The sequence below is a fragment of the Glandiceps talaboti genome, chromosome 4, assembly GCF_964340395.1.
Source record: "Glandiceps talaboti chromosome 4, keGlaTala1.1, whole genome shotgun sequence".
In the NCBI taxonomy this organism is placed as follows: domain Eukaryota; kingdom Metazoa; phylum Hemichordata; class Enteropneusta; family Spengelidae; genus Glandiceps; species Glandiceps talaboti.
In genome coordinates this window covers 14,764,676-14,908,854 of record NC_135552.1, presented here as the reverse complement: position 1 = coordinate 14,908,854, position 144,179 = coordinate 14,764,676, and the positions used below count along the sequence as shown (strand labels likewise).

At 36.4% G+C, this 144,179-nt stretch overlaps 7 protein-coding genes across 10 annotated transcripts in view; 2 read left to right on the top strand and 5 right to left on the bottom strand.

The window, feature by feature from the left end:
- Positions 1-11,924: 11,924 nt before the first annotated feature.
- On the bottom strand, positions 11,925-13,415 carry LOC144434029 (uncharacterized). The gene has a single exon (XM_078122472.1). It carries the CDS (start codon positions 13,146-13,148, stop codon positions 12,351-12,353), a length of 798 nt encoding a protein of 265 aa, XP_077978598.1. The 5' UTR covers positions 13,149-13,415; the 3' UTR covers positions 11,925-12,350.
- Positions 13,416-24,070: 10,655 nt separating this feature from the next.
- Positions 24,071-25,308, bottom strand: LOC144433992 (uncharacterized). Its single transcript, XM_078122428.1, has one exon. The coding sequence runs from the start codon at positions 25,306-25,308 to the stop codon at positions 24,745-24,747; it is 564 nt and encodes a 187-aa protein (XP_077978554.1). The 3' UTR covers positions 24,071-24,744.
- Positions 25,309-50,002: 24,694 nt separating this feature from the next.
- LOC144434513 (COMM domain-containing protein 3-like) lies at positions 50,003-57,159 on the bottom strand. The gene is made up of 5 exons (XM_078122973.1): positions 57,013-57,159; positions 55,064-55,175; positions 53,062-53,221; positions 52,429-52,545; positions 50,003-50,847 (listed from the first exon to the last, which is right to left on the bottom strand). Exons 1-5 carry the CDS (start codon positions 57,149-57,151, stop codon positions 50,788-50,790), a joined length of 588 nt encoding a protein of 195 aa, XP_077979099.1. The 5' UTR covers positions 57,152-57,159; the 3' UTR covers positions 50,003-50,787.
- Positions 57,160-60,609: 3,450 nt separating this feature from the next.
- LOC144434213 (uncharacterized) lies at positions 60,610-76,543 on the top strand. The gene is made up of 7 exons (XM_078122666.1): positions 60,610-60,767; positions 61,248-61,416; positions 66,674-66,906; positions 68,165-68,884; positions 70,097-70,297; positions 71,019-71,167; positions 75,475-76,543. The coding sequence occupies exons 1-7, from the start codon at positions 60,740-60,742 to the stop codon at positions 75,595-75,597; spliced, it is 1,623 nt and encodes a 540-aa protein (XP_077978792.1). The 5' UTR covers positions 60,610-60,739; the 3' UTR covers positions 75,598-76,543.
- A 5,245-nt stretch (positions 76,544-81,788) lies between these two features.
- LOC144433583 (kinesin-like protein KIF28) lies at positions 81,789-111,493 on the bottom strand. 3 transcript variants are annotated; one of them, XM_078121901.1, is made up of 25 exons: positions 111,236-111,493; positions 106,753-106,950; positions 105,188-105,320; positions 104,096-104,175; positions 103,616-103,730; positions 102,788-102,899; positions 101,892-101,999; positions 101,294-101,427; positions 100,323-100,393; positions 99,632-99,692; positions 98,567-98,752; positions 97,335-97,450; positions 96,976-97,090; positions 95,907-95,970; positions 94,723-94,851; positions 94,339-94,505; positions 93,592-93,740; positions 92,781-92,918; positions 92,129-92,356; positions 91,134-91,202; positions 90,312-90,434; positions 89,328-89,492; positions 86,881-86,958; positions 85,622-85,815; positions 81,789-83,091 (listed from the first exon to the last, which is right to left on the bottom strand). In XM_078121901.1, exons 1-24 carry the CDS (start codon positions 111,281-111,283, stop codon positions 85,651-85,653), a joined length of 2,952 nt encoding a protein of 983 aa, XP_077978027.1. In that variant the 5' UTR covers positions 111,284-111,493; the 3' UTR covers positions 81,789-83,091; positions 85,622-85,650. The 3 variants fall into 3 exon arrangements, with proteins under 3 accessions (XP_077978027.1, XP_077978028.1, XP_077978026.1); XM_078121902.1 differs by having other exon boundaries at positions 81,789-84,876; positions 85,689-85,815; XM_078121900.1 differs by having other exon boundaries at positions 81,789-84,876; positions 85,693-85,815.
- Positions 111,494-113,076: 1,583 nt separating this feature from the next.
- LOC144433942 (uncharacterized) lies at positions 113,077-129,532 on the top strand. 2 transcript variants are annotated; one of them, XM_078122354.1, is made up of 16 exons: positions 113,077-113,174; positions 114,252-114,372; positions 114,950-115,168; positions 116,497-116,661; positions 117,389-117,521; positions 118,620-118,678; positions 118,931-118,996; positions 119,162-119,227; positions 119,793-119,900; positions 120,299-120,390; positions 121,085-121,150; positions 122,183-122,270; positions 123,026-123,136; positions 123,691-123,793; positions 124,359-124,431; positions 127,970-129,532. In XM_078122354.1, the coding sequence occupies exons 1-16, from the start codon at positions 113,077-113,079 to the stop codon at positions 128,043-128,045; spliced, it is 1,644 nt and encodes a 547-aa protein (XP_077978480.1). In that variant the 3' UTR covers positions 128,046-129,532. The 2 variants fall into 2 exon arrangements, with proteins under 2 accessions (XP_077978480.1, XP_077978479.1); XM_078122353.1 differs by having other exon boundaries at positions 113,084-113,174; positions 117,383-117,521.
- A 6,023-nt stretch (positions 129,533-135,555) lies between these two features.
- Positions 135,556-144,179, bottom strand: part of LOC144434589 (dnaJ homolog subfamily C member 1-like) — a 10,702-nt gene continuing 2,078 nt past the window's right edge. The window contains exons 2-9 of the mRNA XM_078123060.1: positions 142,567-142,668; positions 141,399-141,445; positions 140,458-140,629; positions 139,394-139,828; positions 138,638-138,757; positions 138,375-138,441; positions 136,050-136,468; positions 135,556-135,624 (exon numbers count right to left, since the gene is read on the bottom strand). Coding sequence (XP_077979186.1) covers positions 135,556-135,624; positions 136,050-136,468; positions 138,375-138,441; positions 138,638-138,757; positions 139,394-139,828; positions 140,458-140,629; positions 141,399-141,445; positions 142,567-142,668 — 1,431 coding nt within the window. The remainder of the gene's footprint in view (positions 135,625-136,049; positions 136,469-138,374; positions 138,442-138,637; positions 138,758-139,393; positions 139,829-140,457; positions 140,630-141,398; positions 141,446-142,566; positions 142,669-144,179) is intronic.

The following is a 144,179-nucleotide window of genomic DNA, read 5'->3' as shown; positions in this document are numbered from 1 at the left end:
TAGTAGCACCATGGTTATAGGATTATTTCAGAAGATACTGTAGACCACGACGTCACAGACATGCGTACTACTGACGTCGTCGACCGTATCATACTGTGAAGAATAATGTGAAGAATAATATATGTGTCGTCATCCGTTTGTGCGACCACAATACTATGACATCACTATTTGTGTAGACACATTACTATGCATCATCCATCCATGAGACTAGTGTTTCTTCAATACGACACGCTTGTTTGCGTGGCCACAGTGTGATGACATCGTCTGTTTATGCATACGCAATGCGATAACAGTTTCTGCTGTATGTGGCCTTGATGCATATTGCATCACAGGTTAGTAAAATGATGATGTCATGGGTCAAAAAATGGAATATATTGACAGATAAAGCTGGATTTATATTCAATAGAATATAAATTTATTCATGAACTGAAAGTAGCCATACGGACAACAAACATTAGGCATTTTTAATTCTTTTAATTGTAAGTACAATAACATATTACAAGAGTGTAGCTTATTTGACACATTCTTTTGCAATATATTGTGTCACAAACAAGGACTTTGTATATGTACATTGTTTTTCAAAGTACATAACCAGAGAAAATTAAAAAATCCAAAATAAATACCCATTTGTCATCCATATTTCGTATCAAAGAGGGCTATCAACAACATCGTCATCGAAGAATACCCTATACTAACATGAAGTTCTGAAAGTGAACAATTGACAAATTGATACGTTCAAAAATACTAGTGTAGCCTCATCGCCGTGGGGCGAGAGGGGGGGGGGCTGCTCCCCTTATCTGAGTATGTGCCGCCCTTTGGGATGCGTTTTCTAGCCCTTTGGTCTAAAATGGTGTCTCTTTGAAGAGTCTAAAATGTGGTCCCCTTTGCATTATTTTAGATCTTGCTCGGTCTAAAATGTGGGCCGTTGTCTTTTACCAAATCATAACTGCCATTGTTTGCCCAAAAATGCTGCCTCGTAAGGAAAATGTATTTAGGTCTAAAAACTGTAATGGTCTAAAATGTGGTATTGGTGTTTGGTCAAAATGGGTCTAAAGTCTAAAATGGGGTCTGGGGTTTCCATCACTGGCCACACACCTCTACCAGAGCTGGCCACTGGTACCGCCCCGGGCTCCATCGCCTTTATTTATTATACATATACCAAAATGTGAATTCGTATATTATGTGAGTGTATAACACGAGTACACCAAGGCCAAAGTCTTAATCTTGGATTTTTAGTGGTACTATATACTTTTATCTTTGTGTTGGATATCTCGTTGTCGTTCAAATACTGAAATGTGTTGAATGGTGTCTAGAAAACTGTACCGGTAGAACTCTACCCAAGTATTTAGTACAAACAACACAATTACTTATTTGGTTTCAATGAGTACCAAACATATGACCAAAAAAAATAATCCAAAACATTTGGTATTCAAACCAAGCACACTCACTCATTTTTTTTTTATTACTCGATGCTGCTATGTCCAAGACAAGCTGCAGTAGATGGCTATGCAGTAGATATATGTATAGGTCTTACAAACCAGACTGTCTCTTGTACCCTAATAATAAGCCACCTATTAAGTAAACCCCTAGAGGCAACACTTGAAATTCGCTTGCAAGTTGCAAGCTAATTTCAAATGCAGCGCTACTCATACTAATATATGCAAATATCGGTCCTTACAGCCAACTTATTTCAAAGTTATTTGACAAGTATATACATATCTCGATGGCGAGGCGATTACACCGTCAAGTTTTAGGATATAAAAAAAAAACAACGAAACGGAGTATCTATATAGAATGAATAACTATTATACAAATAGTTTAATATTTTATTGAAATATTAACAAAGTTCGTAGACATAACCAAATTGTAGAATGTCAAATTTCGATGGCGACTGTTGGCAGACATATTTCCTTAGATGTATTTACATTGCGATGAATAAGACATGGCGAGAAACTTTCTATTTGTGTCTGGAATTAACTTAATAAAGATGCGCCCAACTTGCTGTAATACAAAGGGAAAATTCCACAGAAGGTGGGGAAAAAACATATAATTGCTCTTTTGATTACGACTTGATTAGAAAGTAAGTTTGTCGAGTGGAAATTTTGTTTGTTTTCACGGTTGGTCTGTTTTGTTTAATTCAACTAATTAGCGTCACGTTGTGCAATAGCCACACACCAGCATGGGGAGGACAAAACGATTTGTAATGAAGCAGACGTCTAATGGAATGTCAGTAATTTTCTTCTTTTTTTATTTCAAAAGAAAGGTGATTGGTTTTAAAATTCATGGGATAGATGGTGGCTGTCCGGTTTATTCAGAAGGGAGTTGTTTATCACCTGTCCTGCCATCACCGTGTTATGTTATTCTGAGTAGGTCCCCTGGCTTGTCATTGTGCAAAGTTACTGAGTGATGAGTTACAAAAGCTAATTGATTTAATGACATCTTAATGGCATCTTGATGACTCTGTTTTTTATCTTTAGTGGACATTCCTTTGTTTAACTATATAATCATTAGAAAAAATTGAGCGGCAACTTTAAAACCCGAATAACAGTTCTTAGAATTCAAATCCAAATTGTTTTGCAAATTTCTAGACTCATTTCACCAACATCTCAATTTTAATAGTAAGAAGTTCATTTCCTACCAATTTAGAGAAATATTTTTGTCTCAATGCCATTTTTGTCTCAATGCCAGGAACAATCTTATAAACTTGAACATGAAATATTGGAAAGTGTAATAAATCAGAAACATCTTACTATCATGGTAATTGCTTCGTATGTACTCGGTCAAGGTAGGTTTCTGATTCTTCGATGATGGCGGCTAATTCCTCTGCTTCGGCTAGTGTATAAATCTCTTTGTCAAGGTTGATGAGTTCCGTGTACTTGGATAGGATTCGCTCACGGTTGGCTCGGAGAGTCTGTAGTACCGTTGCATCGAATGCTCCGGTGTGTGCCATGTCTTCCTCTCCTTTCTCGAGGAGCCTTGTCATATGTCCGTGGTGGGCTGAGCGTGCAACCTTCAACTTTTCGAGAGATTGTTGAGGGGTTGGCTGTGTATCGGGCATCCTGGTCTCATCACCAAAAACAATGTAGGATAAGTCGATTGGTTAGAAACAGGTTCTGGAAAGGAATGATGTCCACACACAACCAAGTACTATAAGAACAGCTACTCGTACTTTATTGACATCTAACAAAACTCCTACATATCACACAGAAATAAGGGTTTATATAGGCCTTACTACATTCCATACATATTGACGCGAATTTGGTATTGACCTTCATATGATTGATCAATTATGAAGAGATAGGATTGGTAGTAAAGATTGTTTGAACTTGAGATTATCTAATTTGACTTAACTTGCTTGCTTATATGATACATATGAAGATTGCAGTCAGGATCCTAAATTTGACTCTACAAATATCTAAATTGCTTGAAAAGGCTGTGATCACGTTATGGTGTTGTTAATAACACGAATATTATTATGTGTTAAATTTAAAAAAAAATATATTCTTGACTATATACTTGTGATTATATGAATTGACAGGCGAGATGATACAAACCACGAGAGTCTACATTTTGCCATCATGGCATTGTTGGGGTTGTGGTTTTTTCTAACGAGTTCATCACGTGGCTATTACATAAGACACGGAATGTTTATTGTACGTAGTTGTGTTGTCACTTGTAATTGATGAAGTCTTGACAATCTCTTCTGGACATCGGACTAGCTATTCATGGACATGCATACATACATACATACATACATACATACATACATACATACATACATACATACATACATACATACATACATACATACATACATACATACATACATACAAACATACATACATACATACATACATACATACATACATACATACATACATACATACATACATACATACATACATACATACATACATACATACATACATACATACATACACACATTCACACACACATACATACATACATACATACATACATACATACATACATACATACATACATACATACATACATACATACATACATACACACATTCACACACACATACATACATACATACATACATACATACATACATACATACATACATACATACATACATACATACATACATACATACATACATACACACATTCACACATACATACATACATACATACATACATACATACATACATACATACATACATACATACATACATACATACATACATACATACATACATACATACATACATTTAAACTAACCACCTCATACTGTTCTCGTCAATTCATTCCGACTGAACGAATTCGAAGCAAGACAACCTTTTACTAAGACATAATGGGCTGACTAACTGTAGGCATTTCAAAGTCATGTATATATACATAGCTGTAGACAAGCATAGCGGTATTTGAAAAGGGTTTTGATCCATGATGACAAATTAACATACCCACCTAACACAGTATTCAAATGTAATAGACACAAACAAAATAAGGATGCAACGGTAAACAGGTGCAGGGGGACACCCAGGATGTTCATCAACACGTTTGCCGCGCCCTAGTTTGTTTCCTTTATTTAAAAAAATGAAAATAACCCCCATGTTTACATTCAGCTACAGCGTCTCAGAAACAATTACAAACTAAACGACTCTACTCCTTTTATCAAAAACAGCTTTCTAACAGTACCCTTGGCGCAATTTTAGACGTACACACGGCTCAATATTCAACAGTCTGCTATAATATTGTCCGCTATTTAGCTTTCTCGGTTTGCATACATCCCCACTTTAAATATGCCCTGCAGCATTGCTTCGAAACGATACATTTTCAACTTACTGAAAGGTTTCACCCATTAATTTGCGTTAGAGTACTGTTTAATGATTTTGTATAACTCCGATGTACATTAAACAAGTTCGTAAACAAGTTAGGTGATTCCGGATGAGATTTGCTTGTTTTCATGAACCAGGCACATAATTTAGTTACTTGTATGAAATTCCCTCTTTATAATCAATTAATTGGTATGAATTGCGCCAATTGAAACTCTCAAGTTTTCTACGAGGCAGACAATTAATGGGATGTGAAATTAAAGCCAAACTCGTGCCTCGAGGACTTTGTTTTATAAAGATTTGACTGGCATTGTTCCTCAACCCCCGAGTCCGCCATTACGTTTCGTGTGCCTCATTGTCTTGCTAGACACCCATCAATTATCCGTTCGTCTGGCCGTGTCATTATCAAATGCAACACACATGATTGCCAACAACTAATTACGGAATTTTAATTAAACCGGCAATAACGGACGCTGACTTTCCTACAAATTCTTCTATTTGACGAAATATGCATACAGAGGCAACAAATCAAAGTTTTAAATGGTTTACATACATTGCGGGGAAAAAATGAAACTTATGTAGCAGTGCACTATTTTCGAAAGGAAAAATCCACTGATTTTGAGGTGTTTGTCTGTGTTCTTTACAATTGCTGCGTACGAACTAGGCCAACATTCCGTCAACGTGTTACCACCCCAGGCACGTGCCCTTTACAAGCTGTGAAATGCAGTCGCTTGCAGCACTCTTCCGATATACACTAGGCTGTGAAGAGGACCTTTGTAAATCTCTATTGTGGATTGTTCGTTTATAAAGCCAACTTCTAATCATTAACTGATTTTTAAGTGTTGCTTTTTCCCATGTTATTAGAAGTATTAAAAAGATTTATGTAAAACAGGACTGGGGTAAAAAAAAATAATACAACGTCTTGCGAATTTTTTCCCTTAAAATATCATTATAAACGCTCTTCCGGTTTTTACTCTTTCCCAGAATTGCCATGTATTTTCTTTTTTTTTAGTTCATCATCAATTTTGATATTTTCTGATCATTAATCACTAACGTCACTAGTTGTGTTATGTACGTGATTCTTGGTGCAAACTTCTGAGTCACCGCCGTTCCCACTTTTACTAGGCCTCACAGCTGTTACTTGTTTTTTTTTTTCTTCTTTTTTTAATCATAACCATGCTTTCAAAGACGACCGGGCGCTTGTATATTCGGACAGTTTCACAAATTTTAAAATTGAAATTTTTTTTGTAACTTTAATAATATTAAAGGTATTGTCTTTGTTTGCTTGTTTTTTTCTTAGTTACTCCCTGTCCCATTCGATCAAACCCATGACGTGCACTTAATGAAGTTCTACTCCGAACGAACGTTGAAAAGGGCAAGTGTCATCAGATTAGAGACTAAGCACTTTATAATGTCAATATTTGTTGTAACTTATGCGTTCATTGTCGAAGCGATAAACTTGATATCATTGCCACACACAAAAAAGTATAGTTAAAACCACGAATTACCTAGTAAAATTGATTTTTGTACATGTATCCTACTTGAACGGAAACCCCTTATTAATGTGTGTAGCCCCCTTTTGGATTTCAATCTGTGAAATGGGAGAAAATGGACGTGAGAATTTTCTACCATTTTTCTCTTCATTGTCTTGCTTGATGTGATGAAATCAATGAAACAGTGACTTTCTCGACAAGTGGATGTAACTTATGTCGAGTTTGAAGTTGACAGAACGTTAATTTGATGTCATCTGTTGTTTGGGAGCTGCTATACTTAATCATTCAGCACACAAATTGAAATAGATTTTGAAAGTAACGACAAATGCATGCTCATATAATATCTTTAACGAGAATATAACGCCTGATTCTTTTCATTTTTCCACTGATGTGGATCAATAAACGCATTTAAAGCGATGTAATCAAAACTATTGGAAAGCCGAAAAATGTAATTGTGGTAAACCACGATCAATAGTCAACACGTTACCACTCGAAAACAAATATGATTAGAGAGTAACAGACACCGCAAAATGTGTTCGTTTCAATTTCACAGCACCCCTAAAATACACAAGTAGGGAGCTCTGTTTTGGGAAAACATACCATCTGTGGGTACAAAACCATGATCTTTTTTTTTTGTTTACTTCTACTCCCCTTTCCCATGCGAAAATTATTCAAAAGCTTCACATCCTTATATCAAATTTGATATATGACCGAACGATTACGAACTATGTCATCGCGTGACATTAATGTACATACATATATATTGGTCGAGTTCAGCTTGACTGATCCCGGATTTCATCTAACTAACATTTGTTTTCAAGTCCAACAGGTACTGGCTTTCGGTGATAAAAAACAAAATTCATGTACATTGGAAGTTGTGTATTTAGACGTAATAATTTTTTTTATGGTCGAGACATCTTTAATTTCTACCTCACAATTTTTTTTATGTTCCGATTATCTTAGTTTATATCAAATATATGTTATCGATTAGATATTAAAGTCGGCCATTAGTGATCAATAGCTATTAATTATGGTCAATTGTATTCAGTTCTTAGCAGAGAACATGGCAATCACATAAAATTAACACAGATTATAAAATTTAACAGAGTTAAAACTAAAATAGAAATATTACAAAAAAAAGTTTACAGACTTTGGGTAAATAATTTTAGAATTCAAAGTTTCACTTTCGCTACAAATCTAAAAAAACAAACCAGTTGACCTAGTTAACAAGCTAGAGTGACGATCGCTAGGGCTACATATAAAAAACTTCTTCAGTTTGCACTCCTAAACAAATTTTCTTTACTTTCTTTCTACAATTATTCCACCTTGTTAACCCACCTCTCTCATTTTTATCCAGCCCCCCCCCCCTCTCTCTCCCTCCCTATGGACACAATCTCATGAAATAAAACACAACTTACAAACGAATTGTAGAACGTGTTATACAGTGTGTCTGTATATTACTGAAAGACAATATTTCGATCTAAAAATTCCCACGTTGTCCATATATCATCAACAAATCAATAGATGTGTACAATGCTTCGTCATCACTACGCCATATAACCACTCAACAGTCATTTCTCGATAAATAATTGGTAAGATTTTTGTTGAGCCAGATGATAAAATGCAGCACTGTTGGTAAGATTTTCCTTAAGCCAGACGAGGTTTTGTTTCCGGTTTCTTTCTTTCAATTGTACCAGTAACGTTTGTATGGATACGAAAGCCATCGTAAGCGATGTGTTTTGTGACATCTCCAGACAGCATATTGTTCCTTTTCAAGTACAGTGATTACATAGATGACAGCTACATAAAAACCAAACTGTTGACTATGTGCACTAAGCCAAGGAATAGCTACGACCCATTTCTTTCAATATTTTTGATAGGTATGAGACAGATAAAATGTTTTGAATAAAAAATACACACTAAATATTATTTAGGTATATTTTAGATGGAAATAAAGATGATGGGACACTGAGTGACTGCCTCGTAGCTGTTTGTTTGTTTGTTTGTTTGTTTGTTTGTTTGTTCCTTAAGTATTGGTTCCAGTTCTAGACCCCAGGTAGATCATTTGTCGATAGAAGTTACCCATATATGATCAATATAATTCAATACAAAACGGGGTTGAAACAATATGTTCTGTGCAGAAGCACAGCATTGGAATTGATTTATGACATCGATAGGTCTCACACAAATGTAAATATATATTTCTGCACTACCGACCCGTATCTCAGTTCTTTTGATAAATTACTTTCCCCTTTAACACTTTTACATATTAGCTGTCTGGTACCTCGTTGTCCTGGACCACAAGATATATAACTGGTGGCTACTGGACAATCTATGGATCACAATTCACTTGTCTCAGTTTGACGTTAATATATATATATATATATATATATATATATATATATATATATATATATATATATATATATATATATATATATATATATATATATATATATATATATATATAATATAGTATATGTAAAATATCTATGCTGGAGTAAACAGTGCTCAATACATATGTATGTAGAGTGGTGTAAATAACACAGTATCAAGCAAGATACACAGGAGCCGTTACACAGAGTTTCACGCTGTTGCGATCATCAGACGACTGTGTTATATATATATATTGCGATACTGAGTAGGAAAGTAAGACATGGATGAGTCGATGAGCTGTATTTCACGCTTAACAACGATCATCAAACTACATTAATAGATCTTAATATATTAACATTAATATATGTATATATATATATATATATATATATATATATATATATATATATATATATATATTCATTTATTTATTTATTCATTCATTTATTTATTTATATTTATTTATTTATTTATTTATTTATTTATTTATTCATTTATTTATTTATGTATCTATATTCATGAATAATTGACATTCATATTCATATTCATATTTTGTACAATTGTTACATCACACAACGATATACAATTTCCAGGTATTTGTGGACGATGGAACATGTGCTCCATCAACTGCAATTCCCCCATCTGAAATTTAAAAAGTATTACTATGTAGGTGAAAATTTAAGGGAGTCAAGAGTGAAGTTGATGATTTGTCCGCAAGCTAAATAATCAATACAAAGCTGTTTAACGTTACTGCTTAACGAAACCCAATAAATGATGAAGAGAGCCTACATCGGAACGGCGAGACATAACTGGAGTTAACAATTAACGTTTACCAATCACGGCACACGCCGTTTGTAATATACTGACAGGGGTATTGATTAATTAACTCGGAGCCGTTCAAATCAGCCCCCTGAAAGGCCGGCCTAGTCGGCGGTCCGATGATTGATATGCTCTCGATGGCAAGGCACCAATTCACTGGAAAGCCTTTAAACCCCAGTTCGATTTAACTATCAACATCACATATTGTGAGTTATTCCAATCACGTCCACGCAGTGCTAACACTGAACTATGCCGACAACTCCCTTCATTATGATGTGTTAAGTGATATGTGTAAAAAGTGAAGTTGCATCACTCGCGCCTTATGTTACATGTTTACTTGTTCAAATCTTACCAGGATTATTTTGGGGGGCCAATTACGCTTTTCCCAGCGCATTTGTCAAAATGTAACACTGCTGAGAAAGCGTTATATTTGCTAAAGGTGGCATTGCTCCTTTGTTCCTTACCCCGAACGTCGTACTAGAGTACCGTTCTACGTGTCGGGTTTCCGTCCCGACAAATCCCCACCAATGTTGCCGTTCAAACTAGGCTACTTGTCGATCGGTGATCACACTCGTCTTATGATGAGAAGGAGGACAATCAACTGACCGTAATCAGCAAACAGAGCATCTATCTAGTATATGTCTGTCTGGCTGGCTGCATAACAAATGGATTTTTATTTAATTGTTGTACCTTTTTTTTGCGCAAATGCACATTACATTTATATTCAAACAGTGCTACTGAGTACTACGGTAAATGACAATTATCACGAAATGACACTTTCGGGGGGACAAGGGATACTTCTGTGATTTCATCGAAATTTCGCGACATTTTAAACGGATTTTGAAATCACTCTCAGTGTTTTCAAGAACGCGTGCGGTACTATACACGACCTCTTGAATATCGCCAACAGTCTCCCCCTGGCGCTCATAAATGAAATCGAAGTGTCAATGTTTTTCTTATCACTTTATATTCTGACTACCATTTTTTTTTAAAATCATTTTTATGGTGGTTTCTGTGATTACTATAATCAAATCACATCAATAGTGGGAATTGATGGTTTTTGTGGTAATCTAGGCTAGCAATAATTGTTTTACTTACTGCTAATAAGTGGAAAAAAAACAGAATTGTTGCCAGAATAATACAAACACACACTGCCAATATAATTATCAAACACTCACTGCAATAATTATTTAAGGTGAATCAGAAGAAATATATTCGTTTGTTGGGCATCATCACCCCAAGTATCAGTAAATTGTTTAACTAATAACCCTAATATTCTCGAACTGTCACCCGTTAACCCCACCCCCTCTCCGAACTGGCAAATGGGTCATGTACAGATAGATAACAGACAGACAGACAGACAGACAGACAGACAGACAGACAGACAGACAGACAGATAGATAGATAGATAGATAGATAGATAGATAGATAGATCTATTATATAGATAGATAGTTAGATAGATAGATAGATAGATAGGTAGATGAATACATACATACATACATACATACATACATACATACATACATACATACATACATACATACATACATACATACACACACACAGACATACACACATACATACATACATACATACATACATACACACATACATACATACATACATACATACATACATACATACATACATACATACATACATACATACATACATACATACATACATACATACATACATACATACATACATACATACATACATACCCTTTTACGACAATACTGGCACACTTTGACTTGCAGGATGTTCTGAAATTTCATCCTCCTCCTGGATATCACCCTTCAAAACACCCTCCTCCAGGATGCCATCCTTCAAAACCCCTTCCTCCAGAATGCCAACCTCCCTTACACACTCCTAAACATTCTCCTCCATATTTATAAACCACCTGCTCTGATCTGGGGTGAAATCTTTTCGAAATGTTACAGTTGTAACCATCGCCATTCGAGATTTGCCAAAATCCGCAACTATCAAAACACACCAACTCAGAATATAACCTCTCTCTCTCTCTCTCTCTCTCTCTCTCTCTCTCTCTCTCTCTCTCTCTCTCTCTCTCTCTCTCTCTCTCTCTCTCTCTCTCTCTCTCTCTCTCTCTCTCTCTCTCTCTCTCTCTCTCTCTCTCTCTCTCTCTCTCTCTCTCTCTCTTTCTCTCTCTCCACCCCACACACATCCATCCCACATTCACGACTCTATGGTACAGACTGAAACCAGTGTAAAATTCACAAACACTCGAAGATAAAAACGTACAGATACACGCATTCCCGTAGGTATACGTGTAAACCATCGATCGAATGTAACACGTATTTTGTTCTGTAAAAAATGGCAGTTTTATTTCAATAGTATATTTGTTATCATTTTTGCTATGCAAATAAATAAATAAAAGAATGTAATTGAAATAATAAATAATAACTTATTAATAATACAAGATATCTCATCATTCATACTCTTATAGATATATTACATCAAACTCGGTCTGTAGGTATGATTTTAAGCAAACAACAATTTCTATATCTCATAACTATTTGCAGTTCGAACATTGTATTGTATTGTATTTCGTAAACTAAAAATATGATGCCAGGTGTGTTCTCTTCGCAGTGCACAGTAGAATGAATCTGTTTCTGTGGTGTTTCACCAATTACTCGTTTTGTGAATATCTTTAGTTCTCTTGATATTTTCTATAACAAAATAAGAATATAGCATTGAGATGTGGTTTAAGTTCGACGGTCCATGGTGAAAAAACAGGAAATTGTTTCCGGAACTTCACCGTGTGAGTGTTGTTCTGGACGTGTGTCTTCGAGGAAGGCAGGTGATATCATAGCGGGTATAGGTTGGTGATGAGTGTTAACATGCCATGAGGGTAGATATATCAGGGCTTGGGAGAGAAGAGTCAGTGTCAATGCATTCGTTTTCTTTCATTTCAGGATGATCCTTAAAAAATAGTTTTTGGCGTAGTTGTACGTCTTTCGCGTCCTTTCCGTTAACAATGTCTGTCATGAAACCTATGTAGACAATAGCGAGCCTCAAAGTCTCAATTCTCGACAATCTCCTCTCGTAAGCGAACGTTGGCACTTTTTTTCTAAGCTCGTCGAAACCTTCGTTGATGTTGAACATCCTTCTTCGTTCGCGAATGTTCGCAGCTTTTCTCTGTTGAGTTGTAATGACCCGTCTCCTCTTCGGCTTCGTTGGTTGTACGGGGTAGTGATGATAGTGTGGGTGATGTGGATGATGCTGTGGTACAATGTCCATAAATGTCGGTCGTTGATTCATAAAAGTTGTTGTGGCCGGTATCATCCCCATGTCGACAGACATTGCCTGCATTGGCATAGTGTTCAGGGTTGGATTGACACTGGACCAAGATGATGGCATAAGACCAGCAGCCTCCGCCGTCGTGTCTCTGTACGATGGATAGCAATCTGACGGTGCTACAACTGTTCCATAATTATATTGGGATTCTATCATACCTTGTTCTGTGGCATAGTCTAAGTTGCTACTGTACTCTTGGGCCGGTGAATCGAAATTGGTGAGAGTTGTCAGTGAAGATGCTGATGATGCCGGTGAGTCACCCCCACCATTGGCTGTACGTGACGGACTGTTGTGAATTTGGTGATCATTCTTCATCTCTGCAGGCGACGACTCCATCTCCGGAAAGCACTGAAACAGGTAGAGTGCCGATGTTCAGTACACAAATCAACTCGTATACTTTGGTAAATCTGTGTGTGTTGCCTTTTATAATAGTAAGAAGTCTCTGCTTGGGTAGATTCGTGGGCGAAGTGCTGAGTCGTGTTATACGCGTCTTTATATAGACATCGGAAAGACACGAGTTTGCTGTCTGAGTCTATTCAGTGGCGTACCCAGTTTGATTAAGTTAATGAGTGATTGAATGGTATCAAGTGATAACATAATAGATGCGAACACCACGTCACTGCATTGTTAACACAATGCGTCGCTATTTTGTGAGCATTGCTTGGGAACGACAAATCGCGCAACGTCCAAATGTCGACATCTTCCACGAGAGTGGGTGGAGCATCTACTCTGATTGGTCGAATTCTCCACCGGCCACGCGACACTTGTCACCGCGATACATGCGATGCAAATCAGTTAGTCGTGATCATTAATATCACGTGACACCACTCCAACATGGTAACAGCGCTAAACTTTGTAAAGTCTCTATCAACAGATAAATTGCCCCTTTTGCGTTGCTTCTTTTTTTCCTTATAATAAAGTTCTATTTTTACTCAAAGTGAAACTCCCCTCGACAAGGTAATTAAAAGTTACATGGTGTTTTTATTGCTTTTATGAAAAACACGTTTGCAAATATCTATCGAGGATTTATGGTGACGTTGTGGAGCTCTTCGAACCAGGAGGGCTGTAGACGCAGTTGTAACCGTCCCCCGACCAATTCGTACAAGTTTTTTTTCCGGAGACAAAGTGACGGAAAAGGGAGTATAGGAGTAGTGGAGCAGGTGATGGCAACAGCTGCATTTAAATTCGTTTAAGAGTGCTGATAGGATTTTGCTAAAGGTGGGAACGTGACTGAAACGGGTAGCTGCTCCGTCAATCAAAACACCTTGCCTATGAACAGACCGCTACAACTCAACATGTGTGGTTACATATCTTTTATATTCGCATCTATAACGATGGATCTCGATTAACTTTGGTACACACATAACTCTTGTACTCAGACACACCTCTTGTTCTTTAACTACCAAAAATGTTTCTGTGTCGAAGCTTAATCCGCCTTGTTTGCTCCAGTGGTTTTTTTGATGCAGGGTCATTTGTTATCAGACGTCCTTATTACCCATTTTCCCCATATCTTTGTCGTTTGCAGCCGTAGCAATATCCTACAATGAAAAGTGCAGGTCTCTGATCAATTTCAGTAATCATGAACAATAAAATTGGATTTAACTTTGAAAACTTTTTTTTCCCATCCTTTTTATTTTGTTGAAAATCTCACCTCTGTAGAAATACACCAATCCTATGACATGGTACCCATTGCTTTGAATTTTCATCTGATGGCGTTTAGTTGTAGCACACAAGTTGTTTGTTTTCAATAACCAGTCACTGATATATGTTGCCTGATACGATTTTGTTACAATATATTTTGATAATGAGATCTGGACTATAGTCACAGTGATTGGTTAATTTTTTTTTTAGTTTGACCGTGTCTTGTTTCGGCTCAAAATTGTGGGGCGCAAGTCAGATTTGTGTATACTATGTGTTTCCTCTTAGTAGATAACTTTTAAAAGTTATATGGGTGTACTTTCAGCAACAGTTCTACAAAGTTGACGGTTTTTTATTATAAATCTAATTTCAACGAAATTAGTTAAAGTAATGTAAGGGTGTGTAATTAAACAATAAATGAGAAACAGTCATTAAAGTCAGACAATTTCTAAGATAGAAGCATAAATATTTCACTCTCACAGAAACAAATCTTTGTTTCTGACGGTGAGTGAGTGAGTGAGTGAGTGATGGAATAATAGCGACGGAAATATCCCAATACACAGAGGTTGCAACAGCAACTAATTGGGCTATATGACATGTTGCAAAGCTCGCTCTCTCTAAGGACCTGAAGTGTGGTAGATAGTTTGATCGACTGTCACCGGACTATCTACGACGCTAAACGCATACGTACCTCAATTAAAGTCGCACTCGTGGTATCTGGAAGATTTATTGAAACTGTTTAGTTAGATATAACAACTTACTAGTAATATTGTACACCCTGTATATTATTGAATTTTGTAGCCGTACACATAATATGGTACAACAATTCTAATTAGTACTGAAATATTGGGTCCGCACCCTATATTCAGTGCCTCAACACGAACACAGTTTCAACCAAACTGTATTACTATAGGATAAAATCGACCTCAAATTAACATGCGTAATGTCCAATTGTTGGTATTTTAACAATTTTCAGTGAATATATTGTTAGCTTTCTGATTGGAAAAGTTATACCAATAGACACAAGCACATAGTTTGGGCAGTGGTCAAGATAAAGGTTCACTTAAAAAAGACGATCAAGCTGCTATGTAACATCATTTATACAGTCTGAGGGTCTAAAACACGTATAGTGTCGTATTGGAGAGAGAGAGAGAGAGAGAGAGAGAGAGAGAGAGAGAGAGAGAGAGAGAGAGAGAGAGAGAGAGAGAGAGAGAGAGAGAGAGAGAGAGAGAGAGAGAGAGAGAGAGAGAGATGAATCAGATTGACTGCACGTAATGATAACAGGTCGTTGATATTCAGAAATGGGATGCGGTGAATGAGATACGGAAAGCTTCATTTAAGTTATTTTTCTGAGTACAAACTTGGACTATCACATGATGATAATGAACTCATAACAACTATCTAAATCTGGTCATTTCTTTCAATGCATGAGACAACTATTTCAGATCTGATTCTTACTACTAGTATTTCATTTGAGATTCACGATGTACGAAAATATATATATCTCTCTCTGTCTATCTATCTATATGTTTCTATTTGTCTGTCTCTCTGTCTCAAACTATGTCTGTCTGTCTGTCTGTCTGTCTGTCTGTCTGTCTGGCTAGGCATCTGTCTTTGTTTCTGTCTCTTTCTCTGTCCCTGTCTTTCTCCGGCTCTCTCAGGTCTTTGTTTGTCTATATCTCTGTCTCTGTCTATCTGTCTCTGTCTGTGCATCTCTCTCTGCCTCTCTCTGTCTCTCTATCTCGCTCTGTCTCTGCCACTCTTTCTCTCTCTCCTCTCTCTCTCTCTCTCTCTCTCTCTCTCTCTCTCTCTCTCTCTCTCTCTCTCTCTCTCTCTCTCTCTCTCCTCAGTTTCCCACTCCGTCTTTCCCGTTTTCTCCCTTATTTCCAACCCGTCCGTCTGTCTGTCTGTTTTTGTTTGTCTAAAGTTCCTTTGAGGGGAATTCCCTGCGAATTCACGCAACATGGAAGATTAATGAAACTATAACTTAGTAGGTTTTTTTCAGCAGTTTGTTGCAACAAGTAGCCAACACTATTATTCAACAAATGCATAGTGATGAAAATGGGTCATGTAATATTTGATATAAAGTAATAATAATGAACATTTAGCATGACACCTGGTACACAGTAACAGGCCGGGATGGATGAATGAACAATTAACTATAGTCTTCGTCCACTGTCTACGACTAGGCTGGCGTGTGTGCGAGTGTGTGCAAAATGTACAATATGACGCTACCAATGCAAACATTCCAAAAAGCAATAAAAATATGACGACTCTAATGTGAGACCATCAAATGTAAATCACGCGCGTTTTAAAATGCGAAACTTGAAGACTCTCGGTCCCATCGCGTCAATTTATCCCGCATATACCATCTTTTCCTGAGTTCTACAGGTTTTTTTCCGATAGCATGTATTCATTCATATTATTGACATATTTGCAATGAAAGCGGAACTTTCATCGAAACTCAATCTTTCCAGTGTATGTTTTTTTTATTACAAAAAATAACTCTCTTTTAAATGTATAGAAGCTAAAAGCATCTTTTGTCAAATTGTGTGTCACATGTTGTGATTTTATAAACATGTATTTTTTTGTAATACTAGGTCTAATACAGATATAATCCAATTGATCGCTATTTGTCATGTCCTCATGTACCTCTACTGCCTGTCCAGTACACATTGAACTTGATATTCACACATTGCGAAAATAAAGCAGTGCAATACATACAATACAATTTCATTTTACAGTGTTAGAAGAAATACTATTACATGATTAATTGTTTTGTTTTATTTTGTTGTTGGGTGGGGTGAAACTCAGGCGTTCTAATGCATGACCACATGGGTGGTGGTTATTCTATGGTCCAACAACCTTTAGTTAAGATTATTTCTTTTGTACTATGGGTTTCGAGGAAACAATCTCGTTATAGTTTGAAATATTTGGTAGCCACATTGTGGTAACAAACAGACCGACTTCATTATAGAAACACCTTTAAACTAACTCCAGACACAGGTAGCCATTGTGATGCTGGGAATGCTCATGTAGTACCTAAGACATTTATCAATTTTATCGAAATCCAATAATTTATCAGAAGTCGATTCAAATTCGAGACCGACAACATTTCTCTCGAAGCAATCCACACATGTTCAGTGAGCGCAGGGTGCACACAGAACTTATTGCAAAGATCTGACAAGCGCCATCAACGCCTGAGCCTTGAGAGTGTATTCACATGGCCTTGTCATTATTCGTTTGTTGGTTGGTTGGTTGGTTAACAAAGTCATTGAAATTTTTTATGCCAATGAATAAAACAGTCAGGACAGGGTTCATATTTCATTTACAGTTTGTTTTCAGTGTGACAGCTCAAATCTAAGCTGCAATGGATTTTTATTTAGCGTTTTTTAAAAAGGAGTATATCGATCATTACACTTTGGTATTAACACAGCCAGATTCCATGGTAACCCAGCGTCGATAACAAACGGAAAGCATTTCAGTAACATTACACACTGACCATATAAAAAGCTGATAAAGTGCAAACCTAGACAGTATACATACATGTATACATACATACATACATACATACATACATACATACATACATACATACATACATACATACATACATACATACATACAACCAAAAGATACATTTGAAGATTTGTACGACCATTCATACAACACAAAAATTAAAACTGTGCAAAAGCTATCGCTTTTTAAAAAAAATTAAAACATTGGCATATACTCATAATTAAGTATAGGTTGTATAACTTGAAACTGAAATTGGGTTGACGAGCCAAAAAAACGAAAAAAAAAATTATTTGTGATAATTCAATTTTTGCGGGGAAAACATTTTGTTTAAGCAATTTTGGCAGGAAAGGACAGAAGTTGAAAATAGACACGAGGCGAAATTGCCACACCGCACATTCCCAGGTTAGAATTACTTGAATTCATTCCCCATGACCATGTGAAACTTATGCTGTAACAATATCTCCAATATGTTCAGGATAACTCTTTTGTGTAATTCGAGAGACATAAGTGCTCCCCATTACGGTGTTTATAGTTATCATGCATCGCCTGTCTTCACGTAAGGAGCCCTTTGTAAGGAACAATGTGAAATCGAACTAGTAAACAAATTCAATCGACACAGCTTTTAATCACCCTCAATAAATAACGTTAATCTAGTTACCGATTTAGTGGCAAACTTTTATCTCCGTATTCCATCAAATGCGTTCTTTCAATTTAAAACCAAGATAATGGATGTTTAGTAACCTTCGTTAATAAACGTTTATACTTATATTCGATTCACGTAATAATATGACTCATTTGAAAAATGTCGAAAACCATGAAATGCGTATTATTATTTTTTTTAGAAATAAACTCCAGATCATGGACAAGAGTCGATCTCAATCATTGTTTCTCGCACATATCATTGCCAATAACAGACGTATACGACGACAGTATTGATCTTACTAACATTACCGTCACGATACTGTCAATTTTACAACAGACGTGCAACGGGTCTGATGAAAAGTTAAACTCCGTGGTGTGCGCCAGTTTGCAGGACAGTCATATCACAGCTCGGTGGGAAAAGCCGTTGGTGGCGATTCCCTCTCTTGCACCATTTGACAGTTAGCATGACTATGAGAAAGAGGGTTGACAGATTTGCCCTACAAATCGATTAGATAGACACCCTAAAACAAAGACCACGACAATCGTATTATGCACGTCACATATTGCTGAAACCTGCAACAAAAGCTTTTTCTCAGCGAATACACTACCCCAAGCTTGTGCCAGCTTGTACCTTGATTACGTTAAACAATACCGTATTACGTTGACAATTTCGGAGTTCGTAGTCGACCTTGCGTATGTAAAACTGTATTTTATATCTCTTCATTGACTTCATTTTGTTTTAGTCAATCCTTCCTCGGTTTTCTTCCCATCCTTTCCATAAATTTCTCCAAAATATACATCTCAGTCTAACCCAAATAATGCCAGTCAAGTCTTACTAGTATTACACATTACTTAAAAGAACTTAAAAGAGAAAATAAATAATAAACATATTATTATCATTATTTCGACTGAAAGATTACATGATCATATCATATTTTAGAAGTCAATATTGATTGCACCGAAGACAAAATAATATAAATAAAACACAAGTTGATAGAGAAGAAGAGAAATCCTGATTATTAACGTTAACTTTTATGGTTTTAAAACATCTCCAGTTTTGTATGTTGTGTTTTAGTTAATGTTAATCTTTTGTATTTCAAAGGGACGGAGTCACTGTTAACAACCTTCGAAAAAAAACCATATTACTTTACAATTTGAATTTATTTAATTACGTAGAATGCAATTCACCTCAGAGTTCTGTTCAACTACTGGGTTACGGTGTGTCTGGTGTTGAATTAATACATGTTTCAATTTACTCGTTTTTATAAACATGGCAATTAATTAATTGTGGCTAGCTCGTTTTAATTTGGTTTGTACGATCAGAGACATTTATATAAAATATCGATGGTAAAACGCATCTTACTTTGACTCTGCCTTGCCTCGCATTACCTTACTTGACCTAACATCACCTGACCTGACCTGTCTTGAACTGTCCTGACCTCAACTTAAACCGCCCCCTCATCACACATCGACTGAATTTACATCACCTGACTACACCAAATCCCACTTCACCTCACCTAATCTCACCTCCCTATATCCCACTTCGCTTCACCTAATATTACTTCACCCCAACCAGGCCTTATCCCACCCGCCCTTTCTCAATTTCACCTCAGCTGACTTCTCTTTACCTTGCATCTATTCACCTCATCCTCACCTCACCTCATAGTATCTCACTTCACCCTCGCCCTCATCTCTCCTCACCTTACCTCATCTCACTCCAAACCTTCACGCCTTACCTCACCTCACCTCACCTTACCTCATTTCGCCTCCCTTCAGCACACAACACACCTTAGGAAGCCTCCAGTAGTTACAAGAGGGGAAGGCTGGGGCAATTAGGAGTTGGGGCACTTTTTACAAGTCGGTCCTCGGAGAGGCCATATTTTAGAAAATGAAAATTGGAGGAGGGTCACATTTTACTTTGAATCATTTTTTAAATCTAACTTTGCATTATTTTGTGATATGGCATAGTCCTACCGCTGCCACCAGTTCCAAATCCTACTGCCACAACATCCCACCACTGTAATGTAATATAACAGAGCGATGAAATGCAGTGAACTAACTGTTAGTTGTGGTGTGACGAGAGAAGCGGGTCTCACAATAGTAAAAGAAGAACAGCGTGGCAAGGTATTGAGGATAACGTGGTGGAGCGGAGATATTGACCTCGGTTCTGATGAGCTTGTCAGGTGTGCGCTCATCTAGTCTTTGGAAGTTCTGACCTTCAGCTCAGCCAATGAGATCCAAATGCAGGCTTTGATTTAATACAAACACAAACTACCTGTGGTGTGATAGTGGGAAACAACAAATGCCTTTAAAAACTAAATGTGGTGGAATCTTACTACAGAAAAATTCCCTGTCAGTAGTAGAATTTGAACTCAGGATCTCCTGACTACTAAGATTGAACTTTAACAACTACGCCACAGGGAGGCGATGTTCAAAATCTTTTTCGAAACACTAAGGGAGAGCGTCATATTTTAAAGAACGGAAATTGAGGGAGGGTCACTTTTTTAGCACAACGATTTAGGGGGGGGGGGGTTACATTTTATGCCAATGACTAAGCTTGATTTCAACCCCCTGTAATTACTGAAGGCTGACTCGCCACACCACACCACACCACATCGCACCACACCACACCGCACCCGGCCCCACCTCACCTCACATCAGTTCACTTTACCTCACTTTTATTCACCCCATCCTCGCCTCACCTCATATTATCTCACCTCACCTCACCTTACCTCATCTCATCTCACCACACATACTCACCTCACTCCCTCACACCTCATAACAGAACACCACATCGTACCTCACCTCATCTCAAAACATCACATCTTACATCACTTCACCTCACATCAGCACACAACACACATACACCTTACAACACCTCATCAGACCACGCTGCATTACACCAATCAACAGCACACCTCAACCCACCTCACCTCACCTCACCTCACCTCAACTCACACCACCCACCCCACCTCAACTCACATCACCTCATCTCACATCACTTCATACCACCTCACTTCACTTTAACTCACATCACCTCATCTCACATCACTTCACACCACCTCACTTCACCTTAACTCACATCACCTCATCTCACATCACTTCACACTACTCACCTCACCTCAACTCACATCACCTCATCTCACATCACTTCACACCACTCACTTCACCTTAACTCACATCACCTCATCTCACATCACTTCACACCACCCACCCCACCTCAACTCACATCACCTCATCTCACATCACTTCACACCACCTCACTTCACCTTAACTCACATCACCTCATCTCACATCATTTCACACCACTCACCTCAACTCAACTCACATCACCTCATCTCACATCACTTCACACCACTCACCTCACCTCAACTCACATCACCTCATCTCACTTCACACCACCCCACCTCACCTTAACTCACATCACCTCGTCTCACATCACTTCACACCACCCACCTTACCCTGAATCACCCAGCCTCATCTCACATAACCTTTCTTCAGTCGCTCATTAATTATTTATTTCATAACTTATTTTTCAATTTACTCGTTTTTATAAACATGGCAATTAATTAATTGTGGCTAGCTCGTTTTAATTTGGTTTGTACAATCACACACATTTATATATATATATATATATATATATATATATATATATATATATATATATATATATATATATATATATATATATATATATATATATTAACGTCAAACTGAGACAAGTGAATTGTGATCCATAGATTGTCCAGTAGCCACCAGTTATATATCTTGTGGTCCAGGACAACGAGGTACCAGACAGCTAATATGTAAAAGTGTTAAAGGGTAAAGTAATTTATCAAAAGAACTGAGATACGGGTCGGTAGTGCAGAAATATATATTTACATTTGTGTGAGACCTATCGATGTCATAAATCAATTCCAATGCTGTGCTTCTGCACAGAACATATTGTTTCAACCCCGTTTTGTATTGAATTAAATAAGCAATCAGGCATCAGTAGTGCGTGCCAGTCTGAAAGATTCAGCCTTTGGCCCGCTTATGTAATCACACTCGCTACCCCACAGTGAGTGAGGCATTTTATAAGCGGAAGGCACGTCTGGATCTTTCGGGCTAGGTGCGTGCATAATCACCCAGTTGTTAGGAAGTATGTGCATTAAAATGGATTTTGAGAGAGGAAAATGACAACAGGGCAACCAGTTTTAACCCATCGTAACAAAGGATTTAATATTAGATCACATGATTACAACAACTCGCTGTGAAAAGATGGCATTTTTTTGTGGGAGACGCATCTGCTCCAACGCAGGGGGTAGGGTAGGGGTTCTCAATTAGATTTGTGATCCAATTCAACACACCCGCTCAGAGTTTCCTTTTAGTCACGCTGGTACTTTAACCGTTCATTAATTCAACAAAAAAAAGTTGAAGTCTCTAAGTGTGTCTTTTCAACTCATCGCCCTTCCTAGAAATCTTTGTCGTGGTCTTTTTATTACAAGTTCGTGTAATATTTCATCATTTATTTCATGAGTTCGTGTACTTGTGTCAAACATCAAAATTCCACGGTGTTTTACAAAAAAAACCCACCACTATTATACTAATCGTTATTGTCTCAACAAGTTGTAGTTTGATTGAATACAGCTATTTGCCTGTAAAGGTCACCCCTGACACCCATTTGTCATGTCTCAACAAATAAATACGATGTTTACAATTTTTACTTTACAAAGTGACACATTTCTACTTCTCGTCTTTCAACCCACAGTCTGCGTGCTTATTTCAACACACTACAGCTGGAGTTGCAGCCAGCCTGGCCAGTATTCAAATCCGATGCATTCGATTATACCCCTGTTTCGTATATAACAGTAATGTGTACAACAACGTTTTGACGGATGCTTACTCTGTTAAGTACATCCTGTCACTGTCTAATTTGATAACGTTTGATATATAAAGGTAGCTTGTGAATGATATGATATAATAAGTAAAGATATATCCAAAATAACAATTTTTTTTAAATAATTATTTATTTACATAAATTAGACATACATAAATTAGACATGCGTACGTATGTATGTACGTATGTATGTATGTATGTATGTATGTATGTATGTATGTATGTGTGTATGTGTGTACGTATGTATGTATGTATGTATGTATGTATGTATGTATGTATGTATGCATGTATGCATGTATGTATGTATGTATGTATGTATGTATGTATGTATGTATGTATGTATGTATGTATGTATGTATGTATGTATGCATGCATGTATACATACATACATGCATGCATGGATGGATGGATGGATGCAGGTGCAGCCTGTATGTATGTGTGTGTGTGTGCGTGTGTGTGTTACATTTTGGCTCGATGAACAGTATATGTTATTTTGAAGAAAAGTTATTTTTTCTGAAAGAATCAATTACTCATTACATTTCTAAGAATGCTTGCACTGCTAGTTATAAATAAGTACAGTTTTGGTTATCATTCTTTAAGTTATGATGTACATGTCTTCTTCATATACTTCCACATTGATATTAAATGATCGCGTTAGATACATTCTTGTTCTCGAGATTGCATGTGTAGCTTCGCATCGATTTGAAAATGACCATCAAATTGAGGAGAAGAAGAAGAAGAAAAACCTTCAATTTGCTGATGGTACTCAAATCAGAAATATTACAGCCATACGTCTACTACACACGTTTGTCGACCGTCCATATTTACGATGAAGCTACTTTCTCAATGTTCAAGCCCTATCATCCCTCTAGCCATATACTAGGGTGTATACTTCCATGGGAAAATGAAGTGTAACAAGCTGTGTGATAAGTCTGTTGGGGTAGTAATTATACTTGGAGCACATTGTAGGAAAATGCCAGCTTGTAAGAAGGAACAAAATCTTCAGGCTCATTGTTGTGGGATAATGGTTATTACACATTGTACACTTTTAATTATAAGCCCATCGCAAAGTGTAGACTCATCCCCAGTGTTCTTCTCTGTGTCTGGAATCAAAGGGGTTCTGAGCAATATCATCGTCACGTGGTCGTCATGTGACTGCGACATAACGTTACTAGTATTCAGATTCCAAAGACGAACGGTAAAGAGTGTGTCGTTTTCAATCGGAAAATTCACCATCCATCAGTGGAAAATTAGCTATGGGTTCACTTGATCTCCGCCGTTGAGGATATCGGTCATGAAGATAATGTACTCTGTGGCCAACTTCAATGTTTCAATGCGTGTGAGCCTTCTTTCGTATGGTAATGTCGGTACGATATCCCGAAGTTTCCCGAATGCTGTTTTTAAGTTCGACATTCTTCGTCGTTCGCGGATATTTGCCAATTGTCGCTGAGCTCTTGTGAACGTACGTGTTTTCCTTGGTTTAGGTCCAAACGTTGTGTTGGGAGTGAAATTACCTGGACATGGTCCGTTACAACTGATAACGTGGTCAGTCTGTGTCCTCAGTTCGGTTTCCTTGACTTCACTGAAATCATTCGGCCTGCTATTGCATAGGTTAAGTGACAAAGTGTCGATATGCCCTACATCGTGATTTGCTGTCTGTGTTGCCGGTCTCCAGTCGTCCGTTGTCACGTACTGCACGTCTCCACAGAGGTCGCAATACTGGTCGCCATCTGGAAGTACGGTAAGGGCACCCGCAGACACCGTGACATTTTCATCGACACATTCCGGCAAGTAACAAACTTCCGACAGTGACTTCATTCTCGTTCTTGATAGCGAGTTCGTCGTGATACCGATTTTGTCGTATAAACACCCTCCCTCGTACACTGTAGCAAAGCAAACTAACTGAATTACAAGTACAGTGTACTTTATATATGCTTCACTATCAATGAGTCTACATGTGGTGACAATCCTGGGGGGCAGATCAGTTAAAAATGTAGTTTTACGTATTGTTTCATTGATGTTGTAATCTTTATTTCGGTAGTGTACATCTGAACGTATGGTTAGCCCCACGCAACGCCACGCTAAGGTCTCCCCTATAGGGTTGCAGTCCGGGAGTGAACCCCCAGCATCGTTCTTGTTTTCTCCGTTCCAGACAGAAGCGATCCCCTATTGATGAAAAGATTCGTATGAATCGATATCGTGAAATCTTTAACTGCTGTTAATCTATATCTTACCTCCGGCAAAGACATATGTGTTATGGTAAAATAGATCAGATACAAGTCAAAAAGTTGAGGGGAAAAAAACTCTGATTAGCATGGGAGGTTTCCAAACTAGTTCATCGTTGAATATTTCCTTTCCATCGACTAGTAAAATACAGTAACGTCTTTATTCAAAACTCATATCATTATTCTATTTTATTATGCACGTACGATAATTTATACTGTTGTCTGATGCGTCGTAAATTCCCGAAAAAAAACCTTATTGTTATTTTTTAAAATCATTTTGATCGAGTCTTGCGCGAGTAGTGAAAATTATCTGAAATGTTCATCAAGCAGTACTGAGACCACCTCTGATCATAATAGTTTATACACACAAAGGAGACATTTGAGTATGCGCAGTACGAACTACTACTTTTTGTTGACATCGATCTTGGGGGGTCTCCTCACATAAAAGGCATTGAAATGGGTGGAAAAAAAGTATTTAATTATATTCGCAGAAATGTTTCTCTATCGTCATTTGTTGACTCTTGTGATTGCAATATGGCTGCATTACACAGTTTCTGTGTTTTTGAGATCGTCACCTGCTTTCATTTGTTCAAAATCAAGACATTCTTTTTGCCGAGTAACTGAGTTTTCTATACGAGGCGGAGTAACTGAGCAGCTCGTCCGCGGCAAAGCATTCTTGTTTGTATATTTTCCTTACAAGAATATAACACTTTGTTGAATCCATAACTTTAAAAAATGACGCTATTGGAGATTTTGTTTAAAACGTATTCTTTATTGACAAAAATATCAAAATATTATTAATTTTATTTATTTTTATTTATTTTTTCACTATAAATGTCCATGTACAAATGCAATTTCCATGTTATGTTGGTCTCACAGTGATGCAATACATAATTTACTGAAATAGAATCAAATGAAACTATGCTAGTCTAACAGAACTGTATTTTTGTTAGTAAAAAAGGGGTGTGAATAAAACTACCAAATCATGGAAATGGAATTATGTCCTGGGTAAGTTTTTCGAACCCCCCCCCCCCTACCACCACCGCCACCATCGCCACAACCACCACAACTACCGCCACCATCGTCACAACCACCACAACTACTACAACCATTGTAACCACACCACCACCACTACTACTACTACTACTACTACCACAATCGTCACAACCACTACCACTACTACCAGCATCACCAACCACCACCATCACCAATGTCGTTGGCACCACCAACTTTAAAGATTGCCTTACCAAAAGCTACAAGGTCCGTGTCAATCAACATGTATTAATTTAGGTGAGAAAGCTGTGAAATGAGGAAGTCAGGGAGAACAAGCCAACCATTTCTTTGAAGTAGAAAGTCTCACGCTGAAAGACACAACGTAGTATAGGTTTAAACATAGACGTGGAAGGTATATGGTTTAAACTATTACTCCAGTAATCGAGGCTTTGCTTTGCTAAGATAGACACAAACTAACAGTATTGTCGCAACATGTTAAACAGTCACAAGCTATTAAATGACCGTTAGTTTAATTATAGTCTCAGTAGGGCGACTCTCTGAAAGCTAGTTCCATAGTGACTTGCAGCGACTGTTTTGGGACTTCCAATGTTTACACTATCTTGATCACAGGGTGATTCTCTTCACTCAACAGAGGGACAGCCATCACCCACTTGTGTAATCTACCACATACTATTCAACATATCAATAGTTTTAGCTTTCTGGCTATCTTAGTTATGTTTTCCGTTGCTTTCAAAATGGTCTCTGTGTTATTGGTTTCTTCTCATCAGATGTATAGCCATTACAGATTGGATTAACATAGTTACAGTTTCCGCATTTCTGGCGAGACTTCATGATGTTCGCGATTTTATTATTTTTTTCTCGAAAAAAAGTTTAGGGTCGGAAGTGAAAAACTAGATGGGGGTCGGGTAACTAGAACCACACAATTTTTTTTATTAGGGGTTACTAGTAGTAAACCGAAGTCTCAATTACCAGAGTCGTATATGCCGTCATCAGTTTACCCATAGTCAGGCCAGTCTACTAGATCGCATTGTGTGCGGTGTACCCAACAGACAAGTTTATCTATAACTATATTGTATTATTTTCTACACAAAGCACTTATGGACTGCTGTAGTAAACAACCTAATAAGGCAGACGATATGGCTGCCATGGTTTTACAGGCATAGGCACAGCAGGTAAGTCATGGTCATCGCGGGAGTTTAAAATCATAACCACACAACAGATAGTCATCAAGCTCGAAATAGACCAAGTCGGGGGGAGGAGGAGGAGGAACTATTAAGTTTGACCCGTTGCCATGGTTACAGGGTTTCCAAAAAAGTATGCGTATCAAGACTACTTGACCAGGTCCGCATACCTTTCTCGTCTAGTACGTCCAATGTAAAAGCGTTTGGTTTTTTTTTGGGGGACACTTTTATTATAAATCTGATTTGTGACCTTGTTGAGTCGGATACCAATAACTGCTACACTGGCATAAATATAACTCAACGTGTACGGGATTATGCTTGGGTTTATGTGACGGCGAGAAAAACACCAAACAATAACGCCGGCTGTTGGCAAGCCTTGAATTGACAAAGGTTAGAATTTTTGTTTGCTATCTCATTGTGAGTTCGTTGACTGACTTGGGCTGGCCGCCAGCCGACTTTACACCAACGAGTCAATATATACATAGAAGTTGAACATCCACAAACACAGACATATATTTTTCATTTGGGGACGTGAATCTATGAATTGTATAAGACAATTGGTCGACTCCGCACAACAAGAAATTCAATATATCTACACATTATTGCATTTTCGATGTGTTAATTGCTCATTGTATATATAGAAACAGCTTTCAATAATGGATTTACAGATTTCAAATTGACGATAACGAACAGTCATGACAAGCGGAATGATAAGTGTCGATTCAGCTATTGGTCGAACGTCAATTTCGATACCCACCGTTCACATTTCATATGTAAATTGGTAACGTATGCTGAAAATCAAACTTAGCATTGTTTACTTTTCTATTCTAGAAAAGATGAAAGATGAACTTGAACTCCAGTAATAACTTACTATAATATTGCTCCACACGTGTTCAGTAGAACGTGATTTAGAAGTAGGAGTTTTGGCATCGCTTGCTTGTTTTGGGGAACCCCCACCCCACCCACAACTTTATATACTCCCTGGTACACATCAAACGGCTTGGCTGGTAGTAGGTAATCATCTGATGGACAGAAAACACAGTGTTATTATGATATTATCCATTGACGCCAATACCATCAGGGGCAACGATAGAAAAGTACGATGCCCGCAACCATGTTTTTTTTTCTTCAAATTGATCAATTTCAAATAAACACTACAGCGTACACTGCACCAAACTCAAACAAAAGTGGGCCCACGTTTTCAAATGCTTCAAAATGACACACCTACTGATAACGAGTGATTTGTTACTATTTTATACAATGATTGAGCTGTGTTCTTGACTCAACCCTTGATGTTGATATAATCGCTAGAGAATTCTGTCAAATTATTATTATTATAAGTACATTGTTAGATTTATGAGATTGCCAAAACATCTCATGATGAAGAAGTATGGATATTACCCTCTACGTGCGGCCATGTATTAACAAGTGTGTCGAGTACTGTTTGATTGGACAGTCGAAATCCAGAAATTAAAGAAAAGTGAATACAAATCTTAGGTTATGGAATATAACTAAAATAAGAAAGGAAATATTGTAGTAATTTAGATATTGTGTGGAATGTGGTGCCATGGCAACAAGGCTCTATTTAAGGCGAATAACCACACCTGTATCCAGCTACAGATCGTGCAGGTGTAGGCTATGTTTTGAATTGGAGGTCAGGTGACAGTTCAACAAGCCTACTTAAGTTTATGGTAATCGCTTGACTCCACACAGTCGACATCACAAACCGGACAACGAGCTGATTGAGTGATTGTTTATTGGTGTCGAGCGAATCGTAGCACAGAAAGCCGGATCTGCCGAGGACCACGGTCGGTACTGGTTACATGGAGTGGTTGATACCTTTTGTCAACGTTGTAAATACGCTTTCGTATTGGGATTAGTGTTAATGTGGTTATTTGACGGCGGCACAGCACATGTGATACATATGTATGTACTTCTCGGTAACTTAGATGCTCTGATTCATAGCTGTAACTAATATGAAAACGTAACTTTAAAAAAAAAACATCGGAAACGTCACCCATCGTTTCCCAGAAAAGTCGACAATTACAGTCGTTTGTTTCACAACACGGCGACAAATAAATAACAAAAATCAGATCCCGTGCTAGCTGCATTCGGTACCAAGGGTGTTTTACAATTCCGATTCAGGTATGAATCCACTGCTTACTGTTTTCAAAACAAAATATTCGTATTCGTGGTAAACGTACATACAACTACAAAACTTGGTTATTGGTTCCTTGTGACTGGCACGTCAACACAAATCCCCTAACTGTACACGTGTGCCAAACGTTACGAGTCTCATCTTTGCTCGAACTCGAACTCGAACCCCACAGAGCCTCTTTGCAAGCTACTCAGTTCAATAAAACGGGCAGGTTTTATCACCTTCTCAAGAAACATGGTACAACTTTAATAAACTCATAAATTAGGTATATAGTGTATCCCCGACATTATTAAATTTTCGTTAAAATTATTTCTTTATTGCTCATTAAGGTCGTTAAGTGCTTAGATATCAATATAACATACAATACAGAAAGAGCGTAGAAATAACCACATCAGCCAATGTTATCGCCAACTATCACATACTACATAATATAAAAATAACCACAGTAGCCAATCTTATCATTGACTATTACCTATTAGACAATATAAAAATAACCACACTAGCCAATGTTATCATTGACTATCGCATATTAAAAATAACCACAGTAGCCAATCTTATCATCCGCTATCACATATTAGACAACATAAAAGTAACCACACTAGCCAATCTTATCATTGACTATCACGTATTAGACAATCTAAAAAATAACCACAGTAGCCAATCTTATCATTGACTATCACATATTAGACAATATAAAAATAACCACAGTAGCCAATTTTATCATTGACTATCACATATTAGACAATACAAAAATAACCACACTAGCCAATCTTATCATTGACTATCACATATTAGACGATATAAAAATAACCACACTAGCCAATCGTATCATCGGCTATCACATATTAGACAATATAAAAATAACCACAGTAGCCAATCTTATGATTGACTATCACATATTAGACAATATAAAAATAACCACACTCGCCAATCTTGTCATTGACTATCACATATTAGACAATGTAAAAATAACCACAGTAGCCAATCGTATCATCGTCTATCACATATTAGACAATATAAAAATAACCACAGTAGCCAATCGTATCATCCGCTATCACATATTAGACAATATAAAAATAACCACACTAGCCAATTTTATCATTGACTATCACATATTAGACAATGTAAAAATAACCACAGTAGCCAATCTTATCATCGTCTATCACCTATTAGACAATATAAAAATAACCACAGTAGCCGATCTTATCATCGTCTATCACATATTAGACAATATAAAAATAACCACACTAGCCAATCTTATCATCGGCTATCACATATTAGACAATATAAAATAACCACAGTAGCCAATCGTATCATCGGCTATCACATATTAGACAATATTAAAATAACCACAGTAGCCGATCTTATCATCGTCTATCACATATTAGGCAATATAAAAGTAACCACAGTAGCCAATTTTATCATTGACTATCACATATTAGACAATATAAAAATAACCACAGTAGCCAATCGTATCATCGTCTATCACATATTAGGCAATATAAAAGTAACCACACTAGCCAATTTTATAATTGACTATCACATATTAGACAATATAAAAATAACCACACTAGCCAATCTTATCATTGACTATCACATATTAGACAATATAAAAATAACCACACTAGCCAATCTTATCATTGACTATCACATATTAGACAATGTAAAAATAACCACAGTAGCCAATCTTATCATTGACTATCACATATTAGACAATATAAAAATAACCACACTAGCCAATCTTATCATTGACTATCACATATTAGACAATATAAAAATAACCACACTAGCCAATCTTATCATCGTCTATCACATATTACACAATATTAAAATAACCACACTAGCCAATCTTATCATCGTCTATCACATATTAGACAATATAAAAATAACCGCAGTAGCCAATGTTATCATTGACTATCACATATTAGACACTATAAAAATAACCACAGTAGCCAATCTTATCATTGACTATCACATATTAGACAATATAAAAATAACCACACTAGCCAATCCTATCATTGACTATCACATATTAGACAATATAAAAATAACCACACTAGCCAATCTTATCATCCGCTATCACATATTAGACAATGTTATCGTGTCGTTGGAAACTGTGTTAGTATAAACCATGTTTGATTGAACTGCAAAGATAATATGTGTGCCATGTTTACAGCCATCTTTTATTTACTTACCCTCAATTAATAGGCTATAGTCCCAATTTCCCCCAAGAGTAGGACTGTTCCTATTGTTCAGGGAGTGTGCTTTGTCGTCATGGTAATTACTAGCATTGTCATGGTCTTCATTGTTGATTTTGTTTTCGAGTCCTAGAGTGATAATAGTCTGCATATGTCGATACCTACCAAGGCGGTATACTGTTATGTAGCATCGTATGTTAAAGCCGCAAAAAGCTGTGATGTTTCACTGTATGTTCCAATACTAGTATTTTGAGTGTAATGGAAAATACACCAAATGTCCTTCCTAATATAAGGTGAATAACCTCTCTTCTAGTCGTTGATGGTACTGTGTAACTTGCCTTGACGTTAACAAAACAACTTTGAAAGAGGTACAACCCGTTATTTGTCGTCAATAGATTGTAAATCTGTGTATTGCTCACTGGGTTTGGTCACTATAATATGCAATCATACATGTTTCAACAAATACACCGACATATTATAAAGACCTGCTTTACGGACCCGACCTACCCATATACAATCTACTTCAGTTTTTTTTTTCATTTTTCTGTGTGATGTGCATCGCATACACCCCCATACGGCCGCAAACGTCAGTAAAATGGCTATTGGACTACAGTGTACACTTTGTTTCAAAATAATTTAGAGTGTTTCTTGATATTCAATAAATGTGACATTATGCATTTGAGTTTATTTCAAATCATATAATATTTATATACAGTACTTTACTAGGCTCTGATGATGCATGGCTCAAAACCCGAAGTGATGGGCAAGGTTGCCCGTTTAAAGATTTTTTTCTGGTCTATGTCGAAAACATAACAATATGACAATCTGGTTCCAGTTTCAGCGATTGTTAACAACAACTTGAAGATTGTCTACTTTAATAGGTACCGACTGTGTGAATGTTGTTTTTACCTGTACGATGGTATACTCTCGTCGCGTTCTATTCTCGTCTCGTCAGTCTACTCTCATCTCGTTGGTCTACTCTCGTCTCGTCATTAGTCTACTCTCGTCTTTTAAGTCTATATATTATCGCCATGTTATCAAACTCTTTAATATACAGCTCACTTCCAGCATAGCCTATTTCTAGTTTGTTGTGACCTGGAAAAAGTTTCCTGGCCGTTCCGTAATATTAATGAGCGTGACACATGAATATATATGACATAAAGATAAAGAAGGAGCCATTTTAGTTGTCATGTATATTCAGCAATGAAGACACACGGATAACGTATTCACGGTCCGATATTCCGATATTTATCATTTTGGCAATTTCGCCACTTTTCTCGAATATCTTAAATTCTTATTCTTTAATTCGAGCCACGAGACAAATAGTTTCAATTGTAGCTTTACTCGATTGCGTGAGGCGTTGATGGCATGCTGTGATAGTTGAGTGTAAATTGAGCTATCTGCCTTGTCATCAGTCAATTAAAATACAGTGAAATCGATGGGTAATCATGCATATGTACATTTCAATTGTTTTTTGAATAAAGGTTTAGAATTCTGCTGACACAACTTTTAGCTAATAGTGAGGGTTGACAAGGCAGGGGCATATTTTCGTACTTCGTAATCACACCATTTTATTTTTTTCGTAAATTGTTTAACAATGAAATAAAGTTCGTAAAAATAGATATGGTCGGCGTACGAAACATTTCTACTGCTACAGATCGGTACAAGGGGAGTATTATAACAACAACAACAACAGCAGCAGCAGCAACAACAACAACAACAACAACAGCAACAACAGCAGCAACAACAGCAGCAGCAGCAGGAACAACAACAACAACAACAACAACAAACGTGACGTCAAATGGTTTGAGTGTCCTAATTATATATAAACATATTTTATACTTGCAGTTTTTGTACTCGCATACTGCTGACGATTGAAACATATATGATATAATTAAACAATGTCTTTTAATACGGAATAGATGCTTCAAAAATCTTACTAGCAGTTGTCATCTTGAGGTAGACAAAATAAAGATAACACACAAACATTACTTACAGTGTCTGATTAGGTTGGTTTTTTTTTAAATTAAATTTGCATTTTATTTAAATTTTGTTATCACTAACAAACACAGAGAAGACACTGTGCAAAGGATATTTTGTGTGTTATCTATATTGCGTCCATCTCAACATGAAACCGTGTGATCAGTCTCACTGATCTTGATGCAACGTTTAATAGCATTTGCAAGCTAAGACGAAACTATCTTCTGTAATGTCAGTCTGTTTAACATGATCGTGTCCAAGGGGGACTTACCAGTACATTTCCATAGATAAGTGTTCGATTACAAATTACGCAGATAATATTTCATTTTTTTACATTTACGTTGAAAAAAAATACAATTTACGAATTACTGAAAAAGTAGACCAGAGTTTACATTTAACAATGATAATTGGACAGTTGGTGGAAGGGTATTTTAAATGTCATCGGGGTAGGCGTACATGTACCACTCCTTACTTATGACAAACATAAAGTTTAGCTATACGGGTAGGTTAACAAAAGAATTGGGTTACGGTTTCAGGGATGTATGTGGCACATTTTAAGAGTAGCAGGTAAAAATACATGCAATTCAATACAAAGCAGGTGGAAACTACTACAACGTCGGAGTGAAGTGTTGCCGAGACTGGGGAGTCCCTCCCTCCGTGTATGAACTTTGTTAGAACTAAAAGTATGCAATTTGGTTAGGTAGGTGTGTTGACATGTTAAGCTGAAAAAGTATAGTACAATTTTGCATGCGTTACAATTCTGTATTGAAACTCGGACATTTATTCGAAACTGGGTATTCGTGGGCCGGGTCAGCTTTGGTCTAGTCCCATCCGTGTTCCGATATTAGAGCACGACTACGTGTATAGTAACCACGTGCACAAAGGAAGTTTTGAAATGCTGCAGCGATGATGTGAAACTGTTACACGACTTATTGTTCGAACCAGGGTTGACGGTGACCGAGCGGTTAACCCAATTGCCTCTTACCACTGCCGCCAGGGTTCGACCCATTCTGGGTTTGACATAATTGTACCACGCTGCAGTGTTTGTTAAAAGAGTGTCGTTCAGTTTGACTCTACCGAACAACGCAGATTTTACCCCCGAGTACTCTGTTTCCCCCTGTACTAACACTGAACCCTCCTCGTGTTATTGGGCAATGCCTGCCTGATGGTATATAAATAAATAATTTTAAAAATGCCGAATTGTACCACACTAATACATATACAATATCTGAAATTTGAACAGCAAAATACAACAGCCTACCATCTTTGAAATAACTAGTGAACTACTGTATTGTCATACGTAATATCCGTGCTCCCGAGTCCAAGAGGGATCCGGACATTCAAACTTTCCTTTCCACCGACAAACTTAGCTTTGCGCGGATCCACAGTGTAACAAACTACTTCCTCTCACGTCCACTGACTCAGGGCTTCTTCTTTTTTTGCAAAGTCCTGTCGTCACGGTGGGTGACGCATGTGTCATTAACAGTACTTCGGTATATTTCACAACGTCTTATAATTATGATGCGATGGTGTATTTTTGTTGTCCATATATGAAGCAAAATTGTGTTTTTTCACGCGATTACAGTGAAAATAAATAGTTGATTATAAGTGTTTAGACAACTTCAGTTTGTGTAATCGAGAATATTATGTACAGATCACAACGTAAAATATGGTAAAACATTGCAGAAATTATTCATCATCATACTGAATATGAAAGTCCATATATTTCTTACTGGATATTCCACCTAGCTATATAACTATAAAATGCCCCCCCCCCCCCCCGGTCGGTCTGAGATTTTCACGCGTTTTTTATGTTTCATAAGATGAATGTTTTTTTATATATAAATACACACATAGAGAATTGTCAGCCATATTATGGTAATCATACAGATGTAGCTTGATGATAAACGCGTGACGTCACAAAAATATTTCAATGATCGATTTTGCAAAATTTTCCGCTTCTATATTTTCATTCGCAAGTTTTTCTTTTTTAAAAAAAAACATGAAATTGGGTTGGGTTGCATTTTTTTCGGGGGGGGCTACACGTATATTGCTCAACTACATCGCTCTATTCATGTACACACGATTGAGTGGAAGTGTTGTCATGGTAAATTTGGTTCTCCGATCAGTTATGCTTATGCCACGGAGAGCTCATGTTTGTTCACCGTACATACACAGTATCACGCCTACCAAAGAGTAAATAGTATGATTTTTTTTCAGTGTTGACATTTTGATCACCTTTCTCCTATTGGAGTCGAGACGCACCGAATACTCCAGGCCGTCTCGGAGAGTGAGCTGCTTGTCAATTATATGCTTCACATGAGGGTTACATCCGGGTACTAAGATGTAAAGTGTCTCCCAATTGAAAAATATTACAATATGATACTTATAAGTATAATGAAAATGTCTACTCACGGACTCAAAACAGTTTCTTGGAAGCGAATTTTTAGGATTCGCTTCCTTCCCAGAAATTTTCTGATCATTTACTAAGTATGAACCCAGATTCTATGAACATTCATTCTCGCATAATAGCTATAACTTTAATATTTTAATGCTAAGCAGTTTTCGTACATAAATGTTACCTAATGTGACACGTGGGCTTCGATGCAGTGGAAATTACTGCAACAGCGGCAAGATCGTGATCATTAACTGAGACAAGAGGCAGCTATGATAAGGTCAGCCTTTAGTTAATTCTATTTTTCGTATGACCCTATATTTCTTCACCGTCTAACGAAATAATCAAAAAATCTACGCCCTCTACGTCAGGATTAGAAAAATCCACAACGTCGCTGCTTGTAAGATGACGACCCCACAAGCGCGTACCTGAGTGAAAATTGTGGTTTATCGCTGAAATTTGGGAACTTTCATAAAAAACAAACTTTGAATGGTTCAAAGTTTCCTTCTGTGGTGACTTTAATTGTCATTTCTAAGTCATTCAGATTATTAAAGTACGATTATGAATTGATAGTATAAGATGATACTTTTTTTTTTTACTTTTTTTTTTTAAATTAACCGATCGACCGACCGACCCATCATTTTAAAGTGGCCAGTTGGATGAGGATTATGTATTTATTTTTGATTTTTAATTTACAAAACACATTTTATCATGGCTTCCTACTTGAAAAATCAATATGAAACATCATTGACCAAGTCTATGTTTGTCACTCACTACATTGCAAAAGGCTAAAAAACATGTAAAAAGTTTGTTATCGTACGTACAATAACAAACACTTTACATATATTTTATTAATATTTTGCAATGTATTGAGTTACAAACAAGGACTTAGCATATGTTGTTTCACAGTGATTTTTTTTCAAGTAGGAAGTCACGATAAAATTATTTTGTAAATTAAAAATCCAAAATATAAATACCCAATCCTCATCCATATGGCCATATGGTTTTACAGAGAGAAACGTAGAATTGACATAGACCGCCCTGATCCTATTGACTCACCACCATCAAATTCCAACTACCGATATACTGTAAACCTATAGCTGGATTGATTCGTCTTCAGCTCGTTGCTAAATACCATGTTTTACTGATTAGACTGTTATCATATTGTGTTCATGTACATGAAGATATTTTAGTCATAACTTATTTTAACGTTTTTGTTTTCAAACGAAATAAGCGAAAATAAGTCTTCAGCGAAAATATCCAGGTGTATAGTATACGTCTAAATACGGTATTAAGCCTGTATAGAACAGTTTCCTTTACTCGTGTGTTTACTCCCAATTCCTCCGCCAACTCTTCGTTACTTCGTTACACACATTTTTCATCTGCAGCAACAAGTTAAATTACCCTCATGTGGGAATGAACAAACAATAAAAAACGCCTCCATAAAGAGTGCGTTGACATTTTCGTTTTGATTATGTCTCTCAGGCTGCGACGAGCGAGAGAGGTGAATGCACGCATCGAACTTTGACATTTGGATGCGTGCTACGGGTATGTTTGCACTTACTGTATTTGTGGCTTTCACCATAGACCCTCCACCGTCTATATGTTCTCGGTGATATTGACAGCTAGCACTCGAACCTCGTCACGGTTGTTTCCAGAGAAAATCCCCCCTAAGGCTAATGCTAGATATCAGCTGGCGTACAAGGTAACGAACAAATACAGAAATCGACAATTAATAAACAGTCAAGTAGTTGCAATAGACAATGGAACCGGTGTCGGTTATATACTGTTATCATTATAGATAACATCGGATGGAGAAGTATCTACTTGACTAAATCCGTTACAACCTTGAAATTTCACATATCCTGGTTTACACACTATCAATGCGTTCGTTAATCTTTTTAACGGCTTAGCGGCCCATTTCGGATTAGGATTAACATCTAGGTGTGAAATACGCTTGTTTTCGTTGGTACTCAGACATGCATGGCTTAACCTCAGAGACAAACGTATGACTACTGGCAGGATCAACCAGGTAACGGTCAAAGAAACCCTAACTGATTTTAATGGTTGGTTTGGCCATAGACCCTACACTGTAGGGTCTATGGTTTGGCAGAACTGTCGACAAGTTGGCCCAGAAAAAAATATCCCGTGTGATCTTTATTAAGATAACACTAATGCGATGACCCTCAGGGATTGACACATGGCTCTTTAACTATTATTGACTAATTGAGTCACATCACACTACAGGTGTAAAATAGCTCGTTCGAGACCAATGCACCGCCAGTAAATTACAAAGCATGCGCAATAAGTCATCGTGCCCCGGTTCAACCTATACATTGAGACGGCCAAGTGATTGAATGACGACACACCCCATAGCTTCCCCGACTCTTATATAATACAGGTGACATTACACGCAGGATAAATTGACAAGGCCAGCCAGGCCGCCCCGGACATATCCAGGGGAATTTCGTCAGACTTTTTGGATCTTTATTTAACGTGGTTATGTCTACATTATAGTTGAAATAAAGACGTGATACATGTATATCTCTGTTTCAGTACGGAATTCGAATAGCTGGTCACCTACATATATATAATAACAAACACTATGTAAATACATGCATGCACTCACGCACGCACGCACGCACGCACGCACACACGCACGCACGCACGCACGCACACACGCACACACACACACATACATACATACATACATACATACATACATACATACATACATACATACATACATACATACATACATACATACATACATACATACATACATACATACGTCTCATTGGTTAGTGATTACGGCTTGATCATTCAAATAAAGTCATTGTGTAAATGAACACACCCAACTCTGATAAACCGAGCCCTCAACGTGTAAACAACACATAAAGTGTTACAATTCACAATGTAATTTACATGCAATTATATAAATTAAACGCATGATAATGAATTTTTGTGAATGTGGCTAAAATAGCGACTTGATATTGTAATTAAAACAAGTGGTTAGTTAGACAGTGAAGTAAAATCACAGACCGCGTTGTAAACAAGCTAAACCTTTTTTCACGACTTGCGGTCGTTCTTCATATTTTTGAGTTCGTTACTAGTATGTTGTTGTACTCACCGAAGCGTGTATGATTGCCTAGTGATGAAAACCCAATTTCAACATCCCACAGATTTACAATTTGTTGATAAACGAGAAGGTACGTACAGGTCTTTTACGATTGTTTACAAAATGCAATGACCAATAAGACAAAGTAATCAGGATAATTGAACTTTTTCGTGTATTAAATGGTTTGCTATATTTTTTAATCAACGGAAAGGGACCTACCAAAAACAGTTACAGTTAGTGTGGTACTGGGGGGAGGGGGGGGGGCTTTATCATCGTGTATTAAGACTTAATGTATTGTGGGAAAATGAAAGGCCGTTAATCTCCATGGAGACGAAAAAGTGAGCCCCAACTTGCATGTTCATTTTTCACAACGACTTGAAACAAACTTTTTTAAGTGTAAAGATCTCAACAAGTTTTTAAGTGTGTGGATTTTATGGGAAGAAAAATCACAGGGGCGTTCACTCTTCTGAGTTGTTGACAGACGTCTATTACCAAGCGATCACGCCACAGCGGGCTTGTGAACAGACAACCTACTGTTACGTGTTACTCGGATTTCAGCATTGGAAGTATAATCACGTTAGCTATAAAGCTCATACCACTAAAATAGCAGTAGCACGCGTACAGACTTGTTTGTACAGGCTATTACCGTCTACGAACGTCTTTTAAACAAAATCGAATCATTCACGTATAACCCGACACCGTCTCAATCCCAGTTACTCAATCTAATATGATTAACTGCCACATATAAAAGTTTTCCTAGGTTAAAATACTTCCGCAGTTATGAAAAAATTACCTCTCTCTTCATCGTTCTATTTGGATTGTCCGCATATCACAGTTGTGCATTGATATTACACATGTGATCATACTCTCGTTAAAGAACATGGTGTAATACATGTAATATAACATCATTTGGCGGCTGTCTACACCGCTAGTATATTCGTGTATTCAATGTTGGGGTGGGGGTGGTGGTGGTGGTGGTGGTGGTGGTGGTGGTGGTGGTGGTGGTGGTGGTGGGATTACACAAAGTCCTTAGAGTGATTTGAAAAATCAATATAATAAAGTAAAACCTTCATATGTAACGTGAACACCCCCTGTTTTGTCACGACACATATCAGTAAAGTACAATGTAACTGCAGTGTGCTGAGAAAATATTTGATCGACGACAAAGACAGCGATCGTGTTGTCATGATCATCATGTACGATTTTACCCACTAGTCAGGACGGATATCCTGCGCTGTACAACGTTACGTTCCCTGTTCATGCGCATTCGTCCGCACGCGTTCGATCTTTATCGCCAGCAGTTGTATTCGTTTTGCTTGGGATTAATACAAACACGGCAAACCACACCTCGCAAGCAAGTATATGATAAAAGACTATCTCACACCGCAACAAGTAAAGACCGCCTCGTTACGACTTTTTCATACCGTGTAGTGGTTTAGTAGATTAAGTGTATTCCGATAGTGGATTAAGTTTATTCGGTGTGGATTAAGACATACATCTGTAAGTTCCAAATTATAAGCCGATTCACTTTTAATACTAGCCAAAATCAGCTTTAATATAAACAGCTAGTTGTTACGTCGACAGAGGGCGTCTTTAGTTGCTCCTTTGTTTGACGAGAGCGGCGCGTTTGACATTATTGTTCCCGCTGACTCAGACAATATGTTTGAATACAGAAACGGACGACCGCACCAACCCATTTAACATGGGAAAAATTGCAATATAATAACCCAAACGAAATAATAGCATTTACAAAAATCAACACGTGTAGACTTTACACAGGCATGTAATTTGTTACACGTTTCAAACTGTTCCGTACTGAAACTGACACGGGTGGGGAAGTGTACCCCAACTTAATTTACACTCCACGCAATAATTATCTGAACAACGACCCATTACTGTTCTTATGAGAACATATTCAAAATATCTTGAGTGCACTTAAATATGAAAGACACACGGGTGAAATTTTTTTGGCCATCGTGCTACCACGAGTTGAATTCGGACAATTGTTAGCTATCAAGTGTAGATAAAGTATATGAACCATGGGTTCACTTCTAAAGTATGTTCTCACTGATATGAAGACGGTATTTCCGAATTAAAGATTTTGTTAAATTATTGCCGAGTGTAAAAATGTATTTTAAAAATACTGGAACGTTATTACTAGTAGTGACTGTTGATGAATTACGATTTATTTTCTCGGTGGTTGCGTGTGATACTTTCAACTATAACTACTCGAAGATTATTTGGACAAGTTTTACAACGATCACGAATTTCCAGATTTATACCCGCATGTGTCGAAGGATACACCTACACGAAATGAACATATTTATGTGATGCACCAGACATAACACTGTCTTTGGGGCGAGATCAATAGTTCAATGTAGGATAAACGCTATATTCTTTTACTTTGGGGGGTTGGAGAGAGGGTTGAGCCATTTTAGTCAAGTGTAGTCAACAAGACTCCTTGTAACACAGGGAGACGCGGAACAGTGTTACAAACAAACAAATCAATTATAGATACATACATACATACATACATACATACATACATACATACATACATACATACATACATACATACATACATACATACATACATACATACATACATACATACATACATACATACATACATACATACATACATACATACATACATACATACATAGTTACTATCAGCATAAATGTGTAAATGAGCCTGTATACGTTTGAAACAATGTGCTATCATGTCTTTATAAACTAGCATTACTCTGTCATACAAATCCAGAAAGAGTCATACTGGGCTGGACTGCAGGCTTAGGTATCAATTTTTCAATAAAACAACCCAAATCACGTTCTCATGGAGAAAAATAACACTGGGTGCATAATGTACATTCCCCTCACACGACTGTGACCCAGATCAGATTAGAGAGAGAGGAGAGAGAGAGAGAGAGAGAGAGAGAGAGAGAGAGAGAGAGAGAGAGAGAGAGAGAGAGAGAGAGAGAGAGAGAGAGAGAGAGAGAGAGAGAGAGAGAGAGAGAGAGAGAGTACATTTAGTCACTATGTCATCCTCATAGCTAACATCTTCCTCGCCGTTGAATATAGCTAAATGAATTTGCAATGAAAATTAATGTAATAAACGGCTGTACCTAGGGTTTCATTTTGTTCAAAGCGCCACAAATCAAGAGCACAAATTTTCAAGACTCCCTTTCAGATCATCAAAATTCCAAGTAAAGCCTTTCCATCCCGATTTTTTCTTATTTTCTAAAACATGATGACACCCCAAGTGTAGCATTTGACAATTACTTCACCATTAAGCATTTGTAACCATTCTGTATACATTAGTTTGAAATAAGAAGAGCTCGAGAGGGCGATATTCGCCCCCTCATCAGGGTTCCTATCATGGGTCTCCCCCAAGAAGCTCTGATTCTGGAGCTTTTTGACTCTTTTAAGGCAATTTTAGACTATCCAAACCCATGATTTCACAGCTTTACAAGACAGCGCCATCATGTGTTAGAAAATGTTGTTTATGCACAGGGTTGAAATGATGTTCAAGTATAAAGTTTATTAATTGGCATCATTACAGTAAAGAGCAGCACATCTGATGGGTGGTACGGTGTTATTGGAGGGATGAGCTTGAGGGTATCTTTATTTATATATCAAACCATACCTCCAACAGGCATTGCACAATAACAGGAGGAGGGTTCAGCGTTTGTTCGGTAGAGTCTTTCTGCTTATTACTTAGTAAATTTAATCAAACCCAGCATGCTGAGTTCGAACCCAACGGCAGCGGTAAGAGGCAAGTGGTTTAACCACTCGGCCACCGACAACTCTGCACCGACAATCCTTCTGGGTCTTTTCCCGGGGTCTTTTAAGGCAATTTTTATAGACTGTCCATAGCGTAGCCTTTTAGGCAACAATTTCACAGCTTCAAAAGACAGTGCCATCTATATTAGTAACTGATCTTATAGGACCTGGTTTGAAATGTATCGTGACATTGAAAGGTCGATGTATCGAAAGGGTGGCTGGCCCCCTCTCATCTGGGTTCCGAGTGGATCTCCAACATATGTTCTTGAAGTTTTTGTTTCGGTTAAAGATAAATTTAGGTTATCCACAGCTCATTGTAGAAATACATTGTCCTTCCAATATAATCCAAAACACGGTGAACCCCCCCCCCCCCTCCCATTACATGCAGGCCGATGATAAGGTCCTTTTTATCCTAACTTTTCCTGCGCCCTCAGCGGTTGGAATGCCCCCCCCCCAAAAAAAAAAAAAAAAAAAAAAAAAATTGCGCGCATACCGCATATCCCGGCCACTTGAGCATTCATTGGGAACTCGAATCAATCGAGACACAGCAAATAAAACTGATTGGCCAAGTCGTGTCAGTGTTAAAACATAAACGTCATGTAACCATCTTTTTTGACGGGAAAGAGTACCAGTAACTATACATATTGCGTCGGAAACCAAAACTAATCAAGATGCAACTGAAAGAAAATTCGACTGAAATGTAATTATAAGATCGCGGCATTGTCAAAAATGTAAATCACGGCCTAAATCAATGCAATGCGTTGACATAGTATGCTATACAAGCTGTAAAAAACAGTCTAGCGTTATTTTTTTATTTTTGACCTTTTTAACATTTCTGGGTTTGCACTGTATTCTTGTATGTGCTTTTTATCGTCCATGGGTTAACACATCATGCTACTTTATAACCCAAACACAGTGATTACGAATTCATGACACTAATATTGGCCATGGTATCATGAATGTGTACATCCATGATGGTATGCACACAGTTTGTGGTTTGCGTTATCGTTACCTTTGTTGTTTGAGCTTTTTATCGTTAAAGGGCTTGGTTTGCATGAGGGTTATATTTGTTTTTCGGCATTTTATCGTTCCTTGGTTTGCACTAGCGTTATTTCTGGGTATTTTTTTAAGCTTTTTATTGTCACGGTGCCTATAGATTTACACTAGCGTTATTTTTTATTTCATAGCTTGTTTGTCATTCTTGGGTTTGCACTAGCCGTAATTTATTAACATTATTTTTTGAGCTTTAATTGTTCTGAAGTGTGCACTCAAAACTATTTCGTACCTAGGCCTCGCGTTTGCCCTGACGGCCACATTCACTATAATATAAATCTCTGTGATATAGCAACTTCACGGCTGCCTGCGCGGTCGACCATATGTACGTGCTAGCTGTGCAAGGATTCCATCGATGTGGTCTTTGGCGGGTAATTTGAAGGGTTGTTTATTTAAGAGCACAGCGAATTTTATAGCAATCCTGACATTTTAAAACGATCGAGTTGAACTCTTACCAAGTGAGATATGACGTCTACTAGAAAAAGACAAAGTAACATGTAATATCGCCGTAAGGGGCAGTGTATACCTCCAAAGCTACTTTCTCTGACGAGGCAAGATATAACTTCAAGTGTTGTTGGTATGCACGCCTTAGGAAACAACATTACGTATTCACGAAGGTGAGGATTTGTAAAGTTTCACCCTTACCAATGACGTCAGCTGATTTGTAAAGTTTCACCCTTACCAATGACGTCAGCTGATTTATCAAATACTGGTTTTACAACTGTCAACAAATACAACCATTTTACCCATAATACAAAAACAAATGTTCTAGGCGAAACGTATGCATAAGCTTAGAGAAATAAACACAGGGAGCCCTGGAACCGTGTTACAATCAAATAAATAGAGTAACAAACAAACAAACAAACAAACAAAAATATGCATGGGTAAATGAAATATCATTTTCAACTCGTGGATAACTATGTGTTGTTGACACGTGTTGTTTGCATAGATAATATATATATAGAAACATAGTACATATCCGACATTATTTCAACAATAGACAGGCCCGTATATACATATATACATGTATATAGATAGTTGTCCATGAGTTTAAAACGATACCATTTACCCATACATACTTTGTGTGTGTGTGTGTGTGTGTGTGTGTGTGTGTGTGTGTGTGTGTGTTTATTTATTTGTTTGTTTGTTTGTTTATTTATTTATATATTTTATCTATCTGTAACACGGTTCCTGGCTTCCTGTGAATTACATTCTAAACATTTACAAACACGCACGACAGTACGTCACGTACGTAAACAGGTATGTATGTACGGTATTAAGTCTTGTTTGACCTTTGACCTGCATAATCATTTAACAGGAGTGCATACCAACAACATTTTGTTTGATGTTGTTTCTGGAAGTATGTGCTAATTATAACGGTGTACAACATATGGTAGACTAGGTTACCACTGTCGTCTGGCTGTATGTGTAACTAGGTGACCCACATTCATTGGTGGACAAAGACAGTGAAGAGGTATGTCTGTTCAGTATATTTATCAACTGAATGTTTTCATAACATTCCTTTCTACAAAATAGCAAGTCATTACAACGCCACGTTTTGTTATATTTAACTTTTTTTCACTCCTACCTAACATACGTTCCTACGTACGTGTGTGTGTGTGTGTGTGTGTGTGTGTGTGTGTGTGTGTGTATGTATATATGTATGTATGTATGTATGTATGTATGTATGTATGTATGTATGTATGTATGTATGTATGTATGTATGTATGCATGCATGCATGCATGCATGCATGCATGCATGTATGTATGTATGTATGTATGTATGTATGTATGTATGTATGTATGTATGCATGTATGCGCGTGTGCCTCTCTTCTGTCTCGCTATCTCTGTTTCTCTATCTCTGTTTCTCTATCTCTGTTTCTCTGTCTCTCCCTCTCCTCTCCTCCCTCTCTCTCTCTCCTCTCTCCCTCCCCGTCCATCCCTCCCCATTAGAGAAAAAATATTTCTTCCATACACGTAATCACCGTAGTTATCACCGAGTCCGATTATCTACAATTTGACATTCGACAGTGACTGGTGAACACAATTTTCAAACCAGATTGGCAAGTCTCTGGGCTACTACATAAATAGCTGACATAACGCAGTATTATACACGACTGTTTAGTATCATATGTCTGTTTACGCTGTATACCTACGGCTAATTATATCTCTTTACGACACGTGGTAATCTATTTTGCCACTGTCGTCTGCTTCTATAACTAGGTGACCCAGATTGGTGAACAAAGACACTAACAGAAGTCCGTGCAGTATATTTAGAATATCTACACCCACAAAATAGCAAGTCACAATAGCTCCACGTTGTGGCATATTGTGTGAGGCTCTAAACCATACTGTTATGCGTTATTGATACAGTAGATTTAGGTTGGGTGTCTACAACAGCGAACAGTTTTCTGTTTGTTCTAGTCAAGTAAGTTATTCATTAAGTCTTTCTGTACTAATTTGTACTGCTGTCATTTATGGTCGAATTTAAAAAATAAAATATGTCTAACAAGGACAGGATGATGTGTACATGATGTGTTCATAATTTTAATACGAGAGTTCAAAGTAGTGAAAATACTCAGCCATGCACAAACATGGAAGAAGTAGATACTTCAGTATTTTGGAAACACATGCATGATCATGTTTTGAATTTCGGAATCAGTGAATGTTACTGAATGTTAGCAATCACTTATATTAAAGTACAAAAATGATTTCAAGTAGTGTCACACTACAGTAGGCTTTTTTTTCGAGAAGTTTTCCTGTTTTCAATCAATATTTTTTATTCGAAATACAAGTTGTAGATGGACTATATCAGGTGACAGACAAAATTAAGCCCATGATATACTATATAAAACTTTATAATGAAGGCCAACATTTTATATCAAGCATATCATAAGTCACGGCTCACACTAAAGAACCTGTCTTCTTCCGATGCTAGATGGGACACGACTAGCGAAATAACAAGTGTGTTTGATTGAACTATGTGACTGACTGAGAGTCCAAAGCAAGGACAAATTAGTCAGTTTAAACAATGGGGACGACTTAGGAAGTTGATAACAGTGGACTGCCAAAAAAGAGACGTTGTACAGACAAGATAATATAGCGCCATAAGACCTTTTCTTAGTTCACAGTACTTAGATATGGATGTACTATCAGTATTTTTCCCCCAGAAACCGATATTTAGTCATTACACGCCAAGGTCGATTTTAGTGTTGTATCTACACCTTTATCAAGACTTTATCATCCCCTTCCCTCTCATTGGTGTAGACAGCAGATGTTCATATTTACATGTTGCTGGGGATACCAATATTACGATGCTTTGGAGAAAATTCAGAGAGTTGGGGGTCCCAACCACTGCTGCGAACGCGGCTGTAGTCGGCGAATGTGGTCGTCTGCCAATTAATCTATTATACCATTTTAAAGCGCTGTATTAAATTCTGGTTGAATCTACTTGAGATGAGATGCCCGCACACAGAATTCCAAGGCAAGCATATTTAATGCTTTGTAATCTAGACAACATGGGCAGAAATACATGGGCCACCTCGGCTAAGAAAGTTTTATATTCGATTGGTTTTGGTTTTGCCTGGATTGCCCAGGAAGTTGGTAACAAACAACTTTTTCTTTCCACTTTTGAACTCAGAGTTAAAGACGTACTTAAACAACAATGGAAGAAAAACTTGGAATCGAATCCCAAACTTCGCACATATATTCACTTCAAGAATCTACTGGAACCTGAAAAATACCTTTATCTTAACTGTAACCGACAAGCTATCCGGGCACTTGCATGTTTACGATTATCAGTACTTCCTCTCGAAATAGAAAACGGGAGGAGACGCAACATCCCTCCAACAGAAAGGTTTTGCAAAATCTGTAACACAACTATGGTAGAGGACGAATATCACTTTCTCGTAATATGCCCACTTTATAATAATTTAAGAATCCAATACTTGCCATGTGATATGTTTTTAGAACCAAATTACTTTAAGTTTACTAAGTTTATGAGATCAACCGATTCAAATATTTTGCTTAAACTCTGCAATTTTGTACATAAAGCAATCAGGCTTAGAGATAAGGTATGTTTGACGTGATTGCTTCCAGTACCACTTGATTGTACATATCGATCATCAGTGATTTTCTCTCAGAACGATTGTATTTTCAGAGTCTTTCACATTGTATATATTTTTTTCATCTGTTTTTCTTAATACCACTTTTTTTCTGATGTATCCACCTTTGCATTTGGGCCGATGGCCGAGAAACGCAAATAAAACCTACATATATGTGTCACACAATATGATCTTTACAATTATAAAAAGGTTAGGAAGTTGATAACAGTGGACTGCCAAAAAAGAGACGTTGTACAGACAAGATGATATAGTGCCATAAGACCTTTTCTTAGTTCACAGTACGTAGACTCTATGGAGTGTACTATCAGTATTTTTCCCCCAGAAGCTGATATTTAGTCATTACACGGCATGGTCGATTTTAGTGTTGTATCTACACCTTTATCAAGGCTTTATCATCCCATCCCCTCTCATTGGTGTAGACAGCAGATGTTCATATTTACATGTTATCAATATTAAGATGACTACTCCATGGGGGGGGGGGGGGGTGTTAAACGTAGTTTGAAATGTTTTGTACTGCCCGTTTCGTAATGTTCACTGTGATTTGCCTCAAGGGGTAGACTCACCTATTCAACTGTTTAGGGGCGAGATCAATAGTTCAATATAGGATTAAAAAAAACAATTCTTTAAAGTTTTCGTTAAGCCTCAGACCCCCCCCCCCACCCCTTTTAACGAAATTGTCCAAAAATGAAAACGTTTACGACAGCACAATCAATTTCAAATCAGTATGTGGTAGTATGTAGTGCTATGAATACAAAGCCAGTATGTAGTAGTATGTAGTGCTATGAATACAAAGCCAGTGTGTGGTTAAGAAAAAAATCGTTCTTTTGTAATTTATTTTAGTGCTATGCATTTACTACAGCGAAAATTCTTCCATTTCTCAATTTGACATTTTTTAAAGAAATATTTGCATTTAGGGGTACAAACACACAGAGCCATTAAAAGTAATATCATGTTTGTAGGATGAGAACTAAAATGGCTCAAAAAGCAAACCTCTCATCCCAACGTAAAAGGCTAGCTTTTATCATAAAGTGAACTGTTGATCTCGATGCCCCTATCTCAAAATTGACCTATAAGGTTTACTGCAAGGAGTCTGTATTCTTTGCAGCTCATTATCTTTTAGATTTTAACTGTAACTCTGTGAACTTCAGTGAAAAGTGACACAATATATTGAAGAGCTACGGGTACATATTCTTGCTGTTTTGAACCACAGCCAAGCAAGCATGGAGACTCAACAATGTGTGAGCTAAAGGTTGTATTACATTTATTTCAATAAAACTCTGAAACTTAAACACAACACCTGTTGACAGTAGCAACGTTAATGTAATAATTTGGCTCGGCATAGAATACAACGCTTGGTTCGATAAACTTTTTAAGTTGATGGTAACATCTTACGTGCCTCAGAAATAAAGTCTTTTAAACTTTAGCTGTTACTTCATTCAAAAAAATGAGGGGTGACTGAATAAATTGTTTAAATAATAGAGGGTCACAATATTATAGAATTTAGCCATTTTAGAATCCAATATGGCTGCTAAATACTGTGTTAACTTATAGACCCTAGGGTCTTTGGTTAACTCTGATATGGGAAAATAACAGATTGTGGTTTTCCTTGAAAATGAGACTGTGAAACCCCAAATTTCTTTTTATCATTTCAAAAGGACCAGGAGCAAGATTTCATACGGTAAAGTTTTGTGAGATTTTAAGAACCTTGACTTTCAGTGAAATTCAAGCACATTCAAACTTATTTGCCCTCCTTGAGATGAACACAAAAGCAACATAATTTACATATGGCAAATAATATGCAAATATCTACAAACAGGCATGGTAATAACTGTCATTGAGTTTGTAGCTAAATTAATCAGTTGCCATTACTAGCATTACAAGCGGTTAGTGAGACAACGAAGCAAAATCACAGATCACAATGTAAACAGGGCCTGTTGTCTGGCACTGGAGATGGGGGGGAATACATGCTAAGGGTGTGACATCACCCTTTGACAGGTTGCTGATATTGTATGTAAAAAGAGGGAAGAATTGTGTGTAGAGTCCATTGAAAGTACATATACATAATTTCTACATTTGACTGGCCTTTTCAAGGCTTTTGTTTGCATCCTTTAGTTTTCCAACAAGATCCTGCAAACAAAATGAGAAAAACTTAATACATTCATTTGACATAAATACACTAGGAAACTAGCACACACCTGTAACATTCACATACCTAGGACAGGGTTGTGCACATAGCTGTACCAGCTCAGTGAAGCCACAGGGGGGGCTGTACCAGCTCTGTGTACAATATTCCTGTAACAGCTCTGGCCAGCACACTAGAACATACCTATATTTGACAGATGTGTAACTGGTATGCCAACATCAATGTAACATCGATGTTGAAAACAGCAATGTAGCATAGGTTTCTATAACATCCGTGTACACAAGCTTTTTCCCACCACGATGTGAGCATAGCTGTAATATAGGTATGTCCCAAAGCCATGCACAAGTGATGTCAACATTGCTTTAACAGCGGTATTTCTCACAGCCATGTACCAGCTGTGTGAGCTATGCTAGTCAGATATAAACAAAGGGGGTTGCTACATGGTATTATTCCACCATAGCTGTAACATGTATGTGCATAATTAACTGTGTGCTACATATGCAGTACACAGCTATGGTACTGGGATGTGCAAAACAGTCGTGGCACAGAGGTGGTATTCCACATCCATGCAACAGGCTTATTTTTCACAACCATGTACCAGGACTGTGAAAATTTAAAATATACCCTGTAACGGGGCTGTGAGGCACACAGCTGGTATATAGCTGTGCTTTTCTTCCCAGCACTATGATGTGGCCACATCCTAGCACTAACATGTGCACATCCCAGTGCTAGGATATACAAGGTTCCTAGTGATATATCAGTTCATTAATAATGATCAAAAAGAAGTTTTCATTTTCAATTTAATTTCAAATGACTACAACATATCCATCTAAACAACTATTTTGCCATTGAACATCTATAATCACATGGTTTATTCATGGTATCTACCACAGACAGGTAAGTGTCTGTGTATCTACATATACCTTACTGTGTTGATCTCTGAACAACTATAACGATAAGAAGTGTTTCAAATTCTAACACCATTTCTCTGAGGCCTGGTCCAAGTAACTTATCAGGGTGTATTATATTCTGACATCACCCCTTTACAGGGGATGGATATCTTGTGAATTCACTTTGTTTAATGATCTCTTGGATATTAAATAAGATGAAATGTGTTGGTTTCATTCACTTTCATGTATCAGTACGGGGGTGGGTGGGGGTGGGGGTGGGGGTTACAGAGTAGGCATCACTCTGAACTTAGGAGGAAGTGATGTACGAGACTTGCAAGACAACTTCTGTTAAACATATTGTCAAATGTTTCTATTGTTATGGTAATTATAATATCTTTATAAGGGTTAGTTCCCAGCAAGTGTCACGTGTCACTTCTGCCTAAGTTCAGATCGATGCCAACACTGCACTGACTGTACCGACAAACAGAAAGTGATTGAAGCCAACACATTTTATCTCACTTAGCACCCAAGATTTTATCGATCAAAATCGCAAGGAATCCTTCCCCTTTAAGTCCTAGTTCCAGTGACACACTGGGGATGTGACAAATGTCATTTCCACACTGGAACAATGCCCATGATCTAGTACAAGGGGTGACTACATGTTAGGGTGCATACCTGAAGTTGTTCCATAGAGCAAGCAAATTGCACATCCTTTGTTTTGTCTGATCCACCCTGTTCTGTTTTCAAAGTTATCATGTAAACTGGCTCATTAATTTTGTCAACAAAATTGTTCTGAAGAGAGAGAGAGAGAGAAAAAAAAAATACAAATGTCAGTCACTTTTATGAAAATCCTGTGTTGCAAATGTATGTATTCATTATAAAATGTGAAATTAATTAATAATTACATGTTAGTTTTACATAAAGCAGTCCCTAACAGTGAGTGAAATTATCAACGTTTTGAATCAAAATTCTGTTACAAAAGTGGAGGCACAATAATTGTGAGCACACTGCTCTACAAAAACTTAGAACGAAATACCATGAAATGTTCAAATACACGGTAACATACACACAGAAAGACCAAAAGAATTGCACACATGAAAAAGAAGTGCAAACACACACCCTAAAACTAATAGAATATACCCAGATAACAACAGAGACAAGAGTTATGTGTTTTAATCTACTTCTCTTTCTGTTTCAACTGCAGGGGAATCATGCTGGTGGTTGGGAGGGGGTTGGTGGTGAAGGGGAGGGGGAAGGGGAGGTTTGTGATACATTGCAGGTGTGGGATTCACAAATTCATAACCATACCTTGAGATAGAAATCTAGTCTCCAATCCACATCAACAATATGTGGTGGTGTATGCCCTATACTGCTTAATAATGCTTGAATTTCAGATTTTTTACTAAGAAATATGTTGTTGAAACTGTCAATTCTGTCTGGTACAAACTTGAGGTCTTCTAAAAGTGGACTGCAAGAAAAAAGAGCGAGGAAAAATATATCGCTTCATATAAAATTACAATGATGCATTTACATATGAACAGCAAGAACAATGACTCATTTACATATGAATGCCAAGAACAAAGTCAGGTGATAAATACTTACAGGCTTTGTTAAGGGCAACTTTGATATACCTACTTTTATATATGCATTGCCATAGTAACTATTTTCATGGTAATCTTCTTAATTGTGTACTATCATATCTCTTCGTACAATTAATAATGTGTTGTCTTGTGCAATGGGAATACATTGTTTTTTGAGGACTTTCCTAGAGTATTTTATACATAATAGCAATAAATAAAAATAGCTCCATTGACATTGTAGTACAACCCATCATCGTAAACCACAGAATCTTTTACAGCACCATCAATTGTCTGAGGGTTTCATTGGTATGATGTTCACTCTTGCCATTTTCCTTACTATCAATGGTTTTACAGCAATTTCACCAACAGACCTAGTTGTGGATAGTACATGTACAACCCTATATTACTGGTACATGTATATCTTTATGGGCTTCAGTTGCCCTATAAACTACTTACTAGATCTGTACAAGGAAATATCTAAGCTGTGAAAATTATTGGAAAATCTATTGTTCATGGTTTCAAGAACCAATAAAGCTACTTTGGAACGGTAAATTTGAAATGAATGCGACTTTCAAATCCATGTACTATGGACCTTGAAATATTGTATTTTATTTCATTTCATTTTTGATATCAACTATTATCAATTTATGGACATATTATTCTGCCAGTTTCAAAGATGTTAAAGACTTCATTCCAAGTAATATCCTGTATTGTGAGTTGCTAGGGACTACACTGTACATGTGTAGTCATGTACTTCTAGTTACTGAGTGATAGGTTACAACAAAATCTAACTACAAACATTATCAATACATGCAGGCAATGATTCAACTTTCATGACCCCTGTGTGACACCAGAATAGTATGCTAGGTGTCACCTTTGATAAGGTTTCATCTGAGTGGTAGAGTAACAAAGTGTAACTGAACAAATTATGTATCGTAGGTCAAAGTTCATGACCCCTATGTGACACCAGACTAGTATGTTGGGTGCTATGCATCCTTAATAAATCTAAATCAAATTATAAACATACCCCCCCCCCAACTTTTTGTCACAGTCAAATAGCCAAAATACTGCTCCCCAGAAAAATATCTACATTTACATTACCAGTAGCTTCAAAGGTGAGTTAAGAACAGGTATTGAAGACATTTAAAATTCTTGTTGAATAGCGTGGGTTTTTTTTTCTCATTTTAACCAGGTGTAAACCTCCTTGTTCAAACAACAGTCATGAAAATGATGAAGTGTTTGTCTCTTGGATTTTCAAAATGTTGGCATGAGAACCTTAGTTTATAAATGTTATTTCTTTCTTTTACTACTGCAGATACAAATGTACAGCCCATTTCATATTAATATCCACCGACTCTTGTTTGATATACAGAAACCAATAAGAAACTGCACATTCTACACTTTAGGATAGCCTGATCACAATTTCTCATTTCATTTTTGTCTATATAAACAAGACACAGACACATGGGTGGCAGGCAATGTTTCGATGTCTGCATCTATGGTGGCACTTTAGTTCATTTTATTTAGACAAAATGTAACAATAAACTGCATTTATTCACTCTTGCTATCTTGAAGTGTAGCATGCGTAGTTTCTTATCAGTTTCTGCACGGTTGTATCAAACAGAGCCAGTGAACACACTAACATGAAATGGGCAGTAAGACTTGTCAGATGTGGATATGCAGTTTGTAAATGAAAAAAAAGAAAGATAAAATGATGGGAAATGATTTACCTGATGGACGAGGCATCGACGTCATGTTTACCAGCTTCTAACATCAAAGCTAGCAGTGATGCATAGGAATGTTTGAGTACAGCTCTATCCACACTTGCTAAACTTTCATCATCTGGCGACAAAAAAAGACAAGTCAAATGAAATACAAGCTTTTGGAGAAAGACTTTAAAAAATACTGTCAATGGAAATGTGCACAACTGAAATTTAATGTCTGACATACACATGCAGTGAGAGAAACATGCTTCAAACATGAAAACATCCCTACAGGATATAATGGAACATCCCATGAACTTTAGTCAAGTGATTATGTAACATTCTATAACCATGCCTCATAGATTTCCACTGTAAAAGGAGGACTGTTTTGATAGAAAATTACTCTTTTGGATGTGACTTAAAAAAACACTTATAAGATCACTTTCATTTGAACAATTTTTCATCTAGACACCCAAAGTAATGTCTCCACCAAATCTCAAAGCAGTTTTTGACTTTTGAGTCACTTACACATACACACACATACACACAGACATTTGACCATGCCATTAGCGCTACTGAACCTCAGTTCATTTGTGCTAAAAAAAGGAGAGTGGAGAGTGCAAAGTGCAAAGTTGTGTTTTTGTTAGAATTATAATCTGTCAGAAAAATAGCAATTGTTTCATGTCAATTAACGGATAGCAACCCATACCCATTCAGTCTGGCAAATGTTACTGTGAAAAGTAGTACAAATCTGATTCAAGTACAGTGTTCTCCAAACTATACAGAAAGCACAACACTAACATTGTCCTTACCACCTTATACCTTGTTTCGTTTCCCCTTATTTTAGTTTAAATTCATTATCAGGTAACCCTTACCTAATCCTAACCCTAACCCTAACAGAAACATCCAGGGTACTGGTGCTGAAATGTCCAGAGTACCGAGAAAGTGATGCCGAAATGACTGGGGACGAATTGTGTTCATTGATGTCTTGTTGACACTTCTTAGGACCTACTAGTAGTAGTAGATGCACTAGGAAACAGGTCAATTGGACCCTCGTCAATTGGACCCCTAACCAAATGAATCCTCGCCAAGTGTAGGGACTATGCCCGAGGCAAGGAAATTTATCAATTGCAACTGGTGAATTTCATTGCTTCTTTGATAAAAGTTTGGTCTCATTTAATGCACACCATGAATCTGTAGTTCGTTTAACACACATGGATGCATGGTTCGCAAGACTCCAGCGCAAGACTGCTCCCGTTCTACACTTTACTCTTGTTAATGTTACGGTGGATACCTTACCCACACCCAAACTGCAAACAGACTACACTCGTATTTGTACTATCTATTTCTTAATAATAATGTTTCCGGATTGTGTCGAATATCCCTGAACAACTTACATTGGTTACGGCGAGGGTACATTTGGTTAGGGGTCCAATTGACTAGAAAGCGATGCACTATAGCCTGGGTGTCACACACACATGGTGGGCGGAACAACGAATGTCCTCTTCACCAGGGATCAGGGCTTTACACTTACAGACATGGGTATATTTTCATATATAGTGGAATCACATTTAACTACAAACTGAAGTATGTCTTAAATTTGCTTATGAAGATGTGCCGACGCGACATACCCAGCACATTAACAGTGTCTACTGTTTGATTTTCGACGAGAGAAACGTATGCCTGAAGTTATGGTTAGACTTTACATGTAACAGAGCAAAACAATTATGTCGTAAATCAATGCCTGGGGTAGCTTGATTTCACTAGTCTTGAAGTAGCACTACGACTGACACATTTGTCAGCTCTTCCGAAAGTGTTACCTACAGTAAACGTCATCATGTGACATGTACCAAGTTCTGTTTGCATGCAGAGTATGTAGTAGCGGAGTCATTTGATGAAAGTCGATTTCTGTATTCATTGTTATGACCGTAACACTAACAGTAACACGGTGTACATGATCGAGAAATCGCTCTTACCAAGTATTGAGCTCTCAGTCGTTTTCTTCAAAATACTGTCGCACACTCTTCCAACAATCACTGAGAATGCTTTGTCAGAAATACGAGTATTATCTGCACAAAGCTGGAGGCCTTCTTGGACGTCCGCTGACAACTCCATTTTCTGTCTCACTTCCGCACAAATAACCTTTAACCTTGCAAGTACACGAGAACTGGAACGAGACTTCGACAAGCACGAGAGTTGAAGTCCCTGGACATCAAGCTCGATTGTCCGTCCGTCTACTTGAATCAGGTGCAGCCAACGAAGCTGTTCGTGCAACAAGCCGTTCGTACACGATTTTTCAATGGGCGAGCAATTTCGAAGCTTGGCCAGAGGGAGGGGAAATATGGCCCGGTATTTCAGCGGGCAAGATATATTTCAGCTGTAGAGAAAAGGAAGGCAGCAGTAGGCAAAGCGGACAGGTTTCGATATTTTTTCAGGAAGTTAGTGAACAAATTTTACATTTTTTTTACAATATTTACGAGATGTAAATTAATTGTGTAATACAATAATTAATTTTTGACCACGTGTGTCATCGAATACGTATATATTGGAGAAACTGTTTTGTTGTGAGTATATCAAATAGCATCCTGAGTAAATTTAACATTAGGGCTTCAACGAATAGTGGACAGAGGCCATATGTCTTGTAGAGGGTAGCGGAGAGAGGGGAAACCTTGGCGAAAATTGCGGTGAGCGGGCAGTGGGCAGTGGGCAGGCAAATCTGTTGGGTGGACAGGTCGTGTAATAGCGCAGTGGGAGGGCAGATACGAACAGCTTCCACTTTCCCGTCCAATCTTGAATCAAACGTAAAATTATGTAAAAAGTGTTTATTAGCTGTGTTTTAACTTTCTGTACGTAATAATTTCAGAAAAAAATGACTCGTTGGCTGCACCTGTTGAATGTTTGATCGTCTCCAGTCCGACTGTCGTGTATATTTTCATTGTCAAAATACCACCATCTTTAATGAAATAATAAATCGCGGATCGCAAATACTGCTGTTATTTTTTAGAATAGAATAAAGTGTTTACGTTTTCCGAAAAAATACCCAAAAATTATTTGCACATGACCAATGATACAACCAGTGACATCTATGTATTACAACCAATACATACGGTTAGGCATCATCCGATCAATGACATGTACAACAATAGTACACCAAGATGTTTTTTAAAAGATGGAGTTTGATACAGCGGAAACTGTGCTCTAGCTCTGCTAACTAAGCTAGACACAAACATAAACGCTAGATATGGGAATGTTACAGGGGATCAATCGAAGAATGGCTAACACATTAACACTTTATGACTTGCGTACTTAGTGAATTAGCTCCACACCACTATATATGATTACTTTTAACATTGATAGTGCCATCTTTATCACCAGAATAATAGTTACATTGTAAAACGTGTAAACCTTCGCGTTTATTCATCTTGTACCCTATCGTTAGAGGGGGGGGGGGGGTACCAGACTGAAAGGAGTGTGTGCATCGTGACAAATAAGTAACAATTTTATGAGTTTTTGACTACCTCTTTACATAAATTGTTCCCATGGTGACAAGTATTGTGTTCCCATGTTTTCAAGGTAAACTTGTTTTGATCTTGGGGTTTTCGATAATATTGAATATGGCTTGTAGTTACATGTACCTGGTATCACCTTTCTATGGTTGTGAAAACAAGCCATGTGGTAGCCCACCAACACTCATTACTTCCAGGCGATTTATAAAATGTACCCTACCAGAAATATGCTAGGAAACTAATTTTCTCACGAAAACTTCGTAAATGTCCAGGAGCACCACTTTCTTGACGAGCTTATGGACGTGACCAACCCCTCTGCTCTCTTGCGATTTGCTTCTCCTCCCCTCGTTGCTATATAAAAGCCACGGTAAAGCTCAACGGTCGTCCAAGTCACCTGTGCAAAAAGGGACAGGAAGATGAGCAAATAGGTGAATCAAGGTACTGTATATCTTTGGAATACGCACGATACTTAAAAATCCAAACGAAACTTTCGAATTTTAGTGTCAATCTCTTGTTTGAAAGAGCCACAAAACATAATGCGTAACGGTAGATGCGCAGCGTATGGCTACCTCTAGTTATAGTACGTTGTCGTTGGGAGTAGTAAACAACACTGGCGTTTAAAAATAGGCTTTAATATCATATGATTCCCGAGTCTCTAAAGCATAGTAGAAATATACTGTTACGATTCAGAAATATTACATTTAGAATTTTGGCATATTTTACCAAAAATTAATGCAAAATTCACCTTTGTACTTTTTAATTACAAACAGGAGCTAACAACAGCGTGATTTAAGTAACATGTTGATCTATCTACTAATCCTGTAGTAATTGCATTTATCTCTAGTAGCAAACAACATCGATTAGTTCTTGTAAACAAGATAGCAAAAGCTTGTTGATTATCGAATTCAAATAAATAGTTAATTTTCCAATGGCTTGATCAACGCGTGTGGAAAGTTCACCGTGTCTTCTAGCACAATGAATCTAGATGAGAGATCATTTAATAATAGCAAATTACATGTACAATAATGACATCACCACAATTTCAAGGTGACAACTAGAACTTATATGGAGAAATAAAGACAGACTAGATTTTGATTACAACTCATCAACTGTTGGTGTGTGATGTCTCTCTCTGCCTGAGTGTAAGAGCGTATGTCTGTGTGACTATACCTGTGTGGCTAATTCCCAACTTTGACAAGCTCGTTAGATCCTGGTACCCTAGAAAGATAGCTAGAGTGGAGAATCGTTTATGTTCTGCTCAGACTACTGATCTACCTACAACTACAGAACTTAGACACTGAAACGTTATAAGCAGCCCCAGATCGAACGTAACATATTTAAGCCTTTGTGATTGACAGCATCACTGAGATCTATATTCAGGATCTAGGATAACCGCGTTTTTTAAAGGGTGTCGAACAGCAGGAACCAGACATGTTGATATAGAATTTTAGAAATTCGCTATTAAAACTTTTCAGATATTTTATAGCTGGGCGGCCTGGGAAGAACTGATTTCACGATCTAACGGAATCCAGAAGGACGGGCAACAAAAGGACCAGCCTAGTTTGACAGGATCTGTGCCAAAAAAAGTAGGCGATAAACAATATAAATGCTCATCTGCAAATAGAACATCGCTCAGGAGGTATGTCCGGGGTCCGACTGTGAAACATATTGACACGCCTTGATCTTTCATATTGCGTTTTGTTAAAGTGCCAAATTACCCACAGTGAATCAAACATGGTGTGGTGAAAACACAGACAGAGGGACATAGACATCCTTTAATATTTCAAAAATAAAATATTTAACTCAGTCACTCAGCAATCACTTTTGATATCATAAATGTTCACGACATTACAAAAAAAAAAACATATTTAAAAAAATCGTTTCCTATGGAACAATCCTTCTGCGTTCTGTATCATTTGAAGTAAACTTAGCCAGTCCAAGTATAATTTGGAGGAAGGTACGTGTGGAAGCACGTGATGAACACGTGGTCAAAGCTACAATATTTCGTCAGTATTAAAACACACTTCGGACTCAGTAAAGCTTACAAGAGGCGGGAACCGACGTTTAACACTGAGTATCCTCTCTGAAAACTGTTTACGACATTCCAAGGGACCAAGACGTAATATACTAGCCGTATTCCGGCAAAGTAATTGAAACTTCAAATTGGAATACCATACGTGTATACATCATACATGAGATGTCTCCACCACGCACCAGTCGTTTTGGTATGTTGTATTTGTTTGCCTTTTCTGAAAACTTAATTACGCACAGTTTGTTCTATTTAGAAGTTACGTACAAATACGATGTCAGCAGAGTTACTGATACGTTCACAGCTTAATAGTTTTCAGCAACTTTAGAAACACCATTATTATTGTTAACACGAAATACGGATAATTAATACGAGGTTTTGATATTGGATACCCACTGCCTCCTTGGTAGTCGTGATCATGGAGCCATTTTTTTCAAATGATTCCACGCACTTTCACCAATTGAAGATTTAGTTTATTACAAAGCTATTTATATCAACACTGTTTGAATGTCTATTCCAGCGTGGTTAATTGGCTTCATTTCCTCATGAAAGTCGATATCTTATTTTTCTCGTTTTTTTTTTAGCAAAGCAAAGCAATGACATTTTGTGTTGCGAGCCATTACACTCGCATGATATTCTTTCGTTTACCTGTGTTCGGATAACATGTTCTTTGCAGTTTATAGCGTTTTTGTGAGTGCGGTTCTTCTTCATGCTTTCAATCCCGATGCCCTGTCGTTCCAACACCGTTCGCCCGGGACAATTGTAACTGATGGGCCTACAAATTCTCAAAATGAAAGCGCGTCAGGGGCGATACTCCATGGACTACTTCGACCGAACCACGACAGGTACGTAATTTTAGTTTGAATATCTCGACACGAATCAAGATGTTGCGACAAAATTTGGAAGTGTTTGCGGGGTTGCAATGACTTTTATGGAATTACTTGTCTACCGTATCGTGAATATCAACACTAAATCCTGATAATATCTATACTTCAGAAAAGAATTGAAACAGTAAGTACATGCAGTGGCGAGCATACGCTTACCAAGTTTACTACAGGTCTAAAGTGGAAGGCTAATACTTAGTAATACTTACCTGAAATAATGCTTACACTAATGTACTGTAATTTTAAAGTCAATGGCATAAAAATTTGGTGGATTATTAAGAGTTCGCGCACATGAAATTCCTTCATAACTAAATACCCAACTAAATGCAGGGAACGCCGGAATACACTTTCGAAACTGTGTGGTGGGTGAAACACGACGCGCTTCTGGACCAGGTAGACAAAGCACTTCATCTGGTCGAATTTCTGTCCGAGTTCGGGAACTTCGGAATATCATATTTGTCCTTGTAAGCTTATCTTCAGACCACTATACTATAGGGCCAAAAAAGGAATTGTTTCTGGTCAGGACAGGTTGTCTAAAATGGTGCGACAACGCGATTTTTTTTATTCTCAACAAACTTGTCACACTAAATCTACTATTTATGGTAGTTTCTGTTCTTTTTCTTAGTACTTTAGAGCAAGTGTGTAGGTGGGGAAGTTCTCATTTGCTTGTTCATGATTGGCTCTGCCGTTGTCTTCACTGAAGTAGGGAGAGTTATTTTTGTGTTTCTCCCCCGGGTCTGCAGACTGTATGGGCTGGACAAACACACACACACAAAAAACGACTCGAGGGTATTTAAGTGATGCGCGCGCTGACCAGAAATAGGTCTTTTCTCTCTTTTTTGCCTAGGTCTGGGGGGCTTATAAATTATACCTTATAATTATACCTTATATAAGTCGACAATACAGTTGGAAAACAGATAGAGTTAGACTTTGTGCCTCTACTAACTGCTAGCAGATATACAATAAGTGCCACTTTACATAATATTAACTAATAAACCATACTGCGTTATGGTATTTGCTGAAATCAAAAGGCACTCTACTATACAATGAATCTTATTTTTCCTCAACACCAAAAGTATTTTTGTTGGTATTATTGTTCAGATAGCAAATATTCATCTGCATTTTTTTTGTTATAAATATTCTTAAAAGTTCTTTGACAGATGTTGTAGTAGTTGTTTAAAACCAGTATTCCGCGTTGCGTCAAGTGTCACATGTTGAAAGTGTTACACTGACATCTCAATCCTTCGTGCTCGGCATTTGTTGACCACTATGTCAGACGATGTGTGCCATTGTTTATAGTCCCGTAGTGTATTGAAGAATTGAATTACCGAGAGTTAAAGTTGATTTAGTTTTACAAATCAGTCCCCGCTGTGCTTCGTCTGTAGTCGCTGAAATAAACGCCCGGCATTTTAATTCCAGTTGCGTTATTGGATGTTGATCCGCGATATTGCCATTATTGGGTGAGATGGGATGGGGTGGGGTGGGCTTGGGGCGTAAACATGTACCACTTATAAGTTGGATACCTACTTCAACACAAAACTTTATCAGCAGCCAGGACAGACATTGTCATGGAGTTTTAGGTCTCTTTTAACAGATACAGTTGTTCCACTCAAGACTAAACATCGTGACAACTAGATTGTATCAGTAATAGAGCAGTATGATAACCAAATAGTAGTATAACATAGGATTTTAACCAGTTAGAAACGAATATTCGATTAAATGAATTCAATTTAAAGTTTGATTAAAACATGGCGGGATTCATAGAGTTGAAGACCACCTCATTCGAAAACAAAATCTGGCTAAATATTACGAAGTAACATGTTACATGTTGTAGAGCGCGTTGTAGGTTGCTGTTCACTGACTGTATTTGGTACACTCATGCAGAAAACAAACAAGAAACTGTACGCGATAGAGTTTATACAGATAGCAAGATGCCAATTTATTGCTACTTTTAGTCTGCGTGAAACAAACCATTATATTAAAGGCACTGGAACTAGACGCAGACACGCGGCGAGGGTGCCAATGATTCCATGTCTGCATTTGATGTCTGCATGGTAGTGGCACCGTCGTTTAATATACTAGTAGTTTATTTCATTTAGACAAAATGTAGCAAAAAAAACTATTCATACAATCATGCTATCAATATAACATGTGCGATTTCTTATTGGTTTCTGCTTGGCTGTAACAAACACCCGAGTGAACGTTAACATATATATGAAACACGCTGTAAATGAAGTAAAATGTTTAAACTTCATTTCAAATTTGAATACATTTAGGAAACTTCTAAGAAGAGATTTTTGTAAGAAATCATGTTTATGTTTACGTGACTCTCAGTAATGTTTCCCACGTCAAAATGTGACATATATCATGAGTTGAAAACTGAGCGGCAATACAAGACTAATCTTCAAGGCCGCGAGAAAAAAAAACTAATGAAGTCCCTGACCTTAACAGAATCTTCCAGTAAAATGAATCGTAAATTCAAGTTTTGTGGCAAGTGATCGTAAATTAAATACAGCTTTCAGAACAGTTAAGCATTGAATTTTTGAAAATGATATAACAGAATTTCACACAACTCTCACCAATGCAGACAATGGAGAGATACTATACATTATTGGCACTTTTTCTCGTCTGGTCCTTTGTAAGTTTTGTTTTGTGACAGCTTTTATATTATAATTTCAACTTTTTAAGTGAGGCTGGAGCCTAAGTCACAAATGAATAAAATAAAGAAAAGGAGAAATACCGCCAAGGCTATGATATTAATGTCACATGTACAGTAGTCGCCTTTGGCTTCAAATCATGTTATTGTTGTTGTTGTTGTGATCTAACGTTACATGTCACGATCGATTTTACAACTGGGCTCTCCTTGAAGCAAATTATTTTTGTAAAAGATAATAAAGTTGTTTGGTTCCGGTTACCCGACCCCACCTAGTTTTTCACTCCGACCCTAAACTTTTTTTAAGTATTCGAGAAAAATAACACTAAAATCGCAAAAATCGTGAATTCTCGCAAGAAATATAGTGGGTGCGGAAACTGACATCAACTTAAAACGACAATATAAAAATATTCTCCAATCTCCAATTCTCCTGTAATGGCTGCACATCAGTGATAGGAAGATATAAACAACACAGAGAACATTTAATTGGAACCACACAATTTTAATATGCAAAAAAAATTACATCCCTAAGAACAGTATAAACACAGCTTGTGTCCCAACAATAGGTATACCATGATGTCTAATTTTTCACATAAAACAAAAATATCGCAGGTATTTTTTTCAGGTCTGACCCATGGCTCTTGCTAGGTTCGCCGAAGGTAAACTGTAAAACATCATTCAAAATTAAATGACCCAACCAATCCGTTCTCATTTCAAGTATAAACCAGGGATAAACATTCCTACACGAATGTAAGAAATAACTTGAATTTTTAATATGTTCCGGTGTTATCGTCAACCAACACATTTTAAGTCAACAATATTAATGAAAAAGAATTGTATTCATAGCCCGAATATTCTGAATCGTATCCAAGGGTGTTTATGATGTCAATGACCACATGGTCGACTTTAAATCTTGGTCTGAGTGTAGACGTCTTGGAATTTCATCTCCACGATCTGACGAATTATAGAAGAATGTAGAACCTTCATGAAGGATTAGTTCCACATCACCTGAGTTAATCTAACAACTTTTAAATTGAAGTAGTTCATTGACCTGTATGTATGTATGTATGTATGTATGTATGTATGTATGTATGTATGTATGTATGTATGTATGTATGTATGTATGTATGTATGTATGTATGTATGTACGTACGTATGTATGTGTATGTATCTATGTGTATGTTATGTTATGTGTGTGCGCGTGTGCGTGCGTGCGTGCGTGCGTGCGTGCGTGCGTGAGTGCGTTACGTAGCATGTAATGTGAGGGGAGAGATAGCCAAGAACAAATTGTGTAATGTTCTTTTAGAAATTTGAATTGTTTTTGAAGTCCAGAGACGGGTAGATTCGATGTCAACAATCCTACAGTGTGCCAGTAGAGTTGTAGATCCGTAATTGATAGTACAAAAATGTACTTATAATTTATGACTCTCTTGTTGCGACTTTTCATCTGTCACCTTGGTGTCACCATAAAACATGAAATATGCCCATTGCTTTCAAAATATATCCTTGAACAAAAAGCAAAACACTATTTCGACATGTGATTTACAAGGCTATAACGCACAAGCAGTTCCAAGTTTTTAGCATTGCGCTTTCCATTTTGGTCTAGCCTACCTGTAGACTTGAGAACGGCTATCGGCACACTATTCCGCTATCCAAACTGACATTTTGAATTTTTGGATTCGATTCCCGTTCGAAAATTCAGAAATTCAAAATGTCAGATAGGGTAGCGGAACAGTGTTACCAAATCGCCAGTGACGTACGGTAGCCGTACAGTGACTCTGATGTGAAACATTACATCAAGTACTGGATAACTAAATGTACATCTTAATGCAAATTAATCAAGTCATTTTGTGAAAAAAAAACGTCAATATGCAATTTTCCACATCCCTAATAATTCTTACTAAATGCCGTTCTAGGTAGAACCCAACCTCCGCCTCCCCATGAAGATAGTTGCACGTTTATGTATGTTGCCTCTCGTTTCATGTTATGTTAGTCATCTCTCATAAAATTGGTTATATATTTGTTGCCAACAAATTGATACATAGGGACGTGTAGTATTTCTTAGATTGTTGTTTTCCTTGTCTAGAGTCTAGACATGACAACGTTTTGACTTGAATACATTATCCCTACCTCTACGGAAAGAACACGGATAGAGCATAAATTGATACAATTGTAGTAGCATGATTCTTGTGATGTTTTATTTATTTATTTATTTATTTATTTACTTGAGATATCTACAGGATTACCCCAATTTACACTCAGAAATTGGAAAAGATTAAAATGCATTCAATATTTACAAACTAATGAAAAAAAATTTAAAAAAGATAAAATTAACCCAACTTCCGTTAATTCACGAATCAACTATTTCTACAATTACTGAGACTGGAAAATATGTCAGGGTTTTGCAAGGTATTGATAAAACTGAAGGTCCTTGGTAAAAACGAGTCTTTCCTTTTAAGTAGAATCAAAACGAGCCACTTTAAAAGACTTAGTATAGTGGGAACGGAGATGCCGAGGTAAACAGATCAAAATAAGTGTTATTATTAATGGTTGCCCTGAAAACAGAGGCATGTTTCATTTCAGGCTTCAGCTTCAACGAATTTCGCTGATTCGAAGTAAAATCCTTAACTTGCTGGGAAAAACCGACACTCCACGCATACCGAAGGCTAAGTTCAGTGATCAGGAGAGACAACAAATGGTTGACTTGTACGAGAGAACGCTGAATGAGACAGAAAAACAAGAAGAGGAAGAGGAAACGGCAGCTACAGTGAAAAGTCTACGAGTTATAAATGGAAAATGTAAGTGTTGAAGGCCCACAGTAGGTAATTTGAATCAGCAACTGACTTACTCGTAATATTGTAAACCCTGCACAGTATGTGGGTAAATGCCTTTGTGTAGCTGTACGCATATTATTTGGTACGATAAATTCAATCAAATTATTTTTTGGGTCCACACCCTAAAGTCGGTGCCCTCAATTCAATGACAATTTCTACCTGTTGCTGTACTACTTCTGAATACAGATCGAAAAAAATAATACTCCGGTTACAGCTAGTGTAGTTTTAATGGTTTGGGGTTATGTTTTGTTTTGTGTCCACATTTATCTGTTTGGGATTATGTTTTGTTTTGTGTCCACATTTATCTGTTTGGGGTTATGTTTTGTTTTGTGTCCACATTTGTCTGTTTGGGGTTATGTTTTGTTTTGTGTCCACATTTATCTGTTTGGGGTTATGTTTTGTTTTGTGTTCATATTTATCTATTTGGGATTATGTTTTGTTTTGTGTCCACATTTATCTGTTTGGGGTTATGTTTTGTTTTGCGTCCAAATTTATTTATATTCATTTCAACGGCTAAACGTGCTGAATCATGTTTATCAACTACTACATCTCTCTCTTCGTATATAATATGAAAAAATCATGACACAATTTTCTTTTATTTAATTGGGGGGGGGGGGTACTACCAAAAATAAGAGAGTATAGAGTTTCAAGTAGGCGACACAATTTTTTTTTATATGTCTCTCAATGTTTTGTTTTTATTACGAATTACACAGCCAGGTACACATACTGATAGCCCACACGTAATAGAGAATGTTACATTTGATCTCACTGTGAACACAGTTTTTTATTTGAATCTCCTTTATCTCATCTGACAGTGATGTTGATTTGTGTTTACAGTTAAATAAATTGTATCATTTTATGTGTGTGCGCACTATGATGTCTGTATTTTGTTTGTGTAATGCATAACAAAAAAAAACATTGTCTGAGATGTAAACCCAACTGAAAGTTTATACTCTATAGTTTTGGTAGTACCTATAAATTCTTAGAGAAAGGATCTAGGAAAGCATCACGTGTTTTAAATCTCTTTGAGTGTACTTAACATCCACTATCACACCATAGACCCTCCGTTGGTGGAGGGTCTATGATCACACCTAACAGTGTCAGCTTGCATCGAGACAGGCCAGCGCTAGTGTTTGTGTTTGTATTTCCATTACGTATGTTTATTTATTATTATAATATCTTCTTCTTTTAAACATAAATATACAATTTCCTTTGTTGTCAGGTGAATCACCAGATATAAACAGCAATGTATGGACCAATACCTCTGGAATAAAGCTATACTTCGACGTCTCGGGATATACTGCTGGACAACATAAGGTGGTATCCGCGACTTTGAAAATACACAAAAGGATGGTGAATACATTTGAAGTACAAGACTCGAGTCCTGCATCTTTGCCTGACGTCAGTCACGGTACTGCAACCGGTGATGATGTAAGAAGTCACCGTCCAGATGAGGATGACGTAAGAAGTCGTCAGTTAGAGGCAGATGGCGTATTAAGAAACCATCGTTTAGACTCAAGATTAAGACGTCATCAGTTAGACGATTATGACGTCACAACTCGCGTAGTTACTGAAACAAGGTCGTCATCTGTGGCCAACGACTCACACGAGGATAGAGATGTTGCTAACGTCGATAACTCTGACGACGATAACACGGGTGAGCGCATAGAAGTTCGTATCACCGCTTACCAGTTGAAATATCACAAACGCAACGCCCCTCCGTTTCGTAGGAAACTAATAGACACCAAGGCAGTTGCCGTTGACTTTGAAGGATGGATACAATTCCAAATTACCAATACCGTCCAAAAATGGATTGACTCGCCGTCCAAAAACTACGGACTGGAAATTATTGTCGAGCCGCTTCACGAAGACGAAACGAAATACGCCGAAGATGTGAAAACCAATCTCGATGTATGCTCAACGAACGAAACGATGTCTTATGGTAATTTTACTTTAGAACTATTTCTATCTGTTTTTGGCAGCCCATGTTGACAATTCTTTTAAAAGTTGTTTCACTGTGACACTGGTATTCATTTCAGTACTGTTGTTATGTTTAGTTGCGCTTAGGTTATATGATATGTACCACAAATTTCTCCTAAATATGGAGTAATTAAGCCTTGAAGTAATGAAAGACTATCATACCCGGGGGAAGTAATTCTAAACACTGGTATATATGTGTTGTGTGCAGTATATACATGTAATATTGTGGGTGGGTTTTAGTATATAGGGAATATTGACTGCCCAGTTGGGCACCATGTGATAAGCAGATAGAGAATATTGACTGCCCAGTTGGGCACCATATGATAAGTATATAGAGAATATTGAATGCCCAGTTGAGCACTATGTGATAAGTATATAGAGAATATTGACTGCCCAGTTAGACACTGTGTGATAAGTATATAGAGAATATTGACTGCCCAGTTGGGCACTATGTGATAAGTATATAGGGAATATTGACTGCCCAGTTGGACACTATGTGATAAGTATATAGAGCATATTGACTGCCCAGTTGGACACTATGTGATAAGTATATAGGGAATATTGACTGCCCAGTTGGACACTGTGTGATAAGTATACAGAGAATATTGACTGCCCAGTTGGACACTATGTGATAAGTATATAGGGAATATTGACTGCCCAGTTGGACACTATGTGATAAGTACATAGGGAATATTGACTGCCCAGTTGGACACTATGTGATAAGTATATAGAGAATATTGACTGCCCAGTTGGGCACTATGTGATAAGTATATAGAGAATATTGACTGCCCAGTTGGACACTATGTGATAAGTATATAGAGGATATTGACTGCCCAGTTGGACACTATGTGATAAGTATATAGAGAATATTGACTGCCCAGTTGGACACTATGTGATAAGTACATAGGGAATATTGACTGCCCAGTTGGACACTATGTGATAAGTATATAGAGAATATTGACTGCCCAGTTGGGCACCATATGATAAGTATATAGAGAATATTGACTGCCCAGTTGGACACTATGTGATAAGTATATAGAGAATATTGACTGCCCAGTTGGACACTATGTGATAAGTATATAGAGAATATTGACTGCCCAGTTGGGCACTATGTGATAAGAAACATGGATTAAACAAATCCTTTACTTTACTTTATGTGTAATTTGATTTCTAGAACCACCTACCATATCTGAGATGTATGACGGCTTTTATCCAATACTCGATGTTGTAGCAGCACAGAGTAAGTCTGAATTCTCGATGGGGTTTCCTGGGAAACGCTCTGTAAGATCATCTAAACGAAGGAAAGGGTCAAACAGTGGACAATGCAGTAAAGAGACTACCTGCTGTAAGTCACAACTGTACGTGTCGTTTGAAGGTAAGATGTCAAAACTACTTACGTGACAAATTTATTACTAGTAACTATTCACGATGTTGACATTTAGTGTAATGTGTAAGATAAAAATTACCTGAGTGCGTTTTCCTTTTAAGGTCTTGTCTCCTTTTTTCTTCAAAAACACTCTTAGTATTCTACTCTATGTCAATCAAGTGATTAGGTTTCCGGGGGAGGGGCAATGTTCTACGTTGTCATTTGACCATTTGACCTGGAGCGGTTGTCTCGAACCATATATGTACCGCCCTTTGGGGTACCTTTTCGTGCCCTTTGGTCTAAAATGGGGTCTGGGTTTTTTAGAGCTTAAAGAGTCTAAAATGGGGTCCACTCTACAATATTTCAATCTAAAATGTGCTCCATTTTCCTTTTATCAAACCATAACTGTGCTATTAATTGCCCCCCAAATGTTGCCTCCTGAAGGAAAAGATACAAGCGTAATAACTACGTTTTGACATCCACCATTTCCTTAATATGGAACAAATAGTTTGGTCTAAAATTTGATCTTCTAAAATCCTGTAATGGTCTAAAATGGGGTATTGGTTTTTTGGTCAATTTTAGTTTATTTCGTTTAAAGACAAAATGCCACACCGTATTCATCCAACCTTGTTATCTTAAAGTGTAGCGTATACAGTTCACAGCCAGTGAACACACTATCATGAAATGGGCAGTTAATACAGTTCATATTCTGTCACATTGATATTTACAGAGCTACACTGGGAGTCGTGGATATTACTACCTAAAGGCTTCAATACGTCCTTCTGTACAGGCAGCTGTGTACCGGTGCATATCCCCGGTAGTGATGACGTGGAGAAGTCTTACTTTTGGCATCAAACCAACTTAAAACACAGTGAAAAGGTGTGTACACTATTAATCACTGCTGTATTTCTATATCTTCTATCTCGTATACATGTATTTCAATTTTGGAGGTGTGGTTGTAAAATAATTGGTTAAATTATTTCTGTTGTTGGTTGGTTCATTTGTTTGTTTGTTTGTTTGTTTGTTTGTTTGTTTGTTGTGGCTGCTGCTGCTGTTGTTCTTCTTGTTTTGTCTCTACAATATACACGCCTGTGTTGTTTTGAATGTATCAGGCGTATTTACATATATATGGTGTGCGCGTGTCACCTAACATCGTCACCCATCCATTCACAGGTTTGTCTCAGTGTCTGCCCTAAACTTTCGCTCTCGGACTTAGTATTGTTTTAGGATTTTATTGGTACCAGGACAGACAGACAGACAGACAGACGAACAGACAGACAGACTGGTAGAAAGATGTAAGTCACACCAAATCTATGGTTTTAAGCGACAACTCCAAATTTCTCTATAATACATCTAATACCCTGGAAAGTCTAAATGACGTCATAATATGCAAATATAACCTTTCTTCGATGTTGTTCATGGATGGCGTGATAAATCACGTGAAGCCAAAGACTAAAGGATAAACAAATAAATAACTCAAATCAATAGGTAACTATTATGTATGTTATTGTTATTGTTTGGTTCCGGTTACCCAACCACACCTAGTTTAATTTTCACTAAATTTTTTTTTTATTCAAGAAAAAAAAATCGCAAAAAAATTGTGAGTTTCGAAATAGTGGATGCGGAAACTGACAATAACTTAAATAAAACTTTTCTTCCAATCTGTAATGGCTGTACATCTGATGAGAAGAAAACAATGGAAAACGTGAACTAGACACTTACACATGAAAAAAATATATCAAAATAAAAAAAATCTACGTACCTACCCCACCTAATCTAAACTTGAGCGTAATCGGAACCACACGTGCGAACGTGCGAACACAAACAGACCCAGAAGTCAAACATGTAGTCCTGGAGACGAAACCTGTATTATTACACGACCTTCTTGTATTACACTTTAGGAGTTTAATACAATTTGTTTTGCTTTCATTACATCCACTTTGATCACAAGAATATAAAGAGGTCTTCTACTGTTTGTTTTAATCCAATACACAGTTCTATACACTATAATAGTATATGAAAAGCACTGGTGGACCTAGCTCAAGCGAATGGAGTTCCTTTGCCCGTGACGCTCGCTGTTTGAAATCACCAAGAATATTAGTTAACAGGTGGTTGTGACATCTATTCCCCCCACCCCACACCTCACACCCCTAACACCCCAACCTGTATTGAGCATCTTAACCTACGTCACTGAGAAGGTACAGTGACACAGTCATCAACACTATCAAACGGGAGCAGTCGCGTGACATGTTCCAGTTACGGCACAAGGTCAGACTCTCCTTTCAGCACAGTTTTGGAAAAACACCATAATTAATCCCACTTGATGTTATGACAGCTCTTGTTCAATCTATCGCTTATTACAAGTTCTCACACAGGCTAAACACGTCATCTGTCAATAACAAATGTATATTTTGATAAAAACCAAACATGATTTTAAAGGGTTACAAGCTGAGTTTATACGTTTTGGGATGTAATTTTAGCTGCATATTCATAAGGTACTCACAATACTAGATTCCTGAAGAATCACTTGCAATTGACGTCTGAACTCAAATCTGGTACTAAGGTTTAATGATGAGATTTTATGGAACTATTTTCATATGAATTAAAAGCTTACAAACTCAGCTTGTGCCATTTTAATATTTCAAAAGTCGGTTTAGTATTTATATTATCGGAAAATAATGTGGGGGAGGAGGGGGGGGGGGCTATGTCGAAGATTGAACCCACTAAACTTTTTATGTGACATTTTATGCATTTTACGTGTGACTTTGAGTAATGCCACAGATGGGCAGATACCTACGTTTGGGATAATTATCTCATATAGTCAGGATAAAAAAATAAATAAATGTACTTTCCAGATTTAACCCGATCAAAGATAAGATACTCTTTAGACGCATGTACACATCATAACATTGACCCATGGAATAGAATTTGTAAAATTTGTGACAGTGGTGACGCAGAAGAGGAATGTCATTTTCTTCTAGTATGTTCTTTCTACGACGATAAGAGGAAAAAAATGCATCCCAATAGAATTTACAGCCGAGCCAAATTTTAATAAATTCATAAGACTGATGAGAACAAACAAACCTGAACTTCTAACATCATTATGTAAATTTGTATACAAAGAGAAACGTTTACAAGTGACATAATGTAATACTAGTATTTATTCCAACCAATGATATGTGACTTTGACTTTGATTTTTTTGTGTGCATTTCTTACCTTGTATATGGACCGGAGGCCTTGTAAAGCAATAAATATAGTATTATTATTGGCTGTACATCTGATAGGAAGAAATAAACAACACAGAGAAAATTTGGAAAAGAAAAGGGAAACCTGAACTAGACACTCACACAGAAAAGAAATATAGTAAAATAAAATAACAAATCTACCTACCCCACCTATTCTAAAATTGAGTGTAATCGGAATCACACATTTTTTTATAGGCCTAAGTCCCACCAAAACTATGGTTTTCAGAGACAACTCCAAATTTCTCTAATACATCTAATACCCTGGAAAGTCTAAATGACGTCATAATATGCAAATATAACCTTTCTTCGATGTTGTTCATGGATGGCGTGATAAATCACGTGAAGTCAAAGACTAAAGGATAAACAAATAAGTAACCCAAATCAATAGGTAACTATTATGTATGTTATTGTTATTGTTTGGTTCCGGTTACCCGACCCCACCTATTTTTTTTACTGCCGACCCGAATTTTTTTTTTTTACGTATTCCAGAAATAAAAATCACATAAATTGTGAAGTTTTCAAGAGAAATAGTGGATGCGGAAACAGATAATAACTCAATATAAAACTGTTCTTCCAATCTGTACATCTGATGAGAAGAAATAAAAAACACAGAGACCATTTGGAAAACAATGGAAAACCTGGACTAGACACTTACACATAATCTACCTACCCCCACCTATTCTAAAATTGAGCGTAATCGGAAACACACAATTTTTTTATTAGGCCTAATGTAAACGTTTTGCATTGTACGTGTATTTCATTTTATTGCAATCTCACCGTTTTGCTTGCTTTTGAAACCTATAGCTACTGTAATAGTACTTTAATAGGAAGCATCAAACTGTGTAAAATATACTGAATATTTGTAACATTTTGAGGAACAGGTGGTTGTGACATCTATTTCCCCCACCTCACACCTCACACCCCTAACACCTCAACCTGTATTGAGCATCTTAACGTACGTCACTAAGAAGGTACAGTGACACAGTCATCAACACTATCAAAACTGGAGCAGTCGCGTGACATGTTCCAGGTACGGTACAAGGTCACAAGACTCTCCTTTCAGCACAGTTTTGGAAAAACACCATAATTAATCCCACTTGATGTTATGACAGCTCTTGTTCAATCTATCGCTCGTTAAAAGTTCACGCACAGGCTAAACACGTCGAGTCATCTGTCAATAACAAATGTATATTTTGATAAAACCAAACATGATTTTAAAGGGCATACCGTTTCCTGAAGCATCACTTGCAATTGACTGAAGTGAGATTTTATGTAAGTATTTTCACGTGAGTTAAAAAGCTTACAAGCTCGGCTTGTGCCACTTTAATGTTATTGTTAATTATCCCATACAATCGGGACAAAAACATACAATTTACTTTCCACATTTAACTCGATCGAATACACATTTTTAGATAAAATACTCTTCAAACGCGTGTACTGACAAATCGCCATGTACAACCTACGTCCGGCCCCTGGCTTTTTTGTAGGTCTTTGAGAGTAGAAAGCATACACATATGCGCCATATCGTAGTTACATGTGCCAGAGAGTTCAAAGGTAATTTATCCCGATAGCTAGGGTAACTATCCCATTCAGAGGACAATCATGACTGACAGAGAGACTGTTTACTGTACTCTGCAGTGAAAGTTCAAGGAATTAGAAGTAATAACATAACGTTAGGTGATATATGACATAGTATATACCTAGGCTCTGTCTGTCTTTCTGTCTGTTTTTAATTTCTGTCTGTCTGTCTGTCTGTCTGTCTGTCTGTCTGTCTGTCTGTCGGTCGATCTGTCTTTTCTTTCTTTCTCTCTCTCTCTCTCTCTCTCTCTCTCTCTCTCTCTCTCTCTCTCTCTCTCTCTCTCTCTCTCTCTCTCTCTCTCTCTCTCTCTCTCTCTCTCTATTCATCCATATATTTATGTCTGTTCTTTCTTTCTTTACAGAACACGTGTTGTGGACCTACCAAGCTGAAACCATTGACCATTCTGTACATCGACAACGAGGGAACATTCAATCTTGTCACCTTCAAAGATTTCATCGTAGATGAATGTGGTTGCAGGCCTTAATTGACCAAACCATTCATCTAACACATTCACCACCATCGTATATATATAGTTTATCGTTGGATGGGGTGGAACTTTCGTTTGATTTCAATCTTCACTAATTTGTTTAATATATTCCCTTTTAAAGGGACATTGTCTGTAACTACATAGGGGCAGATTTTGTTTTGTTCAGATTAGTTTACAAAATATAAATTATACACATCAAGTGATTAATTGTGCCCAAAGAAGCAAAATTACTGGTACTCACAAACCAATATATACCATAGACCCATGTATACGAAGTGTGGCATGCTGTTGTCCGACTAAACAGTTGTAAATGCAGAACAGGAAGAAGTCTGAAGGAACCCCAAGCCGCATATAGTTACAGACGTTGTCACTTTTAAAAGTTTTCACATCTGTTCTCATACTCCACGAAACTGTTTGGTTTCTTTTGAGACCTGTTGATGAATTCAAGATAATTCTTTTACAATTCTAACTGATTAAGATGTGATGTGGAATCTGTCGTGGTTGCTTTATTTACCGTCTACTATTACCAGGCGGTACATCTTCAACTCAAGAAAAAAGGGATTTGATCACTAGACGAACGCGAAGGAAAATGCTTAGGATCTTGAAGAGCAAAGTATCGGATTCCCTCTACGTTTATTCCTTTTTATATTAATCATTGACACTTGGATATACCAGTTCCTTTATATATTATGTCAAATAATCATATATTAAACACTTTTTTATAAAATGTGGAAATATTTCGTTGTCATGGTTACACGGCCATGTGTACTAAGCCAATTTAGCTGTATCACAACTCTTGGCTAAATAGAGTTGGATCGAACGACCCATCATTCTTGAGAAATTGGGGATATTAGCTATCATATATTATGTCGTTATTATTAACAAAATGAAATTATTTTTAGTTAGTTTGTTTGTTTAGTGTAGATGTTTATCTTGAAGTTTTGTCCAGGACCACCAATGTAATTTGAGGGTTATTTCGGCAAAATCTAGTGTATGATATAAGATATTACAAAGTTTAAACTTTCAACAACAACAACAAATTGGTTAAAACAATTCTAAAAGGCCATCTGATTCAGCTCAGTGGTACTTACATGAGTGGAGTTATAGGGATTAGATAGCTCTTGTTTTAGCCTGTTCGCCTGTTCACCTCGGTCTACGTATATATATATATATATATCACTGCAAACTACTGTAAACTCTTAAGTTTAGATTTTTCGATCATACATGTTGGTTTTCACATGTGTAGGTTTCTCTATAGTCTCTGACCATCCGCAGAGCCTGAGCCAATGTAGACTGGTACCAGTTCCTTGGGAGATTTTCTCTCTCTCTCCCTCTCTCTCTCTCTCTCTCTCTCTCTCTCTCTCTCTCTCTCTCTCTCTCTCTCTCTCTCTCTCTCTCTCTCTCTCTCTCTCTCTCTCTCTCTCCCTCTCTCTCTCTCTCTCTCTCTCTCTCTCTCTCTCTCTCTCTCTCTCTCTCTCTCTCTCTCTCTCTCTCTCTCTCTCTCTCTCTCTCATAATCTTGAAATGTTTTGGATTTTTTATTCATTTCACATTTTTGGGAATGAAAATTTGGTCAATTTTTGTTAATTTTCCGCAGTTACTAGTAGTCTCCCAAGGGACTGATCAATCACTAACGCTCTAGATGATTTGGGTTACCTTATGTACCTCCATCTTTGTCATGAATAAGTATGAGTTTGATCATCTCTTTACCGCCATAATTCATAGCGCAAGAAACTCACTTCACGGAAACAAGTCGAGGGCCAACGTCTTTTATAAACTTTATACGAAAATAAGTAAACGTTATTCCCCCAAAATTTTTCTTCGTTCAGCGAAGGAAAATACAGGTGACTCAAGGAGCCTTTGTCAGTACTCTTCTAGCGACTCCTAGTGACAACCCTTAGGTCACGAGTATTTTCCGGCTGAATGAAGAAAAATATTGGAGAATAACATAAATATACCACCGCCAGTAATATCAAATGAAAATCAGGGAAATTGATGGCAACTTTGAACGTAAGCATAGGTTAAACTGCCTCTCATAGTAACCATGCCAACCTTATTCAGGATATCAAAAAAGCAGGTAGATGAGTAATACCAGATTTAGCATCATTTTGTAAAGATGAGACGTTGAAAATGACCTTTGACCTCATATATCAAGTTAGAAATATGTTACGTATTTGTTAACAAAAGACTCAGATATGTAAGGATTTAATTTCTGTGAAAATAAAGCACTTGGTGTCTTAAGAACTCCTGTGAGTAAATGTAATAATGGTAAAATGTGGGTCATCGTGACACGCCATCCTTCAACCAAAGAGTAATCTTACAAATATCAAATGTACTAGCGTAGACATACTACCTTTTAGTTTGTCTAGCAGCTGATGACCTTTCGTTACTGAAACCATCAATTACTCTAGATCTTTGGTTGAAGGATGGCGTGTCACGATGACCCACATCCAAAGGATAATAGTTGGTTGGCCCAAAAGAAACACAACAGAATAGATATATTGCCAAAGTGCGTGTATGTCTGATATATATATATATATATATATATATATATATATATATATATATATATATATATATATATATATATATATATATATATATATATATATGTGTGTGTGTGTGTGTGTGGGGTGGGGGGGGGTGTCTGCCTGTCTGTCTGTGTGTGTGTATGTATGTATGTATGTATGTATGTATGTATGTATGTATGTATGTATGTATGTATGTATGTATGTATGTATGTATGTATGTCTGTCTGTCTGTCTGTCTGTCTGTCTGTCTGTCTGTCTGTATGTATGTATGTATGTATGTATGTATGTATGTATGTATGACAAACATGATATCTAAAAAATCACTGTATCTAATGAACTTTGCTATACATCACCTCGTGCATCATAAATTGTCTTCAATCCATAACCATCAATGGCATTCTTTCTGCGTCTCAACACCTCCAATCAAGTGTTCCACAAGGATCAGTATTTGGTCCATTGTTGTTGTTTTTTTGCATCTACATCTCTCCACTCGGTCTGCTTATTCGACAAAATGTCATACCCTGAAAGTTCACCTCTACGCGGACGATAGTCAACTTTATAAAGTCTTCTTTTCTCAGTAAGACGGCGCTATCTTCCTTCATCATTATGGAAATTGTTGTATGTGACATGAAAATGTGGATGACCTGTCCTGCGACCTGCAAGTTGCAAAACTGCCACCTGCGACATGCGAGGTGGAAAACTGCCACCTGCGACTTGTCAGCCTCGATTTCTCATTTTCTCGTAATACTAGAGATTAGGGTATTTATTGTCGACAAGGGCGATTTGGCCAATTGGAATAGACCATGCAGTTTCGTCCGGACACGAAGGAGCCTCGAAAAGCTGTCTTTATTACAACCCCGTGAGCTAGCTATTTGCCGTACTGTTCGTACTCTCGAAGTGATCTGTGACGCAGGTCGCTGTCTGTCCTCACCGGTCTTCCATATAAACGATTGTAAAACAGAACATTTTTTTACTTTATCAAAATTCAGTCGCCTCGTAAAATTCAGTCGCCTCCGAGACAAGTTGATAACATCTCTATAGCCTCAAGCACCATTCAACTGGTAGAAACAACACGTAATATAACCTGGAGTCATCTTTGGTTGTTATCACTTCAGTCTATCGCAAGCCAGCGCACATGTTTCTACAGAAGCAACGAAATAAGTGGCTTGACGGGTACGTTTTGGGCGATGCCGTAAACAGGTCTGTGGTTTACGACGTTGCATAACTTATACCTCAAACACATATCCACTTCGTGCATGCATATATGTCGTTTATTTTATTGCAGTCTTCAGAAATATATAACTGAACACTAACTCTGGTACATCACATAAAAATCTCTGAATGGTCTTTCACCGAGTTACATATCAGACGTAATTCACAAGAAGTAAACTCCTCGGACACTCCGATGATTATCTGCTATTAAAATGTTTATTGTAAGAACCCAATTACAAATGAGTGGCATATGGTAAGTGTGGTTTCTCACATGCTGCACCCCATCTTTGGAATAAACGGCTACTATTGGAATTACGACAAAAACATTCTAGACATGTGTATTCTTCAGATCTTTCTAACTACAATGCCTCTCACCTTTAATTCGTACTTGGAAACTGGCGCTTTATAAATCGACTGATTGGTTGACTGATTTTCCTGACGTTAAAAGCAAAAATTGGAAACACTTTGATAAACATGATCCTACGAATAATAATGCTTAATTTGCATAAATAATGAATTTTAATTAACTGGGCAATTTCTCAAGAAGGCAAATTTCGCTCAACTTGGAGCATTCATCGATTTTGATGAGTCATTTTGCATAAGTACTGGTTTTCGACAAGTAGGCAATACCTTAACGATGCAAGATTCATATTTCATATAACTGTTGGTACATACATTGGTGATAACAAAAACGCACATGTCCTACAGAGGTAGTTGTTCAATTCAGTTTGAAGTTGATTCATCGTTTTTTCAGCTGGCCTGTAATTAGTTAGAATCTGACCCCGTCGATCCTTTAATGACATTTAATGTCATATTGATGAATGTTATTCGCGAAATGCAAACACTGTTCTACCTATTACATTGTATTGTATTTATTCTGGACAGCTGAGAGTTCGGGTACTAGCCACTAAAACTTTACTCATTAAAGTTAAATTATGATTTAAGAGATATAATCTACCTATAATATGTATGCATTATTTGGCCTTTGTGACTCGAGATAACGACAAGTGGACTTTTAGTGAAACCTTGCGGTAATAACTACTATCCGGGGAAAAACACACTGGTTCTATGAAAAAAAAATGCTAAAAGCCATATACATTTATGAAAATATCCCAACAGGAATTTTGTGGCGGAAAGAAATTCATCTGGAGACTAGTGCCAGTTTAGTTGAACACATGTACACTTAGTTCTACGACTATCACAGGATGAGGGCGGTATTTTCGATAAATACTTGCAAACTAGGGACTCTTCCTAAGTTCTTGCATATATAATTTTGATCTTGCCCATATCGATATTGTAACATGGCGTGGACGTTTTAAGGACATACAGTAACTGTATGTGCAGTACAGTATATTTTTTTTGTTTGGGTAAGGGGAGAATACGGTAGATGTATACGTTCAAGTCGAGTCCATCATTCATTCATTCAAATGACAAAGCAATCTCTTATACATCACATTAGTTTATTTACTATCACATTACACACACTTAACATTTCGAGTGCAAGGCACACACACCTGTTGCAAATGGAATGTAGATTTCAGGATCGAGTAGATTTTTAGCCAAATATTTTTAACAGTGCGTGAATTTCTGACCAATCTGCTTAGGGAACGAACAGTATTTACGGTGGAGGATGGGTTGGGGAAACTATTGTCAAAATTCATATTTTAGACTTATTTGCAAAATAGTATACTGATTCTTCATCGATACTCCCCTAGAGACATCCCCCTAAATTTAAGATATAATCTTCAGTATTTTTGCAGTTCAAGATAATGCACCAAAATCATGCTACACTCAATTTGCATGTCAAAGGTGGGGGTCATTGTGTCATGAACAAATCTTTATCTATACATCCTTGGAAACATTCAAACCAAATTTCAGGCAAACGTGCCCACTGAGTGATTTTTGAGTATAACTTTTGCTGTTACATTGTTCCAGAAAACGCCAACCATTTTTTCAGTTAAATAAAATAGAGGTCAATATGTTGCCAAAATGAAGACATTTTTAGAAACCAATATGGCTGCCGAATAATGGGTTAACGCTTTGAGAAAATAAGTAATTGCCAATCTCCTTGAAAACAAGATGATGGACGCCACGTTTCTTCTATTATTTAAAATGGACTAGAAGCAAGTTTCCATATGGCAAAGTTGGGAGAGATTTTAAGAAGTTTGAATTTGAAAGCAATTTGTTCCCAAAGGCACATTCTACTTTTGAGGTTTCTTTCACCAATATCAAGCCTTTTTGTCCAAATCACACATCTATGGTGCGATTGTTTTGATTAGAACAATTTCTTTTAACAAGACACTCTAAGTAACACCATTCCTCCAACTCACCCCAATAAATAATGACCAAATGTCACATATTCTTCAACATCTTGCATCTTTTTAATTTCATGAAGATTATGATATACAACACTAAATTTCTTTATTGAAATATTTACACACCCGAAACTAAAAAAAGAAAATCAGAATTATAACTCAGATAGGATAACTATAATATAATACATATATGTTGCAAAAAAATATGATCATGATGAGTTGGGATATCTAAGCTGCTACTCCTAATTTGTGAAAATGGAATGATCCATTATTAGAAATATTAGGATCAAACTAAAAATATCCAAAGTCTAGGGATGGATGATAACACTGACTCTGACATGAATGTATACAAAATGCCCAAGTAGCTGCGACTTTTCCATACTATTAGTTCTGACTGTCTAATTTGCCCAGCTTACATTCCTGTGCTGTATAAACATTAAAACACCTTAGACTATACTATCAAAGTCACAACACTCAATGATAAGCAAGTTTTTTTTTCTTTATATGGACTTCATCACCTGAGACTTACTGAAGCAAATACCGTTTTCTTTCTGATATAGATAGAAAACAATCTGTTTGAAGCTTCTTTGAAAATGTTTGTCATGTTTACATGACATGAGACTGTCACACTTATTACATAGTTGCACTCTTTAATCGTCAAGTCTGAAAAATGTTGCTTTTATGGTCCAAGTTTGTGTTTATTTGTACCAAACCATGATAAAACGTTTCATTTGCCTTGCCTCCCATACACAGCAGGTACTGATAGCATACTAACTAGCAGGGCATATGATTACAATACCACCAGGAATGGTTTCACTGTCTAAACGTACACTAAACTGGTAGCACACTACTACTAGCTTAGCAGGGCATACGAGTCACATGACTGGAATCTGTCGGCTATACAAATATCAGGACCCATATGCATGGGTTTCACTACATCAGGACTGTACAGCCTTTACTATTATTATCATATTGCAATAATGAGTAAATTACAATCCAAAAGTTGTCATATACAGCAGTTTTGTTAAAAAGTGGTACAAAGGTAAGCACTACCTGAGCCACCAATGTTCTTAAATAAAATCGAGATAAAAGGTATGGAAATACAGCAAAGGAAAGTAAGCTGTGCAGAATCGATAGTCAGAATGGATACAATTGTTGCATGTGACTGTCTCTTGAGATTGCCTCTTGATTTATATACACTGTATTACGATATTGTTGGATGTTTCTTACTCTTGCAGTCAAGACCAACCACCATCAGTGCATGATTGTACTCCAAACACAGTGTACAATCATGATATATGTTTTGAGTTTGTCTGTCCAATTTCTTACAGGGGTGTGTGTGTGGTGCCCTTGTGTTGTCCTTGTTTATCAAATCTCCCTCGCCAAGAGATGAGCACATGCAGCAATTCTATTACACTGTCAATAAATCACCCTCTGCAAGAAACAGAAAGACACATGCAACAAATGTATCCATTCAGACTGTCGATTCTACACAGCTTTTGTTGTGTATGAAAGTTTTATCAAATCATAGTAGTATGAGCATACCAAGGTGTTTTGTTTAAATGCATATATAAATTGCACATTATGGTTTGAGGTATTTTACATTCAATATACAACTGTCAACATCAGACCGTGGATGAACAGAACCTATAACAAATAGGGAAAGTAAACAAATGAATTGGATTCATAACACTTGGCTCAGCATGTTGAAATATTATAGACTTGTATTACATACCATGGTTTGAAAAGAACAGTTCTATGCAGTGTGCCTGCTAAGCCAATTTGGCGCGTCACTGACACACACAATTTCTAGTGATGCACCAAAATTTGCTATTCCCCTATCTCTTACTATGTGGTGACTCATAAGAAATTCCAGTTTTTCTCATTTTGATTCACAACAACAAACTTTGCCTATCATTAGAGGGCACACTGGTTCTATGGCTTCTCTATGTGTGTACGAAATGCCAGGAGAACTTAAAATTTGATTGTATTATGTAAAGTGGCTATAAAGCAAATGATGGAATGTATTAATACAAGTCAACATGCTGTGCCAAGTGTCATTATAATCCAATTCAATCACAGTAAATTTCTTATTACATAAATACCATAATTAATATACAATCCGATGACACAGACTGTATTTGCTTCAAGCAGTAATAACTAAATACAATAAACACCTGGGGAACAAAAGGTTGCGTAAATTTAAAATAAAAAATGTACGTGCTTTAACGCTTTGAAAGGTTATGTTCTTTAACCTGAAAGTAAAATTCGTTTACTTTTATAAAGCTACAATTTAGATTTGAAAGAGGATAAATATCTGTTGATCTTAGTATTATTGGGTTTGGTAAAAGAAATGACAAGTCCTGCGGTCTACGTTTAACTTTAGTACCAATGTTTCGACCTCACGCAGGAGGTCTTCTGTCAGTTTTTACTAGCTTGACGCACTATACTCTACCCTGTAGAAGACCTCCTGTGTGAGGTTGAAATTTTACATTTTCTCAAGTCCATGTCTCCGAGTTGGTACACTATCGTAGTTGGACTGAGCGTAGCCTCTGCAACAAACTAAGTTTAGTATATAATTCTATGCGGTATAAAGAGAAATTCTTTTTTGGCTAGGACAGCGTACAAACTAAATTGATATAATATCTCTGTATTTAAAAACACCGGTCAAGCAAACAAATAAATGTGCTTGTATAGTATGTCTTAGAAGGGGTGGAAAATAATCTTCAGAAATATAAACTTTTCTACAAAATCAGCCTGTCAAACTCTGTTACTCTGCTTCTCTATGTTCACTCCATCTACACGATACAGTAGTCAAACATGTATATAAAAACTGTGTGACTAGATTTGATATTAAAATCTACATATATTTCATAAATTGTTGATAAATTATTGATATGTTAAGTCTCTTCAGGGTAAAATCTCTCTCTCTCTCTCTCTCTCTCTCTCTATATATATATATAACAAGATTAGTCTGTAAGGTATGCTATGCCGGGGGAGGGCCGGGGCGCCCTCACACATCAGTAAGGGCAGAACAACATGACGTATCTTGTCTATAGCAAGATATGCTTCAATATGTAATATTAAGATCAGATTTTATGTTGCTTTTACAGCCAATTTCCTCTAAGCTTGCAAAAACCCTGCGTGTCACAAATATATTTTTATCTTGGTTTATACAGTATTGGTAGATAAGGACAACACTTCAGATGCGCTGACTCCCTAGAAATGAAAATAAAAATACAAGTAATTGTGATACATTGTTGCTGTCCAACCCACTGCAGGAAACTACATAAAATGTAACATTGTATACATTTTCTTAGACTTCAGTGATTTCAGTGGTAACAATGTGATACAATTACTTGTATTTTGTTTTCATTTGTAAAGAGTTACCTTTCTAATAACTAGTATGGCACATTGAACAAAGGTTTCTTTAGTATTTATTATTACTTATATACCAAAAGATTACTTGTACCATTGTGCGAGCATACTAGTGGAATTTGCAATGTGGTGCAATACTGAAAAAAAAATTATTGCATACATGCATGCAAATGATATGCAAATGATATGCAAATGAGAGCGTGGTTGTTCACTGTACACAAAAGCGTGCAATTGCATAGTATCATTTTAATGGAAATTTGTTGTTTCTGATAAACATATGTCATAATAACAGAACCCCATGCCATGCCAGTGTGGGTACTCAGGGGTATTTGCACTCATGCTTGCAGTGTTTTCAGCTGCATGTTCGCAGCGAACACTGCAAGCACTCGTGCAAATACCCCAGGTGCGTCACATTTACACTCGTGCATTATGGGGTGCCGTCATATAAATAATTCCATTTTGTTAATACTCTGCCGGATGTTTAATCCTTAAAAGTCAACACTATTTCAGTTTTTGTTGTACAAATTAAAGCTAATGCTATTTTAAACTAGGCTGTAAAATTGCACTAGGGTTATGACGCTAGAACCTTTTAGTCACACTATATTGCTATTCAAGCTACTGTAGAATACAAGCTTTGCTGCCATTAACAATACCGACAGCCCTAGCAGCTCCTTTGAACTGTTCTTTGTATCCACTCTTCAACACTTCCTCTACTTCATCCACAGATAGATGGGGTTCTTCATTCTTTTTAGCTTCAACAACCATTCCATATATCTTACGCTGATAACAACAAGAAGACAAACTGATGAGTATACATAAATGTACATTTACATATACCATGCACGAGCCAGGTTCAACAAAAAAATATGGAATATACACCCTGGTCATTCTACGTCACAACAACATGAATCTATGTCACAACAATGCGTGTCTCCATCACTGGTTCTGCTGTGTTTGAAATATGAGTCAAAAAGTTCAAAATTGCCATTACTTTCCCTGATTTTTCTTTGATATCATTGGCGCTAGTATAATTATGTCATTCTCCAATTCATTCAGCTGGAAAATACTCATGACCTAAGGAGTGTCATAACTCATCTAGTGACTTCCGAGTGACAAAGGCCCCTTAGGTTACTCGTATTTTCCTTGACCAAAACAAAGAAAAATAGGGGAATAACTTCTAATAGTTCCCTAATATCTTTTCTTCGTTTCGCCAAGGAAAATACGACTGACCTAAGAGTTTGTCACTACGAGTTTGCTAGCCATTATAACTCTTAAAGCATAATTCATGCAAAATGGGGAAATATACTGGCAATCTAAAACATTTTGACTCATATTTCAAGCTTTGCAGAACCAGTGACGTAGACACTGGTTGTCATGATGTAGAACAACCAGGGTATATAATCCATATTTTCTGTTAAAAGACAATATCTTGGCGTGTACATGGTATAGTAACCCTTACAATACCATGTACTGTGTGGTTATACACAAGTTCCTGGGAACAGTAACCCTACTTTCCCAAGTGAAGATATATTTCCCTTATATACCATACTATACACTCTGTTATCCACCCGTCTCTAACTTGATATAACAACCATACTAGTTATGATTATCATAGAGACAACATTGTGTTATTTACAATGTGTTACCATGGTAACCATATGTATTATTTAAAGTGTGTTACCATGGTGACAACATTGTATCATTTACTGTATATTACCATGATGACCATATATTATTATTTAGTGTGTTACCATGGTGACCATATTGTATTATTTACAGTGTGTTACCATGGTGACCATATTGCATTTTTTCCTGTGCGTTACTACAGTGATAGAGTACACTTACCAGCTTTGCCTCCAATTTGTCAGCCCGTTTCTTACTTGTGTTCAGTTCAACTAACAGTTTGTGTTTCTCATCAGCATCCTGCAATAGATCATTGTCATCAAGAAATTAACAACTGTATCTAAATTCAATTCAGAACTAAGGAACAAAAGTCTTCGATACACTGTCCCCTCAAATACTTTACTTGTGTGACAATGATGGCATGATTTAAAAGAAATTGGTGGCAACAAATAAGTACTGCAAAGTGTCTGTGATATATAGGCAAGAACTGGCTTGATTTTGGTAATTGATCCTGGACATCAAAGTACAGGTCAAAAGTCAAAGAAAGCTTGCACATGGTAGTATGGAGGTAGACACTTGAATGGAGTTTTGTATGTATTACAGTCTTTGAGTTATACTTTATATAGTAAATATTGATTTTCAACTGCAAATATGGCCACCATTTTGTCAAGTTTGCATACGTCGTAAAAACAAAGTGACATGCATATGTTTCATATGATATGTCACCTTTGTGCCAGGTTTGGAGGAAATCGGATATTCCATGTCTGAGAAATGACATACTGTAAACCTAGATATTTTTGCTACTAGAAAATTTGGTGATTTTACAATCTTCAGCTAGTTCTCAAAGACTAATTTTTCACTAATTACCAGACTGGAACATCGTGTTTATACACAAGAAGGCATTTTTAGTAAACTGCTTTTTTTTTTTGGCACGTTCGTTTTCCAGCAAAATAAGCGAAAAGAAATCTTCAGTTAAAATTTCCATGTTTACAGTATTACAGAAGGATGGACACATGGATACATGCATGGATGGAGCCTACTGTAATAGTTCTCTTCGGATCGGGAGATTAATAACCCATTTTCTCAGCTAGCATAGCTTCAATATTCATATTTTAATAAGTTGGCTTCATTCCCAAAATAACACAGCCAGCTGTGTGTGAATGAGGAGAAAGTATACTAACACTTATTGTACAATGTAAAACAGAGTCAAAATAAACCAAAGCATCAACAGTTTTAGTGTTTTACCACGCAAACATTCAAAGTAGACGTTTAGTTGTAAACTCAGACAGCATGTAAAAATAACACACAGCATCAACATTTTATGCTAAGCGACTATAAATACAACATTTATCATATCTTGGAAAAAAAACACACCACTTTTTACTGAATTGAATCTCTGTTGCCCATTAAACCTGTTATGTCTGTTAACACTTAAATTTAGAGACAATTTTGTTCACACCTTAAATATTTTCAGTACTTGGGCAGCTGTTGGACAATAGTATGAATGGAAACATTATCAAAGACTGGTTAGATCATGTTATGAAGGTGTTGGCAATCATTCAATAAAATCAAAGCATTTGTATTTGATACCATCTGACATAAAACATTACACCAACTATTTGACAGAATTAGGTCAAACCATAAGAATCGGGTCAAACCATAAGAATTGGGTCAAACTATAAAAACTATGTCAAACCATTAGAACTAGATTATATCATACTTTAAAAAAAACATGCACACAAAAACTTCATAAAAGTTTTTGTAGGATTATTTTTCACATTTATATGGTAAAATCGATCAAGATTTACCCCCTAAAACTGTTATCATCAGAGGAATAGTTATCCATAGTTTGTCAATTCATGCTCACACTTGGTGTGATTATTTTCGCAGTAGATATGCAAACTTCACCTTCTGGGTATATATATATATATATATATATATATATCCACAAATGAAATCTGGTGAATCTCATCAAAGCCTACATTGTACAGATACAGATACTAAATATGACCTTTGTGTATTTGTTTCATCCAGTGCAGGTGGCAGGTGGGGGTGGGGGTGGGGGTGGGGTTTGGGGGTAAATAAGGTGGGTGAGGGTAACAGAAGTGCTGAAGGAGAAACTACATAAAGAAACAAGAGTCACATGACCTTATCATTAAACATACTGATTTCAATACTAATCCATAGTTATCAATGGTATGGCTTTTAGATTTTGAGGCTAAATACAAAATACCTGGTACAAGCCAAATTTCTCTGCCCAGTGAAATTTAAACTATAGGTTTGACAGTTTCAAAGTCTTGACAGAACAGAGTTGATGATGAACATGCTGTTTTCATCAGGTCGGTACAACATAGTAATAATGAGTTCTTGTAAACACGACCAAGGGATTCTAATTACTTACAAGTAACAGTTCACCTCCTCAGGCCCGTCTAGCAATAAAGCCAGCAAACAGACAGTTTGACAAGGCTTGTCAACCAGAACAGGCGAAAAGTTACTCGTAATTAAGGGTTGTGATACAAAAACTATTTATTAATATGCTTCTCTTTAACTTACAACACTGAATATAAATCCTGTATTAAGTACGCCACAAGTTGGCTTGCACAATGTTCAAACAAAATTACAGTAACTTTTTTTCTTTTTTTTTAATTTCAAAAATTACAGTAACTTACAAAAGTCATGACAGATGAATAATCTCGCAATGATATCCTGGACCGTCTGACTGCATCTTCTGCTAATAAATCTTTGGTGGTAAGATTGACGGCTTTCCTTGGTTTGTCATGCTGTCTACCCCAGACTTCAACTATCAACGGCTCACTGTCCAAATAAGTCACAAACTATACATGTATAGGACCCACAGGGTAAAAAATAGAAAAAAAGATTGAATGTGTCAAGTACATTTATTGGCAATAATCTGAACTGAAGTATTATTTGTATGTCTGACTGTTCTGGGTCGTTTCAACACTTAACAGCACCAAAGAGATCCTTTTATGCCAATCTGACTGTTTTGGGAAGTTTGTTCACTTTCGTTGTCATCATCAAAGTTGAAATATTGAATACTTAGTAATGACCTAAGGAGGACATTCTCAATAAACAAATACCCAATCTGTGTCATCCTTTACCACTGAGGGCAGTATGCTGCAGTATTTCCCAGCTGACTAATATATAATGTTGGATATTTTTTGACAATCCCATGTGTACTGGTAATAACAACGATATTGAACATTTTCAGTCAATGCTTTCTATAACATGTTGAAAGTATTATACATTAATACCCCTGACACAAACCTTTTATCGCACAAACTTTCATTCATTATCAACCGTACACAAAGCACAGTCCCTTTAGCAACCGAGACACATTCAATCCATCACATAACAATCACATCCTAACAGGTACCCATTTATACAGCAGAGTAAAACCAAGTCATATGCGTATGCTTCATTTCTTGCTCAATAACTGTAGCCAGTCAAAATAAAATAGCCGTGCTTGGGGTCAGGCAAGCAATGTGCAGATAACAAGCCAGCCACTCTAACCATTCAACCATCATGACTTCACAACCAGCGATGTACAGATTACAAGCCAGTCAACCATCATGACTTCACAACCAGCGATGTACAGATTACAAGCCAGTAATTCCTACAATGATATGACTTACCTGTTGTGTAACAGGACCATAATGTACAAGATTTTCATGTTTATAATCTGGATTAGAAGTTCCCTTGATTTCCTTTGTCTGCTGTATTTTGTCTTCTAAATAAAACTTGTATCTACAAAAACTCTGAAAAATCAAAATGAAAACTTATAACTACAAGTTTTTCACTAATGACAAATTGACAAACATATCTTATGCATACTCGATGTAACCATGGGAACCAATGTATGCATAATTGCTCAAATTTGCCTACAAATATTTTATAGACTGCTTGTACTGCAATGCAATTGGTATCCGTCACAAAAATCGAAACCAAGCATTTTTTTCCTATTCTAGATACAGACTTACTTATTTGCCTCTTTTAAAAATGGCAACAAAATCATCATTCTGTGATGTCCAGAGCATCTTGCATGAATATATATAAATAATACCATGTACAGCCAATTTCAACGAAACTTGCCAAAACAAAAATTAATTTTCATCTCTGTTCATACAATTATATTGGTAGAACAAGACTCTTTACAAATCATGAACAAAATACAAGTAATTGTGATACATTGTTACTAACCAGTCCACTGCAGGAGACTACATAAAGTGTAACATTGTATACATTTTCTCAGACTTCAATGACCTCAGTGGTAACAATGTGATACAATTACTTGTATTTTGTTTTCATTTGTAAAAAGTCGGAATGTCTGGAGTGTTGTCTGAGATTGTATGAACCACAACACCAATACATTTGTGACAAACTGTTTCAGTGAGGTTATGTGATATTGGCTGTAGATACATAGGATATGGTAACACAATATTGGAACAATTATTTACCTTGTTGAATTGGGTAGGCAATCCTCTTGCATGTGGTAGTTTGATTTTGAAGTGAATAGTCTTGCCAAGCTAAAGGGAGCATAAAAACAAAAGATTTAGCAATGTGGCCTGAGAGGGCATAATACTTTGCATGTTTCATTGTCATCCACTGCACTGCTTGCACTGGTAGCAAATCAAATCTGCACAGCAGTACATCTACAAAAGCCATGACTTATTATGAAAACTAGATGGACATTATTCATGATAATAACACATCCATTTCCTTTTCTGTGATTGGTCATTAGATGATAGTGTTGTTCAACAGTTTTTATGCTCTGACAAGTTTCAATGTTGCCTGATTTCAGAACAGTCAACATTTTGACCTATAAAATAGTATATGAATGTACCGGTGTTATGCAAAAATATCAAACACACTTTATGTAGGTTTTATGACAAATGAATGGATGGAGTATCATCACCATGGCTACTTATAGAGACTTGGCCTTTGTCAGCCAACAGCAAAGTCTATGTATACCTTTATGTCTGTCTGGCACCAAAAGCACAATTTTAGGGTCACTCATAATCCTACAGAGGTAACAACTCCTGCTACTTGGGCCTAATCATTTACTACTGTAGTGTACAAAATCTTGACGTGGCTTCAAAACAGAATGGTCCATTTAGTAAGAAAAAAAATGAAGATTCCAGTTGAAATACATTGATGGAAGATAATCATTCAACCCAAATCAGAATAAAGTTTGTGAACACAACCGAATTGTCTGTCTGTCTGTCTGTCTGTCTGTCTGTCTGTCTGTCTGTCTATGTCTGTCTGTTTGTTTGTTTGTCCATTTCTGTCTACCTGTCCCTTTCAGTCTGTCTGTGTCTGTCTATCCCTCCCTCCCTTGTCTGTCTACCTGTGACTGTCCAATTCTGTCTGTTTGTGTCTGACTGACTGTCCAATTCTGTCTGTCTGTCTGTCTGTCTGTCTGTCTGTCTGTCTGTCTGTTTGTTTGTCTTACCAGTTCTTCTGGTTCTTCTACAAATGCGTCTTCATCTTCCTCAAACTCTGTCCCGTTCTCATGACATGGTAGGACTTCAATTCTTAGATGACCTCTCTCTTGACCTTTGTAGTCAGTGATTGCAAGTGTTTCTTCAGTTTCTATCATATAACTTAGACTTTGTAAATAAACATGGACGTAACCGATAGGTACTTCAGTATCAGGTGGCTCCCAAAATGGATCTCTCTCCTAAAAGTAAAAAAAAAAACAGCAAAAAAATTACTAGATGTTAAATTTAGGATGTTGTAAAATACAACCATGATGCGGAATAAACTTTCAGGTGAAAAGGTTAAACACAGGTAACAAAGATTTCATATAGAAAGATATTATATTTGAAGAAAACTTTTGACTTTTTCAAATTGAAAACTATAAAAACCTGTTTGCGTTGACATGTAGTGTGGTTGGTGACTTTAGAAGTTCCATGCATTGTTGAGGACTAGATGACTCCAGGATGCACCCTGACAGCTGACTTGTAATGCCTCGATAGTACCATTGAAAAATGATACAAAACATTCAACCATGCCCATTCATGTACTCATGAACCATCACAGGACTCTTAGACTTAGTTCTACCAGCAATAAACTAAGTACAAGTCCATGTGTCCCATTCTCACCTTTTCAACATTCCAGTCTTTGTCACCTTCCATAAAGTTCTGGTACATTTCCTGCATCATATACTTCCTATTCAAAAACTTATCTCTGTCCCACATAAACTCTGTGCCAGTCTCTAGATTCCTCAGCATCACTTTAACCTGTACATAAAAGATAAAAAATGCATTTAATTTTTTAAAACTCTGAAACTTGATATAATACAATTATACCTCCTCAACCATAATTTATGAAAAATCGGGAAAAATAATGCCGATAAAGTCATTTTGACAAACGAGCACTGACGTGCTTTACATGCTGTCATGACTTAGAACGACCAGAATATATAATCCATATTTTCTGTTCATATCAAAGAGAATATAACTTGGCTTGTGCATGGTATAACTTGGCATTATTCTTGTTTATTAAAGGGGCACAGGCTGAGTTTAGACGGTTTTTGGACGCAATTTTTGTTGCCTATGAAGTGTTACATATTGTATTCTACTTACTGAAGCATACTCATTCATTACTTGATACTGGTATAACTCAATCCTGGTATTTAGATATAATATATGAAAGATTTGATGATGTAATTGTTGGTACGTATCAACAAATCTGAGGAAATCCCTGTCATTACATGAAGAATGCACGAGTTGCATGGTTGGTAAAAAGTGACACGTCACGGCTATATGAATCGTTGTGAACACTATACTTGATTAGTTTAGACATGGTTTTATGTAAAGTATTTTTTATTACTAACGAAAGTAAAAACTGTCTAAACTCTACCTGTGCCCCTTTAATTGGTCATTACGACACATAAAGAAGATAAACTCTTACCTCAGTTTTACCATTTTTCTTGCCCAACACTTGAGGTGACACTAGTGCAAGTTCAAATTTGACTTTCTTATCGAGTTCTTCACTGATGGCGTTAGCTTCACTCACCAACGGCATCATTTCTATCAGGTCCTCCTGTAGCAACAAATCCTCTGTTGACAACCAACATAGAAATAGATGACTTATTATGAAGTCATGGTTGCTATGGTAATGCCTATAGTGCCCACATACAGCAAGGTAAGTTTCACCACAGACTGTGGAGAATTTCTTCTCCACTGTTTATGGTTTCACAGGACTGCCAATTACCTTTTTAAAGTAACACTGTCTGTAACTGAGACCCTATTTTGAGTTTAACTGTAGTCAGTGTATAAAACATGCAACCACACAATGCACACTAAAACTAATTTCCATAAAATACACTTGGGAAATAAATTATGTAAAGTTTTGCTGAAACTTTGTTCAAGAAAACTCCAACGTATTCTCAGTTATGTTCATCCTCAATTACATTATTTTTACATCATGATTATCTTCAACCAGGCATTGGACAACAAAATGTTTATCTTCTCTTAAACCAAGCATTTCACTATAAAATGTTTACATTCTCCTTTACCTGGCACTGGACTATAAAATGTTTACCGTCTCTTCAACCAGGCATTGGACTATAAAATGTTTACATTCTCTTCAACCAGGCATTGGACTATAAAATGTTTACCTTCTCTTCAAGCAGGCATTGGACTATACAATGTTTACCTTTTGATTTGTTAGGTCCCCTTTCCATGTCAAAGCCAGAGTTTTTAGCGATCTCAGCCTGGGCTTGGTCGTATGTCACTTTCTCTTCCTTCTTACCAGACTTCATATTCTTAGCCATGTCTTGTGGGTGATGGAACACATAGAGGTGATTGGAACCAAACATCACTCTGTACACGAAATCAAAACATTAGTCAAGAGTGCAAGCTGTGTATACAACATCCACGCTGTACCCTTATTTGCTTCTAATCTCAGAGGACAATACTTTATCAGGAGCAGGCCTTTGAAATATTCTTTGAAGGTGCCGACATGAGACTGTTTATGAAAAACACTATTTTGTGTTATACATTGTATAACACATGAATCTACATTACTAGACTTCTTTACCTGTCATTGTGGTGGATTTCCCTTTCTTCTGTCAACTCCTGACCATTCACCAGTACTTTAGCTTTACCACATGGTATGATTTTCACCGTACTTCTCTTGTTTTTTACTATGGCGTGTTCCTTCAGAATGCTGCAAACATACAAGAAATGATTCTGTTAAAATTTATTCTCTTGATTTTCTACTCCGTGTACTTGCAGTCCATATTTCTCATTTATTAGCGTCATCAATAATGTTTAAAAGGAGTCCATCTTGGCCATCTATGTTCCTCCCTCTTCTCTCTAAGTACATATTTTTCCATCTGTCTCTTTGTCTACTATTCTGCCTGTGCACAAAATTAAGTGACATACATATGCACTCTGTAGTGTTTGACATTTGTACCAAGTGTGGATGAAATTGAGTACTGGGTATCACAAATATGGCTGGCCACAGATGTACACGCACAAGCACATGCAAATGCACACACACACACACACACACACACACACACACACACACACACACACACACACACACACACACACACACACACACACACACACACACACACACACACACACACACACACACACACACACACACACACACACACACACATTTACATGCGCATTCACACATGCATGTACACATACACAGACAGATAGACATGTGTCATTCCTATAACTCCTCCAGGCTGTGCCCACAGGGGGCTAATAATACTGGTTATATAAATTTGAGACTATCAAGTTCCTAGTTTCTATTTTCATAAAGTATGACTTACATATACAAAGCTGCGATTTATTCAATTTATCAGTACCTGATGTAGAGGCCAGATTTGCTATTTCAGTATTTGTTTGGTCAAAGTCAACAAACCTATGAATATTGAATAACTTGTCCGACTATCATTTAAGATACTGTGGAAACAGGTATTACATTCAGTGAACCAATATATTGACTGTGAATTTACATTAGACTATTAAATCTGGACTTACCAATAATCATAGGACAGTAGAATAGTTTCTAGAAGTTGTTATATTTGATTTTAACAATTAAACTTACAGATTTCTCATTTCTAGTGTATGGTGAATTGCCTGCTGTAGGATATTGGATCTAAATGGGCTTGTAGAACTAGAAACATGTGACTCTCTAGACATAAGGCATTGCAGAGAACATTAGCCATTGCATGAGGCTGCAACATCTACACCTACCTTAAACCATTTAGTAGTATTTCTGGTGGTGGGTCGGCTTTGTTGTTTCCCACTCTAGATGATCCTGTAATAGGGCAGATAAAATACAACTATGAATATATTACAAGTGAAAATGGCAACACCATTAACTTACTACAGCATGGTGCAGGTTACTGTTCACTCTCCCTGTGCTTGATAGAATCACACAGGAACCAATAAGGAACTGCACATTCTACACTTTAAGACACCAACATTGTATGAATACAATTTCTTGCTACATTTTGTCTAAGTGAAATGAACTACACATGCCACCATGCAGACATCAAATGAACATCACAAAGGACAGAAGTCACCCTCTACTTACATCATCGGCTAATTTAAAACATCGGCACCCACATGTCTACATCTAGTTGCTGTACATTTAATTCATGGATTTCATTCAGACTAAATGTAGCAAGAAATTGTATTCATTCAATCTTGTTATCTTAAAGTGTAGTGAAAAGTGTACAAAAGAGTAACTTACCAAGTTGTGGTAAGTGTACAAAGAGTAACTTACCAAGTGGTCGTAAGTGTGCGAAGAGTAACTTACCAAGTGGTAGTAAGTGTACAAAGTGTAACTTACCCAGTAGTGGTAAGTGTACAAAGGGTGACTTATCAAGTGGTAGTAAGTGTACAAAGTGTAACTTACCCAGTAGTGGTAAGTGTACAAAGGGTGACTTATCAAGTGGTAGTAAGTGTACAAAGTGTAACTTACCCAGTAGTGGTAAGTGTACAAAGGGTGACTTATCAAGTGGCGGTAAGCATACAAAGTGTAGCTCACTCAGTGGTAGTAAGTGTAACTTACCAAGTGGTAGTAAGTGTAACTTACCCAGTGGTAGTAAGTGTACAAAGGGTGGCTTACCAAGTGGTGGTATGCATATGAAGTGTAACTTACCAAGTGGTGGTAAGTGACTCTTACATAGTAGTGGTAAATACACAAAGGGTGTCTTACCAGGTGTTGGTAAGTGTACAAAGAGTAACTTGCCAAGTGGTGGTAAGTGTACAAAGTTTAACTCACCAAGTTGTGATAAATGCACAAAGGGTAACTTACCAGTTGGTGCAAAGTGTACAATCATTCCAGTCAACGAAGGATCTTCATTCAGATTCCAGAAATGTGGAACAACTTTCATCTGTTCTTGTTTATTCTGCTCAGCCAAGAGTTTCTCCTATAAATTAAATGATGCAATGTATAATAAGTTTAGCAATAATTAACTGAGAGAGATTACAATGTAAAATCAAACTGCCTTCATACATCCTCACTATCATCACTGTCACCACCGTCATCATCACCACCGTCGTCATCGTCGTTGTCATCATCGTCATCATCATCATCATCATCATCATCATCATCCTCATCAGTACCACCCCCAACATCATCATCACCATACACATACAAGCCCACATGTTTACCATATTAGCTGATTCAGCCTCTGCTAATCTTTGTTTCCATGACTTCTCCATCTCAGTCATCTCATCTTTGTTACGTTCGATCTGTTCTTCCAGCATCTTCTTCATAGACTCTACCTCTAAACATGAAATACAATCAAAGACAACGACATCAGCAAAGCTTAATATAAAGACTACAACTACCTACAAAAGTTTTGAAAATAAGCAAGACCTATCTGGGAGAAGAATTCATTACAGTGTACTTGAAGATATGATGGATGAATAGATTTGATCTGTTTATTACGTTTATCTTCTTTATTTCTTTTTCAAAAATTAGAGACAAAACACAAAGCAAATAACCACAAAAGCAACATTGTCTTACATAACATCTTGAAATGGAAAAACAACTTTCGATAATAAGACAGATATATGGACTTGATAGATGTTGATTTTGTTTTAATTTTTATCTACCCTCTGTGAAATGTATTTTGAATGACCACTAATGCTCAGCATCAATGTAATAAATGACCATATTATTTGGAATAGTCACTGCAAGGTGACAACTGATGAAGACTGGGAGATTTGATCTAATTATTTGGACAGTGGAAATAGATTGTGCTGAGTTAAAAAATAGTCATGGAAAATCAAAAGTAATGTGACACCCCATGACATGCCAGTGCAAGTGTGGTGTAGTCGGGGTATTTGTATGAGTTCTAGCAGTTTTCTCTGCAACCATACTTTTACGAGCATAGAGAGTAAAAGTGCAGCAGAAAACACAGCAAACACGAATTTAAACATCACTGAGTATTTAGCCACAAGAAAATTCAAGGGTCATGGGGGTTCTGTTATTATACAATTTTTTTTCTTCAAAAATCAGTAAATTGTTCACACTGTATGGTCACACACTTTCATATACAAGGAACAAGCATGCAATCGACTGCATATCATTTGCATGTAGGCATGCAATAATGTTTTCAGTATTGCACTGCAGTGCAAATACCACTAGTATGCATGCAAACTGATGCAAGTAATTCCTGGAACATACTACTATGTAACAATAGTTTGTGCCGAGTCTGGAAGTAACTATTCATGGCAAATCAAGAGTAACAGAATGACATTTCTGATTGCATACCAGGTACTTTGTTATACTGACCACAAAGCAAACACATGTAACTGGCATATCTGTATCAATCATTCTTTAAACATTAAACATTCATGAAAGTTAATGGAACACTGAAAAACCCCACAAAACTTACCCTCCTCAGGAATTCCGACCACTTTAGTAATACCTCCCCCACCACCACCACCACCACCACCACCACCTTCTCCTCCATCTAGTTGAGCCAATAATCTGGCATTCTCTTCTCGGAGTTCACGAATCAACTTCTCTGTTGGACTTTCATTGATAACAGCCTTGGTTTTGATTGACTTGGCTCTATCAGCTGTGATAAGACAGAAATCAATATACATAGTATTGTTACAAATTTTGATGCCATTATCAAGAGAAGGATAATGGGAGGGTTTCTGAGGATTATAAGTTTTACTGTGAAAGGTGACAAAATGCAAATTTCAAGAATATTTAGTGATACACCTTGAACAAGAGGATTCTTCTATTCACCAGCAGAGATTAATATCACAATTGGTCAAGAAAGATTTTACAAAGTATACTAAAGATATATTGCAATTCATATGATCCTGAGAAATAATAGCTAATTGTCAGATCTTCTGTTGCTACATACCTGACATAATTCATGTAGATAGACAGACAAACAGGCTGAGACAGGCAGACAGACAGACAGACAGACAGACAGACTGACAGACAGACAGACAGACAGACAGACAGACAGACAGACAGACAAAAGGACAGACAAAAGGACAGGCATAGACAGACAGACAGACAGACAGACAGGCATAGACTGACAGATAGACAGACAGGCAGACAGACAGACAGACAGACAGACAGACAGACAAACAGACAGACAGACAGACAGACACAGACATAGATAGACAGACAGAGAGAGACAGACATAGGCAGACACAGACAGACAGACAGACAGACAGACAGACAGACAGACAGAGGCAGAGACAAACAGACACACACAGACACACACAGATAGACAGACACACAGATAGACAGACAGAGACAGACAGACACACACACACACAGATAGATAGATAGAGACACACAGATAAACAGGCACTGACAGAGAGCCCAAGACAGCCAGAAAGACAGAGAGACAAACAGACAGAGAGACAGACAAGTCATCAAGATGACAACAATATTTAAAGAAGAGGAAGGGTTGAGAGTGTCTTCAACTCACCATATCTAAGAGTTGACAGTGTTTCTTCATAGTTATCATCAGCTGGACTAATTGCTGCTATCTGTGATGAATGTCAGAGAAACAAATATATAAATGATACTTTATGACATGAAATTGAAAGAAAATCACCTGATTTGAAAAGTCACCTGATCAATACGATGTGTTGGTCCTCCCAAACATAACCAGAGAGTTAGCCTTGAATAATTCTCCTACAGACCGACTGAATGTGACTAAAATGAAACTTAAAACAGTCAAGTTGAAAGTTCACATTACTAATATGTTAAACATAACGCTTTACCCTGATTGGTCTTTTTACTTGCTAATCACAGACATAATTAGCATAATTACGAGTGGTGAACCAACACTAGTAAAAGCAGGACAGAGTCGTAAATCTGATTAAAACAATGATACGCAATCACATAAGATTTCACCGTCACACCAGATTTCAGCCGTTTTATTCAGAAATTAATGAACAAAAATATTTAAAACAAAACAAAATTATGACTTTTAATACCAGTTTATTATCACTACCTGTCGATATTTGACTTGAAATATTAAAATATTCTCAAATTAACCACCAATTGCAAACTAAATTCTGTATCACAATGGTTAAAGCATTACATTAACATTTTGGAAGATCTTGTTCTTACCTAATATCACCATGGAAACACTGACATAAGCAAACACCTACCATGATTGTCTTACTGTTGCCACCGAGGGCGTTCTTCAACAACATTGTCAGTTTAGAATCTCTGTAAGGTACTGAAAATGAATTTCAAAAAAAAAAAATCCATGAATGTTGTCTTCTACTATTTCAGTGGATTTCACAAATTTTGCATTAATTGTTGCTATACACCAAAAGGTAACAAAGACAAGGCAGATTCTACATCAAACTTCTCTGAACGTAAGAGAATAAATTATTCAAATCATCCATGACCTGACCTCTGTACACTGGGATAGGGAATTCTAGGAATGGAGCCCTATTACCTAATGTTGTAGCCAGTGTCCCTATCTATCAGTCTGTGTACTGTTCCTACCAAATTCATCTATTGTGTCTACCCTGTAAGGTAGAAACAATACACACAGACACAATACTTCTCTTGGCGACATCAGCATATGGTAATTGGGCACCATACCCAGAAATCCCTACCCCAGTGTACAATGGCTAATTTGAATAATTTTCATATTGTTTTTAGAGAAAATGTACGATGCAAAGATGTGAAATTAGCCTTTTCATGACGAAATCAGCCTTGCCTTTGTTCCCAATTAAGCATTATAGTAGAACAATGAGTAATAATAGATGCAAGCAGTCCCTGAAGAAAAAATTGAAATTTAAAAAAGTTTTGAGAAAAATCATTTATCCTAATGTACTGTAATAAATCCGCAATATCATATATACAATACTATAGAAATTTGGTGATAACAATTTTCTAACTCTAGAAATGTCCTTCTATCCTACATATCAGGAAAGCCATGAAGGAACAAAGCCTGAATTGTAGGCAATGACTTGATAACAATGTTGAGAGTGATTGGTTCATATTAACCATGTGACATATTAACATCAGCCAATGCCCAATGTTGATAGTGATTGGTTCATATTAACCATGTGACACACCAATATTAGCCAATGCCCATTGTTGATAGTAATTGGTTCATGCTCACCATGTCCTTGTTTTCTACCCACACCAATATCAGCCAATGCCTTGATAACATTGCCTAATGTTGATAGTGATTGGTTTATCATGGTACCTTCCTTTAGTCTGTCACCTGTCGCACCAGACTTTTCAACTCGTTCACTGAAAACAAAAGAATGTGTATCAAACAACTTTGAGAGGGTACTACATCTACTAAATCTACCTTCCCTGTACCTGATGCTTCCACGTTTCAACAATTTCACTGAAAACAAATGAGTTCAGGAGTTCTAGATAGAGATGCAAAATGCAATCTTTCCATATTTTCATAAAAGCACAGCAATACCTAGATTCTCTCTTATGATGTAAGCAATACAACTAGTAGATGGGCTCACAATAAATCAGTGACAGTTCTTTCAAAGATTCATTTAGGCAAATGATTTTTTTCTGATTAATCATAGTATCAAACACAACAGTATTTTTCGTCCTGCAATGGTACTGTCATCTTCAGCTTTTGTTCTGCAACCTTTCAAGCATGGATTTAAGGTCTTGTTACAAGACTAGATAATTACGTTGTAATTTGTATATAAATGACTTTTTAAAAAAATGCAATTGTTTAACACACTTACCTTCCAGCCAAGTCAACAAGATTTATAATAGACGTTTTGGTCATACTTTGCCCAGCCTGATTCTTGGCTTTTTGTACCAGAGTTACTGATACTATTGTGTGAGCCCGACTAGGAACAAAAAGATAATAAATTTTATCGTAAAAGAACATCTAGATGCAAAATAATTGTCAGTAATAACATTTCAAATATATATGATATCATATCCTTGACTAAACTATGCACAAGCCAAGTTATTGTCATTGAACAGAAAATATTGATTTTATACCCTGGTTTTTCTATGTCACAACAATTTGTGCCTACATCACTGGTTCTGTAGTGCTCAAAGTATAAAGTGATGTACATAATTGGACTGCACTATCTGACATTTGTGCCAGGTTTGTTTGAAACTGGTCCATGCATGTCAGCAGTTTACATGAACGCTTTGAATATTTTGGGTTATTTGCCTTTGATCCATGTCTGAGGCGTATGTACACAATTTGAACAAGTTTGGCTATTTGACCTTCAACACAGAGGTCAAGGTCAAAGGTCTCATTGGAAATGGATGACATGGGTGTAGACACTCAATTGAGGTCTCTATCTAGAGTTAGTGGGAAAAATGTGAATTTTTATAACAAATATTTAGGCCATTATTGCGAGGGTCAAAAACTGATGAGCATATGTCCACTATAGCATGAAATTTGTGTCAAGTTTGGTTGTAATTGACATACATTTCAGAGATACAGGTGGACACAGATGCACACACACAAATACACCTGCATGGATGGACAGACAGACAGACCCCACAACAGTAGTCCCCCTCAGGCTTCACCCATTGGGGACAAACAACCACAGTACAAACTCATATTTTTTGTTTGAACGCATTCAACTGTTTAGTGGCATTCACGTTTGTTTCTTACCTGCTAGTGGCATTCATATTTGTAGCAGCTATAGTTCTATTTCTGGTTCCTTCATTGATTCTTGCCTCTATATCAGCAAAACTATTGACATTCACCATCTTCAGCATTTCAACTGAAACAAGAATGCACGATGTGATGAAAATTAATCCATATATGTGAACAACACATCACTTGATTATAATGTTTGTAGTGTGATGCAACGATCACACATAATAAGTTCGTTAATGTGAAATGCACCTCGGAAATAAAATGTTAAAAAATGTTCTTTTACTTTGTTTCCATTCTCACTTGAAATGAGGGGTCATCGTATAAATATTTTAAATGAGATCAAAATGACATAAAAATCAAGTCACCCAGGGGAAACCTGTGTGTTCGACAGGGTCAAACTGAGTATCACCCTTCTTACATACAGGCCTGGTTAATTTTTTATCAAACCCAGCCAACACTTGGTAGATTCGAACCCAGGCTGCAGAGGTAAAAGGTGTAGGAGCTAAACGCTCGGCCACTGACAACCCTAACCTAAAGCTAAGGTTACCTACAAGCTGACACTATTCTAGCAAATCAAAGAATGAGTTATTGAGCTATACTATAATGATGATACAGACTGTCATAAGAAATTATGCAAATCAATGTACCGGTAGCTATGGAAACACCTGTGTGATGCCGGAATCCAAAGTTTATGAAAATACACCTATTTTCTGGAGTGGCATTCAAACCCTAATCCTGCCATGGCCACTGTCGCTACATGGACTTGACCTGAAGAAGGTCCACTTGAAGTTCAAACTGACTTTATAAGTCCTATCAACAAGTTTATCAAATTGAACTTACCATAGAAACCTTTGATTTGATGTTCTCTCACTTTCAGTCCACCTTTTGGAGTATTTTTGGGATTTAGTAGATCTCGGACTTGTTCATTGTAAATTTCTATCATACTAAAAGTAACCTGAATGAAAACAATTAAAACACAACAGTTTTTAGAATATTCATCTTGAATTCAGAATGAAGTAGATAGTTAGGGAGACGAGACACTGATTAAACCTATCTTGATCTATACTATGCTATAATAACATGTGTATCTGAAATAATTTACCTTTACTTCAGTCTCAGCTGGCATTCATTCATTCTTTTACACATTTCTACTTCAATGATATTTAACTGCTAATCTTCCAAATCTTAATCTTCCCTAGAATTCTGCCATTCGTTCATAGCTTCCAAATCCCACTTTTGTTTACCTGAAACTCTCCCCACTCCTGTGTTCTGTCATTCAATCTAAACAGTCCCCCCCCCCACCCCTCCACTTTTGCTTACCTGAAAATCTTGGTCTTCTCCTGATTCCTGTCGTTCACTCATCCCTCTGAACAGCTCCTCACAGGTCATTGGTACAACACCTGATGGGTCAAGATTATTGGCATTATCAGTGGAGATATTTCAAACTATCATAAATGTTTTTTTTTTAATTTGTTTTGTTTGTTTGTTTGTTTGTTTGTATGTATGTATGTATGTATGTATGTATGTATGTATGTATGTATGTATGTATGTATGTATGTATGTATGTATGTATGTATGTATGTATGTATGTATGTATGTATGTATGTATGTATGTATGTATGTATGTATGTATGTATGTATGTATGTATGTATGTATGTATGTATGTATGTATGTATGTATGTATGTATGTATGTATGTATGTATGTATGTATGTATATATATATGTGTGTGTGTGTGTGTGTATGTATGTATGTATGTATGTATGTATGTATGTATGTATGTATGTATGTATGTATGTATGTATGTACGTATGTACGTACGTACGTATGAATGTATGTATGTACGTACGTACGTACGTACGTACGTACGTACGTACGTACGTATGTATGTGTGTGTGTATGTATGTATGTATGTATGTATGTATGTATGTAAATATGTATCTATGTGCATATCTATGTGTATGTATGTGTGTGTGTGTGTGTATGTATGTATGTATGTATGTATGTATGTATGTATGTAAATATGTATCTATGTGCATATCTATGTGTCTAGGTCTTTGTATCTAAGTATCTACTTAGCTATGTATCTAATTTTTATGTGAGAGAGAGTGAAAGTTTGCAACTTGTTTTCAATGCTTTCAACAATTTTGAAATACTATTTTGATTTGCATAATTCATGACCCTATCTGAACTTGGTCGAAAAATGTACTTTGTGTCAAATAGGATTGGATATTAGAGACAATGTAAAATATTTATGTACTGATGTATGAAATGATTTTTGTCCTGTATGTACCATTTATATTACCATGAGAGTTCAAACATATCAATAATACTGCCAAGACAATCTTATAAAAATTTACCTATTTTCACATGTCTATCAATACAAATATTTTTCAGTAATAGTAGGAATACCTTTGTTTGCTCCATAGCCCATTATGGAATATGATTTCCCGCTTCCTGTTTGTCCGTATGCAAACAGGGAACAGTTGTAGCCTTTCCAGGCATTGTCCAGCATTTGCAGACCTAAATCTTCAAACACCCTTTTCTGATGGTAAAAGTAAATGAAAAGAAAGAAAGGGAAGCATAACACTTAAAGACTGTAAGATACGTCATGTTGCTCTGCCCCCACCGACCTTCTCTCTCCCAATGTTTGAGGGCGCCCTGTCATGGCGTACCTTGCAGACTACATAACACTATGAAACTGTCAGTTGTGCACAATTTATAACGATGGTAGTGCACAAGATGTAGCAGGAATAAAGTTCAGTTTAATTTCAGTACCTTTTTCAAATCATTTTTTTAAAAAGTTTTTTCTTCTTCTTAAAACTGTTTCAAAACATTAAAATATTACCTAGACTGTAAGATACGTCGTGACGTTTCGCCCTCACCGGCCTCCTCTCACACGACTGTACTACTCTGCACTAGTATGTCGGACACTTCAAAAGATTTGGGCCCCGCCCTGAACTAGCGATTAGAAGGTCGTGCAGAGGTCGTCATGTAGATTAGAAATCAAATATGTAGAGTAGCTTGTACGTCAGGCGATAAGAGCGAATGTTGCCATGGTAATATATGTCAATCACTCGGTCGGCGTTAGGGGTTGGCCGATGGTTGAGGGCGCCCCGTCACGGCGTACCTTACAGACTAAATATTACCATGAAGTATTATTTTTTTGGGACCGTAATGTATCCTTTCTACCATTATCATATCATATATCCTCCCTTTTGGGGTATGTTTTGTGAGCCCTTTGGTCTAAAATAGGTTTGCTTTATTTGAGCTGAAGAGTCTAAAATGGGATCAATATTGTACACTATTTTCAACCCTGTTTGGCATAAATTGATAAATTCTCAGCTAATTTCCCCGGATCATACTTTTATACTAATGCACAGTTATTAGATATCTGATTTAGCATTCCCCCCCCCCCCTAAAATACTTGTTCTTTAGATTTCCCCCCATTACAGTACATTTTAAGCATGTATATACAGTCCTTTTGGGGTACTCTAAAAATCTGTACGGTCTAAACTGGGGTCAGGGTTCGCAGCAAACACTATCAGAGCTGGCCACTGGTACGCCCCACCTCCCATGCCCTTCCTGGATTAAAGATATTTCATATAAAATATTTCTTATAAGGTTCATAAATCTCTTTAAAATAAACACCAGTTTTAAATCAATTTTATGTCTACACTTGATGTAATTATTGGTTACAACATACAATGCCCTCTAGTTAAAAAATACAGAGAATGTACAGGTCATAAAGGTCAAAATCTCAGAGTTGAAAGGTCATATCAAAGGTCGCAACAGTAATGTCATAATATACACATAATTCTAGTATGTGTAAATATAAATAGCACTGGTGTTTATTCAAAAGATTAAATTCTCTTTTTCACTGCCATATTTCTATTTCACAACTGCAAGACATGTCCTGTCATGTTACAGCAAACACAGACCATTAAAATGTTAATCAGAAATAAAAACTGTCATACCTGATCGATATATTTTGAATTTTTTGGTTGAAGATATTTGTCGGACTCTCTTTCCATAAATCCATCATGTGACCAATAGGAATAATCGTATGAAAATCTCTTGGGTTCTGACTGTGGCTCATCAGGATTGGTCAATTCTGTTGTCTTTCTATGCATATTAATGATGCATTTTGCATTGCGGTTGATTTCACGGTCATTGTGTCAAATGTTAAGGAATATATACAGTGAACAAATGAATAACTGCATTGTTTAGACTGGTGCCACCTCTAGTATTATTTCAATACAAAATGTACAGAAAACTCCTCAAATATTTTTATTACTAAGTACTTTTCTCCCCTTTTTTTCAAAGAAAGGCAGTTAGAATTACAATAAGGGAAGAGGGTTTTTTTTTAAATGTAATTTTCATTTTGTTTCCCTTAAAAAGTCTAACCACTCCAAACATTTATAAATTCAATGTCATCATTTAAAATAGGACTGAGGATTTTTTCTCAAAAAAGTGATTGTTGATTGCTTAACACTACTTTGTTGTTTGAATTTACACCCCCCCCCCCCCAAAAAAAAAAAAAATTCTTTCATCTTGAGGCATCTCGAGATAAAAAGGGATTTCACATGATCATCGTAGGTCACACATCTGCTAGATAAAAACATTCTATGGAATGTCTAATAATCAAACATTAGCAGATTGAATTAGAAAATGTCCTACTCTAGTCGTATATCATTGACATTGGGTTTATTTAGTTGAATACATGCAAAAGGTTTTTCCATAGAAATTAATCCCTCTAACATACTTTTACGAGTTGTCATATTTCTATATTCACCTGATGTGAAAAGTGTCAACAACATTTGAACTGAATGAAATGGGTCGACCAGACAACTTATTTACAAGTAATGTTTTCCTCTCTAAGTGCGCACACCTGACCTGTCCTAAATTACTATTCTGCCACATTTTCCATGTGCCAAATTAAGTACATTCACAGTCTAGAATATAAAAATAGTACTTTCAAATAAACAGAAATTAGCCGATTGAATCAGAAAATATACTATGGGATTGGAAAATAAATTAGGATTTTCAAATTACCACACAGCAGATTGGTACATACATGTATTACTTTCTGAATAACTGAGAGGTCAAAGTTCACAATAGATTTGGAAAATCACTAGATAGCTTTATAAAATATTCACAATAAGTGCACTTTAAATGTTGCATGTACAATAATGTTAATTTACTCGTACATGTATATATAAATTCAATTAAAATTACTTTTGTAAATATTTATTTTGGCACCTGGAAATTTGGCCGAATGGGAATCTAGGACGTACTTCAATTGGCAGACACTGCCAGGGGAAAATAGACACTTGTAAATATGGTATTAACTCATTCTGTTGGCCAGCCATATTCAGTGAAACTGTGAACTTGTTGATACCTTTCACAACATCTGAATATAGAAATATAGCAGTTCTTAAGTATGTTAGCAGAACTTCTTCCATGGAAAATTTGTTTTCATGTATATGAAGTTAAAATAAATCCAGTGTTGAAAAAAACATACGACTACAGTATACAGTCTAAGTTTTATAAAAATCAAACTGGAATTTATACAAATATCAAAGTAAACATGTTAAAATTTTATATTAGCAGTAACTCGGGTGAAATTAGTCATGAACACTCTATTTCATGGAGGTAATAAAATACGCCTGTAGTATGATTAGTCTGCTTTCACTTTACTGTTTGACCATAAATTTAACATAAACCGTCTATTTTTTCATTTCGGATGTCATTCTGAGAAAAAGAAAATGTGAAAGTGAAAGTAAAATATTGTTGATAAGGCCAAAAAATTCAAATGCTGTGCAATAAAATGAAGTAGCCTAAAATGTGGGTAAGCATTTAAAAGCTTTAATTTTTTTTCTGGCATAAATAAATAAACAGGGTTACTCTTATTGAATTCTTAGTGTTCTGTATTCAGTACTCTGTAAATACTCTACTGTATTTGATATGTATATATCCATGAAGATGCGACATCAAACATATCAGATATATATCATATATATATATATATATATAGTTTTGGTAGTACTGGAACTCTTTCTTGGGTGTAACTCGGAGTTTCACGCATATTGCGATCATCAGACACTCTGGAGTGTCTGATGATCGCAATATGCGTGAAACTCCGAGTTACACCCAAGAAAGAGTTCCAGTACTACCAAAACTATTACGCTCTGCCACTGCGGTATAGAGCACTGTCTTAGCAGATTGATACTCACGAGTTATATATATATATATATATATATATATATATATATATATATATATATATATATATATATATATATATATATATATATATATATATATATATATATATATATATATATATATATATATATATATATATATATATATATATATATATACATATATATATAACACAGTATCAAGTAAGATACACAGGAGCTAGTACACAGTGTTTCACGTTGTTACGATCATCAAAGTTTACTCCAGTATAGACATTACATATACTGAGTATATATATATATATATATATATATATATATATATATATGTATATATATATATATATATATATATATATATATATATATATATATATATATATATATATATATATATATATATATATATATATATATATATATATATATATATATATATATATATATATATATATATATATATATATATATATATATATATATATATATATATATATATATATATACTAATTCAGTGTAAGAGGTAAGTCATAAACTGAAGGAAAAGCGCTCAATACTGAGAAGTAGAGCTGTATTACACAAAATACACAAGTTATGGTACGGAGCCGTTACTCAGAGTTTCACGCTTGAATGCGATCTTCGTGCGATCTTCGTCCGAAGATCGCATTCAAGCGTGAAACTATGAGTAACGGCTCAGTACCATAACTTGTGTATTTTGTGTATATATATATATATAATATACACACACAAAATATCTTATATTTTATATCCGATGCCATTTCACTGTCTTGGAAAACTGATGAAGAGGGCACCAGCTATGTTATGGTATTGTCTAATTCCAATACTAGATGACATTTGATTTACCAAATATTTCTCCAATATTTGTCATGATAGATTTACAAAATAATATTTGATATTTTTATCAGAGATTTTATGGATTTTGCTTTAAGTCCTAAATAGACAGCAATAACTAAGCTGTATAAAATATCTAAGTTCTATATAAGGCGATAAATATCTGATATCGTAGTCTAGTTCCTGATGACCGTGTTCTGATTTTACATTCCGTTATGTTCAGCACATTTGGTTAAAATGTGCAATGTTGAGGAGTTCGGCCATACATGATCTGACACTTGTCCATTTGACAAGTACTATGTTAAAGACACTCTATGCCAGATGTTGGTTTCAAAAAACATTAGCCATTTCACTGTTATGTAAACTGAAAAAAAACTCCCTTTGTGTCAGTTTCTCATCATGCTCTACTGACACCCAAAGAATCATACACTATAGTATAAATATTTAATGTATGTATAAAATTATATTAGATGTGAAGCTTGCATTGTTAAGATATTACCTAAGGGGCGGGGCATTACTAACCGACTGGTGTGTGTGTGTGTGTGTGTGTGTGTGGGGGGGGGGGTCATTAAAAGAATATCACAAAGTGGGGGAGGGGTCATTTTGGAAAACACTACTTGAAGTGGGGTGTGGGTCACATTGGAAAACATGGTTTTTACTAGGAGGCTTTGGTCATCAGCGCTGGAGGGTCAGTTTGAGAAAACCCATGTTCAGCTCCAAAACACCAGACAGACAGACAGACAGACAGACAGACAGACAGACAGACAGACAGACAGACAGACAGACAGACAGACAAATAGTACACACCCAGTATGTCCTAAGCTCCCCCTTCGGGTTGATTGATTGATTGCTTTTATTTGGCAAAAAAATATTCGGAAAACCACAAACTAAAACGGATGCAAGACAAAACAGATATATCACGTGAATACCTTTGCCGAGGGTGATACACAAAAGTTTTGACAACTTATTTCCATTGTGGTCCTCTTGCATAAAATATCACACAAAGTATTAAAAGAACAAAGAAGAACAATACATAACAGACAAAATATACTTTAAAAAAGACAAAAGCTGACCCACTACATCTGGATGAAAATGAAAGTAGAACTAGAAATTAGAACGAGGCTAGATGTAGTACTGTAGCGGTTTCGATATGTCGCTCTCGGTCCTCCGCTAGACCCCCCCAAAAAACAACAACAAAAAAAACAAAAACAACAACAAACAAACAAACAAACATTATTGCAGCTAGAACGAGGTCAGACTGTATGGCCAGACTAATGGAAATACATGTAAACGAACTCTCTTCTAATTTTAGAGAGTTAAAATGTAAGGGAATAATAAGCAGACGTAGTAAAAACATATCTTTGTGTCAGTAATTCGGTGTCTGTGTATTTAAAAAGGATATAAAAGGTCTCACTCGAACAGCAACTTTAACGTTTTCAGCCCCTGCCATGGTTCACGCTGTGTGTACTAGTAACGCTAGCTACGACTCGACATTAACGTTAACTTGTTGACGAACTTGACTGCTTGCAGCACCGGTGACCACTCCGTATACTGGCTTCGTGGACGGATAATGTACATATAGAGGCTACGTAGAGATAACTGATGTTTACAGCATCTTCACTGTTTCCACGTCTCGCACTATTTCACAATACCCTTCACCATTAACGGTAAGATGTAGGCATAGGTGATGGGATTTATATCAATAAGTGAATGGCACGTAGTGTACATTGAGATGACCTGACCCGTCATGCGTAGGAAAATATCTCTTGGGGGCGCCCTTGTACTCGGGGATAATAAGGGTTGTTGCTAGGAAACGGGAACGCATAGTTGTATGTAGTTTGTAAATAGTGATTCACACAAGTATGACGCCGTCATGTGGCGTCAGGTATCTTGGTCATTATTGAAAAAAATGAAGTGGAGGAGATTATCAAAGAAATGTGATGACAGTTTGAAAATTTGCTGTATAGTAATACTGGCAGCAAATCATATGCGCCGCCATACCCATGTCGGTAATAAAAAAAAATAAGGCTACATCCTAAGAAGACATGCTCTGCTGGGTGTGTACAACAGTGCGTGACTTCTGGAAAGAGTTCCAATTAAAATCCTTTTGGTTAGAGAAGTCAGGTCAGATGCTCGATATGAATTGTCCAATAGTAACCATTGGCTCAGGCCTGAATGGCCTTAGACAAATTTTTAATAGGAAAGTATTTTCTTTATTCAACATGAACAACATCCAAAGTGGTCGGTTCTTTTGAAATTGGTCACTGATTTTTAATGATTTCTTTATTCAAGTTATCCTTCGCTTATTGTGTTTGTGTTGTTATGTTTTATATTGTTCACCTGTAAATCTCGTTATAATGTAATGTAATGTAATGTAATGTAATGTAATGTAATGTAATGTAATGTAATGTAATGTAATGTAATGTAATGTAATGTAATGTGTAAATGTAATGTAAAAATAATTTTTAAAAAAAGGAAACAGGATGCAGGTTTCAAAGTCCACTAACGATCATGGTGATGCTGTTTCTCTCCCAAATCAAGACTGCAAGCCCTATAGGCTCTCCAAGTATAGGTTAGAGCACAACTTGTAGTGTACCATACATTTCCACGGGATGGGTGGGGGGGGGGGCGTATAATTGTATATACATTGTATACAAAATCTCTGCAGCATTTGGGAGGAGGGCTGCGAACATTCTTGTGTTCATTTTGAGAGGGCCATGATTTTTTTTTTAGATCACGGGGGCGAATTTTTTTCCCTCAAAATATTTTCTCATCCACCCCAACCCCTCGCATAGATTATGCTCGTTCCCTTATCATTTCACTTTAGAGGACAAGTCATGTAACATAATTCTTACTTTTAAGTATGTCAAAAGAAAATACTGAAGTTTAACTTGAATGTAATAAATGATTTGATGAAAAAAATTAATGGTTAATGTCTTTTCATTAGGGAAATAAATTTGAACTTTGAAATAAGCTTATAATATATTTATGCACAATGTCTTAAAGTTTGCAGTCTTGACCTAAAATAACATTCCAACGTCTAAATTACACATGATAACATTGATCACATAGTATTGCATTAATACATCATTTAGACATCTCTAGGATTCAGTAGGAACATCGACCAACTAGCAACCTACCGTAGCAGTTTACATATTTGCCAAGAATTTTTGTCGGACTCGCCGCTGGTGGCTCACTTCTTTCGACCTACCTGCGTTGTATTGTGCCTAGCAACAAACCAAAATGGCGGCCGAGATGACATCTCAGGAGCTAGCTGCGCTAGCTCTTGAAGACGCTATGTTGGCTAGGGCAGATAGTAGCACGTCAGAAGACGATGTCAGGTAAACTGAAATTATTAAACTACATGTTGGTAGTCTAACGACAGAAAAATATCATTTAGTAGCATCTAGCCGGGTCATAAAATATAGTTGTTTACAATATTACATATTCACACGTACACGTACGTTACACTGTCATTATGGGCAGCACTGTCATCGATGTGTATGCTAGCCTATGTATAGTACTAGTAGTAATGCTGTCTTTGATTGGCAGAAACCTTACACAGCAGGGTCTGTGATTTGCGTTAACATACAATGTGGACATCAGTTTCGTGTATGTGGAGTCCGAGATCAGCAGACGTTCACGGGACGTTCACCCAATATTGCTATTCAAATTTTAATTTACATAGTTTAGAAGGGAGTGCTATAGATCCATCATCCATCATGGTCTAATATTATTCTCCAAGGAGTAGTAGTAATATCGTACGAATCTCATTTGTCCATTAATTGATACACTGATGTTGGGAAAACTAAATAAAAACGTGGATGTCTATTACAGTCTAAGTAAAATGTATTATTACAGCACACGTCAACCCACATGTTATTATTTTGATTAAACTAATCTGTACTCCAATGCGATATAGATAGACGATTGTAAATCAGTATACGCCCATCAGTGGCAGACGTACTCTGAGTCTTGGTAGTGTACTGGTACAACAGAATACATACCTCTTTGGCAAGAGAGAAACTTTGGTACTAGTATATGTACTATGGATAGTGTTACTCACAAGTAGGTGTATGACCCAAAGTACATTAGGATCTTGAAGGCAAATTAATTTGTGCTTTGATGTTGTCATATTCTTTTGTATTGTAATCTGGTCGTGTATTACTGCACCACCACTGTGGAAAAGTCTCACCCAATCGACATTAAATACTCTAGTATAGGTTACCAAATTGTGAATTTTTTTTTTGAAGAGTGGCTTGTTTTATTGTATTATACATGTATTTCGTTCTACTTATATAATAATATGGATATCACGGTTTTGGTACTGGGATACATGTTGGCATTTTTTGTTATTTTAGTAAAGTATTGAAATCAGTGAATTAATTCTAATGTTATCTTTTTTATTATAACTTTAGGCCGTCTATAGCTGACCAACAGAAAGTTGGATTTTTCAGTCAAGACAGAGCTTCACAAACAGAGCAGTCGGAAATTGTAACCCTTAAGGAGATGACACACGTTTTACAAACACTCAGACAGGTATGTACTGTATTACATTGGCAATTGAGGTTTTGGCTTATTAAGATAGACACAGACTAACACTATTATTGTTCTATGTGATTTCCAAGGATAGCAGTGCCTCTGTTATTCAGACATTCAGACAAGGGTATGGAAGTCATCAGAAATGCCATCCTATCGAATGTATAATTAAACCAACATCCATTCAATTCTCTGTATCTGAAATAAAATATTACAAACATTCAATTTCTTGGTTGACACCATAACTTCTGCTCTGCGCACTTCACATGCACTACTGTAGGTGCACATGAAAATAAGTCGGCCTTCTTGTTCTATTTTGACCCTCTATCTAGCGTGAGGTAAAATGCTATTGCAGGTACTGAGAATAAGGTCTTGCTTCTGAATAATACTGAGACACCACATGCAATAATTTTATTGTCCATTTTTTCATTCTTTACTGTAGGAATGATTTGATGTGAGGTTGAATGAACTATCTATCTCTGAGTGTTTTTCAGCAACTTCCTGTATAAGCATCTGAATATTCCAGATCTTATTTTCATTGATGTATACTAATTGATTTGATTTTTTTCTCTGACAGGATGCCAAAACTTTAAAGAGAGAATTGTCTCTAGCCAAACAAGTAATGGAAGCCGAATATGAAAACAAATTACAAGAAAAAGCATTAGATTTATACTGTAGGGTTAACGATAGAATTGATGAAGTAGAAAAGATGCACGATGAAAGAGTTGGTGTTGTCAGGAGAAGTTTTAGACAACAGCTTGCTGATGCACTGGTTAAAGTGAACAATGATTGGAAGGTGAGTTATGTACATTTTACAGCAGATTTTGAAACAACGTCAATATTCCACTGGAGTCGCATACATTTTTTTTTTCATGAGCAAAAGTAATTGGATATGAGATGCAAAAGAGAAATAGAATTATTCAAATTAGCCCTGAGCATATTTTTGTACACTTGGGTAGGGAATTCTGGGTAATTAAACAATGAAGGTTCCTATTTATTTACACTGGGTGGACTTGATATTGACTCCCTAGGTTTATCATGGTGTACACCGCTTCAGTTTTTTTCATACTTGTTTGATACGGAGGTGGTGCACGCATATGCTAACCAGGATATCCGAATAGCCTGACCAATTTTGTCAGTTATAGATGGTCAAACATGGCGACGGGGAGTGATCAACATAATCTGAAAGTTTATATTTTTGTTATATGTACTTAAATTAGAAAAATAACATACTTGTGTATGATGCTAAGACTTGAAATATAATTTTAGAGTAGCTGTGCAAGTTTTATGACATCTATCGGGAGATGTCATATTTGCATAAGTGAACACTGTCAGCTGACACTTGATTGGATTCGTCAGCCGAACTATCCCGAGCACGCGATGCCGTAAGCCGGTCGTGACCCCGGTGGAATTGACCGGGTTGCTCAATCATGTCCACCCACTTACTTCACCAGTGCATGCCCATGTCTATTAGTCTGTCTATTGTTTAACTATTAAGTATGCAGTATGGTTATAAGGATTAAGACACATTTCAACATACGATCTTCTAAACTGGAATCACTCCATGGGCCAACATTCTCGTTAAAAGTTAATACATCTTCAATGCAGTTTTCAAATTTTTGTCTTCAAGTTAAAACTTATTTCAAAGATAATATAAAGGTAGAGATGTGGGCATCGAACAGTTTGGCTAAAGTAACGTCAGTCAAGTCACTAGTCAGTAAATCAATTCACCATATGATCATCTGGCGATCGGCAGTGTCGGAATACTGTAGAAATAATAGATACAAGTGCAAAAACTGTTGGTGACTTTAATATCAGTGTATATGAATTAACACCTTGATTGTTTGCATACCCAGAATTCTCTACTCCAGTGTACAGCAGTCGGTTCATGGCTGATTTGCACAATGTTACTTCTCTTATTTTTAAGAGAAGTCACATGATGCAAAGGTGGTGAAAGTGACTATTCAAGTTTCTCACTGCACATCAACTGAAGCAGCTGGACAAAACGAGCCTTGCCTTGATGGTACAAATAGATGTTATATTGGGATATACGTGATAAACTTTAGATTACAGCTTATTTTTATATCAAAATAAAAAAATTATTTTAATTTCACTTTTTTCTAGAAACACTACGGTTTGAAAATGAACGAAGAAAAAAAGAAAGATAAAGGCAAGAAAGATCAATTTGCTGAAGAAATTAAAGATTTACAGTCACAAATCCAACAACAAGACTCAGTTATTCATATGTTAAAAATGCAGCTACAACAATACACAGGACAGAATGACGAAGTAAGTACATTTACAATAATACACCCCATTCTGGTTATGAGAAAGACAAAAGATTTCATGGTTTGGCCACTTGGAGTGCTGTTCAGTATAGTTGAATATATTGTAATTTGTAGCATGAAGTTACCACTCATTTTCCATCGCCAAAACTTGGGTTACCAGAATGTGCCATGTTGAGGGACACTAGCTGTAAGTTCTTAGATAGTAACAGTTTGTACAAATATTTACTTAATAGAATAACTTGACCCTGTATTCTAACAGTCTCCTATGTTATAATAGTTATACTTCTTGAGTTCTATATCACAGGTCCATATTATACACAAAATTGTTTATTTGGGCAAGTGTTCTTCAGGTTTTTATCATCAAAACTCTTATTGGTCAAAAAAATGGATCTCTTGCATACAATTGCAAGGGGAATGCCATTCCAGGAAATGAAGGCATTTTTGGTGAAACTTTGGTTCCGGAGAGTCATTTAATGATGTCATAGCAGCTGATCACCAAGAAGCACAGTGTGTAAACCTGTTCCTCGTCATTCATTGTTATGGTTAGGTCACTGGACACATATTGCCTCACAGGGAATCAGCAGACATGCATATGCAACAACTGAATACTAATGACTTCTATTAAAGTGCTCTATGTTGCTTTCAAAAAATAAAATAAAAAATCAACGATTTGATGTGTAATAATTAGTGGACTACCTTTCTTTCTTTGTTTTCTGAACCAGGGTGAGGCTTCACCGACAAGAACACCCAGTGTCAATCCTGAAATAGAAGACCTGAAGACAGAGATTGATAAATTACAAAATAAAGTTGACCATTTAGAAGATGCATTAGACACAAAAGATGAAACCACAGACCAGTTAAGTATGTATCATGTTGTTTATTCTTAATTAGGGCAGCCATACTTTAATAATTCTACGTTTCTCATGACCTGACTTCCCCTATTATAATTCTTCAATCTGGTGAAATTAAAAAAAAAGCATCACTGCCCTCTATGGCAGGATTAGGAAAATATTACATCATCACTGACTATAGGGTGGCAACCATACAAACAAGTAATCGAGCAAAAATTATCATTTATGGTTCAAAGTTTCCTTCTGATTTTAATTATCATTTCTAAGTCAACCAGACTGTTAAAGTATAATTATGAATTGAAAGTATCACTAAAATGTACTTATACACTTACTAGTTCTTTTTTGTATTTTTATTCAACCAACTGATCCATCGTGATGAGAAACATAGAATTAAGTCTGGATGGCCTTGGCAATAGCTAGACTTTTCAGATGAAATTACATACTAATTAAAGGGGCACAAGCTGAGTTTATGTATTTTTGGGGCATGTCTAAAAAAGTGCTCACAGTATTCTACTTACTGAGGTGGACTCAACAAGTAGCAAATGATTGAAGTCAAACTTGACATTAAGATATGTGTAGTATTTAGAAGCAGTGTAATGAGACAACGAAGCAAAATCATCAACCGCGATGTAGACAGGCTATTATAAACAACCAATGTTATATTGTGAGTTGGGCCAAATTTTCACAGTTATGAGGATAGTAAGTTTCTGTGTTAAGCCAGATTTAGAATTTTAGAAATGTCTTGTCTTGTCTTGTCTTGTCTTGTCTTGTCTTGTCTTGTATAAACAATTCCTCCTTTCAGTAGAGGCACCTCTAGATGAGTATAGATTAGTTGCCTTAGTACATCAAACAACTTTTAAAAAAAAAGAGAATGCTTAACACACAGACATAGACACACAGCAAAGAGTTGAAAGAAACAATTTAGCAAAAAGTCGATTGCCTATCCAGAATAGCAGTTATTTGCCATTGTTAGTAACAGTCAGACAACACTTGCAGTCTTTGTCTCAGGTTGAGTGTTTTGGATTGCGTAATGACCCAGCCATATTCAAGGGCCATGAACTTTGACATCTCATTATCAAACATTGACCTCTATCTATTTATATCTCAGATAAAGAAATAGATGGCTTAAACAAGGAGTTAGAAAAAGAAAGAGTCACCATACAACAGGTAAGGCTAAACTTTTCTTATTTTAGAGTAAAATGATTCAAAGATTGTTTGAATGAGGATTCTTAATATATTAGCTGTTGATGTGAGAATAATTCAATATTCAAATAATTGTATAATCAATTTCTTTTTTTATCCTTTACTTTACTTTTTCACTTTATATTTTTTTTAAAAGTCATTGTGTACCTGCTTTTATTGTTTCCCCCGTAACTGCATATTAACTTTCATTCTGCTTTGTTTATTTGCTGCATATAGATGTTATCAGAAAAAGAAGAATTGATGGCAAGGTCAGAAAATGATAAAGCAGCCATTAAGAGACAGGTATGGTATGACATATAATGACCAATAAGCCTAGAGTAACTAGTAAATTTATTTTCAACAAGTATACATTAGAAGGTGTAATTATTTGTATATTTCATCATAGTAACATCTACACAGTGAATGAAATTATTCAAACACACAGAAATCTTTTCTATATCTCTACAGCTAGAGAAACAAAAAATGGAAGTTGAAAGAGAAATGCAGGAAAAACTTCTGAAGGCAAAGGATGAGGTAAGTTTTCTTTCATATCCTATAACATGGGATTTATATAAATATGTCAACTATATACAAATTATTTCAGCCAAACTTTTATTTATCTTATGGCAGAAAGGAAAATGCAATAATTTGTAGAAAAAATGTCATTCATAAATACTTTTCTGTTAAATGCAATATACCAGTCTCTAAGTAATACTTACAATTTAGCATAATCATGGAACTAGTTGCGGACCAAAAATAAACAAAATTTGACAAATTTTCTGGTAGGTCTACAGTAGTCAGTAATATTTGTCAATGAATCACCTCTTATAAGTTTTATCACAAAAACTACCGATCAATGTCGATAAGACCTTTCTGTAGGTGTTTATAGAGTAATGGATAGATATTGGATACAGGGGAATGAAAGTGTGTGGCTGATATTATCAAAAAAGCACTGACAGAAAAAAAAAAGTTTTTTATTTCTTTTAATATACATTTACTGAAAAAGTAATTTTTGTAAATACAAATTTACCATTTACTCCATCATTATTTTCTGTATGAGGGAACACTGTTTATAGATATTGTATATCTATCTACACAGGTACTAAATCTAGCCAAGAAAAATGCAGATGAAATGCAGAGAAGAGAAGAGGAAAAACACAGACTATTAACAGAACAGAAGAAAGCCCAAGAAGCACTAATGGCCAAGGTAACAATATATTTTCATATAACTGATATTGTCAGGTGAATGACAGTGGTGTGTGATGCTAATAGATACACATTTCTATTCATGCTAGGGAGTTCACATCATGGTTAGCTAAAGGATAAGAATGGAGGTCAGACCCCCTAAGATGAAATTAAATTGTAAGATGTATTATGAGCAAACACTGGTCTACATTTGCCCAGTAATTTTTGTAAACAAACATAAATGCTATGACATAAAACTCTGTCACAACACTAGTAGAAGCAAAGTTGACTGACGCAAAGTAAATAAAGATTTTTTCAACTCAGATACAAAAACATTTCAAATAAGGATATATAAGTGTTACATGAAATTAATATAAATAATTGTATTGTGATGTTTTTATTGAATGTTTCTCTTTTCAGGAAAAAGAGGAAGCTCTGAAAGACAACAAAAGTGATGAAGATTTGGCAAGACTTAGAAAGTTAGAAAAAGTGTTAAAACAGGAAGTAGCAAAGTAAGTGATGCATCATGGTTATTATTTATATAAATATGTGAAATATGAAATCGTAGTTGTATAATGTTAATTACGAAATGTGTCCAGTGATGCACAGATAACGCTTTACTAGTCACCACTATCTGCCAGGTCTAAATACTGCCCTCTACAGACAGTGTTTGAAACCACTTATCTAGCATTTGTACTTTTCTTTGTGACTTGAAATGTAAAAGGAATATGAAATCTATATGTTATTACATTTCTACCAGAGATTACTTGCACCAGTGCACGCACATACAGGTGGTATTTGCACTTCAGTGCAACACTGAAAACATTATTGCATACCTGCATGCAAATGATATGCAAATGAGGATGTGATCGTTCATTCGACACAAAAGCATGTGATCGCATAGTGTCATCTTCACGGAAATTTGTTGTTTTGGATAAACATTATATAATAATAACAGAACCCTGTACCATGTGAGTTCCAGTGTGGGTACTTAGGAGTATTTGCACTCGTGCCTGCAGTGTTTTCTGCTGCTCTTTCACTTGCTATGTTACTGAAGTACTGCCTGAGAGAACGCTGTTAGCACTCATGCAATTACTCTGAGTACCCACACTTGAACTCACATGGCATGGGGTTCTGTGTAGTCCCTTTAAGAATTCCTTCTTCAGCTATGACAATATTTACTCTCTGTTTTTCCCTTGGTTATAGATTAAAAAGAGAACTTGACAGGACGAACAGAACATGGGAAAAGAAATTTGCAATATTACAACAAAGGTAAGAAAATACCCCAATAGGTATTTTACATATATGTTTGCAGAGGTAAGAAAATATTGATGGTGGTCTTAATGCCTGTTTGCAGATGATGTAATTACATACTTTACTATTACTATCACATTAGAAACTGACAACCAAGTCTACAGTCAGATCTTGTGACAAGCTAGCAGCTCGGGCAGACAATTGAAAAAAGAAAAAGTCCAGATCAATGTTCTGTTTTATCAGTAATAATCTTTACAGGTTTAGTGGACTGAGGTTGTACGGCGGAAGGGCCTGACTTTAGGAGGGCACATTAGCCATACTACTGAGGTCCGCAAAACCCATATCTGAGGCCGTAAAGGCTTTATCATATACCCCATGTAGTGGTATGGCAACATCATTTGAATCACATAATCACATAAATTGGCACTGATATATTATTTTATTAGCGAGAAATGTAAAAATAGTTAAGAAATTAACAAAGCCAAATCACTGACCGAATGGATATCGATGAGTACACCACGTGCCATATTTGGGCAAAGTGTGTTTGGCCATGATATGGAAAATTATTGCCCAGGTTTGATGCACAAGCTGTCCATTGAACTGCATAATTGGTATCGATATACTGGGTATATGATAACAAGGAAAAGGTCACCAATGATGACAAATGAGATGAGAAAATATGAAAACTCAATTCATCAGAAAAGTTTTAGGAATGAATTTTAACAACTGAACTTATGCATATCCATTTTGGTAGTGTGATAAGGAGAAGATTTCATTATATATTTAAATTCAGTTTTAATTATTCACCCTTGATTTAACAGCAATACTTTACAATCAGTCCTTTCAAGTTTCATGTTGATTTGATGTTCAAATGGACCTATCACTAGATACATGTCATACTAATACTAGAACCTTCATATATTTTTACATGAAAGTAAATATGACACAAAATAAAGTGAATTTTGTTTTGGAAAAAGCTGATTTGAAAGTCAGGATTTTCAGGTCCAGAGATTAAAATGTATGATGTAAGATATCTGTTGTTTATTTCAGTTTACATGCTATTAAAGATGAAAGCTATCTTAGACAGACATTACAGAAGCAAGCAGCCACTCTGGCACATGCATCAGTTACATATGCAGTAAGTATTCTCTACTCTTGAAAACGAGGCGTCAGTTTACTGAGATATACACAAACTGAAACTATTGTTGTGACATGTTGATATTAAAGTTACTGAATGAATGTTGGTTTAATTGTACTCACAGTAGGGTGGTGCCTCTGATACTCACAGTAGGGTGATGTCTCTGATACTCACAGTAGGGTGGTGCCTCTGATACTCACAGTAGGGTGGTGTCTCTGATACTCACAGTAGGGTGGTGTCTCTGATACTCACAGAAGGGTGGTGCCTCTGATACTCACAGTAGGGTGGTACCTCTGATGGCTTAATTCCGTGATCTTGTAGTGTACACTTTTTTGAGACTTCCAGTGTTTACACTATCTTGACCACAGGGTGATTAGATTTACACAACAGAGGAACTGCTATCACCCTCTTTACTATCACTGGGCTCTTAGGTTATTTAAGGGCCCATGTCACTATGAGTCAATAGACTTCAGAAGTGACAAAACCTTTAGTTCATGAGTATTTTATGGTTGAATGTAGAAAATTATTGCGAAAGAAAATAATTACCGTATATCTCAAGCTTAATTTATGAAAAATTTGGAAATATTTGGAATATTTGGCCTCATATTTTGAGTACCACAGAACCAATGATGTAGACGCAAGTTGTTGCGACGTACGTAAAATGACCAGGGTATAAAACCCATATTTTTTGTTCAAATGGTGAACCTTGTTTGTGTGTGGTGTTACCATCATCATGTTATCCTTCTCATCACTAGGCGGATGCTCCTGTAGGGATAATGCCAACCGGTAACCAAGCAATGACAGGACCACCACCACTTCCAGGTAAAACACCAAGAAGAGGAGGACCACCACCACAACAACCATTGGTAAGATTAACATCACTGAAACACACAACTCACAATGGTTTATTTCCAGGATTGTGTGCAAACCACTTTAGCTGGCACCTTGTGTCATATAATACAGTCTGTAGTGGTTAAAAATTCAAGAGTTTAATGTTTTCTTTAATATTTAAACCAATATTTTCACCTCACTGATTACTCATTACATTCACCAGTTATCCTGATGTATTGCTCAGATTTTCTACAAAAACTGTCTGATATAAATTTTCTAGGAGTAAATAAATGACAATTCAGCTCCATCATGTGTCAAATAACCACCTGTTACTAGATCATCAGTCAGTCTGTACAAGCGTACATGATAGGATGTGAAACTGTTGTCACTCAAAACAACAGCATGTCCAGTAGGATAGATTGTCATTACTCCATTATTACTAGATTATAATTATAATTCAATAACTTTTCTCAATTCAGCCATCTTTCTTGAGAAACTGTACCCAAGGGATCACTTTGTGGATATAGTATCCTGTATATCATTGCTATAATCATGTACTGAGTTGTTGATTTGTTCATGTCTATTTCAGCCTGCTATAGGTAAAGCTCAGATACAAGCTAGGGAAATAATGTCCGCATATACTATCACACCACCACCACAAGGCAGAGGTTATGCATCATTCACTGTAGAAGGTAAGTATAATGTGTGTGTGTGTGTGTGGGGGGGGGGGGGGGGTTAGTGTGTGTGTGTGTATGTATGTGTGTCTGTGTGTGTGTGTGTGCTTGTATGTATGCGTGCATGTGTGTATGTGTGTGTCTGTGTGTGTGCTTGTGCGCGTGTGTGTGTGCTTGCATGCATGCGTGCATGTATGTGTGTGTATGTGTATGTGTGTGTTTTTTGTGTGTGTGTGTTCACATGTAGGTATGTGTGCAGGTGTGTGTATGCGCACATTGTGCATGTGTCTGTGTGTGTGTACATGCATGTGTGTGTGTGTACACGTGTGTGTGTGTACACGTGTGTGTATGTGTGTGTGAAGGTTTATGCATGTGTGTGACAGTGAAGTGTAACAATTAAATAGGGCTATAAAGGCTGACATAAGTATGTCAACTTTGTAAGAATACTGAAATACTAAACGTATGAATAGAGATGAGTTTCGTCATATAAGTGTAAAGTACCGTCAGCTTTAAAACTAATTCCCTCTTGTTTAAAGTTATTCCATTTGTCTAAGAATATTGATTTATTATTTTCTTCCTTCAGAATCACAAATTGTAGATCCCAATGAAGAAATAGATTTTGATGGAATAATGCCACTTCCATCCCCACCTCCAAGGTAATTGTATTTTTTTTGTATTTGGTGTGTTAATGTTGACAGTCAAGATATGTCAGCCAGAATAGCTGCCATGAAAAACGACACAGTTATGGGTTTCCATTCCATTGTTATAATCATAGAAAAAAGATGAATTGGCAGCACGATATCATATGTCATAGCCAATGTCATAAAGATTAATGTAACAGATTTTTCACACAAATGTCATTGGCTAGCTGATATATCCTACAGCAAATGTCATTGGCTAGCTGATATATCCTACAGCAAATGTCATTGGCTAGCTGATATATCCTACAGCAAATGTCATTGGCTAGTTGATATATCCGAAAGCAAATGTCATTGGCTAAGCTGACATAAGCTACAGCAAATGTCATTGGCTAGCTGATATATCCTACAGTAAATGTAATTGGCTAGCTGATATATCCTACAGTAAATGTCATTGGCTAGCTGATATATCCTATAGCAAATGTCATTGGCTAAGCTGACATAAGCTACAGCAAATGTTATTGGCTATAGGATATATCCGAAAGCAAATGTCATTGGCTAAGCTAACATAAGCTACAGCAAATGGCATTGGCTAGCTGATATATCCTATAGCAAATGTCATTGGCTAGCTGATATATCCTATAGCAAATGTCATTGGCTAAACTGACATAAGCTACAGTAAATGTCATTGGCTAGCTGATATATCCTACAACAAATGTCATTGGCTAGCTGATATATCATATAGCAAATGTCATTGGCTAAGCTGACATAAGCTACAGCAAATATTATTGGCTATAGGATATATCCGAAAGCAAATGTCATTGGCTAAGCTGACATAAGCTACAGTAAATGTCATTGGCTAGTTGATATATTCTACAGCAAATTTCATTGGCTAGCTGATTACTTGTTTGTACTGAAGGTCTAATGACAAAGACACTGGTTGCCATGGAGATGGAATATGTTAGATATATACTACAATTTATCTTGTACATGATATATATAACATAATGTTTACATTGTTGACTGGAAAAACATGTTTTCTTAGATTTGTGATTGTTAGACTGCAGTGCAGTCATGGATGCATGCGTGTCTTGATGGTATATACTGCACAACTTACAGTGTAGACTATTGGAGTGTCTTCCACAACTGTACAGTGTGTGTACCAGAAAGTATCTCATCAGGTACCATCCCAGATTGTTCACTAGACAATAAATGTGAAATCTGTTTGTGTTGACTAAATGCGGAAAGAAATTGATAGAAATATTTTTTCTCAAGTGATATTCACCCACATCATGCTTGTTCTTGTATGTCACCTATCCAGTACAAAAAGTGATTTTCTTCATGTTATTTAACAATCTGAGATGGTTCCTAAAAATTCAAAATGTAATGCTTTCATCATGTCATTGTCATATAAATGCACTGTACAGTACATCATGTGCACCAGAACCCTTTCATTGAGTGGTATATCTCTAACTACTAGTATGATCAGTGAGTGAGCCACCTAGTGTCAGATTCATCTCATTGAATTTTACTTTTGTTTTTCCCCAACTCTCCCCATGCACTCTCTCCACAGAATAAAAAGTAGTATGAGGTAATATAGTATAGATAGATAGTATCAGAATTAATACTCCTAATTTTTTGTGTCTAATCTTTGAATTATTCTAAAATCCTCCTTTCAACTTCCCTTTCCGTAACATTCTAATTTTCAATATTGCATCGAGTCATTCATCGTAGAATTTAAATAAAATTTACCAAATAATGATAAACTATTTTTTTTAAATCAAGTGGAAAATAAACCTGCCAATTTATTATTATTCCAGAAGAATGGCAGTGAAGATGTCTTGATTTTTTTTCTTCCCCTCCAGCCACCTTTATTTATGGTATGATCCACCAGTTTCCTTTGGGTTAGATTGTTCCATTATCAAAACATAGGGGTGACAACAATCCCTCAGACAAATTCTATTTGTACTGTCTCTCTGTCGGTGTCAAAAACACACGTCTCTCTGTCGGTGTCAAAAACACAAAACTAAATGTAGGAAACAAGAGTTGAAAATTCTTGCTAGTTTTGTTTGTAGCATGATAGTCTTACTGGTATTGTTGTGTATATTGTCCTATAAACTGAGCCTTAGAAATAAATTGTTTCAATTTTTTGCTGTTACTTTGTTCCAAAAAACTCTGACCCATTCTCAGTTAAAAGCAAGAAAAAAATCAGGGGTGACCACACACATTTTTGAAAGAGAAGTCAAAATGTAGCCATTTTAGAATCCAATATGGCCGCCAAATACTTTGTTATATAGAAAAATAAAAGGTTGTCAATTTCATTGAAAAAGAAGATGGCAGACTGCCAATTTGTTTAATCATTTCAGAAGGACCAGATACAAGCTTTCATTTGGCAAAAGTTGGAGAGATTTTAAGAATGTCAATTTTTAGTGACATTAGCCCACGAGTACCGTCTACCTTAAGTTATCTCAGTGATCTAAATATTCTCTTTGCAATGACCCTTTGTGTTGATTGTTATAACTAACGTTTTATCAACAAGTGTTTACCTTTGCACTTTTTATGTTTACTAAAACATTTACTTTTGATGTAATATTCCAAACACTGAGTATTGTTATGGTGTGCATGTCACTTAACAAAATAACAGAACTTGTAAGTACAGAGAAAGATTTTTTTTAAATAGCGCCCTCAGTGGCAATATTTTTTTAAAATATTTATTCATTTTCATGTTTGTTATATTACCTGTGACTATTTTCTTTTTTTTAATAGTGCCTTCTGTGGCAATATTTAACAGAAACATTGGGTGGATTTGATTGGCTTCCTCGGTTTTTATCAGAGTGTACACCAGTTCACTTTTTTTTCATATTTGTTTGATTCAGGGGTGGTGCACACGCATTCTGTTGGGATAGCCTAATAGCACGACTGATTTTGTGGATTGTAGATGGTCAAATATGGTAGCAGGGAGCGATGAACATAATCTGAAAATTTGAAAATATATATGTGTTATGTGCACTTAAATTAACAAAATAACGTATTTGTGTATGATGCTAAGAGTTCAAGTGAAATATAATTATATAGTAGCTGTGCAAGTTTTATGACATCTATCGAGAGATGTCATATTTGAATAAATGAACACTGTCAGCTGACACTTGATTGGATCCTTTAGCCAAACTATCCAAAAACATATACATGTATAGTGTTTGCCAGTCATGACCCCGATGGAATCAACCAGGTCGCTCAATCAAGTCCACCCATTGACTCAGATTACCTATAAACAGCGCCCTCAGTGGCAATATTTAACAGAAACATTAACATCTAGAGATTACCAATATTTTACAGCATGCATAGTATAAGTCAGAATCTTTAATACATAATTTTTTTTTTATCCAGTTGAGACAAACATTTACATAAACTTAAACATTATAGAAACAAAAGTATATCTCAATATTTAATAGTGTTATATCATTGATATTATTTCATACAGTCAATATTGTATCGCACAACCAATGCAAGACATAACATAATATTTATATATATTTTACTTTCTTTATCTTTACAGGATTCGCGGTGACTACCTGGAGCAGGAGAGACCACCAAGTAGTAACCATGTCATTATTTTACCATCATCAGCGTGATGTGATGTGATGTGATGTGATGTCGTGTCATGTCATGTCAAGTATTCATGTCTGCTTTGAAGAGTCTAACTGACTCAAACTTGGCATATAAAGTCCCGTCTGTAAATAAGTTATAAGTTGACGACACAAGTCATTGTTGTGATTGTCTTGGCTATCTTGTCTTTATCACCACTAGGACTGTACACAGTGTTATATCATTTATATTTGATACACAAAATATTCAGGACATCAGTTCGTTAGATATGGAAACCAGGTATTATGCTTCCTGTATTATAAAACCATTGTGGTGTGATACTTTTTACATGTTTTTTGTATACGTCACTTTTGCAATAAAGCAACTGTGTTTCATTCATTCATATGAAATATGCCAAATAATGTATAAACCGTCTATAAGGATGTCAACAGATTTGGACTGTACATTGTATCAGCCATATGTAGAGTACAGAGTAGTGATGTCACAACCCCCCCCCCCCCCCCTTCTCCTCCTCTCTCATACAAAATGATGCATCAATAGGCCCTCATCAATTGTCCTTTTTTAATTCATTTTTGTGAATATGCCAAATAATGTATAAACTGTCGGAGGATATTGACAGATTTTGACTGTGCCATGTATCAGTCATGTATGTAGAGTACAGAGTAGTGATATCATAACAATCCCCACCTCTCACTCATCCCCCGCTCTCAAACCCCCACCCCCACCACCACCACCACCACCACCACCCCTCCCCATACATTGATAGGTACTAGGTCCACAGAGAAATACAGTAGTTTGTGGGGCTTTCATATAACTATTCCAGTGGATTTCTAACTTTTACATTAGTTGTCACTAGAACAAAAGGGTTTCCATTCACAAATCAGGATACCGACATTGACATCGAAACTGACGTATCACTTCAGCTTGTTTCACATGTCTCTTCTAAGACACGTGATAGCACAACGATGCTACCAAGATTTCAGCAAAAATTCAGAATTTATGCTTCCCAAAAATTTGTTGACTCTGGCGCATACCTGATCAATGACTATTTACATACAGACATCAAGTCAGTGTACATAATGCCATCAATGATTACTAGAAAAGGGGAATTTACCCAATCAGAACACTTAACACTGAATCCAGTTGAAGTTTAGTGACATATCCTTTTTTGAAGATTGACAGACAAAAAATCATCAAAATATAATCTTTTAAAAAAATGTAGCTACTAGCATTTTCAGAAACCATATTACGTGCCACATTAAAAACGTGCCTACTAGCCATATGTGAAATATTTGTCAATTTTTCAATGGAAAATGAGTCTTGTTGATGGACAGAGTAATATGTTGGAAACCATACAACACAGAGTTTAGTTTATCGTGGTGATTTTGTACAGTTTGGCTGTTTTTGTACATAGGTCTTATTAGTTTCACAGCCATTTGCCAAAATTTATTGATATGTGAATTTGACATTGTAATTTACTGTATGTAAATAGCAGTATTATAATAAACTTGATAACACACTTTTGCAAAAATAAAAATCTTGTTACTGTTTGATGATTGTGTGTGTGTGTGTGTATGTATGTATGTATGTACGATTGTATGTATGTACACAGGTATGTATGTATACAGGTATTATGTGTGTGTGTGTGTGTGTGTGTGTGTGTGCATGTATGTATGTATGATTTGTGAATTTGGCTTCATTTCATGGCATTCAGCTATTATGCATAAACATACAACTCAAACAGAAAAATATGCGATACATTGACACGTTCGTTCTCTCTCTCACACACACACATTTACAAGGGTATGTTATTTTAATTAAAATGCAATAATTTAATATCTGTACTCCTACATGTAAAAGTAATTGGTTTCATATATTGCACAGGGGTCAGTAAATCCCATGGTCCTACAAACACCAGTGACACTGTTTGCTGTAAGGTTGTAACACAGGTATTATACTGTTTTCAGTTACACAAACCTTTACAAATTGCACTGTATATTCAAATAGATCAGGACCACTAGATTATTTTGGTCACTGGTCCAAAGACCACCAGATTTCAAATGGATTTGCTCACCCATGAAGTGAAGTGGTTATGTACTGCCAACCAAGTCTTCAAACGTTAACAGTAGAACATAACACACACACACACACACACACACACACTTGATTACAAATAAATTTAAAGTTATAGCACACCAAAATGTTTTGATAATCCTATCTTTCAACCAGACTCCTCAGGTCTTCTTCAGGGATGTAAAGACAAATTGTTTACACATGCATGGTGCAATGTCACACAAACTCAAACTTCGTTCATTTAGGGGGAGGGGTCTGGCATCAATTTGGTTACTGAACTTCATTTTCACACTTCTAACCAACGTTTGAAAACTTTCATGCCTTCTTTGATAATAGGTTAGCTCTGACTACTCAGATGTTGATTAAAATTTACTTCTACTGTGATATACACTGTGTGCTGGGATTCCAGTTAGTATTTGAATGTGTTTACCATTATTTTTTTGCATTGCATCTATCGTAGTGGTGTGACCACTACAATTTTCATCATGATTTACATCATATATAAATGTGATGTCACACTTGTGAACATCTGGGGGTGGGGGTGGGGTGGGGGGTTTTGTCCTACATGAACAAAGTTTGTTTATTGAACTTGTGAGATCATCCCTTCCTAAGTTTTAATTTATTTATATTATTATTCTCCATCACAAACGAGTCTTCATCATATTATAATACACTTGATTGTTGTATACACATCTGGTGTTTTACTCCATTTTATTTTATTCATTTATCACATGTCCAAATATTGATGTTGTCCAAATCAAATATCACATTTCACATATTTGGGGTTGAAAACACTATTTCTGTGTATTTTAGTATCTCAATATTGAATGATATGTATGCAAAATAATTCTATATTATTGCCCAATATTTTCTTTCATTCAGCCATGGAAATTACATAAAATTACAGGCTATGTTGGTGAAATAATCTTAGCGGCTTTATCCGATGTAAAATTGTCATGACATGGTCAATTGTGCTTTAGTGTTATTCAGAAATGCCATTTCATTATCTTCAATGCTTGGTACCTATAAAAAGTACTTTAGGTCAAGCTAGAGGGTAACAATTGACATGGAGATTATTGTCATGCAAGGTGGTAAACCTCTAACTCAAATAACAAAAATAGCAAGACCGAATAGGTAGCCATATAAACATGCAATTGGGTGTTGAAAAACACACTTTGGCACTTTCTTGCATAACAGGATGGAATTTGAGATTTAGACAGAAGGAAATATGTTTTGCAAGTTGGGAAACACCAAAGGCTGGGTCACCAAACATGGATAACTCGGATAGATATGGGCAAGTCAGATAGGACATTCTTTTGAAGTGTGGTGTATATTTGGCTTGTAAAACACAATAATCCACTATAACAGTAACGCCTCTTTAAAAAAAAAAACTTTCCACTGTTACCGACTTGCCCCTTTAATGTTGTCGTTGTCAAACTGTAAAATATTGTCCATTTCAGTTGATGGCCATGAAAGTGTTAAACTTTAAAATGTTATGATCTTTGGAGAAAAACAGTGTGAAGTTGTTGTAACACAAGTATTAGTTAGTGAAACATAAATATTAAGTTTCTGTAATACACCAGACAAAACTATATGAACTTCTGAATGCACTAACAATGCTGAACATAGAGGCCCACATGAGCCTGCGTTCAGAATCAATGCAAAGTAAGTAGTTTCTAATACCCATACTACATACAGTTACACTCTCTGTGTTGAATTGCAGAGAGAGAGAGAGAGTGCTTTCTTACCACTCAGTGTAAATATATCTGATATAGGCAAGCACGAAGTGACATTAATTTTCATAGAATATCATAATTGTTGTACACCTGTGTTGGTACTTCATTATGTCTAAGCTAATTTGAATATTATGACTTGTACACTAGGGTTGGAAATACTTCTATCTAAGCTAATTTGAATATTGTACTGTTGTACAGTGTTGTTAATTCTCAGCTAATTTGAATATTGTAACTGTTGTACATATGTTGTTAATTCTCAGCTAATTTGAATATTGTACTGTTGAACATGTGTTGTTAATTCTCAGCTAATTTGAATATTATAATTGTTGTACACCTTAGTTGGTAATTCTAATTTGAATATTATAACTTGTACACCTGTGAAACTCTTAATTCTTGCAAATTTAAATATGCCATCCACATAATTCATGAGTTTAATTATAATATATTATGATGAATAAAATTTAAAATAGAAGTCTTTACTCTACTATTTCAATATATACTCCTGTGTCGTCATGAAGCTTCTGTAAATATATGCAACTGTACAGCTTACAAGATAAAATGATGGAAGACAGCCCAAGCAGCTTCACTATTTTTATTTTGTGCCTGTCAAAAAATACACCAATCCTTTACTGGAAACAGTTCAATCCCTCTTTTTCTGTAGTCTAGAAGTTATCCATGGCTCCAAATCACAAGATCTCTCTTCACCTCATCTAGCTCAATGAGGAATCATGAACCAAAAGTTGTTCATGTATATTAGCAATCTGACTAAAATCCGATGTAGTGGACACATCACAATTTCTTTTTGGCTGTTACATTTACTGTTTGCTCTTTTGTGAGCGCTTGTTACATACATCTGACACAATACCATAGGTTTTCCCGAACCCAATCTCGTACTTACGAGCAGCCAACCAGAATCCGTCTTACAATATAACGCTCAATATTCGAAATTGAAAGAAAGAGAACCACCAAACAATAAGGATAACATCGTTGTCTGTGCTTGTGCTGTTTTCGAACAGAACGCTCTGAAGTACCATACCTATGATGTTTCAGCGCATTACGCATTTTCATTGATGAGTGAATTCACTCAGCGCTCTTGTGTGGCTCGGGAAAACCTATGGTCTGGTGTCAGATGTATGTAACGAGTGCTCACAAAAGAACAAACGACAGTAAACATAACAGCCAAAATGAAATCATGATGTGTCCACTACATTGGCTTTTAATCAGATTGGCAAGTTAGTAAACCTCCAACCATTAGAATGGTGTAAACAATGTATAAGTAGCATCCTGATATGAGAAATATACCATATTTGGACAATTATGTAATTGCTCCAAATAAACACAAACTAATCATTGGGCAGATTTCTGTGATTGATTAACAAAGACATGATGTTAATGACTGTGTGGGTGGCCTTGTTTGAATTTGAAAATTTATCATTGAGCTAGACATGAGAAGAGATTGGAAGCCACAGATAGCCTCTAGACTATCTTTTCTGCTGAATTACCTCTACTAATCAGGCTTGATGACTGTATGTAAACATTTGAGAATCAGGCACAGACTTGATTGTTTACTTGTCAACAAATTGTAAACTTGTGGGATACTACTAGAGTTTGATCGCTAGGCAATCATTACCTTTAAGTTCAATAGTCTCAATAAGTTGAAACTTGTGACAAAAAATAATGAAAGCTAAAACTAGAGGGTTCTGTACAATAAATACTACAGTCATATAAAAAAATACCGCCAATGGCGTTGTAGCACAACTGTAGTTTTTAAAAATGTTTATCCATATGCTAGTCTATGCTAACAATAGGTGTTTATTTGCTGAATAACTATCCAGTTGCCTATCCAACCATGTTGCTATCTTTACGATAAATGCTATCATTTGGCTGTTGCTATGGGCGTGGTCATGTTGTTAGATATATTTGCATACATTTGTGTATGTTTTTGTTCACTTGTGTATGAATTCCTGATATTGTCTTTGCAATATACGTGATCATTTGGCTGTTGCTATGGGCGTGGTCTTGTTGCTAGGAAAATTTACATACATTTTTTGAATGTTTATTCAATTGTCTATTAAACCCTGTTGTTATCTTTGTGAAATACACCACCGTTTGGCTGTTGCTATGGGCGTGGTCATGGTTACTAGGATATTTGCATACATTTTTTAAATGTTAATTCATCTGTCTTTCTATTCCTGTTGTTATCTTTGCAATATACGTGATTATTTGGCTGTTGTTATGGGCGTGGTCTTGTTGCTATGCAAATTTACATACATTTTTTGGATGTTTATTCAATTATCTATTAAACCCTGTTGTTATCTTTGTGAAATACACCACCGTTTGGCTGTTGCTATGGGCGTGGTCATGGTTGCTAGGGTATTTGCATACATTTTTTGAATGTTTACTCACTTGCTTACCAGATGATGTTGTTATTTGACCAAAATATACTGCCATTTGGTTGTTGCTAAGGGCGTGGTCATGGTCGCTAGGGCCAATTTTGTCAAAATGTTTTTAAGAAAATCTGCAGAATAACAGTTTCAGAAACATCTCGCCAAGTTTCAGACTAATTGACCAAGTACTTTTTGAGATATAAGTTTTTGACCAAAAATGAACATTTTTACACCTAATTTGCATATCACTCATGGAATCATGGTAAGCTTAATATTTCTTCGTCCATACATCCCTAGATACATTCCCATTAAATTTCAGCCCAATCTGCTCAGTAGTTTTAGAATTATAGATTTTTAACCAAAAAGACACATTTTTAGCCCTAATTTGCATATCACTGATGGAATCATCCCATCATGAACAAATCTTACTTTACACCACCTTAAGAATGTTCCCACCAAATTTCGCACCAATCTGCCCAGTAGTTTCTGAGTTAAAGTTTTTTGACCAAAAATCACATTTTTTGACCCAAATCACACACCTGTGATGCGATCATTTTGATTTGAACAATTTCCCAACTAGACACCCAAAGTAATGGACCCACCAAATATCGTGGCAATCGGTTCAGCAGTTTTTGACTTTAAGTTGTTTACACACACACACACACACACACACACATCCACACACACACACAGACAGACAGACAGACGCCGGGCGATCCCTATAGCACTACTGAACAAGTTCAGTTGTGCTAAAAATAACAAATCACAACCTTTAATGCATTATTAAGGTAGAATGTATTTCGAGGACCAATTTCCTCAAAAAATCAAAGTTCTTAAATTCTCTCCAAACTTTGCCATATGAAAGCTTGTTCCTGGCCTTTCTAAAAATAATAAGAGAAATTTGGGGGTTCACCAGCTTGTTTTCAAAAATATTGCCAATCTGTCATTTCCCATAGTAGTTGGCGGCCATATTGGATTCTATAATGGCTTCATTTTGATATCATTTTGACTTCCAGTTTAAAAGGTTGCATGGTGACCCCTCATTTTTATCCTTGATTTGAACTCAGAATGGGTTTAAGTTTTCTTAAAGAGAGTTGTAGAAAAAAATGTAAACGGTTTGTATCCGAAGTGCATTCTATGTTAAATACAATGTATCAACTCTCAGATAGTCACATGGAAGTTTATAAACTCAGTACATGTACATTGGAAAACATAAAAGACTAATATTCTTTATGTGAAGTTGTTTAAATAAAAGACATATTTCAGTAGAATAAACAAACATAGCTATATTTATGACAATAGCACCATAGACAAGTCAACTTGGCAGTTGTAGGATTTTATTAATCTTGACCTTGCTTCTTTCGTCTCACCATCTCAACCAGTTCTTTGTAGCGTGTTATGCATTCTTCCTGTAATACATATACATACAAGTTGTGAGAACCAGTTCTTTGTAAAGTGCCAGTCACTCAACAGACACAGGCACAGACACACAGACAGACAGACACACACACACACACAAACACATAGGCCCAGACATGCATACATGCATACATGCATACATGCATACATACATACATACATACATACATACATAGACACAGACACACTCCCACATACACAGACAGGCAGACAGACAGACACATACACTCATTTATACAGACACACATATACAGACAGTCAGACAGACAGACAGACAGACATAGACAGACAGACAGACATAGACAGACACACACACACACACACACACACACACACACACACACACACACACGCGCGCGCGCGCACACACACACACACACACACACACACACACACACACACACACACTACTTACCTTTGTTTTACCTGGTACACTGGCTGCTATCTTGTCCCATCTTTCAGGTGTACTTTTGGGAAACTTTGACAGAGATACCTCCAATAACTTTTGTTGGTTTTGAGCCCAACCTTTACTGGAATCATCAGTATCTTTATTTTCTTCTTTGCCTTTACTTTCTGAATTTTTGGAGTTGTCACTGGCATCATTTACCGATGTTTTTGAAATGAGAACTGTTCTTTGAGCAGTTCTTTGAGGTTTTTTGTGTCGACGTCTTATTTCTGTATCGCCTTCAGAATTGTCAAAATCTTTAAAATTCACATCTGAGGAATATGGTTTTCTGCTTAAAGATATTTCTTCAACTCTTTTTGAAATGTCCTGATTCTCAACTTGTTTACCAGACTTGCTAAGAATCGGTTCACATACACCTCCTGTTATACCTGATAAAAGAACAATTGAACTTACTTTCAGAATTAATTAAAACTGAGTTAAGTTCAGTTTAACTGTATTCGTTTTTAGATTCCCGACGAATGTCCTTTGTGAGCAGGACCGAAACATATAAATAAAAGGTTTTAAATTCAATCTCATTGGGAGCAAGTGCTTGTCATTTCACATATCAAACTCGTATCTATCTCCTCAAGTTCTGGTCTCCCCACGAAGTGTGCATTCTCTGTAGTTGGACTGATCTTCGTTTTTTCAACAAACTCTTAATTTGAGGTCAGTTTAGATAGGCTGTATGTAGTTCTATGTTAAGACTTACAAAAGTAGCAGTGAATTGTGGTGTAGGACCATGCTTAGTAAAGTTGTCTTCAGAAGTAGATGAAGTGTAAATGTGGTGTGGATTTGTCAAATGAAGCTAAAAGTTTGGTTAGTAGTAGTTTAGGTCCAAACTTACAAAAGTTTGTCTGTATAGTTAGCAGTGGTTTACTGTACCTAGGTCCACACTTATAAAAGTTGGTCTGTATAGTTAGCAGTGGTTTACTATAGCTACATGTAGATTCACACTTATAAACGTTGGTCTGTACAGTTAGCAGTGATTTACTGTACCTAGGTCCACACTTACAAATGTTGGTCTGTATAGTTAGCAGTGGTTTACTATAGCTACATGTAGGTCCACACTTACAAATGTTGGTCTGTATAGTTAGCAGTGGTTTACTATAGCTACATGTAGGTTCACACTTATAAAAGTTGGTCTGTATAGTTAGCAGTGATTTACTATAGCTACATGTAGGTTCACACTTATAAACGTTGGTCTGTACAGTTAGCAGTGATTTACTGTACCTAGGTCCACACTTACAAATGTTGGTCTGTATAGTTAGCAGTGGTTTACTATAGCTACATGTAGGTCCACACTTACAAACATTGGTCTGTATAGTTAGCAGTGGTTTACTATAGCTACATGTACCGTAGGTCCACACTTACAAATGTTGGTCTGTATAGTTAGCAGTGGTTTACTATAGCTACATGTAGGTCCACACTTACAAATGTTGGTCTGTATAGTTAGCAGTGGTTTACTATAGCTACATGTACCGTAGGTCCACACTTACAAATGTTGGTCTGTATAGTTAGCAGTGGTTTACTATAGCTACATGTACCTAGGTCCACACTTACAAATGTTGGTCTGTATAGTTAGCAGTGGTTTACTATAGCTACATGTAGGTTCACACTTATAAAAGTTGGTCTGTATAGTTAGCAGTGATTTACTCTAGCTACATGTAGGTTCACACTTTATAAATGTTGGTCTGTATAGTTAGCAGTGGTTTACTATAGCTAGGTCCACACTTACAAAAGTTGGTCTGTATAATTAGCAGTGGTTTACTATAGCTAGGTCCACACTTACAAAAGTTGGTGTGTATAATTAGCAGTGGTTTACTATAGCTAGGTCCACACTTACAAAAGTTGGTCTGTATAGTTAGCAGTGGTTTACTATAGCTAGGTCCACACTTATAAAAGTTGGTCTGTATAGTTAGCAGTGGTTGACTATAGCTAGGTCCAAACTTATAAAAGTTGGTCTGTATAGTTAGCAGTGGTTGACTATAGCTAGGTCCAAACTTATAAAAGTTGGTCTGTATAGTTAGCAGTGATTTACTGTACCTAGGTTCACACTTATAAAAGTTGGTCTGTATAGTTAGCAGTGATTTACTATAGCTAGGTTCACACTTACAAAAGTTGGTTTGTGTTAGCAAGGTGGATTGTGCCAACAACACATGCATCAGTGGAATGGTATTCCAAAATAAGTTCCAAATACTAAATTAAATGTTCCTGTTCAGCACCATAGATCATTACACTGTATTGGATTTTGGCACTATACAAATTCTTTTGATTGATTGAAATAAAATAGTATACCTTGAGTTGATGCATCTACACTGATAGCATATGTAGAAGACTTGATTTCCTTGGCTTTCTTTGTCACCTGAAAGACAAATTATGAAAAACCCTGTTAATCATGTAATTGATGGGTGTTTTGCTGGAATGGGTTGTGTACAGTCAACACTAGTTTTTGATTTAAGTCAATGATTGTATGGCGTGACTCTGGTCATGTGTGTGAATCCAAACCTAGCTGTAATCTTTTCTAATACTGTGTCACAGAATAAGCAGTTATAACTTACTTCTGGCACTGTTCTTCCAACATCCTCTGCTATCTTCTCCCATCTTGCAGCCGTACCACCAGGATACTTAGCCATACTCTTGGCAAGTAGTGAGATGTCATCATCAGTCCATTCAGAACCCTGTTGTGCAATACATTTGACACTGTCAGTGATTCAGCACATATTATACATTCTACGTTTAAGCATTACGTACAAATGCATTCTACTCTGTCTTTTATATTTCAGTCTGCACATGGGGTTAAAGGGGAATACCACTCCAGGAAATACAGATATTTTCATAAACTTTGGATTCTGGAGAGTCATTTCATGATTTCACATCACAAACATTTCATGCAATTACCACAAAACTTTATTTCACCTTCATTGTTCAATGTTGCCTCATGGGACTTAGCAGACATACATATGTAATAGATGAACACTGAATATTCATGGATATTTATCTGAATGTAATAAGCACTGAGGAGCCATTAGACCACTATGAGGACAATGATGATGAAAAGAGAGTTTCAATTTGTCATTTCTTGGTAATATTGAAGTGATGTGAAATATGAAACAACCTTCCAAAACTAAAAGATTATGAAAACACCATTATTGCCTGGAGCATGCACTCCCCTTTAACTACCACGTGCCAAAAAAACTACCATTTTTGCATTCCAAATTTAACATTTTTTTGTAGTTTTAAACATTTTCTGACACTAAACTCTACCAGTGCCCAGAGCTAAACCCTACCACCTAACTCCAAATATTACACCATACCTTTTGAGCTTTGCATATATCTCCAGCACCTCCTCCAGGATTTGGTGTTGCATTTACTGTTGCAGTGTAAGACACAGTGGGTGCTGATGACTCACTCATTTTATATTCCACTTTTTCAAACTGATCTTTTAGACTTTTTCTCGGTCTTTGAATTATTTCTTCTTCATCTGTGTCTGACCCTTCTTCTTTTTCCTTACTTTTCAAAGACTGTAGTGATGTTTTCAACTGTAAAAAACTCCCGGGAGCTGCCACAACTGCAGCAACCAAAAATTGGTATATTTTAAATGGAAATAAATTTGTAATTTGTGGTTTAGGGATTGCATTCATTTCTTCCAAGTATTCATCGTCTTGATTTTCACTTTCAGTATTTTTTGACGCTTGCTTCGAATCTTTCTTCTTTTTCTTGTGTTTCTTCTTTTTCGACAAAACTTCTTCCTACAAAGAAATTGGTAACAGTTACTAAAATTCTGAAAAATAGTTTTATCAATTTCACACAGCTGCAAATGCAAGAACGTTTCATAGGCATATAACATGTACAAGCAGTTACATGTACTGTAATTCATTTATGAATAAAATGATGCATTAAAAGGTAACTTGATCACAGCCATGCAATGAATGACCTGACAAGGGGGCTACTTCTTAATACACTTTTTTACAATGTTCATCAATCAGTTGTGTATACACCCAGTGTTGTACATGAAATGTGTGAAATTGACAAAATTATTTACCATGTACAGAGGTATTTATCTAAACAGATACAAACCTCAATACATGGTAAATAACAATACAACATGGACTTGTAGACAGACACGCACATACAGATACACAGACAGACAGACACACAGACAGAGACAGACAGACACACATAGACACAGACACAGACACAGACACGGACAGACACAGACACACACAGACACACAGACACACAGACACACAGACACACAGACACACAGACACACACACACACACACACACACACACACACACACACACACACACACACACACACATAGTACAAACACCTGCAAACCAATGTTACGAAATCAAGTGTATAAGAAACTCACCAAAACTAGTTTTTTCTCTAGATAAATAGACCAAGCCACCAAGTACTGGCCAATTGTTAGAATTACAAGTAAGAATGCTGACAATTCCATCAAGCCCATCTTACGGACTCGTCTGTAGTAAAAGACTGGTTGTCTCCAATCTGGAAGACCATGCTCCAATACCTCATCATATCTGTGTTGACAAAATTAGATTATTTCATAGGTTAACATTTGTTATTTTCCAGCAGGCAATGTTTCAAATCTAGTTTTCTCAAAGAGACACAAGCTGAGTTTCTACAGTTTGAAGCATATTTTTGGCTGAAGCATACTTAGCTAACACTTGCAATTGACTGAACTCCGTTGACAATTTATTGTACATAGTCATACAGAAAATGTCAAAGAACTCCCTCCTATGCAAGCAACTGTTCTCACAATGCCAGAGGACAACTGTAATTTCGTAGAAGACATGCATTGACATTAACATTATCCTAGAATAGTTTAAGCGAGGTTTTATGTAAATATTTTTACCTGAGTCAACTAACTCAGAAATTCAACCTGTGATACTTTGTTTCACATTCATTGTTCTATGACTGTCTTGGCAGTAATCCAGTATTACTTCATAGAAGTCAGTATGCATGCATACGTATTAGACAAACAATAAATATTAATGACTCCTAAGTGATTACTACCTTCTGATAGTCATGAATATTTATTGTTCATCTAATACATATGTATACATGCTAACTCCCATGAGGTACCGCTGGATCACAGCCAGGAAAAAGAGTCTAAAACAAATTTCTATTTGGTGTTTCTTGGCAACTGCACAAAATTTATGTGACGCTAAATCATGAAATGACTCCAGAACCCAAAGTTTATGAAAATATTTGTGGCGTGCTGTGGTGTTCCTCTTTAAAGTCTTGAACGCTCTGTAGGTGGTGCAAGATAAAGATAAAGTAACTTACCTTTTTCTTTTATTTTCATCTTTTAACACCTCAGCTACAGATACAAGCTGTGAATATATTTATATATATTAAAACATGATTTTTAGAGCTCCCAAACCTTGAATATATTTCCATCATATGGTCTCCAAAGTTTTGTTTTTTTTAAATTATCTGATAAACAAAATTGAAAATGTCTAGCATAAATGTATCCACATTAAATGAGTACCAAACAGTTTGAGTCTTCTAGTTTCAACACCTCGGCTGGCTTTTTCAAATAAATAAATTTACCCAAATTTCTTTGTTTTTCACGTAAGAAATGGAATACAGTGGATCCTGTAAATAAGTCAAGAAGTTGTGCCTTTGTCACTTAAGGTTTTGGCTAAGTCACAGGAGTCACTTTGGCTCCTGTTTTTTTCTATTGTTTTCCTATTGTTCTCTACTACTCTCTACTGTTCTCTACTGTTCTCTACTGCTCTCTACTATTCTCTAGTGTTCTCTACTTACTGCTCTCTACTGCACTGTTGAAAAGTAAACCCTTGACAGTTGTTTATTTTAAATGATCAATTTTACAGAATTATGTATTACTAAATATTTCAACCTCCCACCACTTCAGAGTCACTGCAAGGCAGTCGATCTTTCTTCCCTACATATATGTGTTCACTCAGAAGTTAATTCAGCACATCTCATAAAAGAATAACTTTTCACACGAACACCTTTAGACAACCAGATCTCGTTTTAATGTCAGGAAATCTTTTTTTCCCCCCAGAGAGCAATGTCTTTCTATGACCTCATACCATTTGACCATGATGATAACATTTACATTTCAGATACAAGATCATCCTTAATTTGGACAATCAATGAAATTATAGTCACGGTGGTAATTGCAGCTACTTCAGCCCCAACAAGTAGAACATGAAAAATAAGACATCTTACAGAATAGAAATACTAGTAAATATGTCAAAATTTCCAGCTACTAATTAGGCACAAAGTATAGTAAGCTACTCACTAAAGCACAAAGTGAGCTGAACTAAGGTACAAAGTTCAGCTACAAGCCAGAAAGTGAATCTTAAGTATCAGCTATGATAAATCAATGGCAAGGTACATGTACTTCTCTGAATAAGTTCCAGCTACAAAAAGTACAAAGTGAGTCTGAAGTGGTAACACTAAAATCAATGACTATCTGACATACTTGTCTGAATTTTTCCTCTGCATCTTCCTCTTTGTTCTTATCTGGATGAAACTGTAGGGTTAGTTTTCTGTATGCCCGTCTGATGTCTGCCTGAGATGCTGACTGGAAAAAATAAGAAAGAAAGAACTTCAAGAAGTAAGTTGACAGTAACAAAGACAATGTTCATTCTCTTCATATTATCAATGTCTGCTGTTTGGGGAACACCGTACTTGGAAAGGAAATCATTTTGGTTCTGGAGAGCCATTTCATGATATTACCTCACATGAATTTTGCACAATTGCCAAGAAACATGATTCACATTCACTGTTCAGTGACTATCTTAGCAATGATCCAGCATTGCCTTATGGGAGTTAGCCTACATGTATATATATTAGATGAACAATAATCTATTTATGACTCTGAAGTGCTTAGTACCTTCAGCTAAAGTCTGAATGCCAGTGTTCATCTAATATACTAGTCCTGCTTGCATACGGAGTAATCCAGGACTCGATTCTGACAATTGTCCAAGTCAGTAATATAGACTCGTGCACCGTCTGTAAGCAGGACTACTAGTACTAATATACATATGTATGTTTCCTAACTCCCATGAGGCAATGCTAGAATGTGTGCAATCTATATCAAGTTTACCCATACAGTTCTATGTAATACAATGTATAAGTAGTGAATGCTGCTACATATTCTTGGTATCATTAATCAAACACAGAGCAGACACTTTTTGAAGTAGTGATTGTACGCCACGATCAAACCTTGTCAAGTCTCACCATGGACACCGTCTAGACTAAATTCATGGATGTCTCATTAAGGGTGAGGTTTTTTTTTTTTTTGTTTCTCATCTCCAATGGAATAGTCAGGCGGGTCGGGCGGGCGAAATAAAAAAAAAAGGGGGGGCAAGAAAAAAAAATGTATTTTTTCAGTTCTATTCTCTGTCCTTTCTGTCCTGTTAGTCTCTATACAACTTCATTTCTCTTCTCTATTAAATACTTATCATCCTGATGGGTGTATATCTGTAGCCATGAACTATTGTGTGATTTTATCAGGAGTACTAATACATTCGTCCTATTAATCAAAGTGGCATTGCCATCGCTAACAATGTTTTCAAGTTATCCAATTTGAACTTTAGTATGTAACTTTTTGAAACACTTACGCGTGATTGTCATCAGTGTGCTAGATGAATTTTCATTTATATAAACCATTACTTCTATGAAACATTTTTCTTCAGTGTGAACTTGTCAAAATAATCCACCAGATAACATGTAAACATTTCTGAGAACTCAAAACCCCTTCTGGGATTTACTGTTTAAAAGTAATTAAAAGCAATAATGTAAACATCGGAATGTCTTCAAAGGTCATGCATGTCATGGGTCATGAAACGCTATGGAGTCGGTCATTTCCCTGATAATACAACTGATTTAAAGCTAAAAACTGGTCAAGAAATTAGGAATGCAGTATGACTTTTACCAATTTTAAGCATAATTTTGAAAATGATGGAAATATTCTGAGCTATTATTACATTGCAGCAAAATGTACCGCATGACAGTATTAATTTTGAGCCCTGTCCCTCATCAAACCTCAACCGCTTCTGCCATGATAAAAGACACATGCTGCTCTGACGT

What these genes read in the sequence shown, in the direction of transcription:
- LOC144433583 (XM_078121900.1), bottom strand. Translation starts at nt 111,283, where the DNA reads ATGGCAGGGGCTGAAAACGTTAAAGTTGCTGTTCGAGTGAGACCTTTT. An exon ending in AATATGAATGCCACTAGCAG is followed by an intron (nt 102,000 to 102,787) that starts GTAAGAAACAAA and finishes TTTTGTTCCTAG; the next exon opens with TCGGGCTCACACAATAGTAT. An exon ending in TGTACACTTTGCACCAACTG is followed by an intron (nt 95,971 to 96,975) that starts GTAAGTTACCCT and finishes GCCCTATTACAG; the next exon opens with GATCATCTAGAGTGGGAAAC.
- LOC144433992 (XM_078122428.1), bottom strand. Translation starts at nt 25,308, where the DNA reads ATGAAGTCACTGTCGGAAGTTTGTTACTTGCCGGAATGTGTCGATGAA.
- LOC144434029 (XM_078122472.1), bottom strand. Translation starts at nt 13,148, where the DNA reads ATGGAGTCGTCGCCTGCAGAGATGAAGAATGATCACCAAATTCACAAC.
- LOC144433942 (XM_078122354.1), top strand. Translation starts at nt 113,077, where the DNA reads ATGGCGGCCGAGATGACATCTCAGGAGCTAGCTGCGCTAGCTCTTGAA. An exon ending in AAGTGAACAATGATTGGAAG is followed by an intron (nt 115,169 to 116,496) that starts GTGAGTTATGTA and finishes ACTTTTTTCTAG; the next exon opens with AAACACTACGGTTTGAAAAT. An exon ending in TGAAACCACAGACCAGTTAA is followed by an intron (nt 117,522 to 118,619) that starts GTATGTATCATG and finishes TTTATATCTCAG; the next exon opens with ATAAAGAAATAGATGGCTTA.
- LOC144434513 (XM_078122973.1), bottom strand. Translation starts at nt 57,151, where the DNA reads ATGGAGTTGTCAGCGGACGTCCAAGAAGGCCTCCAGCTTTGTGCAGAT. An exon ending in GACTGAGAGCTCAATACTTG is followed by an intron (nt 55,176 to 57,012) that starts GTAAGAGCGATT and finishes TTTTGTCGCCAG; the next exon opens with ATGATGAAAGTTTAGCAAGT. An exon ending in GCTCTATGGAACAACTTCAG is followed by an intron (nt 50,848 to 52,428) that starts GTATGCACCCTA and finishes TTTTGTTTGCAG; the next exon opens with GATCTTGTTGGAAAACTAAA.
- LOC144434213 (XM_078122666.1), top strand. Translation starts at nt 60,740, where the DNA reads ATGTCTCCACCACGCACCAGTCGTTTTG. An exon ending in ACCACGCACCAGTCGTTTTG is followed by an intron (nt 60,768 to 61,247) that starts GTATGTTGTATT and finishes TGTTCTTTGCAG; the next exon opens with TTTATAGCGTTTTTGTGAGT. An exon ending in GAACGAAACGATGTCTTATG is followed by an intron (nt 68,885 to 70,096) that starts GTAATTTTACTT and finishes TTTGATTTCTAG; the next exon opens with AACCACCTACCATATCTGAG.